The sequence below is a fragment of the Odontesthes bonariensis genome, chromosome 12 (assembly GCF_027942865.1).
Source record: "Odontesthes bonariensis isolate fOdoBon6 chromosome 12, fOdoBon6.hap1, whole genome shotgun sequence".
Lineage (NCBI taxonomy): Eukaryota > Metazoa > Chordata > Actinopteri > Atheriniformes > Atherinopsidae > Odontesthes > Odontesthes bonariensis.
This window is the reverse complement of record NC_134517.1, coordinates 34,384,289-34,528,467: the sequence shown is the minus strand read 5'-3', so window position 1 is coordinate 34,528,467 and position 144,179 is coordinate 34,384,289. Positions and strand designations below refer to the sequence as shown.

The 144,179-nt window shown below is 39.1% G+C and overlaps 1 protein-coding gene across 2 annotated transcripts; it reads right to left on the bottom strand.

The window, feature by feature from the left end:
* Positions 1-49,442: 49,442 nt before the first annotated feature.
* Positions 49,443-142,913, bottom strand: satb2 (SATB homeobox 2). 2 transcript variants are annotated; one of them, XM_075480213.1, is made up of 14 exons: positions 142,745-142,913; positions 128,279-128,494; positions 119,309-119,494; positions 95,128-95,254; positions 89,504-89,627; positions 88,227-88,329; positions 85,941-85,991; positions 85,274-85,863; positions 82,462-82,674; positions 81,697-81,783; positions 80,961-81,113; positions 76,237-76,431; positions 53,326-53,535; positions 49,443-50,627 (listed from the first exon to the last, which is right to left on the bottom strand). In XM_075480213.1, the coding sequence occupies exons 2-14, from the start codon at positions 128,448-128,450 to the stop codon at positions 50,142-50,144; spliced, it is 2,697 nt and encodes an 898-aa protein (XP_075336328.1). In that variant the 5' UTR covers positions 128,451-128,494; positions 142,745-142,913; the 3' UTR covers positions 49,443-50,141. The 2 variants fall into 2 exon arrangements, with proteins under 2 accessions (XP_075336328.1, XP_075336326.1); XM_075480211.1 differs by having other exon boundaries at positions 53,326-53,514; positions 142,745-142,828.
* Between the last annotated feature and the right edge of the window lie 1,266 nt (positions 142,914-144,179).

Genomic DNA, 144,179 nt, shown 5'->3' with positions numbered 1-144,179 from the left:
AGTTTGAGGAAAGACGTTAGAGCGGAGGTGTAATTAAAGGTCCTTCAAACACACCCATTAGGGAGCAAAATGGCTGACCCGCAGTGGCCTCGTGAGCACGGCGGTGTATTAAGGAACATGATCCGTCGGGCGCCTCTCTGCCAGTTTTCACAGCGGTCACTCACAGTACTGCAACAGATATATTCAAGTATTCAAGTAGTTTAGTGTCAATTCTGCATATGTACCGGACATACAAGGATTGAAATTACGTTACTGTCCTACCAAGGCTGCAGCTAAAAAGAGACATTTATACATACATAAAGAAACATTTATACAAACACTAAGAACATCTAAGTCTTCCAGAAGATGTGAGACGGGCCTCAACTCTGACAATGTTTAAATCCAGGCTGAAAACAGTTCTGTTTAGCTCTGCATGTGACACCTGAAAGTATTTTATCTGCACTCTTCGCTTTTTAATTAATTAATGATTATTTTAATGGGTTTTTAATGTCTTTATTTTATTTTTTATTTCTTTTTAATGATTTTATTGCCTTCTTGTGATTTTATGTAGCTGTGAAGCACTTTGAATTGCCCTGTGTATGAATTGTGCTCTATAAATAAAATTGCCTTGCCTTGCCTTGCCTAAGCTAAATACATAAAATAAAATATCCAAAATAAGGCACTAAAATAAGAAAAGACATACACAGTACAATATGGACAGTGCGTTCTTCCCATGTGGACTCGGAGGAATAAGGAGGTAGTATATGGAGGTTATAACGGTTAGACATTATTGCAATAATACCAGTATAAAATTTTGTGGATTAAGGTGCAAGAAATTTGTTAAATAGCTTAATGCTGGCTAAAGTGGTCAATGCATAACTATGCTAAAATTAAGTGTTGAAAGGATGGTGAGTGTGGTGGGTCCTAATAGGGGTATTATAGTGCATGCCAGTTCTTAAAAGACCCAGTGTGGGAGGGGGGTTTACCGTGTTTCGTCCAATAAAAAACAGGATTTAGTTAAAAGGAGGGGGGCAATGCAATAATGAGCATCCCAGAGACAAAAAACCCAAAAAGACCACTTTTCTCTAATCAGTTTTAGTTGAGTTATGGTGCTGTTTTTAACATGTCAAAGGGACATTACACTGAAAAAAACAACTCATAAGATTTACTTAAAAAACCCTTTGTAAGTATTTGCACTCAAATGATTTAAGTAAGATTTAATGCTGCAATATCAAATTTTACTTACCATAAAACATAACAGTTTTTAAGATATTAAGTAACATTTACTTAATTACATCTAAGTTTTAAGTTATATTTATTTAAACAAACTAAGTAAAGTCTTCTTGTTTTTCATAGGCAGGAACATAATTTTACTCAAAATTTTAAGTAAATTTTATAAATCTGTAGTATTTGCTGTTATGAAGTAACTTAGTAGATTTTAACGATACACTTTCAGAGTAAAGTTTATGTAGTATTTCTAGGTTTATGTACATACAACTATTAAACATTTAAATTGTATGAGGAAACCCAAGTAAAACTTACTCTTCCCCCATAATTCATGTATTACGTTAGTAAAATGTTTAATTTTACTTAAGAAGCTCGAGTTCTTACTGAATCTTAAAAATACAAGGTAGAAATGATGACAGTTACTCTAATAGAGTTTACTTCACCAAAAAGTCACTTTTTTTAGTGTACAGTCCTGTGTGCTGCTGTTTGATTAGCTCACTGTGTTCCACTTCAGAGGCTTTCATACTCAGATATGAGTTTAACTCGGTGCTGGAAGTGTTAAGTTTGCAGTCGCGGTTTAATGTGATGACTCAAATCTACAAGTCTATCAAATTTATTCCAATGTCTCATCCAGTTTTATGGGATTCTACTGCAGCAGAACAACACTATTAATACAGATGTTCCTCCTTTGACTCGGCAGATGTTGTGGAAACAAACTACTGTGGATCAAACAGCATCACATCTGCACCAGATGGCTCAACCAAACTGTAAAATCTCCTTTTGAATGTGATCAGTTTGAGCGCTAAGCTAACAGTTTGCTAACGGCTAACAGTTTTTATTTATCCAACTTCCTGCCACACGTTTCTCACTGAGTTCCACTGCAGAAGTTCAACATTTCTCAACATATTTGATGCAACTGAAATACGAGATTATGGGGATTCATAGGAATAAATGGACCATAATCACACACATGCTAATGCTAATGCTAATGATGCAGAAGTATTGAAGTTATCAGTCCAGGTTTTGATTGTGAGCCTTTAGAATAAGGGAGTAGAAAATTAAATTTAGAGGCCTGCATCTAATGAAGGACCTGAGCAGTTCATGAAGAACTTCATGAGAGTGTCAAACTAAAAATATTAATGGTTGCACATAATGGTTAAACCTCCCGAGAGCATCAATTAATCACTACATCTTTAACAAAAATGCAACTCAGGGTGCTTTAGTATGACAAAAGCAAGAAATAAGATTTAAATATAAAGAAAAATCAAAGAAATTTCAGTCAATCAAAGCAATTAACAGTAAATAAATTTAAAATATTAATAAAAATGTCAATAAAACAACACGAAAATGGAAAAGAAAACTATGTATGTATATTAAAGACCCCCAAAATAATGAAGTTGTGCACAAAAGCTCTTTCAGAAAGGTAAATTTAAAGCTTCTGCCTCCCATTTTAGGTAGAAAAGTTCCTGTTGGGTTGTTGGGAACTACGTCACCTTTAAGTTACCGGGGAAACCGTACGGAAGAAGTTACGAGAGGATGGGGGCTTTGTTTTCATCATTTTAAAGGAGGAAAAAAACTATTTTCAGGAAGTTGAAACACGAAGACCAGACTTATAAAGTATTTGAATAAATATACTTGTTGTTTTGGAGTAAAATGAGGTCTGGAATCTTTTCCCATCTTCTTCCTTGTCACCTAAACTTACATGAAGTGACACATCTGACCAAGTTCCATCACAACACAGCGCCGCAGCTCGGATCTCATCCGGCCTCCACTCGGCAGTCTTCTCCAGATCTCCAGTGGATATCACGTATTTCTGTGTGTGTGTTTCCTCCCCCGCACACGGGAGGATGAAAGACTTCTGAGCGGAGCTGTGAATGTTATCCACGTCGGCATCGATACCTGGCAGACAGGAGTGCGGTCGTATCGCTGCTGTCATCGCCCAATCACCTTTGTTGCTGTGTGGATGCGTGTTGGCGGGTGTACGTGCGCAGCGGCGGCTAATGTAGCGTGACGGCAGGGATGGCTGCTATTGTTGCTGAGCAGGTGAGCTAATACGCCTCTCTGCTGCAGGGCTGAGGTGAGACACGTAGGCAGAGGAAACCAAGAGGGGAATCCAGGCTGTGGGTCGACCAATCAGGCGCTGGCTCAGAACTTTCTGCTCCTAAAAACTGAAGTCAATGGCTGTGTTCGAAACCGCATACTTCTCCTACTACTCATACTAAATTGAACTTTTTTTAAGTTCCCGGATGCATACTAGAATCTCCGAAATGTTGAGTATGCATCATGAGGTTACTACTCATACTCAAACTACCCAAGATGCAACGCAACGTGACGTCGCCGATCGTCATTTCCTGTCAAAACGGCAGTTTCAAGCTAGCTACAACGAGGGTAGGTTCACTTCCTGTTTTCAAAACAAAAGCACCAATTGTATGGTAATGGCTTTCCCTATGATAAAAGGCAACAGGTATTTTATTTTGTGAAAATAACAGGAAGTGCGTTGCTCACTGCGGCTAGCTTTGGTAGCGCCGAATTCGTGGGAACAAAATTGTAAACAGCCGGTATTTTGTCAGGTTTTCAACACGTTGGGGATCTAAACGTGTCATCTACTTTCTCACCTGAAAATGTTTCAAATGTTGCTAAAGTTTACAGAGTTTAGAGCTTAAGGGAAATCAGCTTCAGGCCGGCTGATTTTGGCTCGGGCAGGAGCGAAGTGCATTGTGGGTAAACGCTCTGCATACTGTCTGATCGATGAGTATGTAGTATGTAGTATGTAGTATGTAAGTATGTAGTATGCAGTATGTAGTATGCAGTATGTAGTATGCAGTATGTAGTATGCGGTTTCGAACACAGCCATTGTCTTCGGCTTTCGTAATCACCATTTTGACGGCAAAAGACGAACAGCACAGTGCAAGACATGCGGCATCAACATCTCAGACAGCCAGACGACAACTTCCAACTTTGTTCGTCATTTGAAGATCCATTCTGACCAGTAAGTGCTCGTCAAATTAGCTAATATTATCCTGTTAGCCTAGTCGGTAGTTAGCTAACGTTAGCTTGATATGATACGGGGTGGACAGGTTGGACACATTTGCCAATGATGTTTACTGACAGTTACTTTGTGTTTTCACTTTATTAAGATCAGATTCTGCAGGTAAAATTGCAATAATAAGGTGACTTGACTTTGACTTGACCAAGAAAAAATGACTTGAGACGTGCACATGTGTGACTTGGTCCCATCTCTGGTATCACGTGACCAAGACGAGCATCTTGACACGTGTCAAGAGGGAGTCATAGACGGATATAACGGAGAGAATTCGGTCATTTTTCAAAATAAAACATTGTTCAGACTCGGATAATAAATAAAACAGGAAATAATGTATGTTATTTATTCTTTGGGCCGCTGCTTTAGAGCACAAAAGGAGTTACTTTAGTAGCATGCAGGGGGTGAGGTAGTCGAGTTTATAAATGTCCTCCACAGAGGACAGGATATCAGTCTATGTTATCAGTGTGTGGCCTCCACTGTTTGGGATTTATTTAATCTCTCTGTTTACTTTCTGAAGTACCTGTCACTGCCGGTTACTGTTTTCAACAACTATTTAAGGGTAGTTGTGGAATTTTGATCAGACTTTCATGGCTCCGTCCCTCCCTTTCATTTCCCTTTGCTATCACAGATGAAGCCGATATCTGTGATTCAAAGCAGGAATGTCTGATAAAACCAGTATGGACTCTGTTTTTATGGACTTTTACGAGGAATTCATCATCATATCGGCATTTCAGTTTATTCCAAACATTTCTACAGTGTATGCAGGCTCCGTTAAGTCTAGGGCTGGGCGAGTTAACTCGTTATTATCGTGTTAACGCTTCGATTATTTAACGCCGATAAATATTTTATCACACCTTTACGCATGTTTTTATTTTTATTTTTTTGAAAATTTTAAAAAACTAAATTTTTGGGGGGCTTTTGTGCCTTTATGGAAAGTTCAGAGAGACAGGAAGCAGGGGGCAGAGAGAGGGGGAACAACATGCAGCACAGGGCCGTCTCATGCGGGACTCAAACCGGGTTTTTATTTTGGCTTTTATTTTGTAAAAGTCTGTCGCTCACAGGCTTTTATTTTGTAAAAGTCTGTTGCTCACAGGCTTTTATTTTGTAAAAGTCTGTTGCTCACAGGCTTTTATTTTGTAAAAGTCTGTCGCTCACAGGCTTTTATTTTGTAAAAGTCTGTTGCTCACAGGCTTTTATTTTGTAAAAGTCTGTCGCTCACAGGCTTTTATTTTGTAAAAGTCTGTTGCTCACATGCTTTTATTTTGTAAAAGTCTGTTGCTCACAGGCTTTTATTTTGTAAAAGTCTGTTGCTCACAGGCCTTTATTTTGTAAAAGTCTGTTGCTCACATGCTTTTATTTTGTAAAAGTCTGCTGCTCACAGGCTTTTATTTTGTAAAAGTCTGCTGCTCACAGGCTTTTATTTTGTAAAAGTCTGCTGCTGTCTGCTGTGGAACAGGAAAAGAAAGTAATCGGCGGATCCACCAAACATGGAGAAGGGTACGGAACTTTTACTCGGCCATTTTCATGTTAAAGTTCTTCCAGACGGCGGAGTCGACAGAACCAAAGTCATCTGTAAACACTGCCAAGTTGAATTGTCTTCTCAGCGTAGTAGTTCCAGTCTAAAATATCACTTAAAGGCAAAACACACAACTGATAGCAGCAAGTCATTCAAGGAAACAGACAGTGGAGCGAGGCTTCTACATAAAAACTACAGAAAGATGCTGATGTTAAAAGTGTGTTTGCACAACAAATGTTATGGCACTTTCATTCATATGGCAGCACATTTAAAATAAAGCTAAATGCTAAAAGCTATACACTACTTTTGGATTCATTTTTGGACTTTGCGTACAAATGCGATTAATCGTGATTAATCAGGGAAATCATGTGATTAATTAGATTAAACATTTTAATCGTTGCCCAGCCCTAGTTTAAGTCCCATTTAGGTTTTTGTTGTTTTCGGTTCTTTTCACTCATCTTGGTCTCGGCTCATTTTGTCCTCTGCAGAGTGTGTTTGCTGACTGCTCCGTCAGCTCTTTAACTGTTTCCACTGAAGGAGCCCACTCTGCGACAGCTTGCGGTGATGAATATTGAATACACTGTGAGTCGGTGTTCATGTCTGTGTGCGAGTTTCTGCAAAGTGTGCGACGAGATCTGATCATTCGGAGGGGGAAACACGCGATGTGGCAGTGGCGTGCTCATCCTGTGGTTGATCCCACACAAACGTTTACCACGCACGCCCAGATGTATTACTGATTTTCACAGGAGTAAATATTTGAATGATTCTTGTTTATCTTTGATCTGCATGAATAGCCGCAGAGCAGAGGTGGAAGCACCAAACATTCTGTCCGTTTGGGCGCATTAAGACAAACAGACGGAGGGGAATAAGTGACAGGTGTCCATTCAACCAGGACGCGCTGCTCAACAGACTACTGATGCGGTTAATACCTAATGAGAATTTACCTTCACCGTCTGGAAAGGCTGAAGAGAAAAGTTACTGACTGACAACGTGCTGCAACCGGCCACATTCTCACACTCAGCGTGAAGATTAGATCAGGATGGCTGATTATTGTGAGGCCTGAGCACAGATAAACCAGCTCAAGGCTGAGAGGGAACCCAAATAAAATGTTTATGCTTTTTAAAACTTTATTCAACAGACAAAATACAAACAATTGACTATCTTCACTGTATTTAGAACCAAACGTAGAATCTGAATTGAAAGCTGTTCCAGAGTTCCCATCCTGCTCCATCAGCTTCCTTTAACGACCCTTCTTAACACTTTGGGAACTGAGTTTTTCAGCGGAATCTGCCTCCATTCCTGCTGAATCCCAGATTCCAGCTGCTCAGCAGTCCCTGGTTGTTGTTGTCTGGTTCTCCTCTTCATAATGCTCCAACATGTTCAGCAGGAGACAGATGTGGACAGATGTGGACAGATGTGGATCTGCGAGAACGCTGTTACTGTTGATTTTAATTTAGGGCTGGGCAGCGATTAAAATGTTTAATCTAATTAATCACATGATTTCCCTGATTAATCGCGATTAATCTCATTTGTACGCAGAATCCAAAAATGAATCCAAAAGTAGCGTATAGCTTTTAGCATTTAGCTTTATTTTAAATGTGCTGCCATATGAATGAAAGTGCCATAACATTTGTTGTGCAAACACACTTTTAACATCAGCATCTTTCTGTAGTTTTTATGTAGAAGCCTCGCTCCACTGTCTGTTTCCTTGAATGACTTGCTGCTATCAGTTGTGTGTTTTGCCTTTAAGTGATATTTTAGACTGGAACTACTACGCTGAGAAGACAATTCAACTTGGCAGTGTTTACAGATGACTTTGGTTCTGTCGACTCCGCCGTCTGGAAGAACTTTAAAATGAAAATGGCCGAGTAAAAGTTCCGTACCCTTCTCCATGTTTGGTGGATCCAAAGATTACTTTCTTTTCCGGTTCCACAGCAGACAGCAGCAGACTTTTACAAAATAAAAGCCTGTGAGCAACAGACTTTTACAATAATAAAAGCCTGTAAGCAACAGACTTTTACAAAATAAAAGCCTGTGAGCAGCAGACTTTTACAAAATAAAAGCCTGTGAGCAGCAGACTTTTACAAAATAAAAGCCTGTGAGCAACAGACTTTTACAATAATAAAATAAAAAATAAAACGGGTGGTCCGTGGCGTAGTGGGTTGAGCAGGCGCCCCATGTATGTTGGGGCGCCTGCTCATGTTTGAGTCCCACATCGAACAGCCCTGTGCTGCATGTCGTTCCCCCTCTCTCTGCCCCCTGCTTCCTGTCTCTCTGAACTTTCCTATCCATTAAAGGCACAAAAGCCCCGAAAAATGATAATACATTTTTTTTTTTTTTATTATTAATTAATTAATTATTTTTTTAAATCTGCGTTAATGCGTGATAAAATATTTATCGGCGTTAAGTAATTAACAAGTTAACTCGCCCAGCCCTAATTTTAATAGAATTAATTTAGCTTTAATGCATTATTAGATGGCTTATTTTGATCCAGCTGTGAATAATAAATCAAATTCACTGAGCAAAATGTCTCAATTTTTATAAAAATGTGATTAAGCTGCTCTTAGTTTGGGTTTACTCGCTGGAAATCTGAACCAAAACATAAAAGCTGTGAGCAGCAAAACTCACAGAGTGAACCTATAACCGTCACTACGAGCGATACAATTCGCCTACAACTAATCATAAGAATAATAGTTACATATCTGAAGATCAGATATTTATAAACTCTATAAGAAAGATTGATTTCAAACTTTTTCTGACATCCAGAAACAGTGATTGTGTTCGTGATTAATTGTCTCAGCTGTTTGACAGTGTGAATAATTGTGGGTTACCACAGACTCAGCTCAGCATCTCCACCGTACCTCCACCTGTCCTCACCGCTGCCTCTCTCCATCTTCATCAGGGCACCCGGGGGGGGGGCCCCAGGCTGCTCCGTCCTGCACACACCTGCCTCCACCCACCCACCATCACAGCCTGGGGGGGGGAGGCTGGTCCTCACAAAGCCATTCCAGCAGAGTGATAAGGAGTGGTAACGATGCGTTTTTAATCATTATAATATGTTTTCTCCAAGTTGTTTTCTTTCTTTCTCAATTTTAGACACAAAGAGTAATAATCATACAGTCAAATTTAAGATCTTACTCTTATAAAAATGTTGATTTATGCTGACAGAGCCATAACTGCTACATATTAAATCTGTGTAGCTTGTTTTCTGGTGATTCCTTAAAGCAATATCTTTATTACTGCAGTGATGGAACAATCCTGTCTGAGTTTATCCAGGACTTTGCTTTAAAGTGTTTAAGTAAATCCTTTGATGGATGAAATTATTACATTTGCCCTCATGCATCTTTCATGTCCCAGTCCAGATTAGTTATTCCGGGGTTTAGAGAAATGCTGAGTGCGATTTATTTTTAATCACAGCAGCTGTTTGCCTTCTCGTATTGAAGATCTCGGCTGACAAAGACCCAGATTGAATGAGACAAACCTGAGCCCATGCGACCGGCGCCATTTTTAATTCACACAGCATTTTACAGAGGAAACGGTTCTCAAACACACACAATCAGACAAAAGTAAATAAAGTTTTCTGTCAGAATTCCCAAAGAAACATCTGACACGCATACGCTTCAAAGTTTTCCATACATTTGTATGCGTGTTTCTATGCGTGTTCCTTTCATATATTTGTATGTTTGTTTGTATGCATGTTTTTTTCATACGTGTTTTTTCATATGTTTGTATGCGTGTTCCTTTCATACATTTGCATGCGTGTTTGTATGCGTGTTCCTTTCATACATTTGTATGTGTTTTTTTTCATATGTGTTTTTTTCATACATTTGTATGCGTGTTTTTTTTCATGCATTTGCATGCGTGTTTGTATGCGTGTTTTTTTCATACGTGTTTTTTCATATGTTTGTATGCGTGTTCCTTTCATACATTTGTATGCGTGTTTGTATGCGTGTTCCTTTCATACATTTGTATGTGTTTTTTTTCATATGTGTTTTTTTCATACATTTGTATGCGTGTTTTTTTTCATACATTTGTATGCGTGTTTGTATGCGTGTTTTTTTCATATGTTTGTATGCGTGTTTGTATGCGTGTTTTGTTATGGGACTGGAGTACCTCCAGTAGGAGTCCTTAGGCAAGACCCTGTATGCGTGTTTTTCCATACGTTTGTATGCGTAGTAGAGGTAGCACCTTTCATGCAGGAGATTTGAACACCACATGAAAGGTGGCAATCTTACCACTTACCATTCAGTGTTTTTATACGAGTTTTTTCCTTACATATTCCATTTGTATGTTTGATTGTATGCACTTTTTCTACTAACGTTTGTATGTGCATGTTGTACATACATTTGTATAGGTGTTTTTTTCATACATTTGTATGCATGTTTTTTTCATACATTTGTATGCGTGTTTGTTTCATATGTTTGTATGTGTGTTTTTTTCATACATTTGTATGTGTGTTTTTTTCATACGTTTGATGCGTGTTTTTTCATACGTTTGTATGCGTGTTTGTTTCATACGTTTGTATGCATGTTTTTTTCATACGCTTGTATGCGTGTTTTTTTCATACGTTTGTATGCGTGTTTTTTCATACGTTTGTATGCGTGTTTTTTTCATACGTTTGTATGTGTGTTTGTTTCATACGTTTGTATGTGTGTTTGTTTCATACGTTTGTATGTGTGTTTTTTTCATACGTTTGTATGCGTGTTTTTTCATACGTTTGTATGCGTGTTTTTTTCATACGTTTGTATGCGTGTTTGTTTCATACGTTTGTATGCATGTTTTTTTCATACGTTTGATGCGTGTTTTTTTCATACGTTTGTATGCGTGTTTTTTTCATACGTTTGTATGTGTGTTTGTTTCATACGTTTGTATGCGTGTTTGTTTCATACGTTTGTATGTGTGTTTGTTTCATACGTTTGTATGTGTGTTTTTTTCATACGTTTGTATGCGTGTTTTTTCATACGTTTGTATGCGTGTTTGTTTCATACGTTTGTATGTGTGTTTGTTTCATACGTTTGTATGTGTGTTTTTTTCATACGTTTGTATGTGTGTTTGTTTCATACGTTTGTATGTGTGTTTTTTTCATACGTTTGTATGGGTGTTTGTTTCATACGTTTGTATGTGTGTTTTTTTCATACGTTTGTATGCGTGTTTTTTCATACGTTTGTATGCGTGTTTGTTTCATACGTTTGTATGTGTGTTTGTTTCATACGTTTGTATGTGTGTTTTTTTCATACGTTTGTATGGGTGTTTGTTTCATACGTTTGTATGCGTGTTTTTTCATACGTTTGTATGTGTGTTTTTTTCATACGTTTGATGCGTGTTTTTTTCATACGTTTGTATGCGTGTTTTTTCATACGTTTGTATGCGTGTTTTTCTCATACGTTTGTATGTGTGTTTTTTTCATACGTTTGATGCATGTTTTTTCATACGTTTGATGCGTATTTTTTTCATACGTTTGTATGCGTGTTTTTTTCATACGTTTGTATGTGTGTTTGTTTCATACGTTTGTATGTGTGTTTTTTTCATACGTTTGTATGGGTGTTTGTTTCATACGTTTGTATGTGTGTTTGTTTCATACGTTTGTATGTGTGTTTGTTTCATACGTTTGTATGTGTGTTTGTTTCATACGTTTGTATGTGTGTTTTTTTCATACGTTTGTATGGGTGTTTGTTTCATACGTTTGTATGTGTGTTTGTTTCATACGTTTGTATGTGTGTTTGTTTCATACGTTTGTATGTGTGTTTTTTTCATACGTTTGTATGGGTGTTTGTTTCATACGTTTGTATGGGTGTTTGTTTCATACGTTTGTATGTGTGTTTTTTTCATACGTTTGTATGCGTGTTTTTTCATACGTTTGTATGCGTGTTTTTTTCATACGTTTGTATGTGTGTTTGTTTCATACGTTTGTATGCATGTTTTTTTCATACGTTTGATGCGTGTTTTTTTCATACGTTTGTATGCGTGTTTTTTTCATACGTTTGTATGTGTGTTTGTTTCATACGTTTGTATGCGTGTTTGTTTCATACGTTTGTATGTGTGTTTGTTTCATACGTTTGTATGTGTGTTTTTTTCATACGTTTGTATGCGTGTTTTTTCATACGTTTGTATGCGTGTTTGTTTCATACGTTTGTATGTGTGTTTGTTTCATACGTTTGTATGTGTGTTTTTTTCATACGTTTGTATGCGTGTTTTTTCATACGTTTGTATGTGTGTTTTTTTCATACGTTTGATGCGTGTTTTTTTCATACGTTTGTATGCGTGTTTTTTCATACGTTTGTATGCGTGTTTTTCTCATACGTTTGTATGTGTGTTTTTTTCATACGTTTGATGCATGTTTTTTTCATACGTTTGATGCGTATTTTTTTCATACGTTTGTATGCGTGTTTTTTTCATACGTTTGTATGTGTGTTTGTTTCATACGTTTGTATGTGTGTTTTTTTCATACGTTTGTATGCGTGTTTGTTTCATACGTTTGTATGCGTGTTTTTTTCATACGTTTGATGCGTGTTTTTTTCATACGTTTGTATGGGTGTTTGTTTCATACGTTTGTATGGGTGTTTTTTCATACGTTTGTATGCGTGTTTGTTTCATACGTTTGTATGCATGTTTTTTTCATACGTTTGATGCGTATTTTTTTCATACGTTTGTATGCGTGTTTGTTTCATACGTTTGTATGCATGTTTTTTTCATACGTTTGATGTGTGTTTTTTCATACGTTTGTATGCGTGTTTTTTTCATAAATCTGTATGCGTGTTTGTTTCATACATTTGTATGCGTGTTTGTTTCATATGTTTGTATCCATGTTTTTTTCGTACATTTGTATGCATGTTTTTTTCATACGTTTGTATGCGTGTTTTTTCATACGTTTGTATGTGTGTTCCTTTCATACATTTGTATGTGTGTTCCTTTCATACATTTGCATGTGTGTTTGTATGCGTGTTCCTTTCATACGTTTGTATGCGTGTTTTTTTCATACATTTGTATGCGTGTTTTTTTCATACATTTGTATGCATGTTTTTTTCATACATTTGTATGCGTGTTTGTTTCATACATTTGCATGCGTGTTTGTATGCGTGTTCTTTTCATATATTTGTATGCGTGTTCCTTTCATACTTTTGTATGCGTGTTTTTTTCATACATTTGTATGCGTGTTTTTTTCATACATTTGTATGCATGTTTTTTTCATACATTTGTATGCGTGTTTGTTTCATACGTTTGTATGTGTGTTTTTTTCATACGTTTGTATGTGTGTTTGTTTCATACGTTTGTATGTGTTTTTGTTTCATACATTTGTATGCGTGTTTGTTTCATACGTTTGTATGCGTGTTTGTTTCATACGTTTGTATGTGTGTTTGTTTCATACGTTTGTATGTGTGTTTTTTTCATACGTTTGTATACGTGTTTTTTCATACGTTTGTATGTGTGTTTTTTTCATACGTTTGATGCGTGTTTTTTTCATACGTTTGTATGCGTGTTTTTTCATACGTTTGTATGCGTGTTTTTCTCATACGTTTGTATGTGTGTTTTTTTCATACGTTTGATGCGTGTTTTTTTCATACGTTTGATGCGTGTTTTTTTCATACGTTTGTATGCGTGTTTTTTCATACATTTGTATGTGTGTTCCTTTCATACATTTGCATGTGTGTTTGTATGCGTGTTCCTTTCATACGTTTGTATGCGTGTTTTTTTCATACATTTGTATGCGTGTTTTTTTCATACATTTGTATGCATGTTTTTTTCATACATTTGTATGCGTGTTTGTTTCATACATTTGCATGCGTGTTTGTATGCGTGTTCTTTTCATATATTTGTATGCGTGTTCCTTTCATACTTTTGTATGCGTGTTTTTTTCATACATTTGTATGCGTGTTTTTTTCATACATTTGTATGCATGTTTTTTTCATACATTTGTATGCGTGTTTGTTTCATACGTTTGTATGTGTGTTTTTTTCATACGTTTGATGCGTGTTTTTTTCATACGTTTGTATGTGTGTTTGTTTCATACGTTTGTATGTGTTTTTGTTTCATACATTTGTATGCGTGTTTGTTTCATACGTTTGTATGCGTGTTTGTTTCATACGTTTGTATGTGTGTTTTTTTCATACGTTTGTATGCGTGTTTTTTCATACGTTTGTATGCGTGTTTTTCTCATACGTTTGTATGTGTGTTTTTTTCATACGTTTGATGCATGTTTTTTTCATACGTTTGATGCGTATTTTTTTCATACGTTTGTATGCGTGTTTTTTTCATACGTTTGTATGTGTGTTTGTTTCATACGTTTGTATGTGTGTTTTTTTCATACGTTTGTATGCGTGTTTGTTTCATACGTTTGTATGTGTGTTTTTTTCATACGTTTGATGCGTGTTTTTTTCATACGTTTGTATGGGTGTTTGTTTCATACGTTTGTATGGGTGTTTTTTCATACGTTTGTATGCGTGTTTGTTTCATACGTTTGTATGCATGTTTTTTTCATACGTTTGTATGGGTGTTTGTTTCATACATTTGTATGCGTGTTTGTTTCATACGTTTGTATGCATGTTTTTTTCATACGTTTGATGTGTGTTTTTTCATACGTTTGTATGCGTGTTTTTTTCATAAATCTGTATGCGTGTTTGTTTCATACATTTGTATGCGTGTTTGTTTCATATGTTTGTATGCATGTTTTTTTCGTACATTTGTATGCATGTTTTTTTCATACGTTTGTATGCGTGTTTTTTCATACGTTTGTATGTGTGTTCCTTTCATACATTTGTATGTGTGTTCCTTTCATACATTTGCATGTGTGTTTGTATGCGTGTTCCTTTCATACGTTTGTATGCGTGTTTTTTTCATACATTTGTATGCGTGTTTTTTTCATACATTTGTATGCATGTTCCTTTCATACATTTGTATGCGTGTTTGTTTCATACATTTGCATGCGTGTTTGTATGCGTGTTCTTTTCATATATTTGTATGCGTGTTCCTTTCATACTTTTGTATGCGTGTTTTTTTCATACATTTGTATGCGTGTTTTTTTCATACATTTGTATGCATGTTTTTTTCATACATTTGTATGCGTGTTTGTTTCATACGTTTGTATGTGTGTTTTTTTCATACGTTTGATGCGTGTTTTTTTCATACGTTTGTATGTGTGTTTGTTTCATACGTTTGTATGCGTGTTTGTTTCATACGTTTGTATGTGTGTTTGTTTCATACGTTTGTATGTGTGTTTTTTTCATACGTTTGTATGTGTGTTTTTTTCATACGTTTGTATGCGTGTTTTTCTCATACGTTTGTATGTGTGTTTTTTTCATACGTTTGATGCGTGTTTTTTTCATACGTTTGTACGCGTGTTTGTTTCATACGTTTGTATGTGTGTTTTTTTCATACGTTTGATGCGTATTTTTTTCATACGTTTGTATGCGTGTTTTTTTCATACGTTTGTATGTGTGTTTTTTTCATACGTTTGTATGTGTGTTTTTTTCATACGTTTGATGCGTATTTTTTTCATACGTTTGTATGCATGTTTTTTTCATACGTTTGATGCGTATTTTTTTCATACATTTGTATGCGTGTTTTTCTCATACGTTTGTATGTGTGTTTTTTTCATACGTTTGATGCGTGTTTTTTTCATACGTTTGTACGCGTGTTTGTTTCATACGTTTGTATGTGTGTTTTTTTCATACGTTTGATGCGTATTTTTTTCATACGTTTGTATGCGTGTTTTTTTCATACGTTTGTATGTGTGTTTTTTTCATACGTTTGTATGTGTGTTTTTTTCATACGTTTGATGCGTATTTTTTTCATACGTTTGTATGCATGTTTTTTTCATACGTTTGATGCGTATTTTTTTCATACATTTGTATGCGTGTTTTTTCATACGTTTGTATGCGTGTTTGTTTCATACGTTTGTATGCATGTTTTTTTCATACGTTTGATGCGTATTTTTTTCATACGTTTGTATGTGTGTTTTTTTCATACGTTTGATGCGTGTTTTTTTCATACGTTTGTACGCGTGTTTGTTTCATACGTTTGTATGTGTGTTTTTTTCATACGTTTGATGCGTATTTTTTTCATACGTTTGATGCGTATTTTTTTCATACGTTTGTATGCGTGTTTTTTTCATACGTTTGTATGTGTGTTTTTTTCATACGTTTGATGCGTATTTTTTTCATACGTTTGTATGCGTGTTTTTTCATACGTTTGTATGCGTGTTTGTTTCATACGTTTGTATGCATGTTTTTTTCATACGTTTGATGCGTATTTTTTTCATACGTTTGTATGCGTGTTTTTTTCATACGTTTGTATGTGTGTTTTTTTCATACGTTTGTATGCGTGTTTGTTTCATACGTTTGTATGTGTGTTTTTTTCATACGTTTGTATGTGTGTTTGTTTCATACGTTTGATGCGTGTTTTTTTCATACGTTTGATGCGTGTTTTTTTCATACGTTTGTATGGGTGTTTGTTTCATACGTTTGTATGTGTGTTTGTTTCATACGTTTGTATGTGTGTTTGTTTCATACGTTTGATGCGTGTTTTTTTCATACGTTTGTATGGGTGTTTGTTTCATACGTTTGTATGGGTGTTTGTTTCATACGTTTGTATGTGTGTTTGTTTCATACGTTTGATGCGTGTTTTTTTCATACGTTTGTATGGGTGTTTGTTTCATACGTTTGTATGGGTGTTTGTTTCATACGTTTGTATGGGTGTTTGTTTCATACGTTTGTATGTGTGTTTGTTTCATACGTTTGATGCGTGTTTTTTTCATACGTTTGTATGGGTGTTTGTTTCATACGTTTGTATGGGTGTTTGTTTCATACGTTTGTATGGGTGTTTTTTTCATACGCTTGTATGCGTGTTTGTTTCATACGTTTGTATGGGTGTTTTTTTCATACGCTTGTATGCGTGTTTGTTTCATACGTTTGTATGGGTGTTTTTTCATACGTTTGTATGCGTGTTTGTTTCATACGTTTGTATGCATGTTTTTTTCATACGTTTGATGCGTATTTTTTTCATACGTTTGTATGGGTGTTTGTTTCATACGTTTGTATGCGTGTTTGTTTCATACGTTTGTATGCGTGTTTTTTTCATAAATCTGTATGCGTGTTTGTTTCATATGTTTGTATGCATGTTTTTTTCATACATTTGATGCGTGTTTTTTTCATACGTTTGATGCGTGTTTTTTTCATACGTTTGTATGCGTGTTTTTTCATACGTTTGTATAAGTGTTTTTTTCATAAATCTGTATGCGTGTTTGTTTCATACATTTGTATGCGTGTTTGTTTCATATGTTTGTATGCATGTTTTTTTCGTACATTTGTATGCATGTTTTTTTCATACGTTTGTATGCGTGTTTTTTCATACGTTTGTATGTGTGTTCCTTTCATACATTTGTATGTGTGTTCCTTTCATACATTTGCATGTGTGTTTGTATGCGTGTTCCTTTCATACGTTTGTATGCGTGTTTTTTTCATACATTTGTATGCGTGTTTTTTTCATACATTTGTATGCATGTTTTTTTCATACATTTGTATGCGTGTTTTTTTCATACATTTGTATGCGTGTTTGTTTCATACATTTGTATGCGTGTTCTTTTCATATATTTGTATGCGTGTTCCTTTCATACTTTTGTATGCGTGTTTTTTTCATACATTTGTATGCGTGTTTTTTTCATACATTTGTATGCATGTTTTTTTCATACATTTGTATGCGTGTTTTTTTCATATATTTGTATGCATGTTTTTTTCATACATTTGTATGCGTGTTCTTTTCATATATTTGTATGCGTGTTCCTTTCATACTTTTGTATGCGTGTTTTTTTCATATATTTGTATGCATGTTTTTTTCATACATTTGTATGCGTGTTCTTTTCATATATTTGTATGCGTGTTCCTTTCATACTTTTGTATGCGTGTTTTTTTCATACATTTGTATGCGTGTTTTTTTCATACATTTGTATGCATGTTTTTTTCATACATTTGTATGCGTGTTTGTTTCATACATTTGTATGCGTGTTTTTTTCATACATTTGTATGCGTGTTTTTTTCATATATTTGTATGCGTGTTTTTATGCGTGTTCTTTTCATATATTTGTATGCGTGTTTTTTTCATACGTTTGTATGCGTGTTTTTTCATACGTTTGTATGTGTGTTTTTTCATACATTTGTATGCGTGTTTGTTTCATACATTTGCATGCGTGTTTGTATGCGTGTTCTTTTCATATATTTGTATGCGTGTTTTTTTCATATATTTGTATGCGTGTTTTTTTCATACATTTGTATGCGTGTTTTTTTCATACATTTGTATGCGTGTTTTTTTCATACATTTGTATGCGTGTTTGTTTCATACATTTGCATGCGTGTTTGTACGCGTGTTCTTTTCATATATTTGTATGCGTGTTCTTTTCATATATTTGTATGCGTGTTTTTTTCATATATTTGTATGCGTGTTTTTTTCATACGTTTGTATGCGTGTTTGTTTCATACGTTTGTATGCGTGTTTGTTTCATACATTTGTATGTGTGTTCCTTTCATATATTTGTATGCGTGTTTTTTTCATACGTTTGTATGCGTGTTTGTTTCATACGTTTGTATGCGTGTTTGTTTCATACGTTTGTATGCGTGTTTGTTTCATACATTTGTATGTGTGTTTGTTTCATACATTTGCATGCGTGTTCTTTTCATATATTTGTATGCGTGTTTTTTTCCATACGTTTGTATGCGTGTTTGTTTCATACATTTGTATGCGTGTTCCTTTCATATATTTGTATGCGTGTTTTTTTCATACGTTTGTATGCGTGTTTGTTTCATACGTTTGTATGCGTGTTTGTTTCATACATTTGTATGCGTGTTTGTTTCATACATTTGTATGCGTGTTTTTTTCATACATTTGTATGCGTGTTTTTTTCATACATTTGTACGTGTGTTTGTATGCGTGTTCTTTTCATATATTTGTATGCGTGTTTGTTTCATACATTTGCATGCGTGTTCTTTTCATATATTTGTATGCGTGTTTTTTTCATACGTTTGTATGTGTGTTCCTTTCATATATTTGTATGCGTGTTCTTTTCATATATTTGTATGTGTGTTTTTTTCATACGTTTGTATGCGTGTTTTTTTCATACATTTGTATGTGTGTTTTTTTTCATACGTTTGTATGCGTGTTTTTTTCATACATTTGTATGTGTGTTTTTTTCATACGTTTGTATGCGTGGTTTTTCATACGTTTGTATGCATGTTTTTTTCATACATTTGTATGCGTGTTTGTTTCATACATTTGTATGCGTGTTTGTATGCGTGTTTTTTTCATACATTTGTATGTGTGTTTTTTTCATACGTTTGTATGCATGTTTGTTTCATACATTTGTATGCGTGTTTGTATGCATGTTTTTTTCATACATTTGTATGCGTGTTTTTTTCATACATTTGTACGTGTGTTTGTATGCGTGTTCTTTTCATATATTTGTATGCGTGTTTGTTTCATACATTTGCATGCGTGTTCTTTTCATATATTTGTATGCGTGTTTTTTTCATACGTTTGTATGTGTGTTCCTTTCATACATTTGCATGCGTGTTTGTATGCGTGTTCTTTTCATATATTTGTATGCGTGTTCTTTTCATATATTTGTATGCGTGTTTTTTTCATATATTTGTATGCGTGTTTTTTTCATACGTTTGTATGCGTGTTTGTTTCATACGTTTGTATGCGTGTTTGTTTCATACATTTGTATGCGTGTTTGTTTCATACGTTTGTATGCGTGTTTGTTTCATACATTTGTATGCGTGTTTGTTTCATACGTTTGTATGCGTGTTTGTTTCATACGTTTGTATGCGTGTTTGTTTCATACGTTTGTATGCGTGTTTGTTTCATACATTTGTATGTGTGTTTGTTTCATACATTTGCATGCGTGTTCTTTTCATATATTTGTATGCGTGTTTTTTTCCATACGTTTGTATGCGTGTTTGTTTCATACATTTGTATGCGTGTTTGTTTCATACATTTGTATGCGTGTTTTTTTCATACATTTGTATGCGTGTTTTTTTCATACATTTGTACGTGTGTTTGTATGCGTGTTCTTTTCATATATTTGTATGCGTGTTTTTTTCATACACTTGTATGCGTGTTTGTTTCATACATTTGCATGCGTGTTCTTTTCATATATTTGTATGCGTGTTTTTTTCATACGTTTGTATGTGTGTTCCTTTCATACATTTGCATGCGTGTTTGTATGCGTGTTCTTTTCATATATTTGTATGCGTGTTCTTTTCATATATTTGTATGCGTGTTTTTTTTCATACGTTTGTATGCGTGTTTTTTTCATACATTTGTATGTGTGTTTTTTTCATACGTTTGTATGCGTGGTTTTTCATACGTTTGTATGCATGTTTTTTTCATACATTTGTATGCGTGTTTTTTTCATACATTTGTATGCGTGTTTTTTTCATACATTTGTACGTGTGTTTGTATGCGTTTTCTTTTCATATATTTGTATGCGTGTTTTTTTCATACACTTGTATGCGTGTTTGTTTCATACATTTGCATGCGTGTTCTTTTCATATATTTGTATGCATGTTTTTTCATACGTTTTTATGCGAGTATGTATGCGTGTTTTTTTGATGGGACTGGATAGTGTAGTGGTAAGATTGCCACCTTTCATGTGGATGACATGAGTTCAAATCCCCTGCAGGAAAGGTGCTACCTCCAATAGGAGTCATTAGGCAAGACCCTGTATGTATGTTTTTTTCATTTGTATGCGTGTGTTTTTCATATGTGTTTTTTCATACGTTTGTTTGCGTGTTACTTTCATAAATCTGTATGCGTGTTTGCATGCGTGTTTGCATGCGTCTTTTTTTCATACGTGTTTTTTCATATGTTTGTATGCGTGTTCCTTTCATACATTTGCATGCGTGTTTGTATGCGTGTTCTTTTTATATATTTGTATGCGTGTTCCTTTCATATATTTGTATGCGTGTTCTTTTCATATATTTGTATGCGTGTTCCTTTCATATATTTGTATGCGTGTTCCTTTCATATATTTGTATGCGTGTTCCTTTCATACGTTTGTATGCGTGTTTTTTCTTACATTTGTATGCGTGTTCTTTTCATATATTTGTATGCGTGTTCTTTTCATATATTTGTATGCGTGTTTTTTTCATATATTTGTATGCGTGTTCTTTTCATATATTTGTATGCGTGTTATTTTCATAAATTTTTATGCATGTTTTTTTTCATACATTTGCATGCGTTTTTTTTTTAAAATTTGTATGCGTGTTTTTTCATACATTTGTATGAGTGTTTGTATGCGTGTTTTCTCATACTGACAAACTTTGAGGTCATCCACATCTCGTGAGCACAGCAGGAGGCCACAGGTGTGTGAGTCCACTGCGGAGAGCTGCCTTGTGGGTAATAATAGTTAGCAGCAACAGCTGTGCCCCCTCTCCTTCCCTCACCTCTAATGTTCTCTAATCAGCCCTCTATCAGGCCTAATACCCTGCAGTGGTGCCCTCACAGCTGTCAGAGGGGCCCTGGACACCCAGACAGCTGTCAATCTCACTCTGCCTAATTAACACTCAAACAAACACGAACACAGGCCAAAAACAGGGGAGAAACACGGTCTGTGATGGCCGTCAGCTCACAGATAACAACCAGTTTATGTTGGGTTTTCAGTCGATATCTTTCAAATTTTCCTGATGCGACATCAGTGGAGAAAAATGCTCATTTATAGCAGACTCTACATTTTTTTTACCACCAGAACTCTTTGTGACAGTTGACTGTATTGGTCTCACATGGACACTATTCTACATTTTAACTGGTTTTAATAAATATCTGCTTTTTAATTCTGGAAGGAGATGTTGTCGTAGGGCTGAAATTTTTGTCCTTCGATGCTTCGTTTAACTCCCACCAACATGTTCTGCTCAGTGGGCGCTCAGTTTCACAGTTATTACTTTTACACAACGTGCGCACGTGCTGCGTTCGTAGCAGCTTGATTTGATGGAGGAAACCGGAGAAAACAACGAGGAACAAAATCAAGAGAAAAATAGGATAAATGTCTGAAGTTTGGGAGCATTTCAAAGAAAAGAAAAGAAACATTAGCATTTTAATGGAAATCAGTCGGATTGTTAGCTGAGAAGGATGCTAGCAGAGAACAGAAGGAAGCTAGCAGAGAACATAAGGAAGCTAGCAGAGAACATAAGGAAGCTAGCAGAGAACAGAAGGATGCTAACAGAGAACAGAAGAAAGCTAGCAGAGAACAGAAGGAAGCTAGCAGAGAACATAAGGAAGCTAGCAGAGAACAGAAGGATGCTAACAGAGAACAGAAGAAAGCTAGCAGAGAACAGAAGGAAGCTAGCAGAGAACATAAGGAAGCTAGCAGAGAACATAAGGAAGCTAGCAGAGAACAGAAGGATGCTAACAGAGAACAGAAGAAAGCTAGCAGAGAACAGAAGGAAGCTAGCAGAGAACATAAGGAAGCTAGCAGAGAACACAAGGAAGCTAGCAGAGAACAGAAGGATGCTAACAGAGAACAGAAGAAAGCTAGCAGAGAACAGAAGGAAGCTAGCAGAGAACATAAGGAAGCTAGCAGAGAACAGAAGGATGCTAACAGTGAACAGAAGAAAGCTAGCAGAGAACAGAAGGAAGCTAGCAGAGAACACAAGGAAGCTACCAGAGAACATAAGGAAGCTAGCAGAGAACACAAGGAAGCAAGCAGAGAACAGAAGGATGCTAGCAGAGAACAGAAGGATGCTAGCAGAGAACAGAAGGAAGCTAGCTGAGAACAGAAGGACGCTAACAGAGAACAGAAGAAAGCTAGCAGAGAACAGAAGGATGCTAACGGAGAGCAGAAGGAAGCTAGCAGAGAACAGAAGGATGCTAGCGGAGAACAGAAGGAAGCTAGCAGAGAACAGAAGGAAGCTAGCAGAGAACAGAAGGATGCTAGCGGAGAACAGAAGGAAGCTAGCGGAGAACAGAAGGAAGCTAGCAGAGAACAGAAGGAAGCTAGCAGAGAACAGAAGGAAGCTAGCAGAGAACATAAGGAAGCTAGCGGAGAATAGAAGGAAGCTGAGGCTTAGGCTGGAAGGTAGAGACACTTTTTAACAAAAGAGTTCTTTAGTCTGTTGGTGGAGCAGGATTGAGACATGAAGTAATTGATAGAACACTCGATTAACTAAATCATTGTTTGCGGTAGCCCAAAGTTGGCATCATTGTTAAACGCTGAAGAAAAGACTTTTCCAAGCGGACAACAACAGCCTCCATTTACCCTCAAAAACAAAACCCAATCATTTTCAGCCAGTTCCTCAGAGAGTTCTCATGAGGCATCACCCGGGTGGAAGCATAGCTCCCATCCGCCAAGCGCACCCAGACTCTCAGGGAACCGCAGACCTCTGGGTGGTCTGTGGCGTTCATTACTGTCTGTCTGTCCCGACCGAGCAGATCTGACTCCGGTCCAAGTTTGTGACGGAGCTGCTGCTCAGCAGGCCGATAAAGCTGCAGCGACACCCTGCAGGCTGCCTACACGTTTTATGGTGCTGCATATGTGTGAGACAGAGTTCAGTCCTAATGACTACCAGCTCTATAAGACCCCCGGCAGAAGGGGTTAAAGCCCACCAATTGAGCGAATAATGAGTTGAATTAGGAGATTTAGAGCCGAGGTGGAAGTAGAATGGGATGGGTGGTACTGAATGAAAACCAGAGGTGCTCACCACAGAGAGTCTGTGTGCTCGGAGGGGGCGGATGCATCCCTCCTCTAATGCTCTCACAAACACATTTATGAATGTAATATGCATTTCAGTCATGAGCAGCAGAAGACGAGGCGACAGGCCCGCAAAATATAAGGGGAACAAATGTCATCACAGAAAGGAAATTACATCTTAATCAGAACACTTGTTTCTGTGCGCTGCCAAAAGCTGGTGTGGTTGAGAACTGCATTTCCATCCAGATTGAGTTGTTGTCCTCTTAAAAGCCTCCTTATTTCATAATGTTCTCTGCAGGCTGACGAGTTTGGAGCATTAAAAAGGAAAATGTGCCTTTCTGTGTTATCAGTTTTGGCGACGCCAGTGCGACAGTTTGATGAATTTTATTCCTTCTCTTTAAGTAATGACATTTCAAGTTGAGGAATTGGCAGGTTTGAATAACATTACCGTTCAGATTGAGCTGTTTGGCCACTTATTAGCTTCATCTTTCATGATGTTCGGTTTTATTTGGTTTGAGGCTGATTAGTTTGACTGAAAACTGAAAAGGTTTGTATGCGTGTTTGTATGCGTGTTTTTTTCATACATTTGTATGCAGGTTTTTTTTCATACATTTGTACGTGTGTTTGTACGTGTGTTTGTACGTGTGTTTGTACGTGTGTTTTTTTTCATACATTTGTACGTGTGTTTGTACGTGTGTTTGTACGTGTGTTTGTACGTGTGTTTTTTTTCATACATTTGTACGTGTGTTTGTACGTGTGTTTGTACGTGTGTTTTTTTCATACATTTGTACGTGTGTTTTTATGTGTGTTTTTTTCGTACATTTGTATGTTTTTTTCATATATTTGTATGTGTGTTTGTACGTGTTTTTTTCATACATTTGTACGTGTGTTTGTACGTGTGTTTTTTCATACATTTGTACGTGTTTTTTTCATACATTTGTACGTGTGTTTTTTTTTATACATTTGTATGTGTGTTTTTTCATAAATTTGTACGTGTGTTTGCGTGTTTTTTTCATACAGTTGCATATGTTTGTATGTGTTTTTTTCACACGTTTCTATGTGTGTTTGTGTGTTTTTTTCATACAGTTGCATATGTTTGCATATGTTTTTTTCACACGTTTCTATGTGTGATTAGTTTGACTGAAAACTGAAAAGGTTGGGTTTTTTTTTTTCACTCTTCCTCGGTAAAGGAGCTTTTAAAAACATATTCTTTTACTGTGTAAACACAGGACGCTGCATTGTCATCCACAGTTTCCAGTAAATTCCACCCAGAGCGGGCCTCACGGGTTATATTTTCTTTCCATCACTGGTTTTTTTTCTTTGATTGTGTACAAATGAAGCAATATTTGGTTCCTGCGGCCACGTCGCTGACTCCTCCCGGGCCCGCCGCCCCCTCCCCCAAAACCAAGCCCTCTTCAAGTTTATATACAATGAACAACATTGTTCAAAAGATGAGGCGCTGGGAAGCCTTTGAACATCATCAGAAGAGTAATACCAGCTAAACATAAACTCTCAGAGCAGAGTGATTCATGCTGAAATGGATGCTGGTTTTCTGCTGAATGTTTTATGAAATGTTGATAAAGTTTGCTTGTTACAAAAAGCCTCGGTCGATCCTCTCTTCTTTTGTTTTCTGGTTATCTTGGTCGGCTCAGTTTCAGCCTCGTCGCGGTGTATCTCGGCGGGTATAATTATCCTGCAGAGTCACAGTGTGAGCTGATTGTCTTCAGTCGGAGAAGGCGAGCTGGAGTGGAGGCGCGGCCGTCCACCTCATCAGCTCCACTCAGCCTCTATTGTTTACCGTGGGAGGCTAAACACTGTTCTGCTCTGCCTCATCTCATCAGACCTGAAACTCTTCCTGGAGGCAGTTTGAAGCATTTGTCTGGTTGTTCTGTCATCAGATGAGCCGTTTTATTTTACTCCTTTATTAAAGTTGACTGTCAGGATGCACTGTGGTTAGCGAGCTGTTGTTTTAAAGGTGACATATTATGTTAAAATCCCTACTTCCTGTTCCTGGGAGCAAATATTGAGTGTCTGAAGTTACCAGCAGGTGTAAAATTCCAGCAGTTAGTCAAGCTGCATTCTCCCTCTAGCCTCTTTTTTAACTTGTGTTATTTTATTTATTGTGCTTTTAATGTGTTGTAAAGTGTCCTTGAGTGTTGAGAAAGGCACTTTTTAAGATTAAATGTATTATTATTATTATTAAAGAACAAACACACATGCAAACGTCTGAAAAACGTATAGAAACGTATGAAAAAACACACATACAAACATATGAAAAATAACATGCTTACAAACGCACATACAAACATGTGAAAAAAACACGCATACAAACTTAGGAAAAAAACATACAAACATGAAAAACACACATACAAACATATGAAAAAAACACTGTGATGCACCGTGGTTAGCGAGCTGTTGTTTTAAAGGTGACATATTATGTAAAAATCCCTTCTTCCTGTTCCTGGGAGCAAATATTTGAGTGTTTGAAGTTACCAGCAGGTGTAAAACTCCCCAAAAGCACAACCCTGGTATTTTATTTAGTTTCTCTTTGTTTGAAAGTTCCTCATTTAACGAGCCGTTCTTATTTTCATTTCTAAAGTACGCCACTCCTTAAGTTGGCCCCGCCTCCTCTGCTAAGCCCCGCCCACTCACATCCACCCTGCTAAACGGATTAAGCCAGCTTCTGGTGGAAATGTTCTGCTGTCAGCTGCACTGAGGAGCATGCATCTTCCATCCAGCAGCAGCCACAGAGGATATCAGAGCCCAGTGAATAAACTCTATCTGAGGCTAATGTTCCACCAGAGTTAGCTAAAGAACAAACACACATACAAACGTAAGAAAAAACAAATGCATACAAATATATGAAAAAAACACATACAAACATGTGAAAAAAACACATACAAACATATGAAAAAAACACATACAAACATGTGAAAAAACACACATACAAACATGAAGAAAACACACATACAAACATGAAGAAAACACACATACAAACATGTGAAAAAACACGCATACAAACATGAAGAAAACACACATACAAACATGAAGAAAACACCCATACAAACATATGAAAACACACATACAAACATATGAAAACACACATACAAACATGAAGAAAACACACATACAAACATATGAAAACACACATACAAACATGAAGAAAACACGCATACAAACATATGAAAAAAACACACGTACAACACATGAAAAAACACGCGTACAAACATATGAAGAAAACACACATACAAACATATGAAGAAAACACACATACAAACATATGACAAAAACACACATACAAACATATGAAGAAAACACACATACAAACATATGAAGAAAACACACATACAAACATATGAAAAAAAAACACACGTACAAACACATGAAAAAACACGCGTACAAACATATGAAGAAAACACACATACAAACACATGAAGAAAACACACATACAAACATGAAAAAAATAACACATACAAAGATATGAAGAAAACACACATACAAACACATGAAGAAAACAAACATACAAACATATGAAGAAAACACACGTACAAACATATGAAGAAAACACATACAAACATATGAAGAAAACACACATACAAACATATGAAAAACACACATACAAACATATGAAGAAAACACACATACAAACATATAAAAAAAACACATACAAACATATGAAGAAAACACACATACAAACATGAAAAAAATAACACATACAAAGATATGAAGAAAACACACGTACAAACATATGAAGAAAACACACATACAAACATGAAAAAAATAACACATACAAACATATGACAAAAACACACATACAAACATATGAAGAAAACACACATACAAACATATGACAAAAACACATACAAACATATGACAAAAACACACATACAAACATATGAAGAAAACACACATACAAACATATGAAAAAAAACACACGTACAAACATGTGAAAAAACACACATACAAACATGAAGAAAACACACATACAAACATGAAGAAAACACACATACAAACATGAAGAAAACACACATACAAACATGAAGAAAACACACATACAAACATGTGAAAAAACACGCATACAAACATATGAAGAAAACACACATACAAACATATGAAAAAAACACACATACAAACACATGAAAAAAAAACACACGTACAAACACATGAAGAAAACACACATACAAACACATGAAAAAAAAACACACATACAAAGATATGAAGAAAACACACATACAAACATATGAAGAAAACACACATACAAACACATGAAGAAAACACATATACAAACATATGAAGAAAACACACATACAAACATTTGAAGAAAACACACATACAAACACATGAAGAAAACACACATACAAACATATGAAGAAAACAAACATACAAACATATGAAGAAAACACACAAACACATGAAAAAAAAACACACATACAAACACATGAAAAAACACACGTACAAACATATGAAGAAAACACACATACAAACATGAAAAAAATAACACATACAAAGATATGAAGAAAACACACATACAAACATATGAAGAAAACACACGTACAAACACATGAAAAAAATACACATACAAACATATGAAAAAAATACACGTACAAACATATGAAGAAAACACACATACAAACATATGAAGAAAATACACGTACAAACATATGAAGAAAACACACATACAAACATATGAAGAAAACACACATACAAACATATGAAAAAAACACACATACAAACACATGAAAAAAAACACACATACAAAGATATGAAGAAAACACACATACAAACATATGAAGAAAACACACATACAAACACATGAAGAAAACACATATACAAACATATGAAGAAAACACACATACAAACATTTGAAGAAAACACACATACAAACACATGAAGAAAACACACATACAAACATATGAAGAAAACAGACGTACAAACATATGAAGAAAACACACATACAAACATATGGAGAAAACACACGTACAAACATATGAAGAAAACACACATACAAACATATGGAGAAAACACACATACAAACACATGAAGAAAACACACATACAAACATATGAAGAAAACACACATACAAACACATGGAGAAAACACACATACAAACATATGAAGAAAACACACGTACAAACATATGAAGAAAACACACATACAAACATATGAAGAAAACACACATACAAACATATGAAAAAAAACACATGTACAAACATGAAGAAAACACACGTACAAACATATGAAAAAAACACACGTACAAACATATGAAGAAAACACACGTACAAACATGAAGAAAACACACGTACAAACACATGAAAAAAATACACATACAAACATATGAAAAAACGACAAGTACAAACATATGAAGAAAACACACATACAAACATATGAAGAAAACACACGTACAAACATATGAAGAAAACACACGTACAAACATGAAGAAAACACACGTACAAACATATGAAGAAAACACACATACAAACATATGAAAAAAATACACATACAAACATATGAAAAAAACACACGTACAAACATATGAAGAAAACACACGTACAAACATGAAGAAAACACACGTACAAACATATGAAGAAAACACACATACAAACATATGAAGAAAACACACATACAAACATATGAAGAAAACACACATACAAACACATGAAGAAAACACACATACAAACATATGAAGAAAACACACATACAAACATATGAAGAAAACACATATACAAACATATGAAGAAAACACACGTACAAACATGAAGAAAACACACGTACAAACATGAAGAAAACACACATACAAACATATGAAAAAAATACACATACAAACATATGAAAAAAATACACATACAAACATATGAAGAAAACACACATACAAACATATGAAAAAAATACACATACAAACATATGAAGAAAACACACATACAAACATATGAAGAAAACACACGTACAAACATGAAGAAAACACACGTACAAACATGAAGAAAACACACATACAAACACATGAAGAAAACACACATACAAACATATGAAGAAAACACACATACAAACATATGAAGAAAACACACATACAAACATATGAAGAAAACACACGTACAAACATGAAGAAAACACACGTACAAACATATGAAGAAAACACACATACAAAAATATGAAGAAAACACACATACAAACACATGAAGAAAACACACATACAAACATATGAAGAAAACACACATACAAACACATGAAGAAAACACACATACAAACATATGAAGAAAACACACGTACAAACATATGAAGAAAACACACATACAAACATATGAAGAAAACACACATACAAACATATGAAGAAAACACACATACAAACACATGAAAAAAACACATAAACATATGAAAAAAACACACATACAAACATATGAAGAAAACACACATACAAACATATGAAGAAAACACACATACAAACATATGAAAAAAAACACATGTACAAACATGAAGAAAACACACGTACAAACATATGAAAAAAACACACGTACAAACATATGAAGAAAACACACGTACAAACATGAAGAAAACACACGTACAAACACATGAAAAAAATACACATACAAACATATGAAAAAAATACAAGTACAAACATATGAAGAAAACACACATACAAACATATGAAGAAAACACACGTACAAACACATGAAGATAACACACATAGAAACATATGAAGAAAACACACATACAAACATATGAAAAAAATACAAGTACAAACATATGAAAAAAAACACATGTACAAACATGAAGAAAACACACGTACAAACATATGAAAAAAACACACGTACAAACATATGAAGAAAACACACGTACAAACATGAAGAAAACACACGTACAAACATATGAAGAAAACACACATACAAACATATGAAAAAAATACACATACAAACATATGAAAAAAATACACATACAAACATATGAAAAAAACACACATACAAACATATGAAGAAAACACACGTACAAACATGAAGAAAACACACGTACAAACATATGAAGAAAACACACATACAAACATATGAAGAAAACACACATACAAACATATGAAGAAAACACACATACAAACACATGAAGAAAACACACATACAAACATATGAAGAAAACACACATACAAACATATGAAGAAAACACACGTACAAACATGAAGAAAACACACGTACAAACATGAAGATAACACACATACAAACATATGAAAAAAATTCACATACAAACATATGAAAAAAATACACATACAAACATATGAAGAAAACACACGTACAAACATGAAGAAAACACACGTACAAACATATGAAGAAAACACACATACAAACATATGAAGAAAACACACATACAAACATATGAAGAAAACACACATACAAACACATGAAGAAAACACACATACAAACATATGAAGAAAACACACATACAAACACATGAAGAAAACACACATACAAACATATGAAGAAAACACACATACAAACACATGAAGAAAACACACATACAAACATATGAAGAAAACACACGTACAAACATATGAAGAAAACACACATACAAACATATGAAGAAAACACACATACAAACATATGAAGAAAACACACATACAAACACATGAAAAAAACACATAAACATATGAAAAAAACACACATACAAACATATGAAGAAAACACACATACAAACATATGAAGAAAACACACATACAAACATATGAAAAAAAACACATGTACAAACATGAAGAAAACACACGTACAAACATATGAAAAAAACACACGTACAAACATATGAAGAAAACACACGTACAAACATGAAGAAAACACACGTACAAACACATGAAAAAAATACACATACAAACATATGAAAAAAATACAAGTACAAACATATGAAGAAAACACACATACAAACATATGAAGAAAACACACGTACAAACACATGAAGATAACACACATAGAAACATATGAAGAAAACACACATACAAACATATGAAAAAAATACAAGTACAAACATATGAAAAAAAACACATGTACAAACATGAAGAAAACACACGTACAAACATATGAAAAAAACACACGTACAAACATATGAAGAAAACACACGTACAAACATGAAGAAAACACACGTACAAACATATGAAGAAAACACACATACAAACATATGAAAAAAATACACATACAAACATATGAAAAAAATACACATACAAACATATGAAAAAAACACACATACAAACATATGAAGAAAACACACGTACAAACATGAAGAAAACACACGTACAAACATATGAAGAAAACACACATACAAACATATGAAGAAAACACACATACAAACATATGAAGAAAACACACATACAAACACATGAAGAAAACACACATACAAACATATGAAGAAAACACACATACAAACATATGAAGAAAACACACGTACAAACATGAAGAAAACACACGTACAAACATGAAGATAACACACATACAAACATATGAAAAAAATTCACATACAAACATATGAAAAAAATACACATACAAACATATGAAGAAAACACACGTACAAACATGAAGAAAACACACGTACAAACATATGAAGAAAACACACATACAAACATATGAAGAAAACACACATACAAACATATGAAGAAAACACACATACAAACACATGAAGAAAACACACATACAAACATATGAAGAAAACACACATACAAACACATGAAGAAAACACACATACAAACATATGAAGAAAACACACGTACAAACATATGAAGAAAACACACATACAAACATATGAAGAAAACACACATACAAACATATGAAGAAAACACACATACAAACACATGAAAAAAACACATAAACATATGAAAAAAACACACATACAAACATATGAAGAAAACACACATACAAACACATGAAGAAAACACACATACAAACATATGAAGAAAACACACGTACAAACATATGAAGAAAACACACATACAAACATATGAAGAAAACACACATACAAACATATGAAGAAAACACACATACAAACACATGAAAAAAACACATAAACATATGAAAAAAACACACATACAAACATATGAAGAAAACACACATACAAACATATAAAAAAAACACATACAAACATATGAAGAAAACACACATACAAACATGAAAAAAATAACACATACAAACATATGACAAAAACACACATACAAACATATGAAGAAAACACACATACAAACATATGACAAAAACACATACAAACATATGACAAAAACACACATACAAACATATGAAGAAAACACACATACAAACATATGAAAAAAAACACACGTACAAACATGTGAAAAAACACACATACAAACATGAAGAAAACACACATACAAACATGAAGAAAACACACATACAAACATGAAGAAAACACACATACAAACATGAAGAAAACACACATACAAACATGTGAAAAAACACGCATACAAACATATGAAGAAAACACACATACAAACATATGAAAAAAACACACATACAAACACATGAAAAAAAAACACACGTACAAACACATGAAGAAAACACACATACAAACACATGAAAAAAAAACACACATACAAAGATATGAAGAAAACACACATACAAACATATGAAGAAAACACACATACAAACACATGAAGAAAACACATATACAAACATATGAAGAAAACACACATACAAACATTTGAAGAAAACACACATACAAACACATGAAGAAAACACACATACAAACATATGAAGAAAACAAACATACAAACATATGAAGAAAACACACAAACACATGAAAAAAAAACACACATACAAACACATGAAAAAACACACGTACAAACATATGAAGAAAACACACATACAAACATGAAAAAAATAACACATACAAAGATATGAAGAAAACACACATACAAACATATGAAGAAAACACACGTACAAACACATGAAAAAAATACACATACAAACATATGAAAAAAATACACGTACAAACATATGAAGAAAACACACATACAAACATATGAAGAAAATACACGTACAAACATATGAAGAAAACACACATACAAACATATGAAGAAAACACACATACAAACATATGAAAAAAACACACATACAAACACATGAAAAAAAACACACATACAAAGATATGAAGAAAACACACATACAAACATATGAAGAAAACACACATACAAACACATGAAGAAAACACATATACAAACATATGAAGAAAACACACATACAAACATTTGAAGAAAACACACATACAAACACATGAAGAAAACACACATACAAACATATGAAGAAAACACACGTACAAACATATGAAGAAAACACACATACAAACATATGGAGAAAACACACGTACAAACATATGAAGAAAACACACATACAAACATATGGAGAAAACACACATACAAACACATGAAGAAAACACACATACAAACATATGAAGAAAACACACATACAAACACATGGAGAAAACACACATACAAACATATGAAGAAAACACACGTACAAACATATGAAGAAAACACACATACAAACATATGAAGAAAACACACATACAAACATATGAAAAAAAACACATGTACAAACATGAAGAAAACACACGTACAAACATATGAAAAAAACACACGTACAAACATATGAAGAAAACACACGTACAAACATGAAGAAAACACACGTACAAACACATGAAAAAAATACACATACAAACATATGAAAAAACGACAAGTACAAACATATGAAGAAAACACACATACAAACATATGAAGAAAACACACGTACAAACATATGAAGAAAACACACGTACAAACATGAAGAAAACACACGTACAAACATATGAAGAAAACACACATACAAACATATGAAAAAAACACACATACAAACACATGAAGAAAACACACATACAAACATATGAAGAAAACACACATACAAACATATGAAGAAAACACATATACAAACATATGAAGAAAACACACGTACAAACATGAAGAAAACACACGTACAAACATGAAGAAAACACACATACAAACATATGAAAAAAATACACATACAAACATATGAAAAAAATACACATACAAACATATGAAGAAAACACACATACAAACATATGAAAAAAATACACATACAAACATATGAAGAAAACACACATACAAACATATGAAGAAAACACACGTACAAACATGAAGAAAACACACGTACAAACATGAAGAAAACACACATACAAACACATGAAGAAAACACACATACAAACATATGAAGAAAACACACATACAAACATATGAAGAAAACACACATACAAACATATGAAAAAAACACACGTACAAACATATGAAGAAAACACACGTACAAACATGAAGAAAACACACGTACAAACATATGAAGAAAACACACATACAAACATATGAAGAAAACACACATACAAACATATGAAGAAAACACACATACAAACACATGAAGAAAACACACATACAAACATATGAAGAAAACACACATACAAACATATGAAGAAAACACATATACAAACATATGAAGAAAACACACGTACAAACATGAAGAAAACACACGTACAAACATGAAGAAAACACACATACAAACATATGAAAAAAATACACATACAAACATATGAAAAAAATACACATACAAACATATGAAGAAAACACACATACAAACATATGAAAAAAATACACATACAAACATATGAAGAAAACACACATACAAACATATGAAGAAAACACACGTACAAACATGAAGAAAACACACGTACAAACATGAAGAAAACACACATACAAACACATGAAGAAAACACACATACAAACATATGAAGAAAACACACATACAAACATATGAAGAAAACACACATACAAACATATGAAGAAAACACACGTACAAACATGAAGAAAACACACGTACAAACATATGAAGAAAACACACATACAAAAATATGAAGAAAACACACATACAAACACATGAAGAAAACACACATACAAACATATGAAGAAAACACACATACAAACACATGAAGAAAACACACATACAAACATATGAAGAAACACACGTACAAACATATGAAGAAAACACACATACAAACATATGAAGAAAACACACATACAAACATATGAAGAAAACACACATACAAACACATGAAAAAAACACATAAACATATGAAAAAAACACACATACAAACATATGAAGAAAACACACATACAAACATATGAAGAAAACACACATACAAACATATGAAAAAAAACACATGTACAAACATGAAGAAAACACACGTACAAACATATGAAAAAAACACACGTACAAACATATGAAGAAAACACACGTACAAACATGAAGAAAACACACGTACAAACACATGAAAAAAATACACATACAAACATATGAAAAAAATACAATTACAAACATATGAAGAAAACACACATACAAACATATGAAGAAAACACACGTACAAACACATGAAGATAACACACATAGAAACATATGAAGAAAACACACATACAAACATATGAAAAAAATACAAGTACAAACATATGAAAAAAAACACATGTACAAACATGAAGAAAACACACGTACAAACATATGAAAAAAACACACGTACAAACATATGAAGAAAACACACGTACAAACATGAAGAAAACACACGTACAAACATATGAAGAAAACACACATACAAACATATGAAAAAAATACACATACAAACATATGAAAAAAATACACATACAAACATATGAAAAAAACACACATACAAACATATGAAGAAAACACACGTACAAACATGAAGAAAACACACGTACAAACATATGAAGAAAACACACATACAAACATATGAAGAAAACACACATACAAACATATGAAGAAAACACACATACAAACACATGAAGAAAACACACATACAAACATATGAAGAAAACACACATACAAACATATGAAGAAAACACACGTACAAACATGAAGAAAACACACGTACAAACATGAAGATAACACACATACAAACATATGAAAAAAATTCACATACAAACATATGAAAAAAATACACATACAAACATATGAAGAAAACACACGTACAAACATGAAGAAAACACACGTACAAACATATGAAGAAAACACACATACAAACATATGAAGAAAACACACATACAAACATATGAAGAAAACACACATACAAACACATGAAGAAAACACACATACAAACATATGAAGAAAACACACATACAAACACATGAAGAAAACACACATACAAACATATGAAGAAAACACACGTACAAACATATGAAGAAAACACACATACAAACATATGAAGAAAACACACATACAAACATATGAAGAAAACACACATACAAACACATGAAAAAAACACATAAACATATGAAAAAAACACACATACAAACATATGAAGAAAACACACGTACAAACATATGAAGAAAACACACGTACAAACACATGAAGAAAACACACATACAAACATATGAAGAAAACACACATACAAACACATGAAGAAAACACACATACAAACATATGAAGAAAACACACGTACAAACATATGAAGAAAACACACATACAAACATATGAAGAAAACACACATACAAACATATGAAGAAAACACACATACAAACACATGAAAAAAACACATAAACATATGAAAAAAACACACATACAAACATATGAAGAAAACACACGTACAAACATATGAAGAAAACACACGTACAAACACATGAAAAAACACGCGTACAAACATATGAAGAAAACACACATACAAACATATGAAGAAAACACACGTACAAACACATGAAGAAAACACACGTACAAACATATGAAGAAAACACACGTACAAACATATGAAGAAAACACACATACAAACACATGAAGAAAACACACGTACAAACACATGAAGAAAACACACGTACAAACATGAAGAAAACACACGTACAAACATCTGAAGAAAACACACATACAAACATATGAAGAAAACACACATACAAACACATGAAGAAAACACACATACAAACATATGAAGAAAACACACATACAAACACATGGAGAAAACACACATACAAACATATGAAGAAAACACACGTACAAACATATGAAGAAAACACACGTACAAACATATGAAGAAAACACACATACAAACATATGAAGAAAACACACGTACAAACATATGAAGAAAACACACGTACAAACACATGAAAAAACACGCGTACAAATACATGAAGAAAACACACATACAAACATATGAAGAAAACACACATACAAACATATGAAGAAAACACACATACAAACATATGAAGAAAACACACGTACAAACATATGAAGAAAACACACATACAAACATATGGAGAAAACACACGTACAAACATATGAAGAAAACACACATACAAACATATGGAGAAAACACACATACAAACACATGAAGAAAACACACATACAAACATTTGAAGAAAACACACATACAAACACATGAAGAAAACACACATACAAACATATGAAGAAAACACACATACAAACATATGAAGAAAACACACGTACAAACATATGAAGAAAACACACATACAAACATATGGAGAAAACACACGTACAAACATATGAAGAAAACACACATACAAACATATGGAGAAAACACACATACAAACACATGAAGAAAACACACATACAAACATATGAAGAAAACACACATACAAACACATGGAGAAAACACACATACAAACATATGAAGAAAACACACGTACAAACATATGAAGAAAACACACATACAAACATATGAAGAAAACACACATACAAACATATGAAAAAAAACACATGTACAAACATGAAGAAAACACACGTACAAACATATGAAAAAAACACACGTACAAACATATGAAGAAAACACACGTACAAACATGAAGAAAACACACGTACAAACACATGAAAAAAATACACGTACAAACATATGAAAAAAAGACAAGTACAAACATATGAAGAAAACACACATACAAACATATGAAGAAAACACACGTACAAACATATGAAGAAAACACACGTACAAACATGAAGAAAACACACGTACAAACATATGAAGAAAACACACATACAAACATATGAAAAAAATACACATACAAACATATGAAAAAAACACACGTACAAACATATGAAGAAAACACACGTACAAACATGAAGAAAACACACGTACAAACATATGAAGAAAACACACATACAAACATATGAAGAAAACACACATACAAACATATGAAGAAAACACACATACAAACACATGAAGAAAACACACATACAAACATATGAAGAAAACACACATACAAACATATGAAGAAAACACATATACAAACATATGAAGAAAACACACGTACAAACATGAAGAAAACACACGTACAAACATGAAGAAAACACACATACAAACATATGAAAAAAATACACATACAAACATATGAAAAAAATACACATACAAACATATGAAGAAAACACACATACAAACATATGAAAAAAATACACATACAAACATATGAAGAAAACACACATACAAACATATGAAGAAAACACACGTACAAACATGAAGAAAACACACGTACAAACATGAAGAAAACACACATACAAACACATGAAGAAAACACACATACAAACATATGAAGAAAACACACATACAAACATATGAAGAAAACACACATACAAACATATGAAGAAAACACACGTACAAACATGAAGAAAACACACGTACAAACATATGAAGAAAACACACATACAAACATATGAAGAAAACACACATACAAACACATGAAGAAAACACACATACAAACATATGAAGAAAACACACATACAAACACATGAAGAAAACACACATACAAACATATGAAGAAAACACACGTACAAACATATGAAGAAAACACACATACAAACATATGAAGAAAACACACATACAAACATATGAAGAAAACACACATACAAACACATGAAAAAAACACATAAACATATGAAAAAAACACACATACAAACATATGAAGAAAACACACATACAAACACATGAAGATAACACACATAGAAACATATGAAGAAAACACACATACAAACATATGAAAAAAAACACATGTACAAACATGAAGAAAACACACGTACAAACATATGAAAAAAACACACGTACAAACATATGAAGAAAACACACGTACAAACATGAAGAAAACACACGTACAAACACATGAAAAAAATACACATACAAACATATGAAAAAAATACAAGTACAAACATATGAAGAAAACACACATACAAACATATGAAGAAAACACACGTACAAACACATGAAGATAACACACATAGAAACATATGAAGAAAACACACATACAAACATATGAAAAAAATACAAGTACAAACATATGAAAAAAAACACATGTACAAACATGAAGAAAACACACGTACAAACATATGAAAAAAACACACGTACAAACATATGAAGAAAACACACGTACAAACATGAAGAAAACACACGTACAAACATATGAAGAAAACACACATACAAACATATGAAAAAAATACACATACAAACATATGAAAAAAATACACATACAAACATATGAAAAAAACACACATACAAACATATGAAGAAAACACACGTACAAACATGAAGAAAACACACGTACAAACATATGAAGAAAACACACATACAAACATATGAAGAAAACACACATACAAACATATGAAGAAAACACACATACAAACACATGAAGAAAACACACATACAAACATATGAAGAAAACACACATACAAACATATGAAGAAAACACACGTACAAACATGAAGAAAACACACGTACAAACATGAAGATAACACACATACAAACATATGAAAAAAATACACATACAAACATATGAAAAAAATACACATACAAACATATGAAGAAAACACACGTACAAACATGAAGAAAACACACGTACAAACATATGAAGAAAACACACATACAAACACATGAAGAAAACACACATACAAACATATGAAGAAAACACACATACAAACATATGAAGAAAACACACATACAAACATATGAAGAAAACACACATACAAACATATGAAGAAAACACACGTACAAACATGAAGAAAACACACGTACAAACATGAAGATAACACACATACAAACATATGAAAAAAATACACATACAAACATATGAAGAAAATACACATACAAACATATGAAGAAAACACACGTACAAACATGAAGAAAACACACGTACAAACATATGAAGAAAACACACATACAAACATATGAAGAAAACACACATACAAACATATGAAGAAAACACACATACAAACATATGAAGAAAACACACATACAAACACATGAAGAAAACACACATACAAACATATGAAGAAAACACACATACAAACACATGAAGAAAACACACATACAAACATATGAAGAAAACACACGTACAAACATATGAAGAAAACACACATACAAACATATGAAGAAAACACACATACAAACATATGAAGAAAACACACATACAAACACATGAAAAAAACACATAAACATATGAAAAAAACACACATACAAACATATGAAGAAAACACACGTACAAACATATGAAGAAAACACACGTACAAACACATGAAGAAAACACACATACAAACATATGAAGAAAACACACATACAAACACATGAAGAAAACACACATACAAACATATGAAGAAAACACACGTACAAACATATGAAGAAAACACACATACAAACATATGAAGAAAACACACATACAAACATATGAAGAAAACACACATACAAACACATGAAAAAAACACATAAACATATGAAAAAAACACATACAAACATATGAAGAAAACACACGTACAAACATATGAAGAAAACACACGTACAAACACATGAAAAAACACGCGTACAAACATATGAAGAAAACACACATACAAACATATGAAGAAAACACACGTACAAACACATGAAGAAAACACACGTACAAACATATGAAGAAAACACACGTACAAACATATGAAGAAAACACACGTACAAACACATGAAGAAAACACACGTACAAACACATGAAGAAAACACACGTACAAACATGAAGAAAACACACGTACAAACATCTGAAGAAAACACACATACAAACATATGAAGAAAACACACATACAAACATATGAAGAAAACACACATACAAACACATGAAGAAAACACACATACAAACATATGAAGAAAACACACATACAAACACATGGAGAAAACACACATACAAACATATGAAGAAAACACACGTACAAACATATGAAGAAAACACACATACAAACATATGAAGAAAACACACATACAAACATATGAAGAAAACACACGTACAAACATATGAAGAAAACACACGTACAAACATATGAAGAAAACACACGTACAAACACATGAAAAAACACGCGTACAAATACATGAAGAAAACACACATACAAACATATGAAGAAAACACACGTACAAACATATGAAGAAAACACACGTACAAACACATGAAGAAAACACACGTACAAACTTGTGAAAAACACACATACAAACATATGAAAAAACACGCATACAAACATGTGAAAAAACACGCATACAAACATGAAGAAAACACACATACAAACATGAAGAAAACACACATACAAACATGTGAAAAAACACGCATACAAACATGTGAAAAAACACGCGTACAAACATATGAAGAAAACACACATACAAACACATGAAGAAAACACACATACAAACATATGAAGAAAACACACATACAAACATATGAAGAAAACACACATACAAACATATGAAGAAAACACACATACAAACATATGAAGAAAACACACATACAAACATATGAAGAAAACACACATACAAACACATGAAGAAAACACACATACAAACATATGAAGAAAACACACATACAAACATATGAAGAAAGCACACATACAAACATATGAAGAAAACACACGTACAAACATGAAGAAAACACACGTACAAACATGAAGATAACACACATACAAACATATGAAAAAAATACACATACAAACATATGAAAAAAATACACATACAAACATATGAAGAAAACACACGTACAAACATGAAGAAAACACACGTACAAACATATGAAGAAAACACACATACAAACATATGAAGAAAACACACATACAAACATATGAAGAAAACACACATACAAACACATGAAGAAAACACACATACAAACACATGAAGAAAACACACATACAAACACATGAAGAAAACACACATACAAACACATGAAGAAAACACACATACAAACATATGAAGAAAACACACGTACAAACATATGAAGAAAACACACATACAAACATATGAAGAAAACACACATACAAACATATGAAGAAAACACACATACAAACACATGAAAAAAACACATAAACATATGAAAAAAACACACATACAAACATATGAAGAAAACACACGTACAAACATATGAAGAAAACACACGTACAAACACATGAAGAAAACACACATACAAACATATGAAGAAAACACACATACAAACACATGAAGAAAACACACATACAAACATATGAAGAAAACACACGTACAAACATATGAAGAAAACACACATACAAACATATGAAGAAAACACACATACAAACATATGAAGAAAACACACATACAAACACATGAAAAAAACACATAAACATATGAAAAAAACACACATACAAACATATGAAGAAAACACACATACAAACATATGAAGAAAACACACATACAAACACATGAAAAAAACACATAAACATATGAAAAAAACACACATACAAACATATGAAGAAAACACACGTACAAACATATGAAGAAAACACACGTACAAACACATGAAGAAAACACACGTACAAACACATGAAGAAAACACACGTACAAACATGAAGAAAACACACGTACAAACATCTGAAGAAAACACACATACAAACATATGAAGAAAACACACATACAAACATATGAAGAAAACACACATACAAACACATGAAGAAAACACACATACAAACATATGAAGAAAACACACATACAAACACATGGAGAAAACACACATACAAACATATGAAGAAAACACACGTACAAACATATGAAGAAAACACACATACAAACATATGAAGAAAACACACATACAAACATATGAAGAAAACACACGTACAAACATATGAAGAAAACACACGTACAAACACATGAAAAAACACGCGTACAAACACATGAAGAAAACACACATACAAACATATGAAGAAAACACACGTACAAACATATGAAGAAAACACACGTACAAACACATGAAGAAAACACACGTACAAACATGTGAAAAACACACATACAAACATATGAAAAAACACGCATACAAACATGTGAAAAAACACGCATACAAACATGAAGAAAACACACATACAAACATGAAGAAAACACACATACAAACATGTGAAAAAACACGCATACAAACATGTGAAAAAACACGCGTACAAACATATGAAGAAAACACACATACAAACACATGAAGAAAACACACATACAAACATATGAAGAAAACACACATACAAACATATGAAGAAAACACACATACAAACATATGAAGAAAACACACATACAAACATATGAAGAAAACACACATACAAACATATGAATAAAACACACATACAAACACATGAAGAAAACACACATACAAACATATGAAGAAAACACACATACAAACATATGAAGAAAACACACATACAAACACATGAAGAAAACACACATACAAACATATGAAGAAAACACACATACAAACATATGAAGAAAACACACATACAAACATGAAAAAAATAACACATACAAAGATATGAAGAAAACACACATACAAACACATGAAGAAAACACACATACAAACATATGAAGAAAACACACGTACAAACATATGAAGAAAAAACATACAAACATATGAAAAAAACATACAAACACATGAAAAAAACATATACAAACATATGAAAAAAACACATACAAACATATGAAAAAAACATATACAAACATATGAAAAAAACACATACAAACATATGAAAAAATACACGTACAAACATATGAAGAAAACACACATACAAACATATGAAGAAAACACACATACAAACACATGGAGAAAACACACATACAAACATATGAAGAAAACACACATACAAACATATGAAGAAAAAACATACAAACATATGAAAAAAACATATACAAACACATGAAAAAAAAACATATACAAACATATGAAAAAAACACACATACAAACTTCTGTTGCTGCATAAATCCTAAAAACCGTCATATCTAGGTTGTTTTAATTGTGCGAATGCTGAGTCAGCCTCCATTCGTAGACTTTTGAAAACGTTTAACTCTTCTTTATGTTTTTTGGAAACCTACTATTCCAGCTTACTTTATACTATTTAAACCATTGGAGCATCTAAACATTCAGCTAATTATGAGAACTTTGGTATTTTTTTAATATTAAGCATATTCTAAAAATCAAGAACCCTCATTCATCAGCAGCTGATAGAAGCACACGGACGAGGGATTACTGTGGGAAACCTTTGTCCAGCACCACGATCCAGAGTTCCAGAAGGAAACGTTACAGAGTGGGAGAAGGAAACGTCACAGAGTGGGAGAAGGAAACGTCACAGAGTGGGAGAAGGAAACGTTACAAAGTGGGAGAAGGAAACGTCACAGAGTGGGAGAAGGAAACGTTACAGTGGGAGAAGGAAACGTTACAGTGGGAGAAGGAAACGTTACAGTGGGAGAAGGAAACGTTACAGAGGGAGAAGGAAACGTTACAGTGGGAGAAGGAAACGTCACAGAGCGGGAGAAGGAAACGTCACAGAGCGGGAGAAGGAAACATTACAGAGTGGGAGAAGGAAACGTCACAGAGCGGGAGAAGGAAACGTTACAGAGCGGGAGAAGGAAACGTTACAGAGCGGGAGAAGGAAACGTTACAGAGTGGGAGAAGGAAACGTTACAGTGGGAGAAGGAAACGTTACAGTGGGAGAAGGAAACGTCACAGAGCGGGAGAAGGAAACGTCACAGAGCGGGAGAAGGAAACATTACAGAGTGGGAGAAGGAAACGTCACAGAGCGGGAGAAGGAAACGTTACAGAGCGGGAGAAGGAAACGTTACAGAGCGGGAGAAGGAAACGTCACAGAGCGGGAGAAGGAAACGTTACAGAGTGGGAGAAGGAAACGTTACAGAGCGGGAGAAGGAAACGTTACAGAGTGGGAGAAGGAAACGTTACAGAGCGGGAGAAGGAAACGTTACAGAGTGGGAGAAGGAAACGTTACAGTGGGAGAAGGAAACGTCACAGAGCGGGAGAAGGAAACGTTACAGAGCGGGAGAAGGAAACGTTACAGAGTGGGAGAAGGAAACGTTACAGTGGGAGAAGGAAACGTCACAGAGCGGGAGAAGGAAACGTCACAGAGCGGGAGAAGGAAACGTTACAGAGTGGGAGAAGGAAACGTTACAGAGCGGGAGAAGGAAACGTCACAGAGCGGGAGAAGGAAACGTTACAGAGTGGGAGAAGGAAACGTTACAGAGCGGGAGAAGGAAACGTTACAGAGCGGGAGAAGGAAACGTTACAGAGTGGGAGAAGGAAACGTCACAGAGCGGGAGAAGGAAACGTTACAGAGTGGGAGAAGGAAACGTTACAGAGCGGGAGAAGGAAACGTTACAGAGTGGGAGAAGGAAACGTCACAGAGTGGGAGAAGGAAACGTTACAGAGTGGGAGAAGGAAACGTTACAGAGTGGGAGAAGGAAACGTCACAGAGCGGGAGAAGGAAACGTTACAGAGTGGGAGAAGGAAACGTTACAGAGTGGGAGAAGGAAACGTTACAGTGCGGGAGAAGGAAACGTTACAGAGTGGGAGAAGGAAACGTTACAGAGTGGGAGAAGGAAACGTTACAGAGTGGGAGAAGGAAACGTCACAGAGCGGGAGAAGGAAACGTCACAGAGCGGGAGAAGGAAACGTCACAGAGCGGGAGAAGGAAACGTCACAGAGCGGGAGAAGGAAACGTCACAGAGCGGGAGAAGGAAACGTCACAGAGCGGGAGAAGGAAACGTCACAGAGCGGGAGAAGGAAACGTCACAGAGCGGGAGAAGGAAACGTCACAGAGTGGGAGAAGGAAACGTCACAGAGTGGGAGAAGGAAACGTTACAGAGTGGGAGAAGGAAACGTTACAGAGTGGGAGAAGGAAACGTCACAGAGTGGGAGAAGGAAACGTCACAGAGTGGGAGAAGGTTCTCTGACTTTTATGGGACGTGTTGCAGGTCTGAGATGCAGAAACGATGTTTGTTCACAGATTAAATGAAGCTGAAGAGATAAATTAAAGGTAAGAATCACCCTTTTTTTTTTTTTCCAACCCTAACTTTTTCTCAAAGATTTGTCTCAGTCCTCATATGATCCTTATTCCACCAACACTGGGACACGCACAGGAGTAATAAAGTAAAATAAATAAAAAACAGACACGATTTGGATTCACAAATTTTAATTCACTTCAACACTGATGAACTAAGATTTCATTGGAACTGCGTTTGAGTGGAACCCTGATTCCTGTCGTACAGAAAAGCACAATATCATCACACAGAATAATGATTAAGAAGGCAGGTCATCTGTTGGAGTGTAGCAGCCGATCGGGACGGTGAAATGAGGCACCACCCGTGCTCAGGTTTCATTTCAAACATACTGTACACTTACACAACTGCACAGGACCACAAACAGAAAGGAGCAACTCTTTTTAAATAGTCTTGTGTTGGAATCTTTTTTCCGCCCATCTCTTCAAACTGGCTCAAACATTTAAAGTCACTCAGCATAATTAAAAGGTAGAACAATAACAATTTATCCCATGTTTGGGGTTTATTTACACACATTGAAAGTGAAGAACAAGAGTTCAAACCCGCCACTTTTCTTTTCATGGCTCAAAAAAGTAGATTGTCATCAACTGCAGCGGAAAAAGAAGCACGCTTCTGATTTCTTTTGCTATTTTTCTTTTTTCATGAAGTCTTATTTACTTATTTTGGGGAGACAAAGCAATAATAATAATAACATGACATGACAGTTTTCAACACTCAGTAACTGCTTTTCTGTGTTTTCTTTCACCCTCGCCTTCATTTTTTCTTCCTCCTCCGTCGGGGGGGCCCAGAGCGCTTTCTGTTTTAAACGTCTCTCATACAAACAACCGCCCAGTTTCTGCAAACCGATGGAAATAAAAAAAAAAACTAAAAATAGCACGCAATGACAGCAATCCTAACCATAATAACAACAATAATAACAATAATGATAATAATAATCATGGGATAAAGATAGCAATAAATAGGGAGGGTGAAGTTTTAAGTGCGGGGAGGTGTGGTGAAACACGAGACTGTGGGCACCAATTAGACAGACGGGGAGGACCACCGCACATAAAGTGACTGATTGTTTGGTTGCTGAATCTCTGCGCTTGTCTTTCTTTCTCACCGCACATCTGTGAGTGGTGCCAGGAAAAGGCCCGAGTGTCCGTTCCTCGCCACATCCTCTGAAATGCGCCGGCCTCCTGCCAGGCTGCCCCGGAGAGGAGGAAGGGAAGGGAGGGGAGGGGAGGGGTACATGGCATCCACAAAATATCCTGTCTGTGTGAACAATAAGTGCTAAATAGGACGCTTTAAAGGGACAGTTCGCCTCTTTTGACATGAAGCTGTATGACATCCCATATCAGCAACATCATTTCTGAACATCTTCTTCCCCCCTGCTGCGTCCTGTGAGCAGAGTTCCAGCCTCGTTTTGGTGTTGATGAAGGTAGTCCGGCTAGTTGGCTGGGGTTTAAAAAATAAAGCGTCTTGCTTCTCAAAACAATATGCGTTCAAAAGAGTAATACATATGTCGAGTTTGGCTCTTGAGAAACTGACCTATATAGTTAGAAAGAGGGCTTCTGAATTTTATGATATTTGGAGGATAATTCTGGAATTGTTGAGGGAGGGAGAATGAGATGATGAAAATTATTTAATTTGTTGTTTGAATACTTTTTTAAAATTTATTATTATTATTTTTATTATTTCATATTCATTGCACAGTAATTTGCTGACTAATTACTGCGGTTTAATAGTCTGGGAATTCCCACGCTGCTTTGCGCGAGATTTCATTCACACTGCAAAGGCAGCCTGGAAACCACCGCCCTTATTTTTGCCTGAGTTAGGGAACCAATCACAGAACGGGGGGGGCAGCAAGACGATAACAACGTCTATGCGCGACACCGAAGCTTGCAGAGTGTTAATCCAACATGGCAGCGGACACAACGTTACCGTTCGATGCAGCCTTAGAAAGTGTTTTAAGTAGCTTAGAACGCCAGTTTACTTTTAAAAAAGAGCAACGTTTGGCGTTGAAAGATTTCATTGCCTTCTTCCTCGTCGAATTTCTGTCGCTCTACATACGTCATCTGGTATAAGTGATACAATTGGCTATGAATCGCGCGCAAAGCAGCATGGGAAGAACCAGACGCCATTTGATGGACATTCGTAGCGCCCAATAAACGGCTCTAGGCATTCGGAAACCACGCCTCAAATACGAGAAAATGCACACCTAGTTCCCAGACCACCATCTCATCGAGATGTGGACGCGTCAGCCAGGCTAGCGGTTTAATGTATCTTTTTTAATCATTTAATTATTATTTTCTTTACTGCCATATGTTTTGGATGTTTAAATTGTTGGATGTTGTTATATTAACATGAAAAACCAATAAATATATGTTTTAAAAAAAAAAAAAAGAGTAGTACATTTGCATCAAAATCGTTCTCCAGGAAAAAGTCAGACCTCACAATCGCTTGGCCCTATTTTCTCTCCCTTCGTATCACTGCCTGCTGTGTAGACAGCAAACACCGTAACAGGCGCGGCTATCGCTAGGTGGCTGTACGCATAGATATGAAGGGAGAGAAAATAGGGCCAAGTGATTGTGAGGTCTGACTTTTTCCTGGAGAACAATTTTGTGATGCAAATGTATTACTCTGTTGAACGCATATTGTTTTGAGAAGCAAAACGCTTTATTTTTTAAACCCCAGCCAACTAGCCGGACTACCTTCGTCAACACCAAAACGAGGCTGGAACTCTGCCCACAGGACGCAGCAGGGGGTAAGAAGATGTTCAGAAATGATGTTGCTGATATGGGATGTCACACAGCTTCATGTCAAAAGAGGCGAACTATCCCTTTAAGGGAGTCTGGAGGGTGATTGTGAGGCAGGGGGAGGATGAAATAAAGCTTGTAGATGCACAGCGAGTGTCATCTGCCTGCGTCCTGAGGATTTGGAGGGTTTTTGGTCTCCGAAGGCGACCGGGTCCTTGGTCACTGTTTGTAGTTTAGTGGGTCTTTGTGCTCGGCCTGTGTTGAGCAGGAGCAGGTGGGCCCCACATCTCACTGGAATGTCTTTTCTGGCTGATGAAAGTCGTGTGAGCGTTTGTAAAATCGAAGGGGACGGAGCAGCAAAAATTAAAATCTCGGGTGGAATCTTAAAACGTTTCTGGAGGGGTAAATTTTTGTCACAGTTGTACAACTACTCATGAAAAACCTGCCGTCTTTTAAACTGAGGTAAATTTACTCCACAAAGCTGAGATTGTCACAACAAAACAGTCCCACCCGGTGGTTTGAGTCCCGTGCAGCAGAGACAGTCGAGTCCCACAGTTTCTCTGCCGGTGTCCTCCGTCGCTCCACGACCAGTTCCACCTTTTGCTTTCCTTGTTTTCGTCTCTCTGCACCTGCCTCTACGTCCGCCGGTCTCTACCTCTGGTACTCCGTCTGCTCTCGAGGACTTGATGAGGAGCTCCCGGGGGCCAGAGGCCCAGCGAGCCGGCTGTGCCCCTTGTCCTTGCCGTCCTCCTGAGCCGCCCCTGAGGACGAGTGGCTGGGGGTGGAGCTGGAGGAGGTGGGAGGCTGGTTGAGCCCCCCCGTGCCGCCGCCGCCCCCCTCGGTCTGGTAGATCTCCTCGGCTCCGTCCTCGCTGGACTCTGGGTCCTCCGAGCCGGAGAGCAGCTCCTCTTCTCTGTACTCGCTGACGTCCACCCCGCCGCTGGCGGCCGCCCCCTCGCCCAGCTCCTTGAGGCGCCCGTGGTGCTTGACGTGGTAGCGCTGGTTCTGGAAGAACTTGATGATGGTGTGTTTGGGGAGGTCGAGCTGCGCCGACAGGGTGTGGATGGCCTCCTGGTCGGGGTACAGGCCGACGTCCTGGATGAAGCTCTGCAGGATGCCCAGCGCCTCCAGGGAGATCTGACAGGCACACGGGAGGAAAAACAAGATGAAAACCAAATACCACTTCACAATGGCTAACAGGGATGTCTTTTTACTTGGCTTTAGAAAGGATAAGCTGCACCACAACAAATAAGCTTGGCAAGTTTTGGAAAATCTGGAAGGTTTTCTGTAATTTCCTTGATAAAAATGACATTGAAGTAGATGGCTGGAATGAAGAGCTGAATTAGTATACACATTTATATATATTTTTTTTCTCCTTCCAGTTATTTATTTATTAATTTCATTTTAATAATTTTTATTGCTATGCTTTTTTTTCCTTGTATGTACCTTCTTGTTCTATGTTGTTCACCATTTGTAAATGAACAAAATGTGCAATAAACACATGTTAAAAAAAAAAAACAACTGAACCAACAGGCCGAACAGCAGAATGACCCATCTGAGTGAAGCCGACACCCCACCCACGTGAAAAATTCAAGAAAACTGATCGGTTAGTGCTCCGTTTGTGCCGTTAAAATTTTTGTTTGTGCTGCTTTGGTTTCTACGGAAGCCCAGAGCGGACGTGGTACATATAAACTTTTTTTTGATGGTTTTCTCGAGATAATGAGTTAATTTATCGATGGTTTTCGAGGCCACTTTTTCTCCCCAATCCGCCCCAGTTTATATGTGTTTATATGTGTTTCTGGCAAAGGTTTTTACCCATCTTTACCCCCAGTGTATAAAAACCTTGTAGAAAGTGTTCTATCATTTAATATGATAATGTGGTATGGGAACCTGAACATGCAGCGAAAAAATAAATTACAGAGAATAGTGAATATGGCCACAAAGATCATAGGACAGCAGCAAAAGCATTTAAGTGTGATGTATGATGAACAGATTTTGAACAAAACCAGGAAAATCATAAATGACCCCTCCCATCCTCTCCACAGTGAATTCGAACTCCTACCCTCTGGGAAGCGTTTTAAGGTCCCCAATGCTAATAAAAACATTTTTAAGAACTCCTTTGTCCCTAAAGGAATAAGGGCGATAAATAACATAGGAATTCACACTTAATCCACCCCCCAGTCCTTTATTGGTGTAATTATTTATTTATTTATTAGTGTATTCCCTATATTTACTACTCATCAGCTATTTTATTCTTTTAAATACTCTACTGAGTGCTAATGTACTTTCATATTAACTTAGTATTTTAAATTTGTATTTTATAACTTCTGTTCTCCTCTTTTGCTTTGTACAAATGCAGTGCTTAAATGCTTGTGTATTGTGAAATTATTGTCTTAAATGTTTATATGTCTATGGTGAAACTGAAGACAAATTTCCACCTTGTGGACAATAAAGTATTCGTATTCGTATTCGTATTCGTATCTTTACCCCCCTTTCATTGGAAACTGAATAAAGTAGCCTATGAATCAAACATAGAGCGTTTGTGGAAATGCACAAAGCAAATCCCGCTGGTGTGACGAGCATTTCGTTTTCTCCAGATAACGAGTTATTTATCTGGTTAGAAAACGATAACGGCACCTCTCGTGCATCATTCGGTAACCATGGAGACGGCCTGGTCCCCTCAGCCGGTCACTGATGAAGTCGACCACATCAGCAGGATCACTGAGGTGTAAACGCCTGCTGAGCTGCAGTCGAGCCGGCCGTCTCCGGCTACTTTATTCACGACATAATTATCTCGTTATCTCGAGAAAACCATCAGAAAAAAGTTTGCACGGGACTGCACAGTCATAAAAGAACATTTTCAAGTAATGACAGGTACAGTTATAGGCCACAAGTTATAAACATTACATCGTAGCAGTCGCAGACCATGTCAGATTTAGGGTAAGGTGTATGTGGGCTGCAGCTGGTGTCCCCCCCCCCCCATTTGTGAGAGGATAATATTAAATTACTGTGGAGACAGCTAAATGTATTTGTGACTTAGTTGCAGAGATGGGACCAAGTCACACATGTGCAAGTCTCAAGTAATTTTTTCTTGGTCAAGTCAAAGTCAAAGTCACCTTATTATTGCAATTTAACCTGCAGAATCTGATCTTAATAAAGTGAAAACACAAAGATATAAGTAACTGTCAGTAAACAGCATTGGGCAATGTGTCCAACCGGTCCACCCCGTATCATATCAAGCTAACGTTAGCTAACTACCGACTAGGCTAACAGGATAATATTAGCTAATTCGACAAGCACTTACTGGTCAGAATGGATCTTCAAATGACGAACAAAGTTGGAAGTTATGCTAGATGCTTAACACTCAAGTCATTCAAGTCATCGTGTCTCAAGTCAAGTCCCAAGTCTTTAAATTTCAAGTCCGAGTCGAGTCTCAAGTCTTTTATTTTTTGTCAAGTCAAGTCACAAGTCATCAAAACAGCGACTTGAGTCGACTCGAGTCCAAGTCACAGTGACTCGAGTCCCCATCTCTGCTTCTCTCTGACATTGCCATCTAAAGCACATTTCTTTAAATGAGACGAAAAACAAAAATTCATAATTTTTATTAGGAATTAGGAAGTGTAAACCAGCACAAACAAAGCACTAAAAAAGTAGACCACTCTGGTTTGTTTTGGAGCAAGATGGGGGACGGTGACCTTTGGATGACCTAAAAAATAATCTTTAATATCTCAGAAACCAAAGCAGCACAAACGGAGCACTAACCGATCAATCTGTTTGCTTGAATTTTTCACGTGGGTGGGGTGTCAGAAAGACCCATCTGAGTAAAAACTCTTACCTTAGTGCGCGACCGAGGCTTCTTGTTGCTCCCAGCATTTCCAACACTGCTGGGTGGACATCCGCCTGCAGCCCCAGCTCCCGCATTCTGTGACCTCTCCTCGTTGACGGGGGCAGGTAGCGGCTCCTCGCGCATGGGAGACAGGTGGTGCTCCTTCATGGGGGGCGGCGGCGGCGGCCTGTGGAGCACCTGGCGAGACAGACAGAACAACTGATTAATGGGGCACAGTGACCCCTGATCAGGAATGCAGAAACGTGTTCAGAAACCTTCTGTTTTCACAGATATCTGGCGGAATGTGTGTGATGTGCACGCTATTTATTTAACCTGCATCCTGCATTTAAACTAGGGCTGGGGGAGTAAACTCGTTATTATCGCCTTAACTCGTTAATTATTTAACGCCGACAAATATTTAATTGCGCATTAGCGCAGGCTTTTATTTTGTAAAAGTGTGTCGCTCACAGGCTTTTATTTTGTAAAAGTCTGCTGCTGTCTGCTGTGGAACAGGAAAAGAAAGTAATCGGCGGATCCACCAAACATGGAGAAGGGTACGGAACTTTTACTCGGCCATTTTCATTTTAAAGTTCTTCCAGACGGCGGAGTGGACAGAACCAAAGTCATCTGTAAACACTGCCAAGTTGAATTGTCTTCTCAGCGTAGTAGTTCCAGTTTAAAATATCACTTAAAGGCAAAACACACAACTGATAGCAGCAAGTCATTCAAGGAAACAGACAGTGGAGCGAGGCTTCTACATAAAAACTACAGAAAGATGCTGATGTTAAAAGTGTGTTTGCACAACAAATGTTATGGCACTTTCATTCATATGGCAGCACATTTAAAATAAAGCTAAATGCTAAAAGCTATACGCTACTGTTGGATTCATTTTTGGATTCTGTGTACAAATGCAATTAATCGCGATTAATCAGGGAAATCATGTGAATAAATGCGTACAAATGCGATTAATCGAGATTAATCAGGGAAATCATGTGATTAAATGCGTACAAATGTGATTAATCGCGATTAATCAGGGAAATCATGTGATTAAATGCGTTCAAATGCAATTAATCGCGATTAATCAGGGAAATCATGTGATTAAATGCGTTCAAATGTGATTAATCGCGATTAATCAGGGAAATCATGTGATTAAATGCGTTCAAATGCAATTAATCACGATTAATCAGGGAAATCATGTGATTAAATGCGTTCAAATGCACTTAATCGAGATTAATCAGGGAAATCATGTGATTAAATGCATACAAATGCAATTAATCATGATTAATCAGGGAAATCATGTGATTAAATGCGTACAAATGTGATTAATCGTGATTAATCAGGGAAATCATGTGATTAAATGCCTACAAATGCGATTAATCGCGATTAATCAGGGAAATCATGTGATTAATTAGATTAAAAACTTTTTAATCGTTGCCCAGCCCTAATTTACACATAAAATAATGGGCCTGAAGACTTTGTTGTGCAACACATGTTATAAAGCAACCAGTAACCGGCCCTCCTCTCCAGTACACAGTAGCCAGGGCTGCAGGGTGCACACAGGGTGAGAACAAGTGTTTCACGGCCCACGCATCGTCATGCACTATTAACCTGCTCCGACACCGGCTTCCAAACTGCTTTGAGGCCGTTACACCTTTGACCGAATGTGTATAAGATTAGCTGCAGTGAAACGCCAACCAGCTGTCTGCCAGGAAGTGTTTTATTTGCAAACTTATGACCCAACAATCACTTTTTAACCGAAACCTCAGAGGGGACGAGGACAAAGAAATGGAACCATTTTGAATAAGTACTACTTGAATAATTAACTGGGGGTAGAAAGAGTTCAAAATATAAGAGAAAGAGTAAATTATACCCATGTAAACGTGTTGAATTTAAAGTAAAACCGTTATATTATTTCAAAGAACGTAAAAATTAAAACTATGCCACCTGCAAACCTATAAATCAAATGAAATTTATTTATATAGCACATTTCATGTACAAAACAATTCAAAGTGCTTTACATAAAATAAAAGCATTGCAGCAGGGAGTGGAAGAAGCATTAAACATACATAAAAGAATATAAAGAGAAACAAATAAAATAATTTAAATGGTTTTAAAAACAAGCAACAGTCCAGATAAGTTCAAAGATATCGTGCAGATTTCATGCATAGACACATGAGAAAATAAATGTTTTTAACCTGGATTTAAAAATGTCTCCATTTGGTGAAAGTTTAATCTAAATAAAGTTTTAATATAAATAAAAAGTAAGAAACTAAACTGCAATAAACTGTAAAAAAAAGGGGCCAAAACGGACAGTCTGGAGCCTGAAAGGCCAGATTCCCTCATGAATTAGATCTTGGGAATGTTGAATTCACTGCAAAGTAAATCAATCTGAAAGCCAGAGGAGCCTTTGCATCTTTTTCCATCTGGGAAACATGCTCTCTAATGCACACTCAGTTGCAATTCTGCTAAACTTACAACCAAAGCTGTCGACCTGAGTGATTGAAATAAAAGGGGCATATTCAAACAGGAGACAGACACAGGACGGGTTGGAGAGCTCTTCGCTGTCCAGTCTGGTCTCATGAAAAGTTGTTGCAATGCTGTTTTGTACTTTGTGTCATTTCATGCTACGTATTTTGAGGAAGTGTCACCCTGCCCCGTACCTTTGCCCTAACCTAAACATTTTACAGTATGTACAATCATAAAGTCTGATTTAAGGCCACGGAGACGCTATACGCATCGCCATGAGAACATGTTGAAGCTGTCCAACCAGCCCCCAGCTGGTCGAGGAAGATGGCCGCCCTTCCTGGTTCTGGTTCTGGTTCTGATGGAGTTTTTTCTTCCCACAGTCGCCTCGTGCACGCTCAGGACGGGAGATTGGATCAAAGAGAAGTTTTGATCTGTTGGTTTCCAACTTTTTTTCTTATTAGCTCTGTATAAATTGGACTAAGTGGGAATTTAGTTAATGTGATTTGATTGGCTTATGATCGTATCGTAACTTGTTTGAATTGGACTTTATCTTTGAAGTGTCTGGAGATGACATATGTTGTGATTTGGGCGCTTTATAAATACAACTGAATTGAATTGAATTGGTGTTCTCCCAGAAGAGCTGGAGGAAGTGAATGGGAACAGGAAGGTCTTCACAGTTTTGAATTCGCAGCCTTGACCCCAAATAATCTGCAGAAATGTCATTTTTTTAACTGAAAGGGCTCTGGAATCGATCCTTGGGGAACTCCACCTTTCATTTATGTTTAATTACAGCAAAAAACAACTGGTCTCTGGCTTTTAACAACAGATCCATGATTTAATTTTAGAGTTCAAGTCTTTCTGACAGTTTTCTACCTTCATTTAACCAATATTTTGCAGTTTATGTGGAAGGTGTCTACTGTTTGGGATGAAAACAGCACTGAGTCGAGTGTAAAAACAGCAAATGTTTTAAAGCGTTGTTTACTGACTATTATTGGTGCTTTTATTCAAATTTTGTGCCATTTAAAGCAAATTAAACCCTTGTTTGAATCACTTTTTAGGAGAAGCTTCTGGACTATTGGACTTGCTATTGATTTATAATAAAGGGCGATCAGTTTGATTGGTCTGTCAAGTGAAAGATGGAGTCTTTTATTTTTAGTATATCTAGTATTTTTATCTTGTATTTTTTATCTTATGTTTCTAGGTTAGTATAGGTTATGTCTTATATTAGCATAGGCTATTAAGTGTATTATATGTTCAGTTTAGCTCTAATAATTAGCGTAAAGTGTATATTTTGCAGTATCCATATTGAGTACTTATGTCATGACATGTTACGTCTTGTTATGGTAGCTGCTGTACGGTGTCATGTCCTAAGAATTTCAGTGCCCAGTCCGACTGTTGTTCTGTGCATCTGATAACAAAAGACTTGAACTTGAACTCTTGTGCAGCTTTAAAGGGATAGTTCGCCTCTTTTGACATGAAGCTATATGACATCCCATACTAGCAACATCATTTCTGAACATCTTCTTACCCCCTGCTGCGTCCTGTGAGCAGAGTTCCAGCCTCGTTTTGGTGTTGATGAAGGTAGTCCGGCTAGTTGGCTGGGGTATAAAAAATAAAGCGTTTTGCTTCTCAAAACAATATGCGTTCAACAGAGTAATACATTTGCATCACAAAATGGTTCTCCAGGAAAAAGTCAGACCTCACAATCTCTTGGCCCTATTTTCTCTCCCTTCGTATCACTGCCTGCTGTGCAGACCGAGCAGCAAACACCATAACAGGTGCAGCTATCGCTAGGTGGCTGAATGCATTGATACGAAGGGAGAGAAAATAGGGCCAAGCGATGTGAGGTCTGACTTTTTCCTGGAGAACGATTTTGTGATGCAAATGTATTACTCTTTTGAACGCATATTGTTTTGAGAAGCAAAACGCTTTATTTTTTAAACCCCAGCCAACTAGGGGTTCGTCAACGCCAAAACGATATATTCATAAATGATATTGCTAATATGGGATGTCATACAGCTTCATGTCAAAAGAGGCGAACTATCCCTTTAAAGACCCAGTTCAGGGCTAGAAATATAACTCCTGCTTCTAAAAGCTGTTGACACAAGTGTACATGGGTTCTATAACCACTCGGATTATTCAGTAATCCAGGTTAGGACCAGAGAAGCTCAATGTTTAGCAGGTTTTCAGCAGGATTCATTCACAGGGTTTGAGAAAACAAAGCGCGAGGAGGACGGGAAGCGGAGCTCTCGCCGACACTCGTGGACGAGCTGAGGGCCGTTTGACAGCCGCGTTGGGAGGGAAAGCGGGGACTTTGGTTGTTTGTCAGAAGGTAGTGGCTGTTGTGAGAGCGTTGTGGTCGTGTCCCGCCCGCTCGCTTTAAGAGCAGGGAGGGGCCTCCCACTGGAATGCCCAGCTATAAATCTGTGGTGCATTAAAATTAAAGGACCCACATAAAGATAATAGTCATTCGCCTTTCTCTCCCTCTCTTCAATAATAACAGGGTATTACTTAAATAATATTGAGGGCAGGCCAGACCATGAAATTGCTCTGATTTTATATTCGCAGGGGTTTTATTTTCCAGGGGGGGGGGTGAGGGTAGTGAATGACCAGTTTACAGGAATTCAGCCACTTTGTTTCTTTTTTGTTTAATTTTTCAGCCTCCCGACTCCCAGTCGAGTGTTTGTTTCACACAGAGCGACTGTTTAGATATTGAGAAACGACTGGTAAGAATGCAGGAAAAACCAACAACAGCGAGAGCTGCAGGCCGAGGCCAGAAAAAAAGATATCTATCCCGGCTTTAATGAGGACCACACAGCCACAAACACCCCCCCCCCCCCCCCCCCCCCCCCCCCTTCCTCCTCACAGACTTACTGAGACACTTAATAGCTAAATTGAGGGTAAATCATGGAGGGGATTGTGAAACCTACCCCAACCCCCATTCAGACCTTCATCATCTCTTCAGTTATGCGGGCTGACAGCAGGGACTCTTGGAACAGTGGCCGCACACATCTGCGTGCATGGATGGCGAGGCCTGGTTTCCCTCATGCGCTAATGATGATGTCAGAGAGCAGAGCCAAAAACACAGAGCTCCGAAGATGTCTTATCTCTTTCTCCAGTCCTCTACTGACTGTACCTGAAGTTTTTTCCCCTTCTCTTCCACGACCACGCAGCGGTTTTCACCTCTAATACTCCGGGACACTAATGAAGTGAGCTGCAGATGCCAAGCCGCCACAACCTCGTCCAAATCAGCCCTGAAAACCTTGGACCATGCCGAGCCTCACCCCCCCCACCACCTCCTCGTGTGCATTTAACCCTCCTGTTGTCCTGCGGGTCCAAAGTGACCCACTACCATGTTTAGCTGTAGAAAAAATACCTTAAACTATCTTTTTCCAACTTGAAATTTTATGACTTTTCCTAAAGGGACCCCATCATTAGAAAAAGTCAGACTTTATTTTTGTTTGTTTCCATGTGGGCTGTACACCACTAGGGTACAAAGATTGTCTTATGGGTCATTTTTGACCCGTGAATTATAAAAACATTTAAACACCAGAAAAAAGTTCACTGTTTTTTTCCCTTTCAATATAATTAATTCAGAAGTAATTACTTCACATTTATATAATAGCAATAATAAACCTTTATTATGTAAAAGAAAACTGAGAAAACAAAAAAACTGTTGGTCCAACTGACAGTTGGTTTGTGGTAAAAAAAAAAAAAAAAAAGTGTAATCCTGAAAACTGGTGATTGTCTTTTTATATTGTGTAACAAAAAATACATGATAAAAAATGTATTGAATTTAGTTGAATAGATAAATAACAGGTGGTTTCATCATACAAAATAGATTTTGGATTTAATTGCTTAATTGAATTTAAGTTGGTTTATTTTGAGGTTTTGGTAGGGCGGGTCATTTTTGACCCGTAGGACAAAGTGGAGTAAACACAATGTTAAGACCACACAAAGGGTTAAACATCCACAAAACAAAAACTCTGCTGCGTGAATGCGACTCTGGCACAGTTTTTTGTCTTCACTGTCTTTTACTGGAAGCGTTTTCTGAGTGCTCAGCAGTGCGGGATGACTGCTGGTAATCAGTGTCGCCTTACGGCAGGCAGCGCGAGCAGCTTTTTGGGTGTGTGAGGGCATAAAATCCAGGTGAAAACCATTAAAACGATCTGCTCTCTCTGGCAAATTTAATTAAAAACTGAAAACAAGAACAGTGAGACGTGGTCTTATGTCATTGAGGGGTTGATTTACACTCCTGGAACATTTACCTAGAAATGTGGCCAACAAAAAAAAAACTAAAAACTGCCCATTGGAACATTTTCTGATCCTTTTCCCTCATGTTTCAGTGAAGAAAACGTAATTCACATGGCTCTTTTCTGACCTGTGACCTCTACGGTTAAGGTTTGGTTGAGTTTAGGGAGGAAAACAACTGAGTTAAGGTTGTGTAAAGATTATGGTTTTGGTTTAAAAAACCCATGGAAAAGGTCAGGGATGGATCATAGCTAAAAGAGGGACTTTAATGGTCAGTTAAGGTCAGAAAAATACCAAAGTTACGGCTGAAAAACAAAGATGTGGAATGATCATGGGATATAAACAGACATACAAATAAACACACCCTACAAACCACCCAGTGTCCCATTTATTCACATTTTTCTAAGGCACACAAATGTAATAATTTACTCAATCAATGAGTCCTTGTCTGGTAAACATACTATTGGCAGAACAATTCTACAAAACCAGTGCCATGATTAGACGTTTATGTACGCCTACTAACACAGAATCTTATAGACAGCATGTTTTATATGTATGAAGCTGTTATATCTTACAAAAAAATGGTTCAAAGTTGCTATAATTTACAGTTATTTAAAAAATGTCAAGTAATAAGTTGCTGTTGGACTTAAACGATGTAAAATGTTGCTATGTGTTAATGTTTATTTACATTTTTACCAAAGTAAGAACACAGAATTAGCTGCTAGCTAACGTTAGCTAACGTTAGCTACATTAGCTAAAACGCTAAAACGTTAGCTAATGTAGCTAGTTTTAGCTATGAATCAGGACATGTAAAAGACGGCTGTGATTAAGACTCACATTAGTCCGTCTGACTCAGACTGAAAATTCATCCCAACTTTGCCTCAATCTGCATCTTTTTAAAGAGAAACTGTGACTCCTATTGTTGTGGTTCGGTAACTAATAACGCCACAAAACGTTTCCCACACACATCGGTGTGTCATCTGTTTTTCTGGGGTGAAAAAATGTCTCAATCTCGAGCTGTTAAAAAACTGTAACTTCAGCTTTTCCCTGAACACTCTGGGAAAGACTGTGGGACAGTGGTTTGTAACTTAAGTGTTTAGCTCCGAGTGTCACATTCAGAAAAAGAAGACAGAACTTTGTCTGTGGACTGAAACTGTGGGTGTTGCAGAAGGATAAAGAAAGACTTTTCTTTGGAAGTTTTCCCTTCACTCTGAAACAATCCACCCACTCATTTCCACACAACTTTTTTTATTTGGGAAACAGTGTATTGTATATCTTTATGTAGCCAGTTATGATGAATTTTAACCGTTTCTAATGGTACGTGACCAGTTAATGGACCAAAAAAGAATAATCTTCATCCAATATTGATTGATTTTCAGCTTCAGATTCTCTAAATCTAAGTCGAGCAACAACTTGTTGAGGCAGTGTTTTTGCAGATTGTTGAATATCTACTTGTTCCACCTTAACTTTTTAGAGACTCGGCCTCTCTAAGGTGCTCTTTTTATACCTAATCATGTCACTGATCTGTTGCTAATTAACCTAATTAGTTTTCAACACGTTCCTCCAGCTGTTTTATCGTAAATGTCCCTAACTTTTCCAGCTTTTCCCAACTTTTTTGGAGATATCTCACTTTCAAAATAATGGAAAGAAATCACTTTTTTTTGGGAAACCGGGCTGTACTTTAGATAAAAATTCTGCAGAAAGTTATATTATTTTAAGGAAAGCTTTACACAAACCAGCCCAGAATCTGGTTAATCTGAGATATTTTCTCTTGCGTATGAGAAAGACGTGATAAGATGCCATTTTGAGTGATGTCACAGCATTTATTTTGCTGCTGACCAGAGGTGGGTAGAGCAGCCAAAAATTGTACTCAAGTAAAAGTAAAAAGTAGTCATCCAAGTAATTATTTGAGTAAGAGTAAAAAAGTGCTCGGTGAAAAAACTACTCAAGTACTGAGTAACTGTTGAGTAACGTCTGATTTATTTGTTAACACAAGCATTCAATCAGACAGACAAACATACTAAATAATCATCTTTAGGCAAATTAGAGTTCATCCGATTGATAAAATAAATTAAAATGAATTAATTAATTACAAAATAGCTTAAATTAAAATAATCCAGGTAAATTCAAGAACTTTAATAAAAAATAAAAGAGACTTAGGAAATGTTTAAAACATATGTAACCCATATGTAACCTAAAAAACCAACATTCACCTATCCATGGGGGAAAAAACGAGTTTAGGAAACTTAGCGCTACATGTTTCCTCAAGTTAGATGTTGAGTTTCTGCTGAAATGTGCGTTTGTTTTGGTTGACACAGAAGACACATAATGTAGCTGCTGTTTCTCACTCTTTGTAAGGTAAACATGCTTTCAGTATGAGGCCTCGTATCGTGGCATGAAATTTCCTTAAAACTTATTTTTTTCCTCCTCCTCCTCCCTCCTGGCAGTGCTGTGAGTGCTCTGCAGTAAAATTAAAAGTTTTCTTTTTAAACGTAAATCAAGGCAAATTACGACGCAGACCCATGAAAGAATTATACGACATGAAATATTCATCCTCTCCTTAATGAGCTCCGGTCCTCCAGGACCCTCCAACTCTCCCTCTGTTTCTGTCTGTGTTTGCAGGGAGAGGGTGTGACCACCAGAGACACCATTAACACAGAGATAAATATGTAATGAAGGAAAAAAAAATCACTTTTCTGTTAGTTTTTTGCATGACTTCACCTTTCCTGTTAATCAGTGTTTCATTTTCGTTCTTTTTTCCCCACTCTGTCTGTCTGTTCCTGTCTCCATTCATCTGTCTTTGTCTCCATCTGTCTGTCTGTCTCCTGTTTCTGAAGCCTCTTTCACACGTGCACTGGTGTGCACGAATGTGGGGGCAATAGAACATGTCAGTGTCATGTCTGAATGACCCCTCTGGTGCTTTTCTGTGATGTTTTAGACGTCAGTCTGTCCAGGTTGGACCTAATAACATGTATATGCCACAGGTGTGAACAGCAGCCACATTAACAGACTGGGGCTGTGTTCGAAACCGCCTACTACTCCCACTACTCCTACTAACTTTAACTTTTTTTAAGTTCCCGGATGCATACTAGATTCTCTGAAATGTTGGGTATGCATCATGAGATTACTACTCATACTCAAACTACCCAAGATGCAACGTAACATGACGTCGCCGATCGTCATTTCCTGTCAAAACGGCAGTTTCAAGCTAGCTACAACGAGGGTAGGTTCACTTCCTGTTTTCAAAACAAAAGCACCAATTGTATCGTAATGGCTTTCCCTATGATAAAAGGCAACGGGTATTTTATTTTGTGAAAATAACCGGAAGTGCGTTGCTCACTGCGGCTAGCTTTAGTAGCGCCAAATTCGTGTGAACAAAATTGTAAACAGCCGGTATTTTGTCAGGTTTTCAACACGTTGGGGATCTAAACGACTACTTTCTCTCCTGAAAATGTTTCAAATGTTGCTAAAGTTTACAGAGTTTAGAGCTTAAGAGAAATCAGCTTCAGGCCGGCTGATTTCGGCTCGGGCAGGAGCGAAATGCATTGTGGGTAAACGCTCTGCATACTGTCTGATCGATGAGTATTTCACTGATTTCTCTTAAGCTCTAAACTCTGTAAACTTTAGCAACATTTGAAACATTTTCAGGCGAGAAAGTAGTCGTTTAGATCCCCAACGTGTTGAAAACCTGACAAAATACCGGCTGTTTACAATTTTGATCCCACGAATTCGGCACTACTAAAGCTAGCCGCAGTGAGCAACGCACTTCCGGTTATTTTCACAAAATAAAATACCCATTGCCTTTTATCATAGGGAAAGCCATTAGGATACAATTGGTGCTTTTGTTTTGAAAACAGGAAGTGAACCTACCCTCGTTGTAGCTAGCTTGAAACTGCCGTTTGGACAGGAAATGACGATCGGCGATGTCACGTTACGTTGCATCTTGGGTAGTTTGAGTATGAGTAGTAACCTCATGATGCATACCCAACATTTCAGAGAATCTAGTATGCATCCGGGAACTTCTCGCATACTCAAACTCGCATACTAACTCAAACTCGCATACTAACTCAAAAAGTTAGTATGAGTAGTAGAAGAAGTATGCGGTTTCGAACACAGCCAGAGACACACAGCAGTGGTGGCACATAATCAGGAATCTAGGATTGTGTTATTAAAGAAAGATAAAAGGCAGTGCTCTCCAATAAGGCTGAAACGATTCCTCAAATACCTTTATCACAAAATATCCTGGCTGCAAATGATCTGCTTCAATGCTTCCTTTAACTCCTACCAACATGTTCTGCTCAGTGGTCGCCCTGTTTCACACGGACACTTATTACTGTCGCACAACGTTTGTAGCGGCTTGATTTGATGGAGGAAATCCAGTGAAAAAACGAGGAGCAAAATCAGAGAAAAAGAGGGAAAATGTGTAGAGTTTGGGAGCATTTCAAAGAAAAGAAAATACTATAAAGTGTGTCTAAAAGCCAGTTAGCTTAGCACGATAACACAACGCCAATGCTACAGCATCTCAGCAGAAAGCAGCCAGTTCACATATCGAGTCCACTGAGCAGAACAAACACAAGGGAACATTTCACGTTAGCATTTTAATGGAAATCAGTTGGCTTGTTTGCTGAGAAGGACGCTAGCAGAGAACAGAAGGAAGCTGGCAGAGAACAGAAGGAAGCTAGCAGAGAACAGAAGGAAGCTAGCAGAGAACATAAGGAACCTTGCAGAGAACAGAAGGAAGCTAGCAGAGAACATAAGGAACCTTGCAGAGAACAGAAGGAAGCTAGCAGAGAACATAAGGAACCTAGCAGAGAACAGAAGGAAGCTAGCAGAGAACAGAAGGAAGCTAATAGAGAACAGAAGGAAGCTAGCAGAGAACAGAAGGAAGCTAATAGAGAACAGAAGGAAGCTAGCAGAGAACAGAAGGAAGCTAGCAGAGAACAGAAGGATGCTAGCAGAGAACAGAAGGATCCTATCAGAGAACAGAAGGAAGCTAATAGAGAACAGAAGGTAGCTAGCATAGAACAGAAGGAAGCTAATAGAGAACAGAAGGATGCTAGCAGAGAACAGAAGGAAGCTAATAGAGAACAGAAGGAAGCTAGCAGAGAACAGCAGGATGCTAGCAGAGAACAGAAGGAAGCTAGCAGAGAACAAAAGGATGCTAGCAGAGAACAGAAGGATGCTAGCAGAGAACAGAAGAAAGCTGAGGCTTGGGCTGGACCACTGTCACAACACTAGCTTTTTCTGTCTCTTGTACATGCATGGCTGAACGAAGCTTTGAGGAACACAAACATGACTGAATGGTGTCACTTTAACAGACTGATGAGGACATTAATGTGTTGTATCTGAGAAAGGCTCTGGTTTAAAGACGTGTCTGTGGTTGTCAGAACGCGCCAGTGTGAGCCCTGGATCCCGTCTGTTGGAGCAGATGAGTCACTGCACATTTCCTTTTTTTTAATCCCGGTGAAGGGATGTTTCTCTGATGAAAAACTGCGCACGTAACGGCATCTTGGCCGTGTGCGTGTAAGCTGTGGTCGTGCATGCGCCCGCCTGCACATGCTCCTGTTGCTGCGTCTTTTTTTCTCTTTTTGTTCACACTGTGTGGGGTATTCATTCCATTTATCTGCAATTAAACAATTAAGTTAATTGTGGTTCACCAGAAAGCCCAGACTCCACCCTGCCAAGGAGAGGCCACCGGGACAGAGCAGAGACAAACAGACCTCCTCCCAAAAAACACTACGTAGAAAACAGCTGTCAGGCCTTTAAAACTACATTTTCTCCTCTTTTCGTGATGCTTTTCAATCGTTTAATGTGATAATGTGGACGTTAACAGCTCACTGATCTGACTACTTTCTTAGAAAGAGTGTAAACATTAAGTTATAGTTTATAAATGATTAAACTGGAGTTTTAGCAGATATAGACTCAGTAAAACTTTTATTTAGGAGGAGATCTTGTGACAAATATTGACTCATAAACCCTTCATATGACTTCACAGCGGCTTACAGACACAGTGTGCCAAATGCAAACTTAGTAAACTAAATATTCAGTTTTATTTCTTTTAGCTTTAAGGGCCAGAAGTCGTCAGCTCCTAATCATCGTTGCCTTACTCGGCTATCAGTGGAGTGGGAAATGAAGATAATTGACCTTTTATTTACCTGTTTGAGTCATTCTGAATTACATTATCATCACATTTTAAACAAATTAAAGGAAAACCACTGTAAGAGTTCTGCTTTCTACTGAAGATCTTTGAAAATGAGCTAAATCTTTCAATTTTTTAGCAACAAAGTGCATTTTTTGGAGCTTTTATTTGGTTTCTGTAGGCAGGAAGGGTTTCTTTCATAAAGACAATCTGATAGAAACTGTTGTCCTGCTGCTTTTTCCAAACATTTTCTGAGCTTTTTACCTTCAACACAAGCAGGAAACGCTGCGTTCGGGTATTTAAGGGACATAATTTCCATATAATCTGCTTTTCAGAGGGGGCATACAGCATGAAATAAATGGATACACTTATGAAGAGCAGCCTCTCTGTAAGTGCAGTAAAAGCTTTCATAGGACGAAATCAGAGTTTGGTCTTACACAGCAATGTTTTCAGCTGCCCTTATAAAACATATAAGCAGAGGTGGGTAGTAACGAGTTACATTTACTTGAGTAAGTTTTTGAAAACATTATACTTCTAGGAGTAGTTTTAAATCCCTATACTTTTTACTTTTACTTGAGTAGATGTGTGCAGCAGAAACTGTCCTCTTACTCCGCTACATTAGGCTACAATGAGCTGGTTACTTCTCTTCTTACCTCTTTGGTATTCTACGCCTCATTATTTTTATCCCCCCGCGTACGCCTCATTTTAATGTTTTATTCTGACAGAGAGAGAGACTTCCGCCAAAGGCTCTACCACCTGACTGTGTTCCACCAATCAGACGCAGCCGTGCAGTCTGGTCACGTGACCGTACTCGATCTCAGCGGCGGGACGGGTTAGCTTTAGCATTAGCAGTCGTAGCAAACAAAGAAAGAAACAGATGAAAAATGTCAGAACCAACGGTGGGAAATGAAGACGCAGACGAGGCCTCATACTGAAAGCATGTTTACCTTACAAAGAGTGAGAAACAGCAGCTACATTATGTGTCTTCTGTGGCAACCAAAACAAACGCACATTTCAGCAGAAACTCAACATCTAACTTGAGGAAACATGTAGCGCTAAGTTTCCTAAACTCGTTTTTTCCCCCATGGATAGGTGAATGTTTGTTTTTTAGGTTACATATGGGTTACATATGTTTTAAACATTTCCTAAGTCTCTTTTATTTTTTATGGAAGTACTTGAATTTACCTGGATTATTTTAATTTAAACTTTTTTGTAATTAATTAATTCATTTTAATTTATTTTATCAATTGGATGAACTCTAATTTGCCTAAAGATGATTATTTAGTATTTAGTATTCAGTATTTGTCTGTCTGAATGCTTGCGTTAACAAATAAATCAGACGTTACTCAACAGTTACTCAGTACTTGAGTAGTTTTTTCACCTTTTTTACTCTTACTCAAGTAATTATTTGGATGACTACTTTTTACTTTTACTTGAGTACCTCACTTCAATGTAGCATCTGATCGAGCAGAAATGGTGAATATCCGGTGTGCGCGGTGCCTTTCTCTGGCAGGTTTGTCCGAATTAAATCGTGAGGAAGTTAGAATTAGAAGCTAGAATTATGACCGATTTTACTGGATAAATGAAGCCGTTAAAGTTACATTTCTCGTGTGTTTGACGGAATCTTCATTGCTCATCTTCTCTCTATTGAAACGATGCAACAGACTGAAGTACTTCCAGACATTCTTATACAAACAATAACTGAATTTGAACAGATTTTGTTTGTTTTGATACGGCATCATAGGAAATGATATCCGGGATGTTTCCGTCGGGCCACTTCTGCTCTCTTGATGCTTCAAAACTCTGCAGAGTTCACCAACAACTTAACTTTCTTATCTGTAGATTTTTCTTAAATAATTTCACACGTTACCGACGTTTTTTTCTTGATCGAAACATCTTATCTAAAAATTAGGAAGACGGTTTGATTCCCTGCCTCCGCCCAGTTAAAGTCCAGTGCATCTGCAGAGCAGCCGCCCCACAATAAACTCTTAATGATTCGACTTATAAAACAGACGTTTTAATAGCTTTGTTAATCATCTGTCATGTTAAAGCATCAGCGATTTACAGAGAGAAATAAAGAGTGTACATTGTGGTTCATAGTTCAGCTCAGTTAAACAGCTGCACTCAACGGTCGGGGGAGGCTCCGGCGTCCGTTTCAGAGGCGGTTTACGAGATGTTACGAGCCTCATCATCAACCTTTCAGGTCACTATGACACCCAGATGGAAAGTTTACAGCCTGCTGGAGTAGAGACCCTCCAGACCTGAGCGATCATACCCGCTCTGATACCAGAGATCTTCAGGCTTCCATTAACCAGCCAGCATCCCTCTGCTCCCCCCGTTTTCATTAGAATGGTGACCGACCCAATGCATCACTCAGTGGGGTCACATGGCTCTGAAAGGATCGGATTATTGGCTAAATTAAAATCAGACTGAGTTATTAAGTGCATGTAGACACCTTAATCTGACAAGAAATTGGATCGGATGGGATTCAGACCCCGAGATAACTGGGTTGAAAGTCACTCTAAACCTGCTTGTAGACGCTGAAGCACGTGGTGAATCAGACTTTGCGTTCTGCGCATGCTCCAGATGTTTTCCCGGGGTCGTGACCCGGAAGTCGCCGCCAGGATCTTGTTCATGAGTGATTTTAGGATGGAGCGAGACTTGGATCAGATGAAGGAAGGAGAAGCTTTCAGGTTGGAAGCTAGCTAGCTCAGGTTGCTGCTCCGACCCTCACCTGTGGGCACAGATCTCCAAAGAAGGAGGTCGTGGGTACGAGCGGCTCAAATTAGTTTATTTAAGAGGGGGGCGGGGCTCAGCCTTAGAGAAAGGGGGAGGAGCTCCAGCATCCAGGGGGAGGAGCTCCACTACCCAGGGGGAGGAGCAACAGCATCTGGAGGGAGGAGCTCCACTATCCAGGGGGGAGGAGCTCCACTATTCAGGGGGAGGAGCCATGAGTGGAGCCGCTGCTCCTCCACATAGAAAGGATTCAGCTGAGGTGGTTCATCTGGTTCGGATGCCTCCTGGGAGGAGGCCCCGGGTCAGAACCAGAACTAAATGGAGGGATTATAGATCCCATCTGACCAGGGAACACCTCGGGATCCTCCAGGAGGAGCTGGAGGGTGTTGCTGGCGAGAGGGATGCCCGGGTCTCCCTGCTGGAGCTGCTGCCTCCACAACCTGACCTCGGGTGGCAGATGGATGGATGGAGTTTTTTTTTATGAACCACAGCTTTATTAAACATGTCTGACATGTTTCAGACTCGCCACAGTTGCATTTATCACAGATTTGTCTCTATAAATAGTTCAATAAGCTCAGTTATGTGACTTTCTGCTGACTATAAACAGAAACTTTACCGTCCGTGACACATCTGTGGGCTGTGTGCAGCCCTCAATCCGGCCTCCAGCGTTCAGTTCTGCTGCGTTTCATTAAAACACCGGTTCTTAGGAGCAAATATATGCACCGCTCGGCTTAAACATTCGGTGTTCGGCCTGTTAGAAGACTGCTTTACTCACTGGAGCTGCAGGAATGAACGTAAAAGACGAGGAGGAGGAGAAACATCCCGTGAGATTTCTATTCAGACTGCTCTGAAAATGTGGCCCAAAGCATTTCTGAATCAAACGTTCATTCAGAGCTTTCTGTCTGTGATCAGATCAGCGAATCAGAAACAACTCCTCCTTTAAATGAAGGCGAAACACAACAGAAAGATGCGTCACTTCCTCCGTTTAACTGATGTCAGGATAGGAAGGTTAAAGGTCACGGTCAGACGTACAGAGCGAACCTTGTGGATGTATTATGTGGATTCGAACTCCCCGTTTGGCTCGAGTCCAGTTTGAAACGAGCGTATCCGTCAGGCTTCCACAGCAAAGCTGTTACATCCCAAATTCCATATGTTGGAAATCAAAAACAGGCAAATGCTAAAACTTCCCATTTCCCATTCTTCGGCAATCATGCACGGCTCATTTGCAGGCTCCGCCCACTTCCAGTCCGTCAGAGCTCTGTGTTTCAGGCCGATGGGAGGAAGCTGCGGTGGCACCATGAACACATTCCTCTGCTGCTCTAAAACTAAAGCTCACCCTCAGCGTGCCCATGTTGTAACCCCTCCGCTCGCCCCCAGAGACACGGTGCTGAGGCGCTGGTGATTTATTAATGGGGAAACGAGGTGTGTGTGTGTGTGTTTGTGTCGCCGTGTTCAGACCCCCCCGCCGACCTCAGGCTCCAGCCGGCCGCCCACCGCAGACCACACGGGTGTCCCACACATCTCCTTCCTGTTCGGACCGAGCCGTTCCTCCATGTTCGGGGCTCTGGGAGCGTCTGTAAGCCTGCAGGTGCATGTGTGAGCGTGCATGTGTGAGTGTGCAGCTCTCCTGCAGTTAAGTGCGTCCCACAGCTAATTTGGCAGAGTCTGCCCTTATAAATAATTTCTTTATTGTTTTTGCTAAATTGATTTCTGCTGCAAGTCGGCGTGTGTGTGCATGTGTGTGTTTGTGTGTGTGTGCGTCCACAACCGCTCGCCGGGGCCGAGAGCGCACGAGTGGTGGACTACAACGAGAAGAAACAACTGCGGCGCCCTTCCTCCACCTTCTTTCTTTGTGTCTCACTTTGACTTAAAGGTGCTTCAACAGCGTCACTATCAAAGGTGCTCGTTCACAATTTAATTCTTTAATTGCCACACAACCTGAGATGTTGAAATAAAACTAAATATGTCCTGTTTTCAAGGCCAAACCAGACGATAAAAACCTAAAACCTCTGTTCAGAACAGGGTTGTTCTGCAAAAAGGTGCAACATGTTATTCGTTTTACATTTAACTTTTCTTCTTGCTAGCTTCCTTCTGTTCTCTGTTAGCTTCCTTCTGTTCTTGAACTAACTTCCTTCTGTTCTCTGCTAGCTTCCTTCTGTTCTTGAACTAGCTTCCTTCTGTTCTCTGCTAGCTTCCTTCTGTTCTCTGCTAGCTTCCTTCTGTTCTCTGCTAACTTCCTTCTGTTCTCTGCTAGCTTCCTTCTGTTCTCTGCTAGCTTCCTTCTGTTCTCTGCTAGCTTCCTTCTGTTCTCTGCTAGCTTCCTTCTGTTCTCTGCTAGCTTCCTTCTGTTCTCTGCTAGCTTCCTTCTGTTCTCTGCTAGCTTCCTTGTGTTCTCCGCTAGCTTCCTTCTGTTCTCTGCTAGCTTCCTTGTGTTCTCCGCTAGCTTCCTTCTGTTCTCTGCTAGCTTCCTTATGTTCTCTGCTAGCTTCCTTCTGTTCTCTGCTAGCTTCCTTCTGTTCTCTGCTAGCATCCTTCTGTTCTCTGCTAGCTTCCTGCTGTTCTCTGCTAGCTTCCTTCTGTTCTCTGCTTGCTTCCTTCTCAGCTAACAAGCCAACTGATTTCCATTAAAATAATAACGTGAAATGTTCCCTTGTGTTGTTTCCGCTCATCGGATTCAATATGTGAACTGGCTGCTTTCTGCTGAGATGCTGTAGCATTGGCGTTGTGTTATCGTGCTAAGCTAACTGGCTTTTAGACACACTGTACAGTATTTTCTTTTCTTTGAAACGCTCCCAAACTTTAGACTTTTCACAAAGGTCACAAGGGTGATAAATACATGTTGAAGTGACGCAAAAGCCAATCAAATTGTTTACTAACGTCCCTCTTCTTGCCACATTAAAGCAGCAAAAACCCACATGACGACATTATGTTTCAGGTCAAAACAGCTAAGTGAGGGTGAGTCCACAATCATAGGTCAAAAGATGGGTTTCTGTAAAACTACGGGGCAGAAAGCAGCCCTCAGTCCAGTTTGTTTGGAAGAAAAAAGCTTCCTCATGAAACAGATGACAAGGCAGTAAACTTTACCAATATCTTAAAAAAGATGCACATTGCCCAGAGCAGAAGAAGACTGTGGAGGCCAATAAGATCTGGAAAAACACGCTAAAAACCCTGGTGTGACTGATGCAATCAGGTTTACTTATTTAAATATAGCCACTTAACTGTAAGAAACACTATTTGACAGCCATCGTGTCGCATTGGATGTGGAAGGAAGCCAGCGGAAAACACAAATCAAAGATTTTGAGTGAAAATACGTAGAAAAGAAGCTAATTCTTAAAGAGAATTTAAAGAAAGCCCAGATTGTGATAAAATTAGCAGTCAGTGGGGTCACATGGCACTAAAATGATCGGATTATTGGCTAAATTACAATAAGAATGAGCTGAGCAAGGGTAATTCTCCTTGGATATATGGCGGTGAATGAATGGGATCAGAGGCACAAAGCGCGTCATAGGTGGCGCTGTACCCATTCCAACTGTTGCTAATAGAGCCATTTCCTGTTGACCTCTTCACCACCAACAACAACAACAAACTCAGGCATTGGAGAAAGATGGAGAACGCAGAGCCAGATGAAGCTACGTCCCTCTACACACCAAAACGAGGCTGGAACTCTGCTCACAGGACGCAGCAGGGGGTAAGAAGATGTTCATAAATGATGTTGCTAATATGGGATGTTATACAGCTTCATGTCAAAAGAGGCAAACTATCCCTTTAAGCTCCTCCACTTGAGATAAAGGAAGGGATTCAACCTACATGTGTCTGTTCCAACTCTGGTTGCTGCTCCATAATTAAAGTCTGCTTCCTCGTACAGATACAGCGATCAACAATGTTGAAAAAGTCTGCAAATTTTAACATTGAAGGACAGGATCTTTGATTCTTCTCTAAAATATAAGTAAACTGTTGCTTTTTAGCAGTGAGACTGTAAATGTAGTCTGTCAATTCTTATTTTTACTCTATTTCTCAGTAGTTGAAGCATGTAATGATGCAAATATGAATAAATCAAACTGTCATATAGGTGTGGAGGTCATTATTTTCATTATCAATAGATATCAGCCAGCAGGTTATGATTATTAAATTAAATTACTGATTATTTTCCCACCTGATTGATTCAAAAACTGACAACAAAACCCCGTAAAAAACAAACCTCGGCCTCAGATAACACAGAAACTAAAATAAAAACAAGTATTCTCTCCCTGTTTCTTATCACACTTTCTAATAAAGGCACAAATATAGAAAAATATAAAAATCCAGCTGCTTCCATTTCTCGGCACATCTGGTGACATTAATGTGGATTTATGTGCAAAAACCAAAATGTAAAATCAGAACCAAATGACTCAGAGGAAGTGATTTATCGTTATTTGCAACAGAAACTGTACGACAGCAGGTTATTTTTAGCTCTTTCTGCTCTATGAACAGCGTAAAATACAGAAAAGAGGATTTTTTTATTCGTAGGTTCCTATTTTAGTTGCCAATAAATGTCTCTAATGCAAAATATGTCTGTGAAGTATTAAACTAATGTCAGGTTTATATCATAATAGTAGCTTATAAGGGAATATAAAGCCAGTGAAATGGACAAACTTGTGGTTATAAAAGCCAAACCTGTGTTAATCCTGTCTGAGTCTGCTTTTTTTTCTTAAAGGAGACGCATTCTGCTCTTTTAACAAGTGGATAGAGACTCCAGGGGTCTGAGACCAACAAAAACACCACAGAAAGACGGTGAAATACGTCTCTGATCAGCCAAATCGTTGCACTTCTGCTCACAGCAGCTGGTTTTAGGGAAGTTCTGACTTTCAAGTCAAGAAATGTGGCCAAAAGTCAAAGTCAAAACAGAGTTTTAGTTCAGGTTTTGCACATCTTGGGTGAAGGTTTGGGCAACAAAGGTGCTTATTTCTCACCAATGTTTCTGATTGGTTCAGAAACATATTCTGATGAGCTTAAGTGAGGTTAAACAACTCACACTCAAACCTGATTGGCTAAGAGACAAACGTAATTGAACAAATATATACTTTAAATTACTCTCGTGTTTCATTTTATTTTTCCCCATTTTTCTGTTTACGTTTCCTCTTATTTGTCTTTTAACAGATTTTTTCTTCTTCTTCTCTTCAGTTACTGATGCTGCATTCAGTAACAATGGGAACTCTTAGTTTTAAACTTCAGACTGGGAACAGATAAGAAATAAAACCGCCAACGACAAGTTGGATTTCCTGGCTAGGAAAACAATACATTAAACAAAGTACTGGCAGAGCATCACCAGCCCATTTTGCTGTTCATTTTGTTGTTAGTGATCAAGCCAAAGAGTTACAACTTCCTACTTCAAAAGTACAGTGAATGCAGCACGGTGAGAGGTTGGCTGTGTTCCAAACCGCATACTTCTCCCACTACTCATACTAACTTTTTGAGTTAGTATGCGAGTTTTAGTAATCGAGAAGTTCCCGGATGCATACTAGATTCTCTGAAATGTTGGGTATGCATCCTGAGGTTACTACTCATACTCAAACTACCCAAGATGCAATGTAACGTGACGTCGCCGATCGTCATTTCCTGTCAAAACGGCAGTTTCAAGCTAGCTACAACGAGGGTAGGTTCACTTCCTGTTTTCAAAACAAAAGCACCAAATGTATGGTAATGGCTTTCCCTATGATAAAAGGCAACGGGTATTTTATTTTGTGAAAATAACCGGAAGTGCGTTGCTCACTGCGGCTAGCTTTAGTAGCGCCGAATTCGTGGGAACAAAATGGTAAATAGCCGGTATTTTGTCAGATTTTCAACACGTTGGGGATCTAAACGACTACTTTCTCTCCTGAAAATGTTTCAAATGTTGCTAAAGTTTACAGAGTTTAGAGCTTAAGAGAAATCAGCTTCAGGCCGGCTGATTTCGGCTCGGGCAGGAGGGAAATGCATTGTGGGTAAACGCTCTGCATACTGTCTGATCGATGAGTATGCAGTATGTAGTATGTAGTATGGATGTATGTAGTATGGAAGTATGTAGTGTGTAGTATGGAAGTATGAAGTATGTAGTATGGAAGTATGTAGTATGGAAGTATGTAGTATGTAGTATTGTAGTATTGTAGTATGTAGTATGTAGTATGGAAGTATGTAGTATGGAAGTATGTAGTATGGAAGTATGTAGTATGTAGTATGTAGTATGGAAGTATGTAGTATGGAAGTATGTAGTATGGAAGTATGTAGTATGGAAGTATGTAGTATGGAAGTATGTAGTATGTAGTATTGTAGTATTGTAGTATGTAGTATGGAAGTATGTAGTATGGAAGTATGTAGTATGTAGTATTGTAGTACTGTAGTATGTAGTATGTAGTATGGAAGTATGTAGTATGGAAGTATGTAGTATGGAAGTATGTAGTATGGAAGTATGTAGTATGTAGTATGTAGTATGGAAGTATGTAGTATGGAAGTATGTAGTATGGAAGTATGTAGTATGTAGTATTGTAGTATTGTAGTATGTAGTATGTAGTATGGAAGTATGTAGTATGGAAGTATGTAGTATGGAAGTATGTAGTATGTAGTATGTAGTATGTAGTATGGAAGTATGTAGTATGGAAGTATGTAGTATGGAAGTATGTAGTATGTAGTATTGTAGTATGGAAGTATGTAGTATGTAGTATTGTAGTATTGTAGTATGTAGTATGGAAGTATGTAGTATGGAAGTATGTAGTATGTAGTATGTAGTATGTAGTATGGAAGTATGTAGTATGTAGTATGGAAGTATGAAGTATGACGTATGTAGTATGTAGTTTCGAACACAGTGTGTAACGTTTGCGCTGTTGTAAAGTTGTAAATATTTGCTCTAAAGAACAGAGAAAGAACCGTTCTTCCATTATTTATTCAGTTAATCAGTTCTAACCGTCTATAAAGTCATATTTTTGGATTCTTAATCAAACCGTTTGATATTTGGAAGAATATCGGAGAGACTTTGGTAGAAAAGCCCAAAGACACAGTGTGAGTGGGAGGGTTAGAGTTTGTGTCTGCAGCACTGATCCTCCTCCCCTGCTCAGAAACTAATGGGGCATTTCCTCTGATGCCACACCACCCAGCAGCTCTGTTTACCCTTCGTTCCAGAGGGGCATGAAGGGACACAAACACATGTGCACACACAACGAGATCAAACGGCAGCGACTCTGAGGGAATAAATGCCAGTGCGTAATAATGAGAGATGTGGCCTGAGAGGGTCGACTTCTCCTCCAGTGTCTGGTGAAGTGAGCAGGAAGAGAAGAGGTCTCAGGTGCATTTAAAATCCAGCAGCTGCAGAGACTCACGTGCGTGTCCTGCGGCAGGTGGAGGACGGTGTGCAGCCTCTCGCTGTGGTGGTGCCGGGACTCCTCCTCGTACGCCAGGTCTCTGTCGGCCTGCGGCAGCGCCAGGAACCTCCGGATGGTGCACAGGTTGTCCCACAGCGTGCGGTTCTCCGGGCTGGGGTTCTCCTTCCACCGGAGCAGCTCGCACAGCCAGCCCTGCCGAGGAGGAGAGATTTCAGATGTCAGATTTATTTTTATATAATTATTTAGAATTATTTTCTTATTTTTATTTAAAAATATATATATATATATATATATATATATATATATATATATATATATATTTTTTTTTTTGGGGGGCTTTTGTGCCTTTAATGGACAGGACAGTTGAAGACGGACAGGAAGCAGGAGGCAGAGAGAGGGGGAAAGACATGCAGCAAAGGGCCGTCTGATGTGGGACTCAATGTGGTACAATTGGACTTTTTTATCTAAGTGCCTTGAGATGACATTTGTTGTATTTGGCACTATATAAATAAAAATTAATTGACTCGAACCGGGGCCAGCTGCAGCGAGGACTATAGCCTCTGTACATGGGGCGCCTGCTCAACCCACTACGCCACAGACCACCCCTGTTTTATTATTTATTTTATTATTGTAAAAGTCTGTCGCTCACAGGCTTTTATTTTGTAAAAGTCTGCTGCTGTCTGCTGTGGAACAGGAAAAGAAAGTAATCGGCGGATCCACCAAACATGGAGAAGGGTACGGAACTTTTACTCGGCCATTTTCATGTTAAAGTTCTTCCAGACGGCGGAGTCGACAGAACCAAAGTCATCTGTAAACACTGCCAAGTTGAATTGTCTTCTCAGCGTAGTAGTTCCAGTCTAAAATATCACTTAAAGGCAAAACACACAACTGATAGCAGCAAGTCATTCAAGGAAACAGACAGTGGAGCGAGGCTTCTACATAAAAACTACAGAAAGATGCTGATGTTAAAAGTGTGTTTGCACAACAAATGTTATGGCACTTTCATTCATATGGCAGCACATTTAAAATAAAGCTAAATGCTAAAAGCTATACACTACTTTTGGATTCATTTTGGGATTTTGCGTACAAATGCGATTAATCGTGATTAATCAGGGAAATCATGTGATTAATTAGATTAAACATTTTAATCGTTGTCCAGCCATAGTTTGAACGCATATTATTTTGAGAAGCAAAACGCTTTATTTTTGTGACCCCAGCCAATGCTTCATAAAACAGTTTATCTTCAGTATGTTGGAAATCTGTGATGGTGACTGGCCAAAAGAAACTGGCTGAGATGGCTAACATGTAGAGATGCCTGTTTACAGTTTGAACGCAGCTTGTGTGTAGCTCCCCAGGTTTGGTTGGGGGGGGGGTTTCTGGAGGTGGCAGAGGGTCACGGCTCAGTGCACCCATCTGCTGCAGCTGGCCACGAGGACGGAGGGCGCGGAGGAGAGATGATCAGGTTATTAGCAGCGCGAGCTGCTGGCGGAGGCTGGTTGAACACAACAGCTGGTGTCACAAACCGAAGCAGTCTAGCAGATATAATTAAATCTTCTCCATCTTTCCCTCCCCTCGTCTTCCTCATCAAACATTCTGCAACTTTTCAGCTGAATTTAGAGCCGCTCTCCTTTCCTTTGTTTAGGAATTGATGAGATTTTTACGATTCCAATTCCATTTTCGATTCCGCTCAACGTTTTGGTTCTTTATCGATTCTCATTTGGGGGGAAAAGGACAACAAACATTATAGTCAGTGTTTGTTAGTTAGTTAGTTGGTTACCTGCAGTATTAGCCGATACATGCTAACGTTGCTTACATTACTAACGTTACTTACGTTGCTTACGTTGCTAACGTTGCTAACGTTGCTTACGTTACTAACGTTGCTTATGTTGCTAACGTTGCTAACGTTGCTTACGTTGCTTACGTTGCTAACGTTGCTAACATTGCTAACGTTGCTTACATTACTAACGTTACTTACGTTGCCTACGTTGCTAACGTTGCTAACGTTGCTTACGTTACTAACGTTGCTAACTTTGCTTACGTTGCTTACGTTGCTAACGTTGCTAACGTTGCTAACGTTGCTTACGTTGCTTACGTTGCTAACTTTGCTTACGTTGCTTACGTTGCTAACGTTGCTAACGTTGCTTATGTTGCTTACGTTACTAACGTTGCTAATGTTGCTAACGTTGCTAACGCTGCTTACGTTGCTAACATTGCTAACGTTGCTTACGTTGCTAACGTTGCTAAAGTTGCTAACGTTGCTAACGTTGCTTACGTTGCTAACGTTGCTAACATTACTAACGTTGCTTACGTTGCTAACGTTTCTAACATTACTAATGTTGCTTACGTTGCTAACGTTGCTTACGTTGCTAACGTTGCTAACGTTGCTTACGTTGCTAACGTTGCTAACGTTGCTAACGTTACTTACGTTGCTAACGTTTCTTACGTTTCTTACGTTGCTAACGTTGCTTACGTTGCTAACGTTGCTAACATTGCTAACGTTGCTAACTTTGCTGCTGCTGCTGTGTTCAGATTCACCAACGTTAGTCCGGAGCGAATCTAAAACACGACATTCATTAATAGTTATTGCATGTTGGTAGTATTTCCTCCCTTTGATGAAATATCCACTTTGAAAGTATTGCGAGTTGCCCTGTTGTCGTCTTTTTTTAGTGAAGTGGAACCAAACTTTTGAGCGTTTGTACCGCTTGGGCGCCATCTTTACTGTTGACTGCTGGTTGCACAGGACGTCATTCTCGCCCACTGGAATCGATAAGGGAATCGTTCCAAGCCGATTCCAAGGAATTGAAACACTGGTTCTCATCAAGAGCCGGTTTTCGATTCCCATCCCTTCCTTTGTTCCTCCGAGGCGTTTGTTTCAGAGGCTCCACGTCTGGAGAAGGACGCCAGAAGGGAGGCAGTCAAACTCAAAAAAAAAAATCGTCCTGTTCCAATAAGCGGCTGATCAAACGGTCAGAAACGCCTCCGTAAACCTGTGGGTCACGGAGGAAATATCTTTTCAAGCTTTAACATGTAAAGGATGTCTCAGTTAATCAGTTTATCATCTCAGTGACAGCATGTTTGAGAGCAAACGAAGGAATACGAAAGGAATATTTGAAAAAAACCTCTATTTATTTAATCTATTTACATATCTGAGCAGAGTTACTGTTAATGTTGCAGTTTCCACAGGTTTTAATGGCGCGCCTCACTGTGTAAGTGCACATCTGCAGCGATGCACATGAACAGATTCAGCCAGTGTTTCACATTACGCGTAGATTAAAGGGAAATTTCACCCATAATCCACCTACAATCCTCACTCCAATAAAGTTGGGACGCTTGATATAAAAACAGGAAATCTTAAAAGTCTAAATTTTATTCACAACAGAACACAGAAATCAGAGATTTTTGCAGATTTCTGAGCCTCTGTCCATCTTTACTCCGCAGAGACTCTGCCTCTCTAAGGTGCTCTTTCTTTACCCTGTCATGTGACTGACTTGTTGCTGATCAACCTGATTATTTGCTTATTATTTGTTCCTCCAGCCTTTCTTTTCCAGCCTTTTGTTGCAGCTTTTCTGACCCGTGTTGCTGCCGTCAGACTCCAGATGAGCTCATATTTTCCATGAAACATTTGATATGTTTTGTTTTTCTGTGTTGTAAATAAAATATTGGATTATGAGATTTAGAAATGATTGCTATCGTTTTTTTATTTACATTTCAGACATTGTCACGACTCTTTTGGAATCGGCCGTTGCACTTTTTCCTCTGATTGTTTTGGAGTAAACTGACAGCTTTTTGGAGATATCCACCACAGAGATGTCGGCCTTGAGTTTAAAGAAGCTGGACGGCACTCCTGGGTCTCAAAGCAGCTAAGATATATATATATATGTATATATATATATATATATATATATATATATATATATATATATATATATATATATATATATATATATATATATACATATATATATATATATATATACATATATATATCAGATATATATATATATATATATATATATATATATATATATATATATATATATATATATACATATATACATATATATATCAGATATATATATATATATATATATATATATCTGATATATATATATATATATATATCTGATATATATATACATATATATATCAGATATATATATATATATATATATATATATATCTGATATATATATGTATATATATATATAAGTCAAGAAATGCAACTGTTGGGTTTTTCATGTAGGTTTTTGTTTTATATATATGTATACATATATATATATATATGTATATATATATATATATATACATATATATAAGATATATATTGCAGACTTCCTTCAGAGCAGCAATGTGGTTTTACTTTGAGAGATTATCGATTCTCTTGAATAAGTCAGTCGTGATTTCTGCACAGAAATGCAACTGTTGGGTTTTTCATGTAGGTTTTGTTGCACTTTGAGCATCACAAACCATGTTCCATGCAGTTTAATTACACTCAAGACGAGGCAGATATCTCTACATCCGATACTCCGAAACAATCCGAGCCGCTGGACAGCTTCACAAGCCAGAGGAAGAACAGCAATGTCTTCAAATAAAGCATCGTTTCATCACTATCCGACCAGTTTTCGGGCCTTTTTAGAGAGTAAAGCTTGTGGTTTTCTGGTTTTGGAACCAGCTCAGTTCCAGTTTTTTCCCCCCTTTTCTCCCCACAGCGGTCCGCTCACCTGGCTCTTGTTGGCGGCCACCTTGGCGAACAGCGCCTGGGACACCTTGGCCCTCTTCATCTCCTGCTGGATCTCGTCGTAGATGCCGGAGGTGATGTTCAGCAGCGACTCCTGCTTCATGGGGAGGTCCGGGGCCGGGCCGGGCGGCTTGGGCTGGACCGAAAGGATCAACACAATCACAGTCAGTTAAAACCTCTTAATGTCTGTCTAAATATTTTAAGGATGATCAGATAAGCTTAAAAAGAAGGAATAATGAAGCCTCTAAGTGAACGCATGCGAGGGAGGTTATCGGGCGCTCTGAGAACAGACATCTGCGGCCGCCGCACGTCTCCACAGGACTTTTGTTTACAGATCGAAGTCATTAAGTCCTCCTCCTTTGTCTTTTTTTGTTGTTTCTGTTTGAGCGAACGCGCGTTGGCTCTCAGAGAAGCTCGAGTACACAACGTTTGAAGTCATCCACGAGACATGCCGAGACCGGCTCGCTCATGTTCCCCTCAGTGTAAACGATGCTCAGATAATTCTACGCAGCCATAATAAGAGCGGAGCGCGGCCATGAATGGGCATTCGCCCTGACATCAGAGGGGGTTTGTTATCAGTGACGTCGGGCTGAATGGAAGGAGATCTCCAAATGCTGTTTTAGTGTTTACGGCGCGCTCGAATAAAGGCTTTGAAGCTGGAAGACGTCGTTCACGAGCCGACTTTGCAAAGGAGGGTGAAAGATTGCAGATTAACTCACAGAGTTAGAGATCTTGGTCTTGTTCTTCCAGATGGAGGCCCAGGTATCAGGGGTTATCTGGTCATCCAGGCTCCTCTCCCACACTTTCTGCGCACACACAATCAAACATGTTCATCACTGCGATTTCAAGCTAAACTCCACCGTGGAACCCCATCAGGAAGGTTTAATGTTGGCTGTGTTCGAAACTGCATACTACATACTGCATACTGCATACTTATTCATACATCTTCAAATCTAGGCTAAAAACCTACTTATTTAGGATTTCTTTTAATACCCAGTAGTATGATGACACTTTTATCTTATTTTATCTTATTCGATTTTGTTGTATTTTATTGCTTTCACTGTTCTTTTATTATTTTTATTTGTTTTTACTTCTTCTTCTCTTTATTTATTACCTGCTGTAAAGCACTTTGGTACACCGTAAGGATTGTCTGTAAAGGGCTGTAGAAATAAAATACATTTACATACTTCCATACTGCATAGTCATTGATCAGACAGTATGCAGAGCGTTTACCCACAATGCATTTCGCTCCTGCCCGAGCCGAAATCAGCCAGCCTGACGATCGGAAACGTCACGTTACATTGCATCTTGGGTAGTTTGAGTATGAGTAGTAACCTCATGATGCATACCCAACATTTTGGAGAATCTAGTATGCATCCGGGAACTTCTCACTTACTCAAACTCGCATACTAACTCAAGAAGTTAGAATGAGTAGTAGGAGTAGTATGCGGTTTTGAACACAGCCGTTGGGTGTGACTGCTAACCTGCGAGAGGCGAGCGGCGCCGGGGTTGGAGGAGTTGGAGGCGGGCAGCCCCACCGTTGGGTTCATGGTGCGCTCGCGCTCCTCCTGGTAGACGCGGTCTCTCTCGGTCTCGGGCAGGTTGAGGAAGTTCTGCATGGCCTTCAGATTCACCAGCAGAGACTGTGAGGCGGTGCGAGGGTCCTCCTCCTTCCTCAGGATCTCCGAGAGCAAACCCTGAGCAACACAAACACACATCTTCCACAGTCGGTTTCCGTCCATGTTTCCATCTTTAAAGCCCCGTCCAATCGCAGCCTGAAGCCGCCGACAGTTTCCTTCTGGTTTGCACTCATTTATATTCAAATCTCTGCTGATTACGAGTCACAACTTTCTGTTTTTCGGAGCTCTCGCACATGTTTCTCTCTGTTCATTTTGGCTTTCTGTGCAGGGATGAAGGGGGAAAGTAGGTAATCCTCATATTTAAGAAGCTGTGACAGCAAACAGGATCAGTTTCTGTGGACTGGCTGCTTTTCAACAGAAGAAAAAGGAGACAAACTGCTTAGGTGATGTCAGATATATATCTGACATCACCTAAGCAGTTTATATATATATATATATATATATATACATATATATATAGATATATAGCTCTGCAGAGAGAGAAAAACAGGACTGAGTGGAGCACACCTGGCCTCTGGACCAGTAGGGCTACGAGCCTCCTCCCATTGCATCGATCTAATGGGGCGTGCAGCTACCAGCTTAGCACAGCCTGAATGCTTCAGGTGTTTGTGCTGCTGCGAGGGCGGGGGAGGAGAATCAATGACCCAGCAAGCAACCCCGCCACGCTTATGGTAATTCCACTGAAAATACCACGAGGAGGGCGAGCACAAGCTCGGGAGGCGTGTGAAACGAGTCGTATCAGCAGCAGCAGCTATCTGTTCCCACCTGAAACATGGAGGGACCCTCGCATAGTAGCTTATAACAATATGGTAACAATAACAATACATTTTTTCAAATAACATACAGCGAATACTGCACAGTATTAAGTATTTTTATTAAGTTTGCGTTTTTGTAGTATTAATTATTTTTATTAAGTATTATTTTAAGGGATAGTTTGCCTCTTTTGACATGAAGCTGTATGACATCCCATATCAGCAACATCATTTCTGAACATCTTCTTACCCCCTGCTGCGTCCTGTGAGCAGAGTTCCAGCCTCGTTTTGGTGTTGTTGAAGGTAGTCCGGCTAGTTGGCTGGGGTTTAAAAAATAAAGCGTTTTGCTTCTCAAAACAATATGCGTTCAAAAGAGTAATACATTTGCATCACAAAATCGTTCTCCAGGAAAAAGTCAGACCTCACAATCGCTTGCCGCTATTTTTGCCTCCCTTGATATCAATGCGTACCTACCTAGCGACAGCCGCGCCTGTTACGGTGTTTGCTGCTCGGTCTGCACAGCAGGCAGTGATATGAAGGGAGAGAAAATAGGGCCAAGCGATTGTGAGGTCTGACTTTTTCCTGGAGAACGATTTTGTGATGCAAATGTATTACTCTGTTGAACGCATATTGTTTTGAGAAGCAAAACGCTTTATTTTTTAAACCCCAGCCAACTAGCCGGACTACCTTCATCAACACCAAAACGAGGCTGGAACTCTGCTCACAGGACGCAGCAGGGGGTAAGAAGATGTTCAGAAATGATGTTGCTGATATGGGATGTCATACAGCTTCATGTCATAAGAGCCAAAATATCCCTTTAAGGCTTAATGGTGTTTCCTAAAGGGGGAACTGTTAAACCTTGCAAAGCAGCCCGCTTAAACCACCTCACACCTAACCGCAGAGCACGCTAGCTCCTTTAGCCAGCGCGAGATGCAGGCACAATGGATTTGTTTTTAATTTAAAAAGGGCAAAAACCAGCACAAAAACCATGCTCATCCTGAATGTCTCACTATGATTACAACAACAAACTACAAATACAACATGAAGAAAGTCGAGGACATGCATGCCAGCTTCTGCTCATCCCAGTATTAAGGCAAATGTGGTCTTAATTGAAAATGTATTGGCTGTGTTGTTTCTTTTTTTGTGGGATGTTTTCTATGTAGAAATGCATATTTGCAAAAGGGGACTTTAGTATGTTGTCGTAAAAGTGGCTCTTCCCTCGATGTTGCTGCCAATGTGGCTCTTGTGAAATAAATAGTGAGTATCACTGCACTAGAGATTTGAGTAGAGACTTACTTGAGACTTGAAAGCTAAGACTTGGGACTTACTTGAGACTTGAAAGCTAAGACTTGGGACTTACTTGAGACTTGAAAGCTAAGACTTGGGACTTACTTGAGACTTGAAAGCTAAGACTTGGGACTTACTTGAGACTTGAAAGCTAAGACTTGGGACTTACTTGAGACTTGAAAGCTAAGACTTGGGACTTACTCGAGACTTGAAAGCTAAGACTTGGGACTTACTCGAGACTTGAAAGCTAAGACTTGGGACTTACTCGAGACTTGAAAGCTAAGACTTGGGACTTACTCGAGACTTGAAAGCTGAGACTTGGGACTTACTTGAGACTTGAAAGCTAAGACTTGGGACTTACTTGAGACTTGAAAGCTAAGACTTGGGACTTACTTGAGACTTGAAAGCTAAGACTTGGGACTTATTTGAGACTTGCACATGTGTGACTTGGTCCCATCTCTGCCTGTAAGTATCAAAAACTGAGGAACAGGACCAAGAGGAGGACGTTCGATCGGTTTTAAGCCTGAGTTAAAAAGTTCACAAACAGATTCCCACCCAACGAACCATCACTTCTCATTTTCAGGTGTTTCCAGCCTCTAACCCCCACGGTTTCTCACCTGTGTGCGGTTGAAGGCGACGCGGGCGAACACGGCCTGGGACACGCTGGCTCGCTTCAGCTCGTCTCTGACCTGCTGGTAGATTTCGGCGGAGACCTCAGCGGCCGACGGGTTGGTCCCAGGATGGTCGACCCCTCCCTTGGATGACACCCGGGGGATGGGCGGGTGGTTCAGGAACTGCTGGTTGAGGGCTTGCGGGTGCTGGTGGGCCAGCAGGCGGCTCACGGCCAGCTGCTGGTTGATGAGGTGGGCCATGGCGAGCTGCTGGCGAACCAGCTGCGGGGAGAGCTGAGGGGAGAGCAGCCCAGCTGGCCCCAGCAGGGGCTGCAGGGCGCCCGGCGGCGGCGGCGGGGGAGGAGGAGGCACCTGCCCCGTGCGGAGGGGGGGGCTGTGGTGCAGAGGACCGTGAGGCGAAGGCTGCTGCGGCGGCGGCGGCTGCTGCGGAGGCTGAGAGGCCGGCTGCGGGTCTCCAGATCCAGGTTTGAGGAGCGGACTGCCGGCGCTCAGCTGACCGAGCTGAGCCAGACCGGCCAGGTGAGGCGGAGGCCTCTGTCCCAGCACGCAGAAGTCGGCCATGTTGTCCCTCTCAACTGAAAAAGAAACGAGAAAAGTGGTCAAGCGAACGGTCACTGACACACGGGGCGGCGTGGTGCGTCCCAGCGCTTACTTTTAATGTCAGCGGTGTCCCGTCCCGACCACATCTTCTCCAGGTAATCACCTGATCAGCAAAAAAACACAAACAGAGTCAGTGAAAGCACGCCGAGAGCAGCCAAGAAACGGACGTTACGGCTGATTTATGGTCGCCGACGGAGACGCTCTCCGTAGCTTGCATGCGTCGGCCAACATTCCTATCTATCTTTCTGTCGAGGCAACGGAGAGCGCAATCGCAAGGGTTGTGATTGGTCGGCTAACAACATCATTTCCGGAATCACTTTTCCGGTTTAGCTCCTTCCTCTCAGAACAACAACAACCGCCATTTCTAAAAGAGTTTACTGTGTGCCGGTCAACATTTGGTCTAAATTATTTGCGTTTCAACATCAACGAGCTCCAACTCCAACAACAGTCTTTCTCTCTCGGTCGCCATCGTTCACTGTGAGGAGTGGAACGGAGCCGGAAGGTGAACAACCAATCAACCACTGTCACCATAGACGTAAGAGATTGGGTCGTTTAGCGTAGCGCCGCCTACTGATCGGGAGGTGAACTGCCTTGGGTATCTGACAGCCCAACGGAGAACTTCGAAAGGACGGAGAGCTGACGGAGAAGCATACAGAGGCCTTGAGTAGGGACCTTGATCGGGACTGATGCGACGCAGCCGTCTGCGACAGCGACGTATTACTTTAGCGCCACATTCAACAACAAAACAGAACAAAACAAAACCGGCGAAAAGTAAGGAGAGAAGAAAAAAACACCACCAAGTGTTGCTATGTGTTGCTATGGAAACCAGAACAGACCCAGGCTGTGTTCGAAACCGCATACTACTCCCACTACTCCTACTAACTTTAACTTTTTTTAAGTTCCCGGATGCATACTAGATTCTCTGAAATGTTGGGTATGCATCATGAGGTTACTACTCATACTCAAACTACCCAAGATGCAACGTAACGTGACGTCGCCAATCGTCATTTCCTGTCAAAACGGCAGTTTCAAGCTAGCTACAACGAGGGTAGCTTCACTTCCTGTTTTCAAAACAAAAGCACCAGTTGTATCGTAACGGCTTTCCCTATGATAAAAGGCAACGGGTATTTTATTTTGTGAAAATAACCGGAAGTGCGTTGCTCACTGCGGCTAGCTTTAGTAGCGCCGAATTCGTGGGAACAAAATGGTAAATAGCCGGTATTTTGTCAGGTTTTCAACACGTTGGGGATCTAAACGACTACTTTCTCGCCTGAAAATGTTTCAAATGTTGCTAAAGTTTACAGAGTTTAGAGCTTAAGAGAAATCAGCTTCAGGCCGGCTGATTTCGGCTCGGGCAGGAGCGAAATGTATTGTGGGTAAACACCCTGCATACTGTCTGATCGATGAGTATGCAGTATGGAAGTATGTAGTATGTAGTATGTAGTATGTAGTATGCAGTTTGGAAGTATGTAGTATGTAGTATGCAGTATGGAAGTATGTGTAGTATGTAGTATGTAGTATGTAGTATGCAGTATGGAAGTATGTAGTATGTAGTATGTGGTATGTAGTATGTAGTATGCAGTATGGAAGTATGTGTAGTATGTAGTATGTAGTATGTAGTATGCAGTATGGAAGTATGTAGTATGTAGTATGTGGTATGTAGTATGTAGTATGCGGTATGCAGTATGGAAGTATGTAGTATGTAGTATGTGGTATGTAGTATGTAGTATGTAGTATGTAGTATGCAGTATGGAAGTATGTAGTATGTAGTATGTAGTATGCAGTATGGAAGTATGTAGTATGTAGTATGTGGTATGTAGTATGTAGTATGTAGTATGCAGTATGGAAGTATGTAGTATGTGGTATGTGGTATGTAGTATGTAGTATGTAGTATGTAGTATGCAGTATGGAAGTATGTAGTATGTAGTATGTAGTATGCAGTATGGAAGTATGTAGTATGTAGTATGTGGTATGTAGTATGTAGTATGTAGTATGTGGTATGTAGTATGTAGTATGTAGTATGTAGTATGCAGTATGGAAGTATGTGGTATGTAGTATGTAGTATGCAGTATGGAAGTATGTAGTATGTATGCGGTTTCGAACACAGACCCAGCCTCGGAGAAGGAGCTAAAATGGTTCCAGGCGCTAAGGCCCGTGGTCCCTAGTTCCTGTATGTGCGAATGAGGAACAAAACGTCCTGACACCTGAAAAGGTTATAGGAACTGCAGAAGGTTCCTGCAGTGGGCATGAGCCTATAACCCATATTTATGTGTTGTTTATGCAGTATTTACGGCATCTCAGTGTGTCGACATTTTAAAACACCACCTGCCGGCCTCACCTCTGATTTTCTTGTACTTCTTGTACCAACGACCAAACTCTTGACATTTGGCCGTGGAGACGTTGGCGTAGTAGGAACTATTCACGATGGAGGAAATCATGCTCTGAGAGAGAAGGAGAGGACAGAGATAAGTAATAACCCACACAATATGAAATGCTTGGACTCACGCAACAACCACATGGCACGTAAAAACACACTCACACACATAGAAACAGACGAACATTAATCATGACTGGGAGCCAGCGCAGCGCAGACAGGGAATCTCCAGCCTCACACAGATGCTTGTAATTGATTTAGCGATCAACAGCCCCGCCAGAGATGTGTTTCAATACAACATGCAAACACGTCGCACACATTCTGAGATGGGACCAAGTCACACATGTGCAAGTCCCAAGTCTTAGCTTTCAAGTCTCAAGTAAGTCTCAAGTCTTAGCTTTCAAGTCTCAAGTAAGTCCCAAGTCTTAGCTTTCAAGTCTCAAGTAAGTCCCAAGTCTTAGCTTTCAAGTCTCAAGTAAGTCCCAAGTCTTAGCTTTCAGGTCTCAAGTAAGTCTCAAGTCTTAGCTTTCAGGTCTCAAGTAAGTCCCAAGTCTTAGCTTTCAAGTCTCAAGTAAGTCCCAAGTCTTAGCTTTCAAGTCTCAAGTAAGTCTCAAGTCTTATCTTTCAGGTCTCAAGTAAGTCCCAAGTCTTAGCTTTCAAGTGTCAAGTAAGTCCCAAGTCTTAGCTTTCAAGTCTCAAGTAAGTCCCAAGTCTTAGCTTTCAAGTGTCAAGTAAGTCCCAAGTCTTAGCTTTCAAGTCTCAAGTAAGTCCCAAGTCTTAGCTTTCAAGTCTCAAGTAAGTCCCAAGTCTTAGCTTTCAGGTCTCAAGTAAGTCTCAAGTCTTAGCTTTCAGGTCTCAAGTAAGTCCCAAGTCTTAGCTTTCAGGTCTCAAGTAAGTCTCAAGTCTTAGCTTTCAGGTCTCAAGTAAGTCCCAAGTCTTAGCTTTCAAGTCTCAAGTAAGTCCCAAGTCTTAGCTTTCAAGTCTCAATTAAGTCCCAAGTAATTTTTTCTTGGGCAATTCAAGTCAAGTCAAGTCAAGTCCTGTAATAGATCAAGTCAGTCACAGCGACTCGAGTTGACTCGAGTCCAAATGACCGTGACTTCAGTCCCATCTCTGGTGTTCAGGCATCGGTGTGAGACAGTTTGTTTCAGAATAAAAGCCCTGCCGTGAGCTGGCGTGTTGGAGACAGTTTGTTTCAGAATAAAAGCCCTGCCGTGAGCTGGCGTGGGAGGAGCTCTCACCTGCGACAGCGGACACTCTTTGGCCAGCGTGCTTTGGTTCATCTCCTTCAGCAGCTCTTTCAGAGCGTTCCTGACGGTCGCGTGGTTCCACTGCTCGCAGGGCAGATCCTCCAGCTTCGCAAAGCTGCAGCGAGTCACAACCACACACAGGCATCAGTCACGGCTTTGCGCCATAAGTTGAGACACACACGGATGTAGACACAAACATTTCAGATTTGTTTTTGCAGCATAGAGGAGGATGTTTTCGTGTAATAACTCCACTGTGACTGACAGTCTGTCTCTGAGCATTGATTAAAACCCAAAAATAAAACCTCTCTGCTCTTTAATCAGCACAGTCCCTTCATGCCTTCAAAATGTTTGAGATGTTCGGCACTGTGAAAAAGTCCCGATCCAGCCCTCATTTCTTTATGTTTCCTTCCAAGCAGCCAGACTTTCTTGTATTCTTTTAAAGTGGTCTTGAGCAATAGTTTTCCAGGCTTTCTGAAGGTCTTTCAAAGTTTTCTTTCCCTCATTTTCAGTCCAGTCCTTGTACCACGAACATTTTCAGAGTAATGTTTTTTTTTTTTTTAGGGTTAAAATGTTTAATCTGATTAATCACATGATTTCCCTGATTAATCACGATTAATCGCATTCGTACGCAGAATCCAAAAGTGAATCCAAAAGTAGCGTATAGCTTTCAGCATTTAGCTTTATTTTAAATGTGCTGCCATATGAATGAAAGTGCCATAACATTTGTTGTGCAAACACACCTTTAACATCAGCATCTTTCTGTAGTTTTTATGTAGAAGCCTCGCTCCACTGTCTGTTTCCTTGAATGACTTGCTGCTATCAGTTGTGTGTTTTGCCTTTAAGTGATATTTTAGACTGGAACTACTACGCTGAGAAGACAATTCAACTTGGCTGTAAATGCAGGAGTTTTAAAAAAAATTCATTTTGAAATACGTGCTTTTATGTTGAAACAAGTAAAACAGGAAGTAGCGCCGGTTAGCTCCGTGAGCTTCACACCTGTAGCGGTGATGTTACCTGCTAGTTTATCTTTATTTTATTACTCCATGCTTCGTGGTGTTTGCTGTAACTGTGTGAATGTGATGCATTCAACAGACTTTTACAATAATAAAACCTGCGTTAATGCGCGATAAAATATTGATCTGCGTTAAATAATAAACAAGTTAACGCGAGTTAATAGCGAGTTAACTCGCCCAGCCCTAGTTTTTTTTCTTTGTTAAGCCACTTAACTCTAACCTATGAACCATTCAGGCAGGAAAAAGGCTCCTAACTCAAGGGATGAACCAGTGTTGTGTCCAACTCAGCAAAGAAGCCGTTTTAAACTGGATCTTTAGGCACTTTGTTCCCAGCAGCCTGTCACAGAGACACATCATTTGTTCCCATTTCTTTAGCTGCATCCGTGAAAAACAGCTTCATAGTTTCAACTTTTTTGTACATTTACGTTTAAAACTGCTTTCAGTTACCAAAAGAGTCAAATTAATATAAGAAATTCAGTTTAAAAAAAAATCCTAATAAAAAAAAAAGAACGTTATCACGTCTAAAAGTAGAAAAGTAGGAAAAAAACAGACAATAATAAGAATTATATGTTATTCAACATCAAGAAAAAGTAAATAAGATTCAATTTAAAGCTTAAAAAAGGAATATAAGCTATAATCTAATGACTAATTATGGAACAATTAATATAAACTTAATGATTAAACTGTTTTATGCCACCAGAAATGAATAATCTAGAAGCTCTTTGTGGGTTTTAGACTGGAATTAAGATTTGTTCCCATTTCTTTAGCTGCATGTGTGAAAAACAGCAAAGATAACACAGTGTGACAGACAGAAAACAGGATTTCTGCAGCAACAAGGTGATTCCCAAAGAGCTGTGAGCTGAAAACTTGGCATATCTCAGCATGGTGTGCAGTGTGTCCTTAAAACATTTGAGGAAACTGGACAAGTGGAGGACAGAAGAAGAAGTGTCAGGCCTAAAGAACTATCTCCAGCAGATGAACAGGATCTGAAAGTGATGTCCTTAAGAAAGAGGAAAACATCCAGCAAAGACCTGACACAGGAGCTGAGAGATGCATCTGGACCTTCAGCTGATCCATCTGCTGTTGGCCCAAGCCTCATCAGAAATGGGCTCCATGGAAGGGTGGCTGTCAGGAAGCCGTTCTTAAGGAAGGGAAACAGGGAGAAAAGGCTGAGCTGTGCCAAAGGACACAAGAAGTGGGCTGAAAATCAGTGGCGGCAGGTCTGATGGAGGGATGAATCCTCCCCAGAGCCCGGAGCTCAACATTACTGAAGCAGTGTGGGATCATGTTGGCAGAGAACGGAACAAAAGGCAGCCCACATCCAAAGAAGAGCTTTGGGATGTCCTTCAAGAAGCCTGGAGAACTATTCCTGAAGACTCCTTAAAGAAAGGACAGAAAGCTCGTCTGAGAGGGTTCAGGCTGTGCTGGAGGAGAAAGCAGCTCAGAGCAGATATTCACTTTAAAGCTGCTCAGAACTGAACTAACTCTGTTTCTGACTCAGATTCTGGTTTATATCCACGTTTGATCAATCATTTCAACTATTGTTGCCACTACTCATCTGTCCACCTCAAGCCTGAGGGGGAGTTTAGCCTTAATACTATTCGAAACCATCACAACAATAGAGACGAAGCAATAACTTAAGTTTTAAATACGAACATTTCAGAACACACCGAGAGTTCTGTTTCAACAGATCATTACTGATTTGGAAGTTTTCTTTTACAATAACGTGACGACTTTGTTTACCCGTCTGTGTAGCGGGAAAAAAACAAAACTTTCCCGTGAAATCTCTGCTTTGTTTACGTCCCAAATGAGAAAACAAACATGGAGAAGGAGCCACCACCAGTTTATGATCACAGAGACACACAAAAACATGAGAAACAGTCCAAAAAAGTGAGGAGCAAAACAACAGTAGAGACTCAGCAAGTTGGCACAACCAGTTTCTTTGGTTTGTTGCATATAAAACAGGAAATGCTCAACAGTGTGGACTGTTTGGCTCACTCATGACACTGACCAACGCTGGGTGATAACTGGACTGGCATGTGGAAGCAAGAAGAAGAATGATGACGACTTTGTAGCAGCCAGACCAAAGCAGGTGGAGCTAGCTTACAGCACAATCTGAAGCTAAACAGACAAACAGCAGATGAGCTAAATGATGAGCTATTCGGGCTAGCTTCAGTAACCAAAACAGTAGATGTTAAAGTATGTTGACATTCTCAGCATGCTAATATCCAGCTGATCCCGTGAGTTACCACCCAGGTTGAATGAGTAGTCGCCCACTCATCACTGGCCAGATCAGTAGCTGGTTTAGTAGGGATATAGCCTTCAAACTACACTATATAGCCTCTGGTGAGTGCTTAACAGCCTAAATTTTATCAGGCTCCATCTAAACACAATAAACTTTTTGAACTGTGACTTCCACCCCCCGTAAAATCAGATTTTTTATACATTTATACAGCACTGGTATCAATCTTCTCGCCTGATATTCAGCTTTAAAATGAGTCTCAGCCTAAATGAACACCTCCAGACTCCCCACAGATCATAAAAAAACTTCCAACCTGAGGTAAGTCGCCTGAGCTCAGAGCACAAAGCATACCGAAGCTCTGCCGCCGCCATGGATGCTCACGGAAAACATAAACAAACCTGGCGGGTCTGTGCCAAAACAACGACAAAAGTAACCCCCTCGTGCGGAGTTTATCTGTGCATCGGGATCACTTCACTCTTTCTCTGGAGTCAGGAGCTCCAAACACACCCTGACAGAGATGGTTCAAAGATAAACCTCCTCCAGGTTTAAGGTGTTTCAGTGACATCAGCTGCCAGCGTCTCTCTGTATCTTTAAAACACCAACGCACGGCCGGCACCGACACGTTTGAAAGCTTTAACTCGTCACGTCTCACTTAACAAACAAATGAACCCCTTAAAAAAAGACAGGGACGGCACGAATATGCCCTTTAAGCCTCCTAAACAGCGACCAAAAGATTGTTGCAAAAGTTTTGACTAACCGATTAAATGAACATGTTAGCACATGATAGGTTCGCCTTCTCCAAGACCCGTCGTCTGCTAAATGTTATGTACAGAGGTGGGCAGTAACGAGTTACATTTACTTGAGTAAGTTTTTGAAAACATTATACTTCTAGGAGTAGTTTTAAATCCCTATACTTTTTACTTTTCCTTGAGTAGATGTGTGCAGCAGAAACTGTCCTCTTACTCCGCTACATTAGGCTACAATGAGCTGGTTACTTTTCTTCTTACCTCTTTGGTATTCTACGCCTCATTATTTTTATCCCCCCGCGTACGCCTCATTTTAATGTTTTATTCTGACAGAGAGAGAGACTTCCGCCAAAGGCTCTACCACCTGACTGTGTTCCACCAATCAGACGCAGCCGTGCAGTCTGGTCACGTGATCGTACTCAATCTCAGCGGCGGGACGGGTTAGCTTTAGCATTAGCAGTCGTAGCAAACAAACAAAGAAACAGATGAAAAATGTCAGAACCAACGGTGGGAAATGAAGACGCAGACGAGGCCTCATACTGAAAGCATGTTTACCTTACAAAGAGTGAGAAACAGCAGCTACATTATGTGTCTTCTGTGTCAACCAAAACAAACGCACATTTCAGCAGAAACTCAACATCTAACTTGAGGATGCATGAAGCGCTAAGTTTCCTAAACTCGTTTTTCCCCCCATGGATAGGTGAATGTTTGTTTTTTAGGTTACATATGGGTTACATATGTTTTAAACATTTCCTAAGTCTCTTTTATTTTTTATTGAAGTTCTTGAATTTACCTGGATTATTTTAATTTAAGCTGTTTTGTAATTAATTAATTCATTTTAACTTATTTTATCAACTGGATGAACTCTAATTTGCCTAAAGATGATTATTTAGTATTTCTGTCTGTCTGATTGAATGCTTGTGTTAACAAATAAATCAGACATTACTCAACAGTTACTCAGTACTTGAGTAGTTTTTTCACCGAGCACTTTTTTACTCTTACTCAAGTTATTATTTGGATGACTACTTTTTACTTTTACTTCAGTCATATTATTCTGAAGTAACAGTACTTTTCCTTGAGTACAGTTTTTGGCTGCTCTACCCACCTCTGGTTATGTATTCCACCAATCTATCGCACTCTGCTGCTATTTCATGAGATGCTAAACAAGCGTTTGACCAAATTGAATGGAGATACATGTTAACGACACTCAAAAAGTTTGGTTTTGGTGATAAATTCATCATGACTCTTTTAAAGATTTCTTTCTTATTGCATCGCGGAGCTGGACAGCCTCTCCCCTTTGCTCTAGAGCCTCTGGCTGTCTCCCTCAGATCTTGTCCTCAGATTACTGGCATCGGGACAGTAGTCCCATTGATCTGTACGCAGATGATGTTAGGGTGTCCCTCACTCCACTTTAAAAATCTTATAAAGAATTTCGGACGGCTCTCTGGCTTTACCATCAATTGGGAGAAGAGTCTGTTTATGCCTCTTGTCTGACGGGCCCAACCCAACTTACCATTTAAAGTCTCCACAGAGTACTTTGTCTACCTCGGGATCAACATTACCAGGAATCCAAAGTTTCTTTTTTAAGTTGAATTACAAACAAATGAAGCTGACCTTTGGAGTTGGATGCGTAGGGTGACCATGTGGTAGACCTCCAGCAACATGTCGGCGACGGTGGCCTCGGGGGCGTCGGTCAGGAAGTGGATGGGCAGAGGGTTCCACCTTCCCACCTTGATGATGCCTGCACAGACACAGAAAACTGCCGTCATTTCTCAAAGATTGGAACTGCTCTGACCAAAACAGGTGAACTGTTAATAACCCTTTAATATACACACTGAGAAAAAAAAAGCAAATCTCCTGATTTTTGTGCATAATTTCAGATTAATTTCAATGACTGGCTGAATGCATATATGAATGAATGGTTACAGTATATGTGGTTTAAAGCTGAAACCTTTTGGTAAACTCGTTGGAGGAACATCCATCAGTGTGGCCCTTTAACAACAAGCATGATTTGAGTCCTTTAAAATATATCATTAAAGGGACAGTTCACCTCTTTTGACATGAAGCTGTATGACATCCCATATCAGCAACATCATTTCTGAACATCTTCTTACCCCCTGCTGCGTCCTGTGAGCAGAGTTCCAGCCTCGTTTTGGTGTTGACGAAGGTAGTCCGGCTAGTTGGCTGGGGTTTAAAAAATAAAGCGTTTTGCTTCTCAAAAATTACAGAGTAATACATTTGCATCACAAAATCGTTCTCCAGGAAAAATTCAGACCTCACAATCTCTTGGCCCTATTTTCTCTCCCTTCGTATCACTGCCTGCTGTGCAGACCGAGCAGCAAACACCGTAACAGGCGCGGCTGTCGGCAGCAGGCAGTGATACGAAGGGAGAGAAAATAGGGCCAAGAGATTGTGAGGTCTGACTTTTTCCTGGAGAACCATTTTGTGATGCAAATGTATTACTCTGCTGAACGCATATTGTTTTGAGAAGCAAAACGCTTTATTTTTTAAACCCCAGCCAACTAGCCGGACTACCTTCATCAACACCAAAACGAGGCTGGAACTCTGCTCACAGGACGCAGCAGGGGGTAAGAAGATGTTCAGAAATGATGTTGCTGATATGGGATGTCATACAGCTTCATGTCAAAAGAGGCGAACTATCCCTTTAAGAAGCTGGCACTCATCACTGAAAGATGAACCAAGCATTTTATGTCTGTATCTATCCCCAAGTTGCATCAACATTTTCAACAAGTTTTTAAAAATATCGATAAACATGAGGGCAAAATCTGCAATTTACAATAAGAGCTGAAAGTCTAATCTCTCAGATGTTTTCTAGGCTGAGAAATCAAAAGTTTTCGTGGATAATTCAAAGTTCTCCTCAGGTTTCAGAAGTCAAACACACATTTATCAGCTGGGTGTTGGAGCCATCCGTCACCGGTGACCCGAAAGTCGACTGTTCTCCAAAAGGACAAAAAGAAATGTAAAGTCGGCACCATAAGGCATGAAGTTGGTGCTCATGTGTTTGGGAAACATTTAATTATCTTTGCACAGAATGTAGTGGATGTCATTTGGCAATTTTTGGCAAAACGCTTTATTTTTTAAACCCCACGTATGAAAATGTTCATAAACAATATTGCTAGTATGGGATGTCGTACAGCTTCATGTCAAAAGAGGCGAACTGTCCCTTTAAAGAGGGTTTTCAGATATCTTTTATGCTGAAGAAAGAGAGGAAGGTTGCATTCTTCATCATTATTTAATGCAGAATATATGAAAGCCTGAGGAGGGTTAGTACAAGGTGATCTTGGCTCAATTCACTTTGTAATTGTTTAAATATTTGTTAAATATAACATCCCCTGACATTTTCAACATGAAGCAACAGCCGAGTGAAATAAATAAAAACAACATTATTTATAAAGTTGCTGTTCTGATGGAGTTGCAACACAGACTATTTGCTCAGATTTTTCACAATGATGCTACATGTGAAGCATTATCATCTGCTGCTGTGCTGCAAACGTCACCAAATGGATTTCATTACTCCGGATGAAGCAGACGAACACGCTGCGCCCCATTGTTCTCATGCTGCGACACAAAGACCCTAAATCACCAGCAGTTATCCTTCCGAATTGGCCGTGAAATCAATCAACTGTAAAGAAAATAAAATAAAAGCGGGTCGCGTGTGATTCAAAGACCGAGACGTCAGCGGAAGGAAATATTTATTTATCTTAAAACAGAGACTGATTATTCAAAGGCTTGGAGATGTGAAACTAATGCTAGTTTTTTTCTTTTTTACTTATGAAACTTTTCCTTCCTCTCTGTGTTCTCTGTGTGACGCCAATTAGATCAAATCAAGCCTGTGCGTTAATGTCCAAATCCATGTGAGAAAAACAGCTGGACACCTGAACTGAGACATCCTCACACGCCTCAGAAATACACCTGCAGGGGGACGCCACTCTGTTCCACATGTCCTGGCTGTGCCCTCCATTACAACATGTTTGGAATTAAGTTTTTCATACTTTAATACTCTACATTTTATAAGACCTGGCAATCCTTTCTGACCTATTTCCATGATTCTTACACGGCATAGATGACAACACTAGAGAGCGAATATTGTGAATATTGCGACATTCGAGTAGCTCACGGTTTTGATTTTAATAAGCCCGCCAACTACTTTTAATTAAAGAAAAGTTCACTATCTTGTTTTATTCTTTTTGTGTGCCCTTTACTAACCTCTTTAAAGACTGGGGGTGATAGGGTCAATGTTCTACCTCAAGGTTTCTGTAAATCTTTTTTCTTCTTATATGTAAATGTTGTACTTTTACAAAACTTTGATACCATTTAGATCAGTGATACTCACTATTTTTTTCACAAGAGCCACATTGGCAGAGCAAAATCAAGGGAAGAGCCACTTTTATGACAACATACTAAAGTCCCAGAGATGGAACCAAGTCACACATGTGCAAGTCTCAAGTAAGTCCCAAGTCTTAGCTTTCAAGTCTCAAGTAAGTCTCAAGTCTTAGCTTTCAAGTCTCAAGTAAGTCTCAAGTCTTAGCTTTCAAGTCTCAAGTAAGTCTCAAGTCTTAGCTTTCAAGTGTCAAGTAAGTCCCAAGTCTTAGCTTTCAAGTCTCAAGTAAGTCCCAAGTCTTAGCTTTCAAGTGTCAAGTAAGTCACAAGTTTTAGCTTTCAAGTGTCAAGTAAGTCCCAAGTCTTAGCTTTCAAGTGTCAAGTAAGTCACAAGTTTTAGCTTTCAAGTGTCAAGTAAGTCACAAGTCTTAGCTTTCAAGTCTCAAGTAAGTCTCAAGTCTTAGCTTTCAAGTGTCAAGTAAGTCTCAAGTCTTAGCTTTCAAGTGTCAAGTAAGTCACAAGTCTTAGCTTTCAAGTCTCAAGTAAGTCTCAAGTCTTAGCTTTCAAGTGTCAAGTAAGTCTCAAGTCTTAGCTTTCAAGTGTCAAGTAAGTCACAAGTCTTAGCTTTCAAGTGTCAAGTAAGTCTCAAGTCTTAGCTTTCAAGTGTCAAGTAAGTCTCAAGTTTTAGCTTTCAAGTCTCAAGTAAGTCACAAGTCTTAGCTTTCAAGTGTCAAGTAAGTCACAAGTCTTAGCTTTCAAGTCTCAAGTAAGTCTCAAGTCTTAGCTTTCAAGTGTCAAGTAAGTCACAAGTCTTAGCTTTCAAGTGTCAAGTAAGTCTCAAGTTTTAGCTTTCAAGTGTCAAGTAAGTCACAAGTTTTAGCTTTCAAGTGTCAAGTAAGTCACAAGTCTTAGCTTTCAAGTGTCAAGTAAGTCTCAAGTCTTAGCTTTCAAGTGTCAAGTAAGTCCCAAGTCTTAGCTTTCAAGTCTCAAGTAAGTCTCAAGTTTTAGCTTTCAAGTCTCAAGTAAGTCCCAAGTCTTAGCTTTCAAGTGTCAAGTAAGTCACAAGTTTTAGCTTTCAAGTGTCAAGTAAGTCTCAAGTTTTAGCTTTCAAGTGTCAAGTCCCAAGTCTTAGCTTTCAAGTCTCAAGTAAGTCTCAAGTTTTAGCTTTCAAGTCTCAAGTAAGTCTCAAGTTTTAGCTTTCAAGTCTCAAGTAAGTCCCAAGTCTTAGCTTTCAAGTCTCAAGTAAGTCCCAAGTCTTAGCTTTCAAGTGTCAAGTAAGTCACAAGTTTTAGCTTTCAAGTGTCAAGTAAGTCACAAGTCTTAGCTTTCAAGTGTCAAGTAAGTCACAAGTCTTAGCTTTCAAGTGTCAAGTAAGTCCCAAGTCTTAGCTTTCAAGTCTCAAGTAAGTCTCAAGTTTTAGCTTTCAAGTCTCAAGTAAGTCCCAAGTCTTAGCTTTCAAGTGTCAAGTAAGTCACAAGTTTTAGCTTTCAAGTGTCAAGTAAGTCTCAAGTTTTAGCTTTCAAGTCTCAAGTAAGTCCCAAGTCTTACCTTTCAAGTCTCAAGTAAGTCTCAAGTTTTAGCTTTCAAGTCTCAAGTAAGTCTCAAGTCTTAGCTTTCAAGTGTCAAGTAAGTCCCAAGTCTTAGCTTTCAAGTGTCAAGTAAGTCACAAGTTTTAGCTTTCAAGTGTCAAGTAAGTCACAAGTTTTAGCTTTCAAGTGTCAAGTAAGTCACAAGTTTTAGCTTTCAAGTGTCAAGTAAGTCCCAAGTCTTAGCTTTCAAGTGTCAAGTAAGTCACAAGTTTTAGCTTTCAAGTCTCAAGTAAGTCTCAAGTTTTAGCTTTCAAGTCTCAAGTAAGTCCCAAGTCTTAGCTTTCAAGTCTCAAGTAAGTCCCAAGTCTTAGCTTTCAAGTGTCAAGTAAGTCACAAGTTTTAGCTTTCAAGTGTCAAGTAAGTCACAAGTCTTAGCTTTCAAGTGTCAAGTAAGTCCCAAGTCTTAGCTTTCAAGTCTCAAGTAAGTCTCAAGTTTTAGCTTTCAAGTCTCAAGTAAGTCCCAAGTCTTAGCTTTCATGTCCAAAGTAATTTTTTCTTGGTCAAGTCAAAGTCAAAGTTAAAGTCACCTTATTATTGCAATTTTACCTGCAGAATCTGATCTTAATAAAGTGAAAACACAAAGATATAAGTAACTGTCAGTAAACATCATTGGCCTACGTGTCCAACCTGTCCACCCCGTATCATATCACGCTAACATTAGCTAACTACCGACTAGGCTAACAGGATAATGTTAGCTAATTTGAGCACTTACTGGTCAGAATGGATCTTTAAATGACCAACAAAGTTCGAAGTTATGCTAGATGCTTAACACTCAAGTCATTCAAGTCATCGTGTCTCAAGTCAAGTCAAGTGCCGAGTCTTTAACTTCCAAGTCCGAGTCGAGTCTCAAGTCTTTTGTTTTTTGTCAAGTCAAGTCACAAGTCGTCAAAACAGCAACTCGAGTCGACTTGAGTCCAAGTCACAGTGACTTGAGTGCCCATCTCTGCTTAAAGGATAAGACCGGTTTTTTGACATTGGGCCCTTGATTTCACATTATAACATGATGTTCTACTCACCCCTGCTTGTTGTTGAACATTTGGAGCTGTTCCGAAGATATTCGCGAGGCGTCTGGCTGCTCGCTTGAGATATTCGGCCATGAAACGGTTTCCTATGGGCAAGCTTATACAGGCACAAACTATGCTGTTTATAATTTATTAATTACTCTACACTAGCACTGATAACGTGGAGGTGCGTCGCTTACTTAAAAAAATCCGGGTTACTAATTTTGAATTTTAGCCGAATGAATAAATAGGCAGCAGGTCTGTGGGCTGTCTGTGGCAGTAGCACGAGGAGGACGTCAGTAACACCCACTTTACGACAAAAAAATCAAAATTACAATAACCCGGATTTTTTTAAGGAAGCGACGCACCTCCACGTTATCAGTGCTAGTGTAGAGTAATTAATAAATTATAAACAGCATAGTTTGTGCCTGTATGAGCTTGCCCATAGGAAACCGTTTCATGGCCGAATATCTCAAGAGAGCAGCCAGAAGCCTCGCGAATATCTTCGGAACAGCTCCAAATGACAAACAACAAGCAGGGGTGAGTAGAACATCATGCTATAATGTGAAATCAAGGGCCCAATGTCAAAAAACCGGTCTTATCCTTTAATACTGGGATGAGCGGAAGCTGGCCTGCATGTCCTCGACTTTCTTCATGTTGTATTTGTAGTTTGTTGTTGTAATCATAGTGAGACATTCAGGATGAGCATGGTTTTTGTGCTGGTTTTTGTCCCTTTTTTAATTAAAAACCGGTCCATTGTGCCTGCATCTTGCGCTGGCTAAAGGAGCTAGCGTGCTCTGCGGTCAAGTGTGAGGTGGTTTAAGCGGGCTGCGTTGCCAGGTTTAACAGTTCCCCCTTTAGGAAACACCATTAAGCCTTCATTAATACTTAATAAAAATACTTAATACTATAAAAACGTAAAATTAATCAAAAATACCTAATACTGTGCAGTATTCGCTGTATGTTATTTGAAAAAAATTATTATTATTGTTACCATATTGTTATAAGCTACTATGTGAATGCGAGCCCAACCTTGGGGTTGTTTTGTGGAGGTTATTTTTGTTATTGTTGTGATACTCATCTTCCATGTATCATTGTTACTTGTATATTCATTGTGGAAATAATAATAAAAAAAGATTTGAAACCAGAAATACACCTGCAGCACATTCTTTCACTGGCAGATCTCCCCGCGCTTTAATGACACGGCAGTAACATTAACAGATGCATTATTTTCCTTTTTTGGCTCCAGCAGCTGTTGCTTCTCAGCCTGCTGTAAATACATGATGTGATCGGTGAGCTGATGTCAGCCCCGCCTGTTTTTACATGAACCGACGCCAGCTGAGCCCGACCTGAAGGCTCAGTTATCACTAAGCGGTAGTAGGAGCTATCCGTGCACATGGATCTACTTCTGCAACATCCCACCCAATAAACCCTCGTATGAGCGGCTCAGAGCCCTGAAACACAACAGATGTGGAGGCTTTTTAACGTGTGCTGCACATGCACAGATTTGACTCTGGATCAGGTCTTATCTGGATCTGCTTCCTGAGGCACTCCTTTAGAAACAAGAACACTGCGGTATGTAAACATCCGACTAAATCAAACGCACCCGTGATGAGAAAGATTTCCATATTCTTTTCCATACCCGTCGACACCTGACTTAGGCTGTGTTCGAAACCTACTACTACTCCTACTAACTTTAACTTTTTTTAAGTTCCCGGATGCAGAGGCGCACCTTGTCAACTGTCAACAGGCAAGACAGGCAACTGCTTGGAGCCCCGAGCCAGTAGGGGGCCCCCGAGAGCTGAGGTGCATTCAATCAAAGATTGTCTAGTTACTTTATAAACTGTCTCAAACAGTGGTGAACGTTCGTGGTCAACATGTTTTCTTTGAACAGTTAAATTTAAATGATTTAGTCAAAGATTGTCTAGTTAAAATGCCATTCTATAATTCCATAATTGCATTGTTGACTTCGTCAAACTCACGTAGAGTTCCACTGTAGGCTATGTTCGCGGAGAACTAGCCCCTCAGAGTGTTTGCGATTGTTGGCAACGTTAGCCGGAAATTCAAGGCTAGTGGAAAATAAAAACCATACTTATGAAATCGATATCATGAACAGCTTTACTTGTCACAAAGAATCTTTAAATGAACACAATTATTATTGAATGGCCAGCTACACCCGGTAGATAAATAGCAACAGGCGAATATCAAGTGCCAACGTAGACAACCTATCAAGGATCATAGAGCGCTATGCGACTGCATATCAAAATTCCGATTGGATTCGATGTTGACTGATTGACATTGGCTTTGCCCAGTCAAAATCCAGCCCGGATAACTTCAAAGTTTCGAAAATGACAGTTAGTGACGTTGAATCTGAGTCAGATGTTGGTGTCAGATGTTTTGGTGACGAACACTGGTCGGTAGGGCCCCCTAGGATTTTTTTGCTTGGGGCCCCCAAGAGTTTGAGTATGCGAGAAGTTCCCGGATGCATACTAGATCTCTGAAATGTTGGGTATGCATCATGAGGTTACTACTCATACTCAAACTACCCAAGATGCAACGTAACGTGACGTCGCCGATCGTCATTTCCTGTCAAAACGTCAGTTTCAAGCTAGCTACAACGAGGGTAGGTTCACTTCCTGTTTTCAAAACAAAAGCACCAATTGTATCCTAATGGCTTTCCCTATGATAAAAGGCAATGGGTATTTTATTTTGTGAAAATAACCGGAAGTGCGTTGCTCACTGCGGCTAGCTTTAGTAGCGCCGAATTCGTGGGAACAAAATTCTAAACAGCCGGTATTTTGTCAGGTTTTCAACACGTTGGGGATCTAAACGACTACTTTCTCGCCTGAAAATGTTTCAAATGTTGCTAAAGTTTACAGAGTTTAGAGCTTAAGGGAAATCAGCTTCAGGCCGGCTGATTTCGGCTCGGGCAGGAGCGAAATGCATTGTGGGTAAACGCTCTGCATACTGTCTGATCGATGAGTATGCAGTATGCAGTATGTAGTATGCAGTATGCAGTATGCAGTATGTAGTATGAAGTGTGTAGTATGCAGTATGCGGTATGTAGTATGTAGTATGCGGTATGTAGTATGAAGTGTGTAGTATGCAGTATGCGGTATGTAGTATGTAGTATGCGGTATGTAGTATGAAGTGTGTAGTATGCAGTATGCGGTATGTAGTATGTAGTATGTAGTATGCGGTATGTAGTATGAAGTGTGTAGTATGCAGTATGCGGTATGTAGTATGTAGTATGCGGTATGTAGTATGAAGTGTGTAGTATGCAGTATGCGGTATGTAGTATGTAGTATGCGGTATGTAGTATGAAGTGTGTAGTATGTAGTATGTAGTATGTAGTATGCGGTATGTAGTATGAAGTGTGTAGTATGCAGTATGCAGTATGTAGTATGTAGTATGCGGTATGTAGTATGAAGTGTGTAGTATGTAGTATGTAGTATGTAGTGGGCGGTTTTGAACACAGCCTAAGACTCAAAGTGTGCACGTTGTTTTGGCCACAAAACTACAAATCCCTCTGCAACAAGTTGAGCTGGTGTGTTGTGATAATCTGGTGTCAGAAATCCTCCAAAGACACAGATGGAGAACAGAAATACAGGATGAATATTTTTTCATTTCACCTTTACAGAGCAGCAGAACACGGAGCCACACACTCGGGTTTTTTCATGAGGACTGGCTGGAGCTGTGAAAGCTAAACAAAGCTAATCGCATTACTATCCTCTAAATGAGATCCAGAGAGTCTCCCTCCCCGTCTCTCCCTCTGTTCTCCGGAGCTCTGATCTCCTCCTTTTCGCTGTGTTTACAGCTCAGTTATATCTTTGTTTCCACTCAGACCGAGCTGTGTTCTTAATTATTTGGTCATGCAGAGGCGGCGTCATTAAAAGGCCATGCAGGGAACGGACTGCGCCCCCTCAGGGCCGAGAGGAACCCGAGAGGAACCTCAGACCACCGTGGAGACACTCGGGAACCCAAACAGAACCAGAACCAGCAGCGACGGGCACTTACAGCTCGTTTGGGCCGAATGAAACCGGCCTATAAACAGGCAGCAAAGTCACTTATCTTTCTAAATCCCTAGAACAAACACACCATTTATTAATATTGCACTTATATTATCACATTTAACCCTTCTGTTGTCTCAAAAGTGAGCCACTACCATGTTTAGCTGTAGAAAAAATACCTTAAACTATCTTTTTCCAACTTGAAATTGTATGACCATCATTAGAAAAAGTCACACTTTATTTTTGTTCATGTTTCCATGTGGGCTGTACACCACTAGGGTACAAAGATTGTCTTATGGGTCATTTTTGACCCGTGAATTATAAAAACATTTAAACACCAGAAAAAAGTTCACTGTTTTTTTCCCTTTCAATATAATTAATTCAGAAGTAATTACTTCACATTTATATAATAGCAATAATAAACCTTTATTATGTAAAAGAAAACTGAGAAAACAAGAAAACTGTTGGTCCAACTGACAAAAAAAAAATCAAAAAGTGTAATTCTGAAAAATGGTGATTGTCTTTTTGTATTGTGTAACAAAAAATACATGATTAAAAATGTATTGAATTGAGTTGAATAGATAAATAACAGGTGGTTTCATCATGCAAAATAGATTTTGGATTAAAAATTCAATTAAGTTACTTTATTTTGGGGCTTTGGTAGGACAAAGGGAGTAAACAGAATATTAAGACCACACAAGGGGTTAAAAACATGAATTTTACATTAAAAAGAGGATTTTAAGTCAGTTTAAACTGAAAAACTGAGTCTCCTTTCTTTATTTCTCTCTCTCTGTACCGTGCAGCATCTGCACGTCTGAAAATAAAACCGATGCCAAGTTGGGTGGAAAGGAACGGGTGAGTGAGCAGACAAACACCGGCGCACAGCGGACACATGGCGGCCGTGCAAACACGCACGCTCCCCGCGCGCAGCGTGATGCGTTAATAATTGATCCATCATTCTTGGTCTGCTCTTCAATGGGATCTGCCTCTTTGTGCACTTTTTTTTTTTTTTTGGAAAAGAGAAAAATCATTGTTCCCATTTCCACATTAAAATTCCACCTCCCGGAGACGGGCTTTCATGTGGCCGCTTGGCGGCTTGGCTCATGCCTGCGAGCCCACACTGATGTCTCCCACTCCTCGCATCCACGCTCGTTGCGTGCACACGTGCACGCTCAGCAATCCCGCGCTACAGTTGGGCTGTGTTCGAAACCGCCTACTTCTCCTACTATTCCTACTAGTCATACTTTTTTAAGTTCCCGGATGTACACTAGATGCATACTAGATTCGCCGAAATGTTGAGTATTCATCATGAGGTTACTTGTCACACTCAAACTACCCAAGATGCAACGTAACGTGACGTTGCCCATCGCCATTTGAACGGTCAAATTCAGTTAACGGGACGAGAGCAGTCAAAACGGCATAACCGGAAGTGCGTTGCTCACTGCGGCTAGCTTTACTAGCGGCGAATTCGTGGGAACAAAATTGTAAATAGCCGGTATTTTGTCAGGTTTTCAACACCTTGGGGGTCTAAATGACTACTTTCTCGCCTGAAAATGTTTCAAATGTTGCTAAAGTTTACAGAGTTTATAGCTTAAGCGAAATCAGCTTTTCAGGCCGGCTGATTTCGGCTCGGGCACTGTGTGTAAACGCTCTGCATACTGTCTGATCGATCAGTATGCCGTTTTCAAGTATGTAGTATGTAGTAGGCGGTTTCGAACACAGCCTTGGTCTTAATGGTCGCAGCGGCCTCCATCCACCCCTGGCAAACACTCAGGGAAACCCCGCGCATCTGACTCATCCCTGAAACACGTCTTCATCAGTTTGTCTGTAAATATTTATCATTTCCAAAGCTTAAGCCCTGGATAAATAACCTCAGAGCTCTTTCTCATTGTTTGTGCTTCACATCTCCACGAAACACACAACAAAAGGTTGGATATTGATCCTCGATTGGCTTCCAAGCTGGCTGTGATGTCACAAATCCATCTCAGGGGGGCCACGCCCTAAACTCAGAGAAACTTTCTGCGCTCAGAGGAATATCATAAAGCCGGAGTTTCAGCACAAATATTTCAGCTAGGGCTGGGCAACGATTAAAATGTTTAATCTAATTAATCACACGATTTCCCTGATTAATCGCATTTGTACGCAAAAATCCAAAAATGAATCCAAAAGTAGTGTATAGCTTTTAGCATTTAGCTTTATTTTAAATGTGCTGCCATATGAATGAAAGTGCCATAACATTTGTTGTGCAAACACACTTTTAACATCAGCATCTTTCTGTAGTTTTTATGTAGAAGCCTCGCTCCACTGTCTGTTTCCTTGAATGACTTGCTGCTATCAGTTGTGTGTTTTGCCTTTAAGTGATATTTTAGACTGGAACTACTACGCTGAGAAGACAATTCAACTTGGCAGTGTTTACAGATGACTTTGGTTCTGTCGACTCCGCCGTCTGGAAGAACTTTAAAAGGAAAATGGCCGAGTAAAAGTTCCGTACCCTTCTCCATGTTTGGTGGATCCGCCGATTACTTTCTTTTCCTGTTCCACAGCAGACAGCAGCAGACTTTTACAAAATAAAAGCCTGCGCTAATGCGCGATAAAATATTTATCGGCGTTAAATAATTAACGAGTTAACGCAATAATAACGAGTTAACTCGCCCAGCCCTAATTTCAGCTGATGGGGAGTCTTTAGAAGTCCAGATTCTAAGGGACTCATCAAGGAGAAATTGTGAAACACTTATTCTGTAACTCTTGTTGTTGGGAAACTGTCGCTAACAAGTAGCAGAAGTCTGACCGATGAAGCTCCAGCTGTTGTGGATCTCAGCCTCCTTTGGTGACAACAGTCAGGATTGCCCGGCCTCTGCGGCATCGGTTTTGATCATAAAATTATTTAAAACGCCATCAAACGCCTTCAGTTTCTGGAATATTTTTGCAGCATTTTTAAGGAGCCTAATAATGATCCAGTGCAGATTTAGGAGCTGATTTGACCACAAAGATGCAGACATTGTCTGAATTTCAGTCCAGTAGCTGATGGAGCGGTTTCTCACAGCATCACAGCGAAGGATTTTAACTAGGGCTGGCCGAGTTAACACGTTATTATCGCGTCAACTCGTTAACTATTTAACGCCGATAAATATTTTATCGCGCATTAAAGGTTTTATTATTGTAAAAGTCTGTTGAATGCATCACATTCACACAGTTACAGCAAACACCACGAAGCATGGAGTAATAAAATAAAGATAAACTAGCAGCTAATATCACCGCTACAGGTGCTCCTCGGTCTCTGTGTGAAGCTAACAGAGCTAACCAGCGCTACTTCCTGTTTTACTTGTTTCAACATAAAAGCACGTATTTCAAAATAAATTTAAAAAAAACTCCTGCATTTACAGCCAAGTTGAATTGTCTTCTCAGCGTAGTAGTTCCAGTCTAAAATATCACTTAAAGGCAAAACACACAACTGATAGCAGCAAGTCATTCAAGGAAACAGACAGTGGAGCGAGGCTTCTACATAAAAACTACAGAAAGATGCTGATGTTAAAAGTGTGTTTGCACAACAAATGTTATGGCACTTTCATTCATATGGCAGCACATTTAAAACAAAGCTAAATGCTAAAGGCTATACACTACTTTTGGATTCATTTTTTTGGATTTTGCGTACAAATGCGATTAATCGCGATTAATCAGGGAAATCATGTGATTAATTAGATTAAAATGTTTAATCGTTGCCCAGCCCTGATTTTGAGCAATGAGCCAATGCAGATGGGCTTATGTGCAGTCCTTAAAAAAGAGCCCCCAAAGTGGCGCCACGTGACGATCAATCAATCAATCGATCAATCAATCAATCGATTGGTTGGAGGTTAAACTGAGCAACAACAGGTTTCACCACAGACAGAACGCAGCTCAAAGACCAGTAAAGAAGCATGGGTGAACGGATCAATAGCCACCACGCAGCAAATCTTTGCTCAGATTGTTCCCAGGTGGCAGCAAAACCCCATACCAGGTGGAAATGTTTGATGTTCGGCCACGAATCGGCCCTAATACACACGATCCGCCGCCAGGTTAGAAAGACTAATCAATCGATGTTCTGGCACCAAGAAGCTAAAACGTCTGGAAACCAGATAATCAGAAAACTCAATGAATGAAGGCTCATTACAGGCTTAAAAAACATCCACAAATCGCGTGTGAAAGAGTAAATTTAGCTTTGAATGGACGATGAGGACGTCCATGGCGTACACTCAGACGTCCGCTGAACTCCTGATCCGCAGCGCTGACCCTTCGTGTCCTCTCAGACGTGGCATTCGTTAACCGTTCGCTGTCTAAAGCCGAAAAGTACAGGTCTGCTCCCATCCATTCTATAAAAGATTTCAAACCCTTATAATTCAAATAAACAATATCTTCCAGTTAATTACTGGGCTGAGCTAATTAAAGAAAGGCCGTGGTCCTTTAAATACATCGCTGGGACACAAGAATGCAGGACACAATTCAAACAGGGAGAAAATAGCTGGGACTCTGTGTAATTTTGGTCGTGAACCACAGGGGAAAAATGTATAATTTAAGCCAGAAATTATTCATTTAACATAAACGCTTGTTTTAAAAAACAAAACGTATTCATTTGAGAGAAGCTCGGGAGAAGCCAGTGTGTTTGAGTGCTTTGTCTGTGAAACTGCTGCTCAACACGAGTGCGAATGCACGGCTGCACGGGTTAAATAAAGTTCTCTGAGCTCCGTTTGTGTCGCGCTGCGATGTCCCGTTCAGCGTCGCCTCTGAAGGCCTCTCAGAAAATAAAGTACAGAATTGTACCTTTAGGGGTACGATGGCTCGTCACTGGGGTAGTACCCTCAGAAGGTATAGTTTTGTACCCTTATACTGAAGTAGCCTAACACAGACTGTCTATTGTACACCAGCATGTAGAAAAAAGGTACATATATGTACCTTTTACCACTTGAGTACATATATATGTACCTTTTGGACCCTCAAAAAGGTACATATATGTACATTTTACCACTTGAGTACATACATGTACCTTTTGGACCCTCAAAAAGGTACATATATGCACCTTTTCCCACTTGCGTACATACATGTACCTTTTGGACCCTCAAGAAGGTACATATAGGTACATTTTACCACTTTAGTACATATATGTACCTTTTGGACCCTCAAGAAGGTACATATATGTACCTTTTACCACTTGAGTACATATATGTACCTTTTTGACCCTCAAAAAGGTACATATAAGTACCTTTTACCACTTGAGTACATATATGTACCTTTTACCACTTGAGTACATATATGTACCTTTTGGACCCTCAAGAAGGTACATATATGTACCTTTTACCACTTGAGTACATATATATGTACCTTTTTGACCCTCAAAAAGGTACATATAAGTACCTTTTACCACTTGAGTACATATATGTACCTTTAGGTCCAATAATGAACCCTAGGGGGTACATCGGTATAGATTGTACCTCAGGGGACAGAAAAGGAATCGTACTGTAGCCCTGTTTCTGAGAGTGTAGTTTGGTGCATTGATGTGGACGACGGGGACGGGGCGGCTCGCTGTTTTCCCCCCGCGCCAATCAGACAGACAGAGACCTCCCCCAACCCAAAAACACTCAGGCTGAAAGTGTTGCTAATGGCATTCATCTGCAAAGCGCAGCAAACGCTCCCCATACCGCTCAGAGGGCCGCTTAGGGCCGCTTAGGGCCATCGTGTAGGATAAAGTTTGTTTTCCTTACTCGCTTTAACAGGCTGTTAACTGCAGCGCCCGAGTTTTACAACCACCAGCAGAAACAGCTCCCCAGAAGGATGTTTTTGTTCTCACGTTAAGGACAAGAAAGACGAGATTATAAAACCATCAAGCAGTCAAACCACGAAATGCTCGTTTTAGCCCGAATCCTCAAAACCATCCTCTTCGTGGCCCCAGTTTTAGGGGGTTTTCAGCATGAAATTAATCCATTTGACTGGAGTTTGGGTTTAATTTGTTAGAGTTTCTGCTCAGCAAAGTAGCTGCTGAGAATGGAAACTTGGTTACAGGTAGATCTGAGTTGATAAAGACTTGATTTGGAGGTGAAATAGAGCAGAATCCTGTTGGATTGAGTCAGTTATGTATAGCAAGTTGAAGCTGGGAGACAGATGTTTGATTTGATTCATGTCTGGATGTCAGAAGACTCTCGTTTCTTTTCTCTTTGGACAGTTTTTGAGTGGAATGTTTTTTACATTATGAGATCTTAACTAAGTGGTGGAAATAACAGCCAAAACTGCAAATGAAGCTTTGTCTTGTTAGACTTTTACATTTTACATTTTTGAGGTGGCGATACTGGATTGTTTTAATGGAACTGAACCTTTAACAAACAGCATCTTATTATTTTACCTCGACAAGAATGTTTATGGGCAAACTAAACAGAATTTGACCTAAAATCGAACGACAAAAAGACGAGATTATAAAACCATCAAGCAGTCAAACCACACAATGCTCGTTTCAGCCCGAATCCTCAAAACCACCCTTTTCGTGGCCCCAGTTTTAGGGGGTTTTCAGCATGAAATTCATCCATTTCTAAGTCGCAGTTTTCTGATAATGACTGGATTTTGGGTTTAATTTGTTAGAGTTTCTGCTCAGCAAAGTAGCTGCTGAGAATGGAAACTTGGTTACAGGTAGATCTGAGTTGATAAAGACTTGATTTGGAGGTGAAATAGAGCAGAATCCTGTTGGATTGAGTCAGTTGTGTGTAGCAGGTTGAAGCTGGGAGGGGGTCAGTCTAAAATCTGAGACAGATGTTTAAAAAGACTCTCGTTTCTTTTCTCTTTGGACAGTTTTTGAGTGGAATGTTTTTTACATTATGAGATCTCAACTAAGTGGTGGAAATAACACCCAAAACTGCAAATGAAGCTTCGTCTTAAAATCGAACGATGCGGCACCTTCCCACAGGGTCATGCGGAAGTGTGGATGTTTCCTTGTCGCAGAATTAGCAACGAGGCTGAATAAAACAGGTTGAAAGTCCCGAGTAGAGCAACAAACCTTGTTTCTACTCACTACCACTGCATGGCAGACATGTAATGTTCCAATTACACCCCTGAGTTAATTGATGAGGAAGTGAATAAAGTGAAACCCGGCATCTCTGACGGCCTTTATGTCAAACGTGTGTTTGTATCTAAGATGTCTGGGTGAGAATAAGGGAAAATCAATCAATACGTTTTTGGTTCGGTTAAAATTAGGGCTGAGCGAGATAACTCGTTATCATCGCGTTAACTAGTTATTATCGCATTAACGCGTAAACTATTTAACGGCGCAAAATATTTTTCGCGCATTAGCGCAGATTTTATTACTTATTTTATTTTGTAAAAGTCTGTTTCTCACAGGCTTTTATTTTGTAATAGTTTGTTGCTCACAGGCTTTTATTTTGTAAAAGTCTGCTGCTGTCTGCTGTGGAACAGGAAAAGAAAGTAATCGGCGGATCCACCAAACATGGAGAAGGGTACGGAACTTTTACTCGGCCGTTTTCATTTTAAAGTTCTTCCAGACGGCGGAGTCGACAGAACCAAAGTCATCTGTAAACACTGCCAAGTTGAATTGTCTTCTCAGCGTAGTAGTTCCAGTCTAAAATATCACTTAAAGGCAAAACACACAACTGATAGCAGCAAGTCATTCAAGGAAACAGACAGTGGAGCGAGGCTTCTACATAAAAACTACAGAAAGATGCTGATGTTAAAAGTGTGTTTGCACAACAAATGTTATGGCACTTTCATTCATATGGCAGCACATTTAAAATAAAGCTAAATGCTAAAAGCTATACGCTACTTTTGGATTCATTTTTGGATTCTGCATACAAATGCGATTAATCAGGGAAATCATGAGATTAATTAGATTAAAAACGTTGGCCAGCCCTAGTTAGAATCTTTGCTGATGAGAATTCAGAGGGCGCCAATTCACTGTCGACTGTTTCTCTTTAACTCTGACACCTTTTAAGTTTTATAAAATCTCGTAGTCAAAATTAAACGTTTTCTTTTAGAAAAACCTGCCACTTAAAGGGTTAAACCTATAGAGAATGATAAGAGAAGACTGACAAGCACAGCATTATCAGTAACTATATTAACCCAATTAAGACCTGACTCAGTGTTGGGGTAATAATGCCTTACATAACAACATGTTAAAGTACTCAGATTACTTTTTTGTAGTATGTTTCGTGTCAGTTTTGCAATTCAAATACCCAGTTACTACTTTCTCAAATAAGCAGCATCACTGGAGATGTTTTCTCTCTTCTTCCTCCTTCAGATTATAAACCATACAGCAGGCGTGGTAAAAAGAAACTTAACTAATTACTTTTTAATGGCAGTAATCTTGTAATCTGATTGGTTATTTTAACCTTTACCTGAATAAGGTCATATTCAGAAAAAACTTAATTAAGTTTATGTGCAGTATAATGTTTTTAGCTGCTTTGTACATAACTACAAGGATAACACACATGCTGCTCTACAACACACGTTTTAGGCTGCAGCGTTGCCAGGTTTGCTTATTATGAGCAACATCAGGCTTGTTTTCACAGATCGGGTTGCTTGTTTTTGCCCCAAAGACCTGGCAACATGGACGATGTCAGGATTCAGTGCAGAAGAGAAAGACTATTGTGGGCCACGCTCTGTTTTCTGGGATTTGGATGTAATTAAGATTTAGGATGGGCACAAACATTTCGGCTGAACTAATTATCTGCAACACGCAGACATATTTGAATATTATCATATTAAGAATAAGAACATTGCTGTACTTGTATTGGATTTGAGCTAATTGAATCATATCTGTCCCGTGTTTGTGTGTTTTACCGAGAGGCCAGCGACCGAAAACGAAAGGCAAAGTTTAGATTGAAAGTACCGGGTTGGACAGGAGATGCTCTCTGGCTCTCTTAGATGATAATCATGCTCCTCCAGCCTTCTAACATGGATGTTTTCCCCCTTTTAAAAACAGGGGAACATCTGTCAGGAAGCCCGTTTTCTTTAACCAAAGAAGGCACAATTGTTGATTTTCATCCGTATATTAAAGGGTCATTCCGTCATGAATCGGATCACGAGACTTTCCTGCGAGGGAGCAGACATCAAAAGATAACGAACGAGCTGTTTGATGACATGAGCAGCGTTTTTTAAGATAAAGGGATAGTTCGCCTCTTTTGACATGAAGCTGTATGACATCCCATATCAGCAACATCATTTCTGAACATCTTCTTACCCCCTGCTGCGTCCTGTGAGCAGAGTTCCAGCCTCGTTTTGGTGTTGATGAAGGTAGTCCGGCTAGTTGGCTGGGGTTGAAAAAATACAGCGTTTTGCTTCTCAAAACAATATGTGTAAGAGCGGATCTATGTTAATTGTTGTTTGTCATTGTCGGATTGTGATTGGCGGGTCAGCCTATATATTACATGTATCTTTGGGGGCTCGTCAGGTGTTTCCGGAATAAGAAACAGTTTTTGACCGCTGTGCAGCATCATTTTGTGCTCCGTGCGGATGTAACCATGAGATATGTGATTTAGAGCATGAGATGCAAATTAAATGGAGTTGTTTACATCAAAACTCAAACACAACAGGAATCTTATTCATCCGTCATGGTATGGTCCAAGCGCGTCAACTAGGTTTTAATATCGAAATACCTCAGTGGCTTAAAGCTTTGGCTTAGTTTCTACAAGATGTGTTCAACAGAGTAATACATTTGCATCACAAAATCGTTCTCCAGGAAAAAGTCAGACCTCACGATCGCTTGGCACTATTTTCTCTCCCTTCGTATCACTGCCTGCTGCCGCCTGCCGACAGCCGCGCCTGTTACGGTGTTTGCTGCTCGGTCTGCACAGCAGGCAGTGATACGAAGGGAGAGAAAATAGGGCCAAGAGATTGTGAGCTCTGACTTTTTCCTGGAGAACCATTTTGTGATGCAAATGTATTACTCTGTTGAACGCATATTGTTTTGAGAAGCAAGACGCTTTATTTTTTAAACCCCAGCCAACTAGCCGGACTACCTTCATCAACACCAAAACGAGGCTGGAACTCTGCTCACAGGACGCAGCAGGGGGTAAGAAGATGTTCAGAAATGATGTTGCTACACTGAAAAAAGTGACTTTTTGGTGAAGTAAACTCTATTAGAGTAACCAGAGTCATCATTTCTACCTTATATTTTTAAGATTCAGTAAGAACTCGAGCTTCTTAAGTAAAATTAAACATTTTATTAACGTAATACATGAATTATGGGGGAAGAGTAAGTTTTACTTTGGTTTCCTCATACAATTTAAATGTTTAATAGTTGTATGTACATAAACCTTGAAATACTACATAAACTTTACTCTGAAAGTGTATCGTTAAAATCTACTAAGTTACCTCATAACAGCAAATACTACAGCTATATAAAATGTACTTAAAATTTTGAGTAAAATGATGTTCCTGCCTATGAAAAACAAGTAGACTTTACTTCATTTGTTTAAATAAATATAACTTAAAACTTAGATTATTTAAGTAAATGTCACTTAATATCTTCAAAACTGTTGTGTTTTATAGTAAGTAAAATTTACTTGATATTGCAGCATTCAATCTTACTTAAATCAAAAACTTACAAAAGGGTTTTTTAAGCAAATCTTACGAGTTGTTTATTTCAGTGTAATATGGGATGTCATACAGCTTCAAAAGAGGCGAACTATCCCTTTAAAGCCTAATATCTTTGAGTTGCCTCTGACGCTGGCTGTCAGAGATGAATCTCTCGGTTTCAGGTGGGCTGGCAGACTGATAACAGCTAAAGGCCTTGAGGCAATAAAGGGATTACCCGGGGTAACAAAAACAACACAACAGGTGACGAGTTAAAGGAAAAGCTGAACCTTTGCCCTCCTACAATGCATCCTCTGCAGAGAGATCCCCACATTCAAACTGCTCATAGCATCTCGTGTTTGGATGACTCAAACGTGCACGCCGGGCGCTGCAGGGAGCTTTCGAACGTGTGGGGATCTCCCACCATTTTTCAGTCTATTGCAATAGCTGCGCGGCTCCCGGTTTCTCTGTCGTTGCCGTTTTATACGTCGATGTGAGGCAACGTCTCCAGATGGAATATTCCGCATACTTGAGAAGAAGACAGCAGTAAATGACACTGTCCTGCTGCAATGACTACCATGTGTGCAACAGTAAATTACAGAGTTTTTTCTTTTTCTCCGCTTCATAAACATTCTCACACATACTCCGCGCAGTGTATTTTTGTCTTTGCGGGGACATTCCTGCCCTGCTCTTTGTTGTGTCTTTAATGACTTCTACAGGCTCTGTCTGTGTCTCTGTTGGGTTTTTTGAGGCATTCTTGCGCTTATTGCCACCGTAACAGTGCAGCGCCTACTCTGAACGCACAGCTTCAGATCTGCTCAGATGTCTGCACTGCAAAAAAATAAATCTGAGTAAGAAGAAATATCTCAGATCAAAGGGACATATGCTTATTTTTTGTCCGATAAGATAGTTCTTCTTAGTAAGCAGTTTTTATGTTCGACTGCTTCACTTGTTTGAAGTGTTTCTGTCCTTAATTATCTAAATAAGATATTACAGCTTGTTACTGAGATTTTTATGAGCTGTTTTGAGTAAGTACATGCTTGAAGCTAGAATATCAACAGTTTCCAAGCTGGTTTCAAGAAATATAAGGCCTAGTGCATACCACTATGTCAAGATAATGGCTCTAGCATTTACTTAATTCAAGAATATTTTACAATATATTGAGAAAATAGGCCACGTGTATTTAATTAGAATCAAGAAAAATGTACTTGTTATTAGTTAAACTAGTCTAATTCTAAGGTATTTGTGGGTTAATTGAGATTAGATATTTTTACTTGTTTTGAAAAAACTTGACAAGCCACATTTTTTTGTTCCATTGGCAGATAATTTTGCTATTTTTAAGCAAAATACACCTTGTATCTTGTTTTTGAAAGCTGGCTTTTTGCAGTGTGTGTAGGTGGAGACAGACCTGAGCTGCAGCATCATTTTTTAACACTCTAAAAGCCCTGGACTCTTTGAAACGTTTAATACAGTCTTAAACAAAAAAAAAAAAAGAGTCGTAATGTTTCTCTGAATTTGTCACCGTCCTTGTTGCTAAATGCTCAGCCATCTTCACTCGGGCGTCTTTGGACCGTGTGTCAGAGTTTTTTTTGTTTTATTTTGCTGAATTACCTCCAGTTAGCCCTAATTTCTTCCAGTTCGGGGAAATTCAATTAAATATATGCACTCAACTCGTTTTCTGATTTATTTTCCCCAACAAAAAGCCTATCAGACACATCAGTCTCTCATCTGTTTTCATGAGGTCTATTTATGTTACAGCATTTTATTAAAGGCAGAGCTTTAAAAGCAAGACAAAGTCCTCAGATAATCAGTTAAAACCAAAAAAGTGAGTGAAGAAATAATCTGTTTTAGCTGTGAGTTTTTAGGATAAATATGTAGCTTGAGTGAGCAGCTGGCTTAGCTTATCTTAGCATAAACACTGGAAACATATCGAGCTTGGCTCTGCCACGATGAAAGAAAATCCACTGTCCAGAATTTTGATCGATAAGAATTAAAAGTGCTTCCTCTGAGGTGGATTTTGTTGTCTTTTGGCAGAGCTATAGCTGCTTGCCTAATTTATGCTAAGATAAGCTAAGCTAACAAGCATTTGGTCATATCTTATAGGCAAAAAATATATATATATATATACGTCCAATTCTCAGTAAGATAAATTTGGTTTCCGTATGAGCTACAATTCTGGGACACGTCAAAAATATTAAGGGATTAAGTTAAGCTTCTATTAAACCAAACAAACAAACCTTCCAAAGTAGTTGTTGAAACTTATTATCTTTATTAAAGAGAAAGCTTAAAGTAAGCACTAGACAAGGCAAAGTTTGATATTTCGGGAAATAATCTGTATTTGCTGTGAGTTTTTCTTATGAACATGGTTGAATTTGGCCAGCAGCTTGTTAGCTTAGCATAAATACCAGATGCTTGTAGAAACTACATGCTTGGGAATGTGTAAAAAAAAATCCATTTTCATGTCTTGCACATTAATAAGTAAGAATTAAAACACTTTCAAGTGGTTTTTATTACCTCCAAGGCAGAGCCAGGCTAATGCTTCCCCTCTATTTTGTGGTATTTAATGCTAAGCTAAGCTAACTTGCAGTCGGTTATATCTTGGCTTAATTACTTTCCAGACAAAATAATGACAATAAAATAATAAAAAGTAAGCAATAGCCAGATTAAACGGTTAGATATTTTGGGAATTAAACACTTTTTATGGGTTTCTTTTGCTAAATATGTAGCTAGAACTAGCAGATAAGATGGTTAGCTTAGCATAAAGATTAGAAACGGATGGAAACAAATAGCTTCGCTCCCTGCAAAGTAAAAATCAACTTCCAGGTATATTTGTAAACTAGAATTAGAAGAACTTTTAGGGGGATTTTCTTTCTTCCAGGCAGAGCCAGGCTAGCACTTCCCCTCTATTTTGTGGTATTTAATGCTAGGCTAAGCTAACTTGCCGTTGGTTATATCTCGGCTTAATTACTTTACAGACAAAATAATGACAATCAAATAATAAAAAGTAAGCAATAGCCAGATTAAACGGTTTGATATTTTGGGAAATAATCACTTTTTCTGTTGTTTTCGTTTTGCTAAATATGTAGCTGGAACTAGCAGATAAGATGGTTAGCTTAGCATAAAGATTAGAAACGGATGGAAACAACTAACTTCGCTGTCTGCAAAGTTAAAGAAAATCAACTTCCCGGTATATAAGTAAACTAGAATTAGAAGAACTTTTAGGGGGATTTTCTTTCTTCCAGGCAGAGCCAGTCAAACGCTTCCCCTCTATTTTGTGGTATTTAATGCTAAGCTAAGCTAACTTGCAGTCGGTTATATCTTGGCTTAATTACTTTCCAGACAAAATAATGACAATTAAATAATAAAAAGTTAGCAATAGCCAGATTAAACGGTTCGATATTTTGGGAAATAATCACTTTTTCTGGGTTTCTTTTGCTAAATATGTAGCTGGAACTAGCAGATAAGATGGTTAGCTTAGCATAAAGATTAGAAACGGATGGAAACAACTAACTTCGCTGTCTGCAAAGTTAAAGAAAATCAACTTCCCGGTATATAAGTAAACTAGAATTAGAAGAACTTTTAGGGGGATTTTCTTACTTCCAGGCAGAGCCAGTCAAACGCTTCCCCTCTATTTTGTGGTATTTAATGCTAAGCTAAGCTAACTTGCAGTCGGTTATATATTGGCTTAATTACTTTACAGACAAAATAATGACAATTAAATAATAAAAAGTAAGAAATAGCCAGATTAAACGGTTCGATATTTTGGGAAATAATCACTTTTTCTGTTTTCTTTTTGCTAAATATGTAGCTGGAACTAGCAGATAAGATGGTTAGCTTAGCATAAAGATTAGAAACGGATGGAAACAACCAGCTTCCCGGTATATTAGTAAACTAGAATTAGAAGAACTTTTAGGGGGATTTTCTTACTTCCAGGCAGAGCCAGGCTAACAAACTTTCCCCATGTTTGAAAAATGAATGCTAAGCTAAGTGAACAAACAGTTGTTTATATCTGAGCTCAGATTAAACAGACACGACACTGGTCTTATCTTAGCCCGTTCTTGGTTAGAAGAGGTTTTTTTGTATGAGCTATAACACCCTAAGTCAAACACTTGTGGAGTATGTGCAGTGATCAAAGAGACTGTTTGTGCAGCGATGCACTGCTCCTTATGTTCCCGCCATGTTTAAAACGCTCTGTGACAGTTATATCCATCAAGCTTGATGGTAAAACTTGAAAGAACAACGTTTTTTTCCTTTTCAAAGCCCAAAAAGAGCATTTACGCATAGCTGCGTATTTGTTGCCTTTCTGACTGACCGTGGGCTTGGGCGGCCGAGCTGTGGGAGTAGCCGAGGGCCAGCAGAGCCGTCTCCACCAGCTGGGAGAAGAGAATATCCTTCCTGACCAGCACAAACTCCGCATGCTCCTCTCTCCCCTCACATCCGTCTGTATGGATCCCTCCATCCGACTGCTCCACCACACAGAAGACGGGGATCATCAGACCTGTTGAAGTTAAAGCAGAGGTCAATGAGAGCATCCCAACTCTAATCCCCCTCAGAACACCTGAAATGTTCAGAAATGTAAAATCACACTCTCTAACGGTGCAGTTAAATGTACTCTTCACATCCCAGATGTTTAACGGTCTATTAGATAAGCACTCAAAGTAATGACCCCAATGAGAGGTATGCAAAGCCAACATACAAAAGACTGGTTGTGTTCCAAACCGCATACTTCTCCTACTACTCATACTAACTTTAACTTTTTTTAAGTTCCCGGATGCATACTAGATTCATCGAAATGTTGAGTATGCATCATGAGGTTACTACTCACTCAAACTACCCAAGATGCAACGTAACGTGACGTCGCTGATCGTCATTTCCTGTCCAAACGGCAGTTTCAAGCTAGCTACAACGAGGGTAGGTTCACTTCCTGTTTTCAAAACAAAAGCACCAATTGTATGGTAATGGCTTTCCCTATGATAAAAGGCAACGGGTATTTTATTTTGTGAAAATAACAGGAAGTGCGTTAGCTCACTGCGGCTAGCTTTAGTAGCGCCGAATTCGTGGGAACAAAATGGTAAACAGCCGGTATTTTGTCAGGTTTTCAACACGTTGGGGATCTAAACGACTACTTTCTCACCTGAAAATGTTTCAAATGTTGCTAAAGTTTACAGAGTTTAGAGCTTAAGAGAAATCAGCTTCAGGCCGGCTGATTTCGGCTCGGGCAGGAGCGAAATGCATTGTGGGTAAACGCTCTGCATACTGTCTGATCGACGATTATGCAGTATGCAGTATGCAGTATGTAGTATGCAGTATGTAGTATGTAGTATGTAGTATGCAGTATGGAAGTATGCAGTATGCAGTATGTAGTATGGAAGTATGCAGTATGCAGTATGTAGTATGTAGTATGTAGTATGGAAGTATGCAGCATGCAGTATGTAGTATGTAGTATGTAGTATGCAGTATGTAGTATGCAGTATGTAGTATGTAGTATGTAGTATGTAGTATGTAGTATGGAAGTATGCAGTATGTAGTATGTAGTATGCAGTATGTAGTATGTAGTATGCAGTATGCAGTATGTAGTATGTAGTATGTAGTATGGAAGTATGTAGTATGCAGTATGTAGTATGTAGTATGTAGTATGCAGTATGTAGTATGTAGTATGGAAGTATGCAGTATGTAGTATGTAGTATGCAGTATGTAGTATGCAGTATGTAGTATGTAGTATGTAGTATGCAGTATGTAGTATGTAGTATGTAGTATGCAATATGTAGTATGCAGTATGTAGTATGCAGTATGCAGTATGTAGTATGTAGTATGTAGTATGCAGTATGTAGTATGCAGTATGTAGTATGTAGTATGTAGTATGCAGTATGTAGTATGTAGTATGGAAGTATGCAGTATGTAGTATGTAGTATGCAGTATGTAGTATGTAGTATGTAGTATGTAGTATGGAAGTATGCAGTATGTAGTATGTAGTATGCAGTATGTAGTATGTAGTATGTAGTATGCAGTATGCAGTATGTAGTATGTAGTATGCAGTATGTAGTATGTAGTATGTAGTATGCAGTATGCAGTATGTAGTATGTAGTATGCAGTATGTAGTATGTAGTATGTAGTATGGAAGTATGCAGTATGTAGTATGTAGTATGCAGTATGTAGTATGTAGTATGCAGTATGCAGTATGTAGTATGCAGTATGTAGTATGTAGTATGTAGTGTGCAGTATGTAGTATGCAGTATGTAGTATGCAGTATGTAGTATGTAGTATGCAGTATGCAGTATGCAGTATGTAGTATGTAGTATGTAGTATGCAGTATGTAGTATGTAGTATGTAGTATGTAGTATGCAGTATGTAGTATGTAGTATGCAGTATGTAGTATGTAGTATGCAGTATGTAGTATGTAGTATGTAGTATGCAGTATGTAGTATGTAGTATGCAGTATGTAGTATGTAGTATGCAGTATGTAGTATGCAGTATGTAGTATGTAGTATGTAGTGTGCAGTATGTAGTATGCAGTATGTAGTATGTAGTATGTAGTATGCAGTATGTAGTATGTAGTATGCAGTATGTAGTATGTAGTATGCAGTATGTAGTATGCAGTATGCAGTATGTAGTATGTAGTATGGAAGTATGTAGTATGCAGTATGTAGTATGTAGTATGTAGTATGCAGTATGTAGTATGTAGTATGGAAGTATGCAGTATGCAGTATGTAGTATGCAGTATGTAGTATGCAGTATGTAGTATGTAGTATGTAGTATGCAGTATGCAGTATGTAGTATGTAGTATGTAGTATGCAGTATGCAGTATGTAGTATGTAGTATGTAGTATGGAAGTATGCAGTATGTAGTATGTAGTATGCAGTATGTAGTATGTAGTATGCAGTATGCAGTATGTAGTATGCAGTATGTAGTATGTAGTATGTAGTGTGCAGTATGTAGTATGCAGTATGTAGTATGCAGTATGTAGTATGTAGTATGCAGTATGCAGTATGCAGTATGTAGTATGTAGTATGTAGTATGCAGTATGTAGTATGTAGTATGCAGTATGTAGTATGTAGTATGCAGTATGTAGTATGTAGTATGTAGTATGCAGTATGTAGTATGTAGTATGCAGTATGTAGTATGTAGTATGCAGTATGTAGTATGCAGTATGTAGTATGTAGTATGTAGTGTGCAGTATGTAGTATGCAGTATGTAGTATGTAGTATGTAGTATGCAGTATGTAGTATGTAGTATGCAGTATGTAGTATGTAGTATGCAGTATGTAGTATGTAGTATGTAGTATGCAGTATGTAGTATGTAGTATGCAGTATGTAGTATGCAGTATGCAGTATGTAGTATGCAGTATGTAGTATGTAGTATGTAGTGTGCAGTATGTAGTATGCAGTATGTAGTATGTAGTATGCAGTATGTAGTATGTAGTATGCAGTATGTAGTATGTAGTATGCAGTATGTAGTATGTAGTATGTAGTATGTAGTATGCGGCTTCGAACACAGAGCTGCCTTCATCAGGTCATTAATGGCCTAAGTCCAGTTTTAGTTGAACTAATACCATCATTTGTTCTTTCTCGTGTCGTGTAAATGTGCTGAATAATAAAAAAAATATTCAGTCATAGATTCAGCAGAGAATGAGGATTTCAGTCATCTCGTCTTTATGGGGACTCAGCACCCCTCATGGAGGCACTATTTACCTGATAGAATAAACCTCAAAATAAAGCCCAAATTATTCTAAAATAGAGACGGTGTTTGCCTCCGGTATGAATCTAATGCCAAAAATTCCTCCTCTTGGCTTCCCGTGCTCATATCAATCCTTCCTTTTTTCCTAAAAGGCTTTTAGTTTTGGGCCACCTGTCAACTGCCAATTAATTAAAGCCCTCTGAAGAAATGATGGACTGAGAGCATTAGGCAGCGTCCCAGCTCTAATAATACAGAGTTTAACCACATGGCTTCCACACAACATGCCCAGCACGCGCACACACATGTTGCCCTGCTGTCCCCGCCGCTCACGCACACTCAAACACTCCCGCAGCATTAGCCCCCCCCACCACGCACCACCTCGACCCCGATCCACCCCAGCCGTTGTTTTAATCAGTCAATTCCTATATTTCTATTTCCTCCTCATTAATCACTCGCCTCCCAGTCCGGCTGCAGCCTCTCATGGAGTGAATTACACACCGGAGCACCGTGCCAATTCAAGTAAGTGAATTTCCCCCAACAGGGAAATATAACTGTCAACGCGGAGCGGCACCCCCTCTCCCTCCGTCTCCCACCCCCGCCTGTCGGCTCCCATATTCGGCCTCCCGTGATCCGCCCGCCCGCCCGGATGATCCGCTCTGGAGGATGTGATGTCGCCTCAAACCTCTAATCCCTCTAATATGTATGTGGATATTAAAATAAGATATGTGTGTGTGTGTGTGTGTGCGTTTTGGCAGCATGTTCGCGTGCCGCTGCGTTGCGCGCGCGCACACGTGTGTTTGCAGTGTGGTTTGGAGGAGACACGTCGAGTTTCCTGTCTTCAAAGACACCCCGCCATCCTTACAGCCCGACCCTCCACCTCCTCCACCCTTTCTTCTTCTTCTACATCTTCACATTGTCTCCCTTCTTCTTCTTCTTCGCCTCTTCCTGCGGTGAAACCCGAGCTTCCCGTTGAGTTGTCAACCTCCCCTATAAGCCCCAGATGGGTTTATCTTTACAAACCCTTCAAAGCCACAGAAATGTATTTGTCTTATTAAAGAAAAAAGAAAATTCCCAGAGCTGACAGAAATATTCCAGCATAAATTCTAGCTCACGTTTATATGGAATGAACCACATAATGTCAAATAAATTGATCGATTTCTATTATTGTGCCACTCGTTTATAAATGTCCAACCCTTTAAAGTCAGACTCTCGGTCCTGCATGATTTATAAAACCTCTATGAATAAATAAATAAATAAACCACCCAGCCGACTTAAAGACAAGATCAAACATCATCTTCTTTTTTTTTTTCCGCCAGCACACCACAATATTCCTGGATTTCATTAGGCATTTTTGTCTTCTGAAATCATCAGAATAAAAGACGATACAAAAGAAAACGTGATTCATTCCCAACTCGTCCTCATTCCCACACAGGCCGACCTTCTGCTGGACTCTTCTGAGCCTGAGAGCCTTCTTTCAGGCCCCGTTTACACGACAGGAAGACGCAGATATTTCCCTGCGGTTTGGCCTCTCATTTACACCAAAACCCCGTTTTTATCACAGAAAACGATTATTTCTAAAACCTCCGGCCAAAGTGGAGATTTCTGATAACGCCGGTTATGTGTTGCCGTGTCAACGTTTTAGGTTCTTAAACGTCACAGAAAATGCTTAACGTCATGCGAGCGCCTTGTGTTTACAGTTTGTTTGGCTACTGATCAGGATTATCATGGATGATGTTAAAGTTCTACTAATTTTTACGTTTGTGGCCTTATTGCATTTGCCACCCCAAACCTGCTCGCACAGCTCAAAACAGAGGAGCACCACTCTTCCGTGGCCGCTCCTGCGTCCAGTATCCACTGACTGTCTATATTTCCCTCTTATTGCCTTCAGTTGTGTTGTGATATTTGCTCGCGTTATCTCCTCCTTCACACGAGGAAAGTCCTCGATTCTGAGGATTCTGATTGGCTTGCATGGCTTTATTCCTTTCCCTACACTGCCGCCAATAGGTTTGGCAGAGTTATTATGGCGTTTGATGGCGTATTTATGCGGGTTGATGTAAATGACAAGTTTTTTGAAAACGATGTTGTGTGCACGATGTTTTTACTGAAAACGGAGGGGGGGAAACATTCGTTTCTCTAAATACCCGGCTATGTGTAAATGTGGCCTCAGAGTCCATGAGTTCCTCCTTTTTCCACCAGGTTTCCATGAGATTCTGGCTGGTAGATTTGACTTAAACATGCCACACCAGAAGGAGACAACCTCTTTTGCATGAATCATAAAAGCTGTAAAGACTCGCTGCTCTATGTCGCACCAGTTCACCATCAAACAACCCTGTTTGTCACTTATTTTTGGTCTTTAATCCAATGGGCGTCAGTAGTGTATGGCAGCTGCCACACCTTGGCTCCAGGGGAAAATGTAAATGTTTGTTTTTCTTCTTTTTTTATTTAAATGGATTTATGGAATTAGTCTGTGTCAATTTGTATTGATTATTTTATTATTTTATACATATAAATTAACTATAATTGAAATTATGAACAACAAAATCAATTGAACTAAGTATCATCTTCCCTTTTGAAATGTGGTATCTCCCAGCCCCCCCCCCCCCCCCTCCCTCCCCACGAGATGACGGAGCCTGGAGGTCAAAGCTGATGTTATTAGCAGGATTTTTTGTTTGCTAATTAATGTAAAATATGAAAAGGAAACAGAAAACTTTAGATTTATTTATCACCAAAAAAAAGGGGTCCAATGTTGCCCCAGCGGCGGAGGAAGGAGGACCAGGCAGTGAAGGCGGGATTCAGGCTGTTAACGAGGCTGTCCACTTTAGCACCTCCGCCGCTAATGCTAATGCTAACAGGGAGACGGAGACGAGTCCATTGTCCACTCACTATGTGAGTGAGACTGCATTTGCACACAGATAAGCTACGTAGCAGACTTTTGTGGTGATTATTTGCTGGGCATGTATATTTATTGATTTATTGATACTGTAGTCATGTGACTATAGTGACCTTGCCGTACCTTAGCTTTGGCTGAATTGACGCCGCTGCTTTAATCCAATGGATTAACCAGAAAAAAGACAAATACCACAAATCTGAATCATACTTTAGTAAACAATTAGGGCTGGGCGAGTGAACTCGTTATTATCGCGTTAACTCGTTAATTATTTAACGCCGACAAATATTTTATCGCGCATTAACGCAGGCTTTTATTTTGTAAAAGTCTGTTGCTCACAGGCTTTTATTTTGTAAAAGTCTGTTTCTGTCTGCTGTGGAACCGGAAAAGAAAGTAATCGGCGGATCCACCAAACATGGAGAAGGGTACGGAACTTTTACTCGGCCATTTTCATTTTAAAGTTCTTCCAGACGGCGGAGTCGACAGAACCAAAGTCATCTGTAAACACTGCCAAGTTGAATTGTCTTCTCAGCGTAGTAGTTCCAGTCTAAAATATCACTTAAAGGCAAAACACACAACTGATAGCAGCAAGTCATTCAAGGAAACAGACAGTGGAGCGAGGCTTCTACATAAAAACTACAGAAAGATGCTGATGTTAAAAGTGTGTTTGCACAACAAATGTTATGGCACTTTCATTCATATGGCAGCACATTTAAAATAAAGCTAAATGCTAAAAGCTATACACTACTTTTGGATTCATTTTTGGGATTTTGCGTACAAATGTGATTAATTAGATTAAACATTTTAATCGTTGCTCAGCCCTAGTAAAAATAAATGAAAAAAATTCCCTTTTGCTTTACTGTGAATGTAAAAGACGGTTTTATTTAACCGGTTTGCAGCTCAGATCTGATCATTTCACACGATTAGGGAGCAATAAGCGTCTTAGTTTCAGAGTTTTTGGTCATTATTAACGGAAAAACTGGTGAGATGTAAGCAGAAAAGAAGGTGATTGGGATTTTTTAACGTGTTATTTCTTTAGTTATTTCCAGGAAAACAGGAAATAGATTCAGTGGCTTATTGAAACGCGCAAATATAAATGTAAATATAAGGTAAAAGTATAGTTTTTATAGGCTGGGAGGTCAGGATTTAGCGTGAGCACCTTCGTTCTTCACGCACACACACACAGAGGAACTTCCACAATGAATGCAGGGATCGATAACCCAGAGTGACTTGTATAAATCTTGTTTATATGGAGCAATCTCCTTTATTTGGTAAGCCTGTGTTATACAGTTCCCTCCTGACTTATAGATTAACAGCTTGAGGTTCTCCCAGCAGAGCCGCCACACGACAACATGGCGCTCCGAGCCAAACTCAACTTGTGGCCAGGATGTGGCTCACAGCGGGGCCAAAAGCTGTCTTTGGGTTTGAGCTCCAGAAACCTCCTGGATGAGGTGGAGAGACTCGATCTGGAGTCATTCTCACAAACGTTCGGCGATCTGAGAGCCCAGTGACGCCTGCAGTCCATTAATGACAGTTATTACGACCCCGTTTTTATTCTTTTTTACATCACAAACACCTTTTAAAAGCAGAGCTGTGGCTAACGTTTTCCACCCGCTGCCGTTCTGTCGCTTTAACCCATTGAGGCCGGGAAAGCGTTGCCGCATCTCTACCTTTAAAGCCGGGGGCGCTGTTGCGTTATTCTACCTTTAAGGCCGGGAAAGCGTACACGTCTTTTTTCATGTATAAGGTTGTTTTGCACCAATTATTGACCTCTGCGCTAATGAAATGCATTATAATAGACACGTGAGAGTGTCGTCATGTTCCTCGTGTCATTGTTTTGAAGTTAAGTTACATCGAACAAGCATGGAGGACTTTCAGTGGGAAGACATTTCAGACGGGAGCGATTGTGAGGAGTTTCTTGGCTTTGATGATGCTGAAGAACGTGCTGACCCAACTGATGGAGATTTATGGCGAGCACATATGTTTGAGGATGACGATAACGACGAGGATGATTTTGAAGGGTTTGAATGTGAGTGGAAGACTGACAATTACCACCGTAATCGACGGAGAGATTTCAACCGCACACCAGGGATGAAAGTCGGTTTACCTGCAGATGCCACACCGTTGCAGGCATTTAATCATATTTTTACTGAGGAGCTTTGGGCGCATCTCGTTTCTGAGACGAATAGATACAGTGAGCAGGTACTTCAGACTCCAGCTCGAGCAAAGATGGCAAGGTGGTCACACGTAACTGTGCCGGAGATGAAAACGTTTATTGGAATGTGTATGGGCTCCTTGTGCTGCCAGTACGAAGAGATTACTGGCGATAAAATAAATAAATAAATAATTTAAATATAAAATTAAATTTTATTTTATTTTATTACTGTTTTCTAATTGAAAATAGTTCTGTTCCTGCACTTTACTTTTTACATTTTATATTTTTGTGAAGGTGTATGTAAATAAACTAAATTTCCAAAGAAAGCCACAGGTGTAAGCTCTAAAATACTTTTTGAATTTTGTTTCTATCTGCTACAGAGGCTGAGAAATCAATCATTTAGTAGGCTTAGACACAATTGCTGAATTTGCAGAAAAACTTCAGGTTTTAGCGGGTCTTTCTGAAATCGCCCACAGGTTTTACAGGCATTCTTTTCCAGGTGTTTTAGGCCTAAATGGGTTAAAGTGAATTTCTACAAACACTTTTGTTTAATCTTGGATCCCTACCTCCGAGGGGCCGCAGCGGCGCTCCGTTGTGGCGCACCCGGGGCCCGGTGGGGCTCCCGTTGAGCTCCAGCCGGCTCTTCTTCCCCGGCGGCGGGATGCCGCTGAGGTCCGGGCTGCCCCCCCTCCGCTCGGGACTGTCCTGGGCGATGGGACTCTCCCCTCCTCGCTCCATCCTCCTCCACACCCCCAGAGGAGCTCCAGCCAGAGAGAATGAGTCTGCAGGGATCAAACAGAGGAGTCAGAGGTGCAACTTTTTCATCTTTACTGAAAACTACTGCGTCAGATATTTGTGTCAGAGTCAGGAAAAGATTTCAGAAGCTCCAGAGAGACCAACTGGTCCTCCAGTCTGAGCAAATAATGCAGGTTTTGTCCTGATATATGACATTAGTGGCGATTCAAAGAGCCTCAACGAGTCAGAGGACACTCGTTTTTTCATTTCCACTCATTCTTTGGTGAGGTTTAGGCAACAAAACTACTTGGTTAGGTTTAGAAAAAGGTTTGTAGTTTGGGTTAAAACTCATTCTTTCACATTTATGAATAAGATGAACTTTGATAAGGTTCTGCTACACAAAATTTTCCTTTTTTGTTACAAATGGGATTATTTGATCTGTTTTTTAGGAGTTTCGTCATTATTTTCCAGGTAGCACCAAGCTGTACAAACCAAATGGTCACTTTGCCTCAAGCTAACCAAACAGAAACAGACAACCAAAGCAACAGTGTGCTATAAAAAGTAAAGAATGAGGAAATATCTCGGGTTTCTCGGAGTAAAATCTTGAATTGATTGTGAGCCACTCACTCATTTAAATGGGATTTTGGGAAGCTACACGACTTGAACGTCTCTTTTCAACCAAAGTGATGAATCGTCTGAATGAGAAATAGTTCTTTCCTTTTCTTTTTGACAAAGCACCAGCTCCCTGCCAGGAAAACTCGTCGTACAGAAAATGGTGCGCTGCAGTCGCTCCTCATTCCTTTGTATATATTTCAAAGGAGAAAATAAATATCTGCAGTGATTAATTGCAACATGTGCAAAAGAAAATGTAAACACGACAAGCTAAGAAGAGTTCTGAGCAGCTTTAAAGTGAATATCTGCTCTGAGCTGCTTTCTCCTCCAGCACAGCCTGAACCCTCTCAGACAGCTTTCTGTCCTTTCTTTAAGGAGTCTTCAGGAATAGTTCTCCAGGCTTCTTGACAGCCACCCTTCCATGGAGCCCATTTCTGATGAGGCTTGGGCCAACAGCAGATGGATCAGCTGAAGATCCAGATGCATCTCTCAGCTCCTGTGTCAGGTCTTTGCTGGATGTTTTCCTCTTTCTTAAGGACATCACTTTCAGATCCTGTTCATCTGCTGTAGATAGTTCTTTAGGCCTGACACTTCTTCTTCTGTCCTCCACTTGTCCAGTTTCCTCAAATGTTTTAAGGACACACTGCACACCATGCTGAGATATGCCAAGTTTTCAGCTAACAGCTCTTTGGGAATCACCTTGTTGCTGCAGAAATCCTGTTTTCTGTCTGTCACACTGTGTTATCTTTGCTGTTTTTCACACATGCAGCTAAAGAAATGGGAACAAATCTTAATTCCAGCCTAAAACCCACAAAGAGCTTCTGGATTATTCATTTCTGGTGGCATAAAACAGTTTAATCATTTCATTTATATTAATTGTTCCATAATTAGTCATTAGATTATATCTTATATTCCTTTTTTAAGCTTTAAATTGAATCTTATTTACTTTTTGTTGATGTTGTATAACATATAATTCTTATTATTGTCTGTTTTTTTCCTACTTTTAGACATGATAACGTTCATTATGTTGGCATTAGGATTTTTTTTAAACTGAATTTCTTATATTAATTTGACTCTTTTGGTAACTGGAAGCAGTTTTAACGTAAATGTACAAAAAAGTTGAAACTATGAAGCTGTTTTTCACAGATGCAGCTAAAGAAATGGGAACAAATGATGTGTCTCTGTGACAGGCTGCTGGGAACAAAGTGCCTAAAGATCCAGTTTAAAACGGCTTCTTTGCTAAATTGGACACAACACTGGTTCATCCCTTGAGTTAGGAGCCTTTTTCCTGCCTGAAGGGTTCACAGCTCAGAGTTAAGTGGCTTAATTAAGAAAAAATGGACTGAAAATGAGGGAAAAAGCAGAAAATGTCCAAAGAAAAACTCTGAGAAACCTTCAGAAATCCTGGAGAACTGTTGCTCAGGACCACTTTAAAAGATTACAGGAACGTCTGTCTGCTTGGAAGGAAAATACAAAGAACGGAGGGCTGGACATCAGGAGGTAACAGTATTTGATCACACGGCCTCGTGGGTCTCCTGATAACTGAGCCTCAGCCAAATGTCTAATATGCGTAATGCCATTAGCAGCCTGACAGAAGCCTCACGCCAGCTCGTTGGGCCAAATGGACTCTTTTTTATTTACACACCGGCCCCTGGACAATATCAGCCTGCATGCGAGACCCTCAGAGACCCTCAGAGAACACAGAAAAACAACAAACTATCTGTGGAAAAAAGAGAACAAGAGTTTTTCTCTTTTTATTTAAATAAAAGTGTGGAAATTATGGGAAAAAGTGAGAAAAACTCAGTGTGGAGTGACGCTGAGCAGAAATCCAGCAGAAGGAATGAGGGAGAATCCATGGTTATTGTCCGAGTGTGAAATATTCCACAGCGCCTGATTAGAAACTGCACTCACACTCTTTAATATTTCTGCTGCTCCAGCTGTCGTAACTCTGAACAAAAGATGCTTTTTTCATGCTGCTTTCTCTCCTCCTCCTCTTCTTCTCTTTTCTCTACCTTCTTATATTCTTACACAACAGCAAAAAAAAACAAAAAAAACACCACAAAAAAGCAAATAAACTCACGATCCGAGAAGTATTTAGAACAATAAATTAAAGACATTAGCTCTGGCATGATTAAAAAGTGTGGGAGAGGCGAAGAGGCCCAAAAAAATGCGAGTGGTAGAATTTTAATAAAAGAGAAAAAACAAGTTCAAAGAGCGGGTTTAAACGCGACTACACTGGTAGCTATAATTCACAGTGCAGAAAAAGAAAGGCTCTGCAAATAAATCCGACCACTAACAATGTTGTAGCTACAATGAAGAATGGCCGAACGCAACCGAGCACCGAGGGGAACTCTCCGGCCGTAATTTACAGGCAGTTCTTCTGCTCGCTGTGAGAAGCTGGAGCTGGAGTGATTTAATGCGGCTTCCCCGCCTCTTATTTACAAATAATCCTCCAGAGGAGGTGACGCCATGGCAGGCAGGTCCGGTCCCGCTCCAGCTGCTGACGATGCCTATCACCACCCCGCCGACATCTCCCCATCTCACCTGAGACATCCTGCTTCTATTACATTTCATCTGACCAAACAGATAAGCAGTCTTTATCAAGCCGTGCATGTTTTCTGTGTTTTCTGGAGCATCCCTGATAAGATGTCCCACGTGAACCGGAGCAAATGTCACCGCCGGGTCACGAGGAGGTTTGTTTATTATGAACGAGTCTTTATTGGCAGCTGTCAGCGACGTTTTAAACTTCTTAATCACAACAAATAAAGTCAGAATAATGTGACTCTTTCATTTCTAATGTTTTTACATATCAGTGTAACAAGCGTTAATTTGGCTTGTGTGTATAATGCCACAAAATTATTGTTTTTAACCCTGACATTTATAAGAATAGTCAGGTGGAACTTTTGTTTTCTTTTTCTGACTTTCTTTTATGGGGGAGCAACATTCGCGACAAGACACAGGCTGTGCATACTACATACTTCCATACTGCATACTTCCATACTACATACTTCCATACTACATACTCATCGATCAGACAGTATGCAGGGCGTTTACCCACAATGCATTTTGCTCCTGCCCGAGCCGAAATTAGCCGGCCTGAAGCTGATTTCTCTTAAGCTCTAAACTCTGTAAACTTTAGCAACATTTGAAACATTTTCAGGTGAGAAAGTAGTCGTTTAGATCCCCAACGTGTTGAAAACCTGACAAAATACCGGCTGTTTACAATTTTGGTCCCACGAAGTCGGCGCTACTAAAGCTAGCCGCAGTGAGCAACGCACTTCCGGTTATTTTCACAAAATAAAATACCCGTTGCCTTTTATCATAGGGAAAGCCATTACCATACAATTGGTGCTTTTGTTTTGAAAACAGGAAGTGAACCTACCCTCGTTGTAGCTAGCTTGAAACTGCCGTTTTGACAGGAAATGACGATCGGCGACATCACGTTACGTTGCATCTTGCAGGGGCGTCACACCCGTGGGGGATGGGGGTGTTTCGACACCCCCACTTTTACAGCAAGATGATTTCATCCCCCCCACATTTTCCAAAGGTAAACCCGTTTGCCCACCCTCGTAGTGCACCAACATACAAAAAGGAGTGCACCTCAGCTCCCTTACGCTGTACGAAAAGGCATCGGTCAAACTGAACAGACATTCACCCAATCACAGACTGTTGTCCGCAACATGGCCTGGAAAATTTGATATGTCAGAGACGAACAGTCGGAGCAGCTCTCAGTCGGAGCTAGTGATGGGAAGCTCGGCTCTTTTGACTCGGCTCCCAAAGAAGAGCCGGCTCCCGAACGGCCACCTCTGGAACCTGATTGGACACCTCAGGTGTCACTCCAGTTGATTGACAGGCAAGTGTCCTTGAAAGATGAGTGAGAAACGCAGCGTCTTTGAAATGAGTGTCAGGGGCAGAGAGTGTCCTGTTGTACTGTCAGAGTGAACCTACTTTCCTGGAATACATCATTTTCAGTTAAGTTTTAATGTGATTTCCAAATGAATCATTGTTTTTAAAGACTGCACATTTAGAGAAGAGATTTTGTTGCCAATTGTTAGGCTAAACGAGTAGGCTAAAGTTATGAAAGGCTAATGTCACGTTAGCATGAAGCTATGTAGCACTTTGAAAAAAACATATCATTGTTGGTTTTCAGTAAGTGTGTGATCAACACAGTTCATAAGGATTTCATAACTGTAACGTTAGATGAAACTGATATGATCTTTGGGCATTTGTTACAATGTCCATGAAGCTTGTTTGTTATTATAAAGGTATAAAAGTATAACTTTAGCCAAGCTACTTCACCTGACTGACCTACATGATCTGGTTTAATTTTATAGCAGCAAGGCTTGGAGTTGGTTTTAAAGTAAGTTAAAGCACAAGAATGGAGACAAATAGTTTAAGATTAACACAATATTGAGGTTTATCCGGCTGTCTTATTTTGTGTAGGGACAGATAATAATGAAAAGACTTCTTTGTAAAGAAGCACAAGTCAGGCCCAGATCAGACCCCAGCCATGAAACCAGCAGCCCTGGCAGCTCCCAACCTGAAGCAAGTCAGTGTGGGCAGACACAAGGAGCCAGGCTACCACCACCAGGTCGGAGTATTCAAAGGCAGCTAAATGCATCTCCACTTTGCCCAGATTGTTAAAGTAAAGAGGGGGATGAGTATGTCCTGCTGATGAATATTGTGATCACAATAGTGTGAGTGGGTGAGAGATATGCATGCATCATTTTATTTTTTTTCTGTAGACATCAGTAGTGACTGGCCAGACCTGTGGACTGTCAAACAAAAAGAAGAATTTAAATCCTAGTTTTGTTGAATGATTTAAAATAACATTCATCAAAAAAAATGATGTTCAATATTTGCAATGATATTTATATACTGTATATCTAACAAAGTATGCTAGAATAGTGTTCAGCTATTGAGAAGTGAATAGTTTGTTTCAATGTTACGACGTCAAGTCAAAATAATTTTGTATTAGTGAGACCCCCCCCCCAAGCCACACATCGGAACTTAATGGGGAAAAAAAATAGTGATCAGAATCATACTCTTGAGAGGGCAATTATATATTTTCGAGAGTTTTCAATCAAGCCATGAAGTGCAGAGTTTTTTTCAGGAACTTCGTAGCCTACAGTAAATCCACGGTGATAACTCCATGATAGTGATTAAATGTTACATTTTGTGATTAAAAATGTGTAAATTATGATACTGTATCTCTATTGTGAGGCTTAACCTTTTTATATACAGTCTATCGACTTGATGTGGTGCTCATGTGCCCCCCCTGGAACACCCCCACATTTAAAATCACTGCTCCACCCCTGGCATCTTGGGTAGTTTGAGTATGAGTAGTAACCTCATGATGCATACCCAACATTTCGGAGAATCTAGTATGCATCCGGGAACTTAAAAAAAGTTAAAGTTAGTATGAGTAGTAGGCGGTTTCGAACACAGCTGCAGTTTCAAGAGAGGAACATAAAGACCTTTAAAAGAGCAGCGTTGCGGTCTCCATTCGTTCTAAGATTTACACAACGCAGAGGTTTCATACCGGTTACATCAGGACGTAATAAAGAATCTTCTGGTCCTCAGAAGGTGTTGAAATCGAGGTAAAAACAGCCTCAGATGGACAACAATACATCACATATGACACTGTGTAACTAAACTAAGTGAACCCCTGATCCAGCAGCTTCAGCAGCAACACTTTGGTATCCAGAGGAGTTCATGGTGGACTCTGCGAGGTGCCCAGGTCCTGTGGCTGCAGAACCAGCCCAGATCATCAGCCCTCCACCACCGTGCTTGACAGCTGGTGTGAGGTGTTTGTGCTGATATGCTGCGTTTGGTTTCCTCCAAACGTGCTGCTGTGCATCATGAGCAAACATCTCCACTTTGCTCTGTCCAAAGGACATTGGGCCTCATGCAAGAACCGTTCGTACGCACAGATTTGTTCTTAAATCGTGCGTACGAGTGATTTAAGAGAATTTGCGCATTCACCAATCTTTTCGTATTTTACGTTTTCTTTCAGGTACAAACAGAACTTATGAGTGATCCAGACCTGTCGTAGGAGTTTCCTAAAATAGTCCGCTGTTATTCCAATCAAGTTTGCTTGACTAATGGATTGTATATTTAATTACTTTGAAGCAAACCTAAATAAATATAAACGTTATACCCCATAATGATGCTGACATTATTCTGTTTGACTAAACTGTGCACTAATTGAAGGTTCATTTGAATCTGTAACGGGAAGCGCAGCGGCTGTCTTGCTATCTTTGGATGCCTTAGTGCGTCAGGCTCTTGGAAGAGAGCGTGCGCTCCGAGACCGTGTGGAGACAGACGAATGGCTGACATCGCGATTAAGATTCCCAAAGACTGTGCTGCTGCAAATATGCAGCTTGCTAGGGCCACAACTCCAGAGAAAAACACGCTGATCAAACCCAATTCCACCACACGCCCACCATCCTTACCATCTTTGGATTTTTGCCCACTGGAACCTTTCAGAGCGAGATTGGAGACAGATCGTGGGTGTGCCAGTCCTCTGTGGTCATCAAAGCTCTCATTAGTTTATCACCCATGGTACATCAAATGCCCATAAACCGCTGTCCAACAAGTACAAATTAAGAGGGACTTTCATCCCGTGGCTGGACTGCCAAACATAATTGGAGCACGAGACACATATACGCATCAAAGCACCCGTGCTGTCGTGGAGCGCACTGAGCTGAAGGCCAGTTGGGTGTGTCTTGTCTGGTTCATGGCGCAATATTGCCATGAACGAGGGTCTCCTACAACCTGAACCAGCCCAGGCAGACCAGAAGGTGTGGTGCCAGGAGACCCCCCTCATTAACCACCCCATCAAAGTGCCATCATGATGAGGCAACAACTGATTGCACGGCTTTAGTTGCAGTCATCGAGCGCCTGGCCATGGCGAGACGTTTTTTAAAGCTATTTTCATATCAAACCTTTTATTTTTTATTTCGGTGACATTCCGAACTACAGGTGACACAGAATTAACAGCACTCGTAATAACTTCCCATTTCTCCGCTTTAGCAGGTTCCGTAATTCCACTGCTGACTCTGCTAAAAATGACAGATTTTCCTTTTTGGATCTCTGAAAGCAGAACTTCATCTCAGAGCCCCTAAAGTTGTTCTTTTTGCGCTTTGATGCCGTTTTCATGACTCAACACTCAACACTTCCTGGCACAGGAGAGAGGAAGCACAGCCTTATTTGGTATTATTTAGGGCGTGGAGTTTGCAAATCTACTATCCTCGTGCACGTGCACTTAAATACGCACGAGTGGGATTCATCATTTACGCAGGTCGTTTACACACTTTTTCCGAAGTTAAGAGCGCTTGTTGAATCTGACGTGGCGTGTTCGTACGAGACCTTCTCAAGAAAAAAGTGAGAGAAATTTAGAATAAAAATACGAAAATGTTCTTGCATGAGGCCCATTGTTCCAGAAGTCTTGTGGTTTGTTCAGATGCAGCTTTGCAAACCTAAGCTGTGCTGCCATGTTCTTTTTAGAGAGAAGAGGCTTTCTCCTGCAGCCCTTCCACACAAGCCACACCTGTTCAGCCTGTTTCTAACTGTGCTGTCATGACCTTTAACCTTTAACATGCTGACTGAGGCCTGCAGAGTCAGAGATGCTGCAGTTTTGGTTAAACTAATTGATCTTTATTTCCTTTTTCCACCACGTTGTGGAACCTTTTTTACTTTTACCTGCATCAGGGTTTGAAAAGCAGCCCAACGGTGTCTCAGCACTGCTGCTTTGGTGCTCCGTTAAGACCCAAAGCTGAAGAAATAACGCTTAATCACTGTTGTGTAAGTCTGACACAGAGCTCGGCCATAAGCCCGAAATATTCGACATCTTTATTTTCAGATAGAAAGGTTATACAGGATGTCTTTTGCTTTTTTTTGTTGAATAATTTCTTGTTGTTGTTTGTTTGTAAATAACTTGTTTAATTAACATAAAAAATACACGGAAAGGATTTCCACTTTGTTTCAGCTTAACATATTTGTGCTGATTCAGCCTGTTTTCTATTAGTTTGAACTCATTTTACATTAGTTTCCAGTTGTTTCAGTCGGATCTGTCGATGTGGGAAAAAGCCCAAAAGGTGGCGGGACATGTTTTAAAAAAAATTATTAGGGCTGGGCGAGTTAAATAGTTATTATCGAGTTAACTCGTAAAATATTTAATGAGTTAACTCGCTATTATCGAGTCAACACGTTAATTATTTAACGCAGATAAACATTTTATCGCGCATTGATGCCGTTTTCTTTTTTTTTAATGATTTTTTGGGGCTTTTGTGCCTTTTATGGATGGGAAAGATCAGAGAAACAGGAAGCAGGGGGCAAAGAGAGGGGGAACGACATGCAGCACAGGGCTGTCAGATGCGGGATTCGAACCGGGGCCAGCTGCAGCAAGGACTATAGCCTCTGTACACTTTTATTATTGTAAAAGTCTGTCGCTCACAGGCTTTTATTTTGTAAAAGTCTGCTGCTGTCTGCTGTGGAACAGGAAAAGAAAGTAATCGGCGGATCCACCAAACATGGAGAAGGGTACGGAACTTTTACTCGGCCATTTTCATTTTAAAGTTCTTCCAGACGGCGGAGTCGACAGAACCAAAGTCATCTGTAAACACTGCCAAGTTGAATTGTCTTCTCAGCGTAGTAGTTCCAGTCTAAAATATCACTTAAAGGCAAAACACACAACTGATAGCAGCAAGTCATTCAAGGAAACAGACAGTGGAGCGAGGCTTCTACATAAAAACTACAGAAAGATGCTGATGTTAAAAGTGTGTTTGCACAACAAATGTTATGGCACTTTCATTCATATGGCAGCACATTTAAAATAAAACTAAATGCTAAAAGCTATACGCTACTTTTGGATTCATTTTTGGATTTTGCGTACAAATGCGATTAATTGCGATTAATCAGGGAAATCATGTGATTAATTAGATTAAACATTTTAATCGTTGCCCAGCTCTTCTTTTTTTCTCTTCACAGCCCCGCAGGTTTTTTTATTGATCCTTTGAGGGCCCTGGAGCCTTAGATTGAGAACCAGCCTTTTTGCTGTATTAACTAATCAGCATGAAATGAAACCCTTTTCATTCGCCGCAGTAAGTTAATTTGGTTAAAGTCAGAACTTTTCCTCACATCCTTGTGCTTAATTTAAAGACTCACAGGTTTAAAATGACTGTAACAGTTATTATTATTATGATTTATTTGCCCTCCTTTGTGCTCCGTACAATAAATCTAATCTAATCCCAGCAACAGGCTTCACTTTGGACAGATAAACGTCCGTCTCCGTTTTATATTTTAAACACGACGATAATGAGGATAATGGGTTTAAATCTGAGCTGTGTAAATAATAACTGGGGTGTGAACCCGAGTGTGAGGAAATCTCATCCCGTGTCACAGATGCTAATCTATTTTATGTAATTATTACGGGTGTGTTGAGCAATGACTCTGTGTTCTGGAGAAGACGGCTCGACAGCACGCGTTGTATCACATGTTAATGCTGCCATTAAAATCATGGCTTTAGCAACAGTGCTGTCATCTAATTCCTAATTCTATCTGGGTTGCTTTGTTTATAAGGTGTGCGACAGTTAATAAAGAGGCGATAAGAGGAGCTGTTGCATATCTGCCATGGAGACGGGGACCAACTGTAATGTCTATTTGATAAGAAAGAGGTCACGACCCCGTTTATTGCTCCCCTGAGGACGCTGTGAGGACTCTCAGAGGAACTCAAAGAAAAGCCGAAGATGATCTGCTGAAACACTTCTGCCGTGAGGGAGACGTTTGTTCCCTCGTTTTCTTGTTTTCACCATAAGCTGCTATCAAATTCCACGTTATTACACGTTCCAGACATAACAAAACACACAACCGAGGGCCAAAGACAAGATAAAATGCGGACACGCCCCGGAGAAACGGAGCAGCGGGACAACAAACACACACCTATAAACAACGTGTTCCACTCAGAGACGTAAACACAAACAAACGCAGGCAAACAGGCAATTCTGAGGCCGCCTAAACTCTGACAAACACACTGTTTTTATAACCGTCTGACGCCCTCAGGTCGGCTAAAAACAACTCGTGGAACCAGAGAGAAGATGCGGCCTCCTGCCTCCCACCAAGTTGGACTCGCACAGGAAGCAGACATTCAGAACAGAGACGTCGGGGTGACAGTGAACGCATCGGGGTGACAGTGAACGCATCAGCAGAACAGCAGCTTTACCAGCAGGAAGCCAACAGAAGTGTGAGCAACAGCTCCGACTGACCTGCAGAGCGCTGCTCCAACCGTCCCCAACGGAGGCTTCAACGTGCACACCACACGGACACCAGGGCAATTATTAGCCCTGATAGCAGGGGAGAAGGGCAGAGGCGTTGCTTCTAGGGAAATGTGCACAGATACGGGCGCTCTTCCTGTTCCAGATCCACTTTTACAGCTGGATTATCAAGCTATTGGTTAATGGCTTTGGCTCTGCAGCACAGATAAAAAGAAGGGGAGTAATATTAAGAGTCCTGCTGCCAAATAAAATCATGCAGAGTGCACGTGTGTGCACAGGGAGGAGCTCTGCTGACATGTGCTGGGCAGCAGGGGCCCCCGAAAAGCCCCCCCAGTTCAGGCCGAGTTGGGGGCAGAATCATAAAGAGTCACTCAGAGAGCTGCAGAAACCGTCTTAATCAGCCCAGAAAAAAAGCAGAAGAAAAGCCTAATTAACATTTCCAGTTTTGGTTTTTATCTCCCAAAGATGATGAGTTTATGATCAGAATAAATCCTTGTTGTTGATATTTTCCTTTGATTTGTTCCAGATAAGACGAGTTTGGCTCCTTTTCACACTTTTTCTCTTTAAAAATGTATTCAAATATTAACTGAACGAGCAGAAACAACTTGTTATTTTACTGATGAGGGAATTTTCCCAGAGGAAACTGTTTTTCTTCTGGAGGTTTATTAATGAAACTCAACAAAATGCACTGAAAAAAAACAAGAAACCTCATCGTTTTAATTTGTTTTTACGACACGTGGATCAAGAAGACTTTTAATTCATCTGGAAAATAATGAAAAAGAAGCCTAATTAAGGTATTTCTTTCAGTTTATCACCAGAAACCAGCAAGAATTCCCATTTCAGAAGCTGGAATGGTTTTTCTGATGATGTTTCCACCCACATATTTTCTTTTTTTTCCATGCGAACAGTCAAACATCTGTATGTATTTAATGTATTTAAATATCAAACCATCGATTATGATAAACGTACTTTTTTTTATTGATTGGGGAATATGACGCGTTTTTTCTGCTGACGACAGTGTTTTTTTGTTGTTTTTTTACGAGGTTTATTGCTAATAATTAAAAAGTCTCATTGTCTCAATTTGTTTATTAAAGTCTGGAAACAACATGTGGAACAAAAAGAGACTTTTTTATGTGGCAGATTATTAGGAAATATTGCTGTTTTGGGAGGGTTATATTGGAGTGGAATCTGGTGTTTATGCGCGTCAGATGTGCGGCTCTGCGGGGGCCACTCCGGCCCTTCTCAAACATGTTTGTCCCGCCTGTAAACATCTAATTTGATAAGATGAAGACTGAACATTTGCAGCCTCGCCCTTCCAGACGGAGGATGCACACACACACACACACACGCGCGCGCACACACCGAGCCGCACAAACCACAGCCGGCGCGCCGCACACGCTCGCTGCTTTAACACTTGCAGGGACCACACACTGATGCGGACTCAGCCTCTCACAGCGGGAGCAGAGCCCAAAGTGACGGTGTCACAACACGCCGCTGCGCAAACACACACAGAGATGCCACACAGACCAGATCAGCCGCGGAAAAGCGCGAGTTTACGGTGGCGCGGCGGCAGAGACGCCCTCAGGCTCACAGAGGAGCATCATTAGAGCTTCTCCAGCGTCTAATCTGCAGTTTAATAACACGGACACACCCAGATTACGCGTGAACAGAACAGATCACCGGGTTCACACGCACCAGCGCGGGCCCAAAACGCTCCAGTCCCTCTGGTTTCTTGACTTGGCTTGTCAAAGAGATCATCAACAGAAATGCGGAATATTTTCAGCCCCTGAGGTCAGGCTTATGGTCTCATAACGAGCATGACATTGCAGACCAGAAATAATTAGACTCTCACACACATCAGGCCTCCGCAGCTCAGCCAAAGCCAAAGAAAAGCAGAGTTTCCCACCATTTTGGACATACTTTACGCACCATGTGCCCTCTCTGCGCGCGCGGCCCGGCTGCTTTTTTTTTTTTTTTTTTAAATGTCAAAGTCTCCCATCACACCAACTGGCACGAATTCGTTTTTTATTTTTTATTTGCGTGTGATTTATACATTTAGATTTATATTTAAATTTTTCTTTTTTTTTAACCAGAAAACGCTTCACGGCCTCGTTAGTTTTCAATTATTTCAGCTCCAAAAATGGAGTTAAACCCCCGCAGATTTACTCCAGTTAGACTCAGAGTGGATTATTGGAGCTCTTCACCTGCTCAGGTGAGCGCGCGGCCTCCACCTGTGGGGAAGGGGCAGTTCTGTGGGGGCAGTTTGGAGCAGAAGAAGAAGAAGAAGAAGAAGAAGGGGCTGCTCGGTTTGAATGGTCACAAATGAGGCTGTCAGCACAGAAGAAGAAGAAGAAATTTAAAAACTACCAGGTAGGTAACTGGCACTAAAAACACGTAAAAACGCAGAAGAGTGCGCGTGATTTCTGGGTGTTCGCGTCGCGTCGCGCGCCGGTCACTGGAGGCCTGAACATTTCTGCTGTTATTCATCTGTTTGTTGTTTATTTATGTTTGTTTGGGACACGGTGCGTGACGGTGTCGCGCGCTGCAGGGCTTCCAGGGTCCTCGCCCCCCTCTCCGCCTTTAATTAAACGCGCGTGACGTCTCTCTGGTGGATGTGTTTGGGAAGTTAGTCAAACTAATGAGGAGAGAGGGGAGGGGGGGGGGGGGGTCTTTATTTAAACCCTGCGCGTGTTAATGAGTGACGCGTCTCACAGTAATTGGTCATTCATTTAAAAAAAGGAAAAAAAAGTTAAAAAATTACAAAGTGCGTCAAAAATCAGGCGCGTTAAGAGTCACTGGGACTTTATTTTGGGTTTTAATCCACACACACACACACACACACATATATATATATATTTATATATAAATATATAGGCCTATACACACACACACACACGCACGCGCTGGTCCAGCCTGCCATAAATCACATCACCTTTTTAAAAACATCTCAAAGAAAACGGAAGAAAATTGAAGTTAGAAACAGGCTAAGATTTCTGGATTATTTCTGCTTTGTGATCCACACTTTTTCTAATATTTAGAAATAAAATTTGGATTTAATTTTTAAACCAACGTCTCAGATAATTAACAGTAACTTTATTTGACTCTAAGAGACACAGAATTTCAGCGGAAAATACGTGAAAATTCCCGGAACATCTGGCCCATAATTAAGAAAATGTTTAATGGTGGAAATATTTTTAAATGACAGACAATAACAGACATAATTACAGAAAGCTCATATCTGGAGTCAGTCTGTATGGCAGGCATGATAATAATAATAATAATATTATTATTAATAATATTAATAACGCTGAATTTATTCATTTGCATCCACTTTAAATGTGTTTATGATCATGTAGTGTTGAGATATTCCGCTCTGTGTGTGTGCGCGTGTGCGTGTGTGTGTGGACTCACTGTTCACGGCGTGTCTGTAGCGCTGCTGCCCGCTGAGGAGGCTCTGTCCATTGATCAGCAGTAGTGAATCCAGGGCTGGGCTTGGGTTCGGCTCCTGGAAACACGGCGGGTCGCGCTGCAGTTGCACCGAATCTGGACCCGGAGCCGGAGCGGAGATCCACAGAGAAAAAAGTTAGTCACTCGCGCGTGTGTGTGAGTGAGTGAGTGGGGATAGTAAAGCAAAGCAGCGGAGAGGATGAGAGTCTGTCAGCCGCTGGCGGCGGCGGTGCTGCTCGGGTCCCAGGATCTTGGACCGGGCTGTAAGAACTGCAGCTCGGGACCAACTGGATATTTTTCACGCGCTTTTTTTCTGTCTTCCGTCCTTCTATGTCACCAGCCTGCTCCTGATTGAACTCACGGCTTCATCCTTGAATAGAAGGAGGAGTAAAAAATAAAAAAAAGCGCAAAAAAACAGCGCGACGCAGCCGCTTTGAAAACGGAACACACACGCGCGCGCGCGAGCACACACAGTCCGGAGGGAGAAAAAACACGAAGCAGAACCAGAACCCAAAGCTGACCGAAAAGCAGCAGCAGCAGCAGCCTCTCAGCAGCGTCAGACGGCCGGAGCAGCGCGCTCTAATCAGAGTGTCACTTTCAATCGTGCCCGTGCCAACGAGCGCACTGACTGATAGAGGGAGGAGAGAGGGGAGGAGAGACCGCGCCGGAAGGCAGCGAGGGAGGGGGGGGGCGTCAGAAACTAATCCGACCCATGAAAGCGTTTAGTGGGCCGGATCTCACAGAAGAATCAACCAGAAGTGACCAGAGGAACTCGCGTTTTTGCGCATTTTACGGCTCCGGATCAGCACAGGGTCGTGACCTGTGTGACGTGCGCGCGACTTCTGCTGTTTTTTTTTTATCCTTTAAAAAAACAAAACAAACAACAACAAAAAAAACATAGCAGTCAACAGACCTTGACTTCAGAAAGAGAAGATTCTGCCTCCCGCAGCAGTAACTTATCTCCTGCAACACTTTCCGGCAGCTCGGTATCATCCCGCAGATAATCCCCACGAGCTGAAGTCCACCTTCTGATGCGCGTTAATAAGTAGCCTAATAATAAGCAGGATGAGCCCCCCCCCCCCCCCCCCCCCCCTCCCTCCTCTCTGTGCCCGTGCACACAGCGCGCGGTGCTGCGGGATCCTGTTAATCATAAACCCGGGGCTTGATAGACAGATGTCACAGTGCGCTGTCTAATAGATAAGGAAGCCACAGAGGGTCAAACGGCACCGAAGACTGGCGCAGGGAGTGCTCTCAGAAGGCAGAATAACCTCTACTGTGAAAATGTTGCAGGAAAGTAAAAAATCATATCATTTTTATCTGTTCATTTGAAGTTTAAATAAAGTTTAAATATTCTGAGATCCATGAGTCAGCCGCAGGGAGGGAAGATAAGAGTTTAAGT

Coding starts and splice junctions, on each gene's coding strand:
- satb2 (XM_075480213.1), bottom strand. CDS start 128,450: ATGGAGCGAGGAGGGGAGAGTCCCATCGCCCAGGACAGTCCCGAGCGG. Junction 95,255..119,308: donor CTCGGCCGCCCAAGCCCACG/GTCAGTCAGAAA, acceptor GTGTCTGTGCAG/GCATCATCAAGGTGGGAAGG. Junction 88,330..89,503: donor AAGAGTGTCCGCTGTCGCAG/GTGAGAGCTCCT, acceptor CTTCTCTCTCAG/AGCATGATTTCCTCCATCGT.